Below are 138,573 nucleotides of genomic sequence, written 5' to 3'. Positions count from 1 at the left end.
GGATGCCATGCCCATGTCCACAGCAGATGCTGGGTCTGCAGAGGATGCCACACCCATGTCAATGTTGGATGCTGTGCCCACATCCATGGTCGATGTTGTGCCCATGGAGGATGCTGTGCCCATGGAGGATGCCATGCCCATGTCTACGGCAGATGCTGGGTCTGCAGAGCATGCCATGCCCATGTCAATGGAGGATGCCATGCCCATGTCCATGGTCGATGCTGTGCCCATGGAGGATGCCATACCCATGTCCACGGCAGATGCCGTGTCTGCGGAGCATGCCATGCCCATGTCAATGGAGGATGCCATGCCCACATCCATGATGGATGCCGTGCCCATGGAGGATGCCATGCCCATGTCCACGGCAGATGCCGGGTCTGCGGAGCATGCCATGCCCATGTCAATGGAGGATGCCATGCCCATGTCCATGGTCGATGCTGTGCCCATGGAGGATGCCATGCCCATGGAGGATGCCATGCCCATGTCCATAGCAGCTGCTGTGTCTGCGGAGGATGCCATGCCCATGTCAATGGAGGATGCCATGCCCACGTCAATGGAGAATGCCATGCCCACATCCATGATGGATGCTGTGCCCATGGAGGATGCCGTGCCCATGGCCATGGCAGATGCCATATCTGCAGAGGATGCCACACCCATGTCAATGGTGGATGCTGTGCCCACATCCATGGTTGATGCTGTGCCCATGGAGGATGCTGTGCCCATGTCTACGGCAGATGCCGTGTCTGCAGAGGATGCCACACCCATGTCAATGTTGGATGCTGTGCCCACATCCATGGTCGATGTTGTGCCCATGGAGGATGCTGTGCCCATGGAGGATGCCATGCCCATGTCTACGGCAGATGCCGGGTCTGTGGAGCATGCCATGCCCATGTCAATGGAGGATGCCATGCCCATCCATGGTGGATGCTGTGTCCATGCCCGTGGCAGATGCCATGTCTGCACTCAGCAGGTCTCCAGGCCACTGCCGCTGTCCCCAGGACCCAGTCATCCCTGGGTGCTGTTGAGCACTGTGTCCCTCTCACCCTGAGCCCTGGCCCGGCCGTGACATGGAACAACCACTGCCACCCCTGTGATGTGGCTCCACGGGGACTCTGGTGACGCGGTGCAAAAGTTGCACCACAAACTGCAGCCACGGGGCTTTGCCCAGGGCCGACACCGCCGGCACTGCGCCACGGGGTCTCGTTGGGTGGTCCAGCGCCAGCGTTTCTTTGCGTTTATTACGGCAGCGCGTTGGAGCGCCCGCCCCGCTGTGCAGGATACGACCCCGGGCCCCAAAGCCCTCTGTGTGCCTCACGGCATGAAGGACGGGGTGGGAATGGCTCCCTGCCGCCTCCAAAGCCCCCCCCGTCACCTCCACCGCGCACTTTCCGAACTGCGGGTCTTGAAGCCGGGGTGTCCCCTCGGACCGCGGCGTCTGCAGCGTGACATGGGGACACAGCGGGGCTCCTCGGGGGTCCCCATGTTGCCTACATCCCCCCTCCCCCCCCCTCCCTCCCGCCCCCCAGCTCTGGGTGTCTGCACCTTCTCCAGGGGTCCCCCCACCCTGTCCCGCCGGAGGGGGGGTGCGGGGGGTCCCTGTGCCACCACCCCGGGGGTGAAACGAGGAGCCGCGGTGAATCAGCGGGACACGCCGGTGGCCCCGTGCCCGGGCGAGCCGGGACAGGTCCGGGCACCGACACAGCCCTCCCCGGGGCGGGCGGAGCCGGGGAAGGGGGGGGGGGGTTGCGCAGCGCCGAGCACCCCCCGGCACAACCCCGCGCCCCCCGCCGGGGCAGCCCCCGGCCCCGGGAACCGGGCACCGGCGGGGATGGAGATGGAGGAGGAGGAGGAGGAGGAGGAGGAGGAGGAGGAGGAGGAGGAGGAAGGGCAGGAGGTGGGGCTGGAAGTGAAACCGATTTGGGGGGGGCGGAGCGGGGCGGGCTCGTCATGTGAACGGCCGCATGCTCGGGCAGAAGTGGGTCAGCGGCGGAGGGGCAGGTGCCAGAGCCGCCCGGTGCCTCCCGGTGCCTCCCCGGTACCTCCCGGTGCCGCCGCCGCCGAGGACCCCCCCCCCCCCCAATGCGCCCCCCGGTGCGCTCCTAACCGCCGCCGGCCACCATGCGGGGTGAGTACGGGGAGAGGGGGGGCTGCGGGGAACGGGGGGACCCCCCGCCGGCGGGGGACAGCGGGAAAAGTTGTCCCCGGGGGGAGGGGGGGGGGGGAAACGGGGGACACGGCGTCGCCCCACCGGTTACGCGGGGGGGGGGGACACACCGGCATGATACGGGGGGGATACGGGGGGGATGCGCATCGGCCCCTCCGGGGGTCGCGGGGGGGGACCGGCATCAGCCCCGCCGGGGGCCACAGGGGGATGCGCGTCGGTCCCTCCGGGGGACACGGGGGGGGCCCCTCTCAGCCCCACCGGGGGACGCGGGGGGGGGGGACCGGCATCGGCCCCACCGGGGGATACGGGGGGGGGGGGTGGGGATGAGCATCAGCCCTGCCGGAGGGGGACCGGCATCGGCCCCACCGGGGGGCGCGGAGAGGGGGGGGGGGGGACACGGCATCAGCCCCGCCGGGTCTGGGTGGCTCCTCCAGCTCCCCCCCCCTCCCCCCCCCCTTCTTTAGGACTAAAATTCTTGTTTATTTTGCTTTGCTTTCCGACGCCGGCTTAGACCCCCTCTTAAGCTTTTCCTCGCACTAAACCCCTTAATCTCCTCTTCAATATGTTGCTCCCACCGGGGCTGGATTTATTGTCGGGGGTTGGGTTTTTTTCCCCCCCCCCACCCCCCTTTTCCCCCTCCCCGTGGTTTTGGGGGCGGTTTGGGGCCGGAGGGAAGCTCCGGCACAGGCGAGGCACCAACCGCAATTTTGGGTACCCCTTCTCCGGGGAAGGGGGCTGAGTGGCGCCAGCGCCTGCCTGATTTTATCCCTTACTAAAGGCGATTCCTACTTTTCACCCCTCCGCTTTGCAAAGCGGGCGGTTGGGAGGAGGAGGAGGATGGAGGATGGAGGGAGGAAGGCTCCGGCGGGACGATCCAGCAGGGCCCGGTGACGGTGACGCAGTGGTGGCCCCACCAAGATGTCCCCGTGCCCGTCCCCAACGGAGCTGCTGGGAGCGCGGCTGGGACCCGGCACCCTGGGGTGGGATTTTCATCTCCCTTTAACGCGGTTTTCCATCGTCGCCTGCTGCGCCGCAGCCCTTCACCCTCCCCCCGGTGCGCGTCTTAACGTGTGGGTTTTTTGGGTGCGTGTATTTAGGTGTATTTTTGGGTGCGATGTTGAGGTGTGGTTTTGGGTGTACCTACGGGGACGGACATCTTCCAGCTCTTTAAATCAGTTTTCCTCTCTCCCCGGCACGGCCGCGGGTGCTGCGGCTCTGCCACCCGCCGCACTCTTGTGTAATGGTGGGGGCGGGCGAGGACGGGGCGAGGGGAGCCCCCCGCGTCCCCTTCCTGCCCCGTGCCATCCCGGGATTTCACCTTTATTAGTTCGGAGAGAAGCATTAACGCCTGCCTAATTAATAACACCGCCTGGCTCTTGCGTGGCTCTCGCGCAGCCGGCACCGGGCTTAATTAGCAGCTGGATGAACTTTTAAAATTATTTTGAATTTTTATTTTTTTTTTTCCTTCCCCCCCCCCCCCCAGTTGCTGTGTATTGACCCTAATTAAGGGTCGACACTCCCCCCACCCCCCCGATATCACATCGTATTCCCCCACCGGGCGTTTTTCCCGCAGGGTGCCCATCTCTCGCCAAAGCCCGAGTGCCGCATGGCGCTGCCGAACGGATTCAATCTCCTTTTTCTTCCCCCAAACCACCACCGTTCTACCCCGTTCCTGGGGGGAAGGTGGGGGGGGGGGGGCCCCCAGCATCTCTTCGCTCCTGTCCTTCCCCGCTCTGCGGCTGTGCCGGGGCCGGGCAAGAGGCTTTGCCTTGTATAATCCTATAGGGTTTCCAGCCCTCCCGCTCGCTTGTTTTGCAAGCAGCGTGGCGAGGAGCGTGCGGTGGCTCGGCAGCCTTTCCGACTTGTCCTAGTGACCTAGATCTGTCATTGGAAAAAAAAAAAAAAAAAAAAAAAATCAGAGAAGGCGGAGGAGGAGCTTCCCTGCCCGTTTAGGCAGCGTGCGCGCGCTGGCCGGGGCGAAGACAACCGGCACCCATCGGCACCTCCCGTACGACGGCCGCACCCCGACCCGGGTACGGCGGGATGGGGATGAGGATGGACGGTTGTGCCTTTCGCCTCTCGAAAATAAAGTTGGAGGGGAAAGGTGGCCACCGGCAGCGGGGGGGGGGGGAATCCTGAAGGATCCAGCCAGGATTTGGGATCCTCGACCCCCGTAGCCCCCGGGAGCAGCAGCGCTTGGAGGGGAAAAGCGCGGCCATGGGAAGACGTTGGTCCCTGTCCCCGCGGGTGGCAGCGGGTTAAACCCGCAGCCCGGCCACGACCGTGCTGGCAGCGTCCCCTGCCCGTCCTGCCCATCCCTCCTCCCCGTCACGTTTAACTTTGAACTTGGCAGCGGCTATTTAAAGAGCTACTAATGTCTAAATCGCGCCGGGTTTATGGGATGCGGTGAGCGGAGCCGCTCTCGCTGCCTTTATTTAGCCCCGTGGAGATAATTCCCCCTCCCCACCCCCCCCTTAGATTTATCCATGGGGTTGGAGGGCTTCTCCCACCCCAGCCCGGTTTCTCCCCACCCCGGGCCGGTGGCAGGTCCCCCTCCCCGCCGCCGCACCTTTGTCACCCTCCTGTGCCAGCCAAAGTGCAAAGGGCCGCGTCCTGCGCCGGCGGGGCTGGCCTTGGCGCGGTGCCGTGCGGCACGGGAGCCGGTGAACCGGTGTAGCCGGGGCAAGGGGCCGGGTGGCCACGGGGGAGCCTCATTGCCCGCCTGCTGCTACGATTTCCGAGCCGGAGATCCGCACCGCGCCACGGGATAGGGGAAAAATGGCACCTTGCTGGGGATGGGGGCGGCTGTGAAGCCACCGGCCCCGTGGCTACAAGCAAAGGTGGCCAAGGGCCACCCGGGGCCAGGGGGAGAGCGTCTGAGCCCTGTCGTGGCCCAAAGCTTCCAGGAAATCTCTGCTAATCAATTAAAAAAAACTGGTTGCCACCTCCAGCGTCGCAGCCCAGCGCAGAGCCGGAGTTGTGTAATTTAAATTTTCCTTATCGAGCCCATCGCTTGCGCCGTCCCAGTGCTGCCAGTGCCCCCGCGGCCTGGAGCCGGTGCTTTGCCCATCACGCCGGGACCGTGCCGGCCGCATGCGGCAAACCGCCCTGGCCTTGGGGCCACCCACGGGGTGCATGGATGGGGATGGGATTTGCCGAAATGCCGGGAGCCTGTTTAAAAGCAAAGCAACAGCAGATGTAAAGGGGAGATCGTTCCCTTTATTTACTTATTTATTCCTCCTCCGCCACCCCTACCCCGCGGCCACCTTCCCAAAATATAACAGCCACTAATTGCCGCGGTGGCTCCCAGAGGCGGGTGCAGCCGGGAGCAGTGCCGGGCTCCGGCGTCGCAGGTTGCCGCAGGGACGGAGGGAGCGGAGTTGTTGGGTTTTGGGGGCAGGGATGGGGAGGCGGGATGGCATCGGGGGGGCCCCGCGTGTCCCCCTGCAGCCTGGCCTCATTCTTCTCCCCCTGCTCGGGGTGCACCGGGGGGATGCTGAGCCGGAGGGGAGAGGATGGTGGTGGCGGCGGAGCGTCGGAGGTGGTGGCGGAGCATCGGAGCATCGGCGCATCCCCCAGCCCTGGCCGGAGCCGGGGAGGTGAGGGAGGGCTGCGGGGCTGCCGCTAATTACCGGAGGTGCCCATCCTGCGGCATCGGCATCGATCGCGGCGGCGGGATGGGGCACAGACCTACTTTCCCAGCGGGTTCGCTGGGTAATGAGCCGGGGCAGCGGGGAAGCCGCCCGCCCCGGTTCTCTCCCGGGAAGCCGAGGGGGTATTTGGGACAGGGATGGGCACGGAGCCACCTCCAAAGCACCCGGAGCTGGGCTGCTCCCCACCTCCGGCACGGGGCACCCAGGTCCCAGGGCCGGGTTTGCCCCTATGGCTTTATGTAGCCCACCCAGGGGAGGGGGTGGCCGAATCCTGACCTCAGCCCCACACCTTGAAGGGTGTGTGGGCTCACCCTGGGGGGGGGTCCCGCACCAAGGGCTTTGCAGGGACCTGCCAGTGCCCCCCCAAAAATGTCTTCCCCCTCCCCTGAGGAGTCCTCACCCCTCGGCTGGGGCGCCCAGCCCCATCGAGCCAGCTTGGGGGGTGGGGGGGGATCTCCAAAAAGCCTCCAGCAGCTGCGGGGTTGCGGCATGTCCCGGGGCTCAGTGGGGTGCTGAGGGTTTGGGGGTGATCCCCCCCTACCCCAGCAGTGAGAAAATACAGCCAAAGGGCGGGACGGGGGCGAGGAAGAGGAGGAGGAGGAGGATGGGGCCACCCATGGCACAGAGGGAGGGTCCAGACCCCCGTGGCCGGATCCTGTTTTGGGGTACCAGAGGGCGGAGGTGATGGAGAGGAGGGTGTGCCGGCGCGGGGATGAAGGCCGTGTCTTCCTCTGGGGAGGGCGGCTCCGGCTCTGCCGAAACCACCGGGGCCGCCGGCCTGGTTCGGGGCTGGTGCTGGGCTGGAGGGGGCTCTGGGGGGTGACACAGGACCGGGGCTCTGGGGACCGCGCAGGGACCATGGAGAGCTGTGGCATGGGGTGGCAAACGGGTGTCCCCAGGGCTGGCTCGAGGCAACGCCCCAAAATGCCCTAAAACGCCCCAAAATGCCCTAAAACGCCCCAAAACGCCGCTGTGGGAGGTCGGGGTGCAGCCGCGGCTCCGTCCCGCTGCGGCGGTGGCGGTGGGAAGGGTTAACGGCGGCAGCGGTGTTACACAAGCGCGCGCGGGGGGCCACGGGCAGAAAGTGTGTCAGTGGGACAGGATGGCTCCGGCCACCGGGCCACGCGTAGCCACCGGACCGAGGGGGGCAACCACCGCCGGCACGGCCGAGCCCCGTGGCCGGACGGTGCCACGGTGCCGCTTACATAAAGGCCGTCCGGTGGCAGCGGGCCGGGAGTTGGGCAAGAAGTATTTACGGTGGGAGGAGAGCAAATTCCGCAGCCGGGACATTTTAATTGCCGGCTGGAGATTATTATTTCATTATTTTTTTTAACACCCCCTTCCCTGTCCCGTCCCCCCCCCTCTTTTTTTTTTTTTTTTGTTTTTTTGTTTTTTTTTCCTGCCTCCTATTTTAATCCTGCTGACCCCAAAGGGTGGGGGTGGGGGTGGGGATTTCGCCGCCTGCCCCCCTCCCAGGCATCCCCCATTTCGCCCCCCCCCCCCCCCCTTTTTGCACAGCGTGGCTGATGCTCACAGGATTGTAGTGGGAGGAGGAGCCCGACATCCCAGTGGGGAAACTGAGGCACAGCGGGACGGGGACGGGAGGGGGGCGTGGGTGTGGGGTCTGCTGTGATGTTTTCCCCCCCCCCGATTGCCGTGGGATTTGGGGGACGCCGAGGGAGCCGGCGCGGTGATTCAGCCGGGGTTTACGAACAGAGCGGCAATTAAAAGCTGTTCTGGGCTGTAATTGCCATCGCGACGGGGTTACGGCCGTATCTCCACGTCAGTTATTTGGGGCGAACGTCTTACGAGCGGGGTCAGGTGCCGGCGGCGGGCACGGCGGTGTAATTAGCAGGCTGCTAATTAGAGCCCCGGGAGGTTGTGGGCACACGCGGCGAGCGGTCGGGTCTTCTCCTTACAGCATCCCGGGGGGACGGTTGGCTCCGGAGGAGCCGGGAGAGCATCGTCCCCGCGTCCCCTTAGCTCTGCCCGCACTGGCTGCGGGGGTCACTGGGGGGGTACCCTCCGCCTGGACCTGGGGGCGCGGGGGCAGGATTCGGCCATCGGCATCACACGATTTGGCCATCGTTGGGAGCCGGCGAACGGCTTTCGGGGCCGCGTGGGGCGAGCGGAGCGGTACCCTCGGGCTCTGGCCGGTGGGTGCCGGCGGGCGCGCTCAGCCCGGCTGTTTTGCCGGGTGCGCGGTGCCGGTAATTGCGGGGCACCGGGAGTATCGGCCGCGGGCGTGAGGGTGCGGCGCGCCACCCATGCATCACCCGGCGGCTGCAATTACGTTGCATAACGAAGCGACGCGGCTTCCTGCCGGGGGTGGCACCACCTCCCCCATGCTGCCGTGGTGCCACCACCTCCGTCCCATCCCCGGGCGATAGCGGCAGCGGGTGTCGGGGCGGGGAGGGGACCCCGCGGTTTGCAGGTTGACCCCCCCCCCTCCATCCGGCAGCACGGGCGAAGGCGCCGGGGAACTGGGGGGGTGTCTCGGTCGTCAGAGCCGGCTGGCGAGGTGGGGGTGGCCGCGTGTCACCCTGCCCATGCCTCTGTCCCCCCCACCAAAGGGGTGACCCCGGGGCTGCGACGGCAGTGCACTTGGGGGGGCTGAGACTGGCATGGCTGCGAGATGCCCTGGCCGTCCCTGCCTGCCCCCCTGCCCGCCCCGGGGGGGGAGGGGGGGGGGTCAGCTGTGTTGCCCCAGGCCCAAAACTAGAGCGGAGGCTTTGGGGAGGGGCAGGGGTGGGATGTGACCCCCTTGGGTCCGGGGGACACACACAACACACAGCCCTGGCAGAAGAGCCTCAAGGAAGAAGGGTGAACCCCCGAATCGCCTGGTGTGTTTGGGGCAGGAGCCGCGCAGGGGGTTAGTGGGAGGAGGAGGGATCTGTCCGTGAGTCCTTCCGCCGTATAGCTGGGAACAAACCCACCCCGGGGTGAGGGGCACCGATGGCATCCCTGGGAGACCCACGGCAGACCCGAGGGACCGATGGCATCCCCGGTGGGCTGATGGCATCCCTGGGGGACCGATGGCAGACCCAGGGGACCGATGGCATCCCTGGGGGACCGATGGCATCCCTGGGGGACTGATGGCAGACCCAGGGGACCAATGGCATCCCTGGGGGAGCAGTGGCAGACCCGGGGGACCGATGGCATCCCTGGGGGAGCAGTGGCAGACCCGGGGGACCGATGGCATCCCTGGGGGACTGATGGCATCCCCAGTGGACCTGTGGCGACCCAGGGGACCGATGGCATCCCTGGGGGACCGATGGCATCCCTGGGGGACTGATGGCAGACCCGGGGGACCGATGGCATCCCTGGGGGACCGATGGCATCCCTGGGGGACTGATGGCAGACCCAGGGGACCAATGGCATCCCTGGGGGAGCAGTGGCAGACCCGGGGGACCGATGGCATCCCTGGGGGAGCAGTGGCAGACCCGGGGGACCGATGGCATCCCTGGGGGACTGATGGCATCCCCAGTGGACCTGTGGCGACCCAGGGGACCGATGGCATCCCTGGGGGACCGATGGCATCCCTGGGGGACCAATGGCAGACCCAGGAGGCCGATGGCATCCCTGGGGGACCGATGGCAGACCCAGGGGACCGATGGCATCCCTGGGGGAGCAGTGGCAGACCCGGGGGACCGATGGCATCCCTGGGGGACTGATGGCATCCCCAGTGGACCTGTGGCGACCCAGGGGACCGATGGCATCCCTGGGGGACCGATGGCATCCCTGGGGGACCAATGGCAGACCCAGGAGGCCGATGGCATCCCTGGGGGACCGATGGCAGACCCAGGGGACCGATGGCATCCCTGGGGGAGCAGTGGCAGACCCGGGGGACCGATGGCATCCCTGGGGGACTGATGGCATCCCCAGTGGACCTGTGGCGACCCAGGGGACCGATGGCATCCCTGGGGGACCGATGGCATCCCTGGGGGACCAATGGCAGACCCAGGAGGCCGATGGCATCCCTGGGGGACCGATGGCAGACCCAGGGGACCGATGGCATCCCTGGGGGAGCAGTGGCAGACCCGGGGGACCGATGGCATCCCTGGGGGACTGATGGCATCCCCAGTGGACCTGTGGCGACCCAGGGGACTGATGGTATCCCTGGGGGACCAATGGCAGACCCAGGAGGCTGATGGCATCCCTGGGGGACCGATGGCATCCCTGGGGGACCAATGGCAGACCCGGGGGACCGATGGCAGCCCTGGGGGATTGATGGCAGCCCGGCTGCACGGTGAGGCTCCTGCTGCCCCGGCCTCCCCCAACGCAGCGAGGGACCCTGGGGCACCGCCGGGTGCCGGGGCAGAGGCGGCGCTGGCCGAGCACCGGGGCTGTCACCCGCAGAGGTGGCCCCGGTCGGCAGCAACCCACAAAACACCTCCCCCGGGAGCGAGCGGCTCTGGTCGAGGGACAAGAGAGGCAGAAGGGAATTACCCGAGCTGGGGATTTGCACAGGCCCAGGAGATTTGAAATAACCATAATCTGACCGCGGGGGTTATTTTGGCGCGGCGGCGGCGGCGGCTGCTGCCCAGCACCCGCGAGAGAGCCACCAGGCTGAGCCCGGCCGGGGGCCGCGGGGGCTGGAGCGGGGATTAGAGGGTGCAGAGATGCCGGGAGGCACGTACGAGTCCCGGGGGTGCCCCGCGTCCGTTTTCCTCCTCCTCCCCCCTCGCCCCCCCCCCCCGGCAGAGCCAGCCCAGATCTGGGGCAGCTGGAAAATGAGGAGGACGAAGCCTATTAGCAGCTCAGTGCCAGCGAAGCAGAAGTGGGGAGGGAAGCGGATTTACTGGGGGGGTGGGGGGGAGAAGGGGGCCGGGACCTTGAGCCAGCGATGGCTATATCGGTCCTGGGTTTTCTAAGGAGCTGCCGGGGGGGGGGAGGGGGAGGGGGTGGTTCGGGGGCCCCAGGACCCTCCGCTTGGGCTGGACCCCCGGCGGGAGAGCGTGTGGGGCTGCAGGGATGGGGATGGTCCCTGCGCCGAGGATGTCCCTCTCTGTGGTGTCCCCCCAGGGTGCACCCCCCGGCTGAAAAAATAAGGGGGACGCTTCCAAAATGGGGTCCAGGGTGGGCCGGTGCAGGACCGCGCTGCGCTCTCGTAGCTCAAAGGGCTTTTCCACTCGTCTCCGGGTGCTGGAGAGGACGGGAGAGTGGATGGGGGGGGGTGTGTGTGGGGGGGTGTTACCCCACACCCCGCATGGGCTTTTTCGGGGTCCTCTCTGAGGCAAAAGCATCCTTGTGGGGTCTGCGGGGAGGGCTGAGCTGCCAGCGGGTCCAGACCTCCTGCCTCAGTTTCCCCCGCTGCCGAGCAGGGCTGCGGCTGCCGGGGGGGGTGGGGGTGGGGGGGGGCATCTCCCTCCTTCGGTTCCGTGGCGCCCATCGTTAACCGCCGTGGTTTCCCCCCCCCCCTTTTTCTTTTCTTTTTCTTTCCACCGCAGCCCAAATCGAAGTGATCCCGTGCAAGATCTGCGGGGACAAGTCCTCGGGGATCCACTACGGCGTTATCACCTGCGAAGGCTGCAAGGTGAGCCCGGGGACACCCACCCGGGGGCTGCTGCCGGTGGGTGGCCGCGGGGGCTGGCGTCCTGCCGGCCGCTTTCCCAACACCTCCCCGCATCCCGCGCAGGGGTTTTTTCGGAGGAGCCAGCAGAACAACGCCAGCTACTCCTGCTCCCGGCAGAGGAACTGCCTGATCGACCGCACCAACCGCAACCGCTGCCAGCACTGCCGCCTGCAGAAATGCCTGGCGCTGGGCATGTCCCGCGACGGTGAGTCTCGCCCGGGGTCCCCTCCTGCTCCTCCTCGGGGCGAGTCGGGCAGTTGGGACCGAAGCTGCTTCCCCTGCCCTGGGGAAAGGTGGGGTTTGGGGAAGCTTTTGCGTTTTCCGCCTATTTTCCGCTCCTGTTCCGTTCGACCCAGGGTCGGGCTGGGGGGCTGCAGCCGATGGGGTCCCTGCCCCGCTCAGGGCTCATACACCCCCAAACCACGTGCTCCCAGGACCCTTCCCCGGGGCGGGCGGTGGTGGCGGCTGTCACTCTGCGGGGATGGGGGGGCGAAGCCGCCCTGACGTGGCCGCTCTCTCCTCCCCGGGCAGCGGTGAAGTTTGGCCGTATGTCGAAGAAGCAGCGGGACAGCCTCTACGCCGAGGTGCAGAAGCACCAGCAGAACCAGGAGCAGAGCGGCGGCACCAAAGATGAGCCCGAGCCCCTGAGCCGCGTCTACACCACCAGCGTCAGCAGCGGGCTCTCAGACCTGGACGACATCTCCACGCTGTCGGACGGGCTCCTTTTCGATTTCCCCCTCACCCCCGACGGCAGCAGCACCTACTACAACCTCGACCTGCTCGCCTCGGCGCAACCCTCGCCCGACCAGTCCAGCCTGGACGTGGCCGATGCCACTCTCATCAAGCAGGAGTCCATCTACGAGCTGATGCTGGAGCCGGCCCTGTTCGCGCACGGCGCGCTGGAGGGCGGTCAGTTGGCTGCCGATATCTCCGTCCTCGAGATCGGTGAGCGTTGGCGCGGTCGTAGGGCCCCCACCGGGGGTGTGCAGCCCCCCGGGGATGGTGCTCCGGGCAACCCCCCCGGGATTTAGCCGGTCCCTGGGTAGCCGCGCAGCAGCGGGCACGGTCGCAGTGAGGGACCAACCCACTCGGGGCAGCCCCAAGCTCGTCCCCGCACACGATGGTGGAGGGTGGAAGGGACCTCCGGAGGTCATCTGGTCCTGCTCAAGCAGGGCCACCTAAAGCCAGTTGCCCAGGACCGCGTCCAGGCGGCTTCTCTTCCGTCTCCGTCCGGATGGTGTATCTCCAAGGACGGAGAGTCCACCATCTCGCCGGGCAACCTGTTTGGGGCTCGGGCAGCCTCACCATAAAAACATGTTTCCTCGTGTTCAGAGGGAACCTCCCGTGTTTCAGTTCCTGCTGAAATGTAAATGTTATATATCTGTGGTGCGGCACAGCATTAGGGCACGTACGGGGCAGCGTCGTAGTATAGTCCTCAGGTGACTTTTGGCAGCGGTGCCCGGCGACAGGACACGGGGCGATGGGCACAAACTGGAACACGGGAAATTCCGTCCGAGCACGAGGAAAAACTTCTTTGCTGTGCGGGTGGCGGAGCACTGGAAGAGGCTGCCCAGAGCGGCGGTGGAGTCTCCTTCTCCGGAGAGATTCAGACCCCGCCTGGACGCCGTCCTGTGCGACCTGCTCTGGGTGCCCCCGCTCTGGTAGGGGTTAGAGGAGATATCTCCAGAGGTCCCTTCCGACCCCCACCAGTCTGTGATCCTGTGATTCTGTACACTAATAATACTCCAGGCTGAGCGCTGATGGAGCTCGGTGCACATGAGGTCGTGCAGAACGCCCCCCCCCCCCCCCAGCCCTGGGGACAGCCCCCAACTCCCCATCCATCCTCACATCCCGCTGACGCCACGCGGGAGCCCTTCTGTCCCCGGTCACCCCCCAGGACACCCGGGTGGGGTGTGGGGCCAGTGGTGTCCCCGGGGGCTCACCGACGCGCTGCCCTCGCCTTGCAGACCGGGTGGCCCAGAACGTGGTGAAGTCTCACCTGGAGACGTGCCAGTACACGACGGAGGAGCTCAAGCGCCTGGCGTGGAGCCTCTACTCCCCCGAGGAGGTCCGCGCCTTGCAGAGCAAGGTGAGTGCCACCACCGCTGCCACCGCCACCCCCCTTCCACCCCCCCCCCTTTCCCCCCGGCTCCCCGCCATGGCCACCGCGGCCCTTCGGCAAGGGCCACCACGGCGAGGAGGATGAGGAGGGTCTTTTGGTGCTTTGGGAACTGCCAAAACCCACTGGTGGTGGTGGGGGGGGTGGTGGCAGGTCACATCCCAGGTGTCCTAGTGCCACCAGCCCCCGCGGATGGCACGGCACCTGGGTCCCTCGGCTGCCCCGCGCGCTTAGGGTTGGGGGAGGACAGCGGAGCCGGGGTGGTGGGGCGGCAGCGGCCAACCCTAAGGGCCATGGCCCGCTGTGCCGGCAGAGCTGCGAGGCCATGTGGCAGCAGTGCTCGCTGCAGATCTCCAACGCCATCCAGTACGTGGTGGAGTTCGCCAAGCGCATCGACGGCTTCATGGAGCTCTGCCAGAACGACCAAATCATCCTCCTGAAAGCCGGTAAGAGCCGCCGGGGGGGTGGGGGACGGGGACGGACGGACAGGGACACACTGCCACCCCCCTCGCGTCCCCAACACCTCTCCCCAGCAGCAGCCGCGGTGCCGGAAGCAAATCCCATCTTTCGTCTGGGCTAGCAGTTTCCTTTCGGGATCTCCCCTCCCTCGCCGCCCCAGTTGCCCCCAGGCTCAGCGTCGGCGCTCGGGGAGCAGCTACTGGGCCGGAAGGAGTTGAAGGTCATGTTTAGAGGCGACGGTATAGAGAGGGACGTGGGGAGTAGAGGCGTTTCTCCGTGGTTGCCCTCAACCAAACGTCACCCAGAAACCGGGACGGAGAGGAGCACAGCGGGTTTTCCCCCAGGAAAAGGGGTGCCAAACCCAAAGGGGAGCGGGGAGGGAGTAGAGGAAAGGATTGTTCTCTTCTCCCAGTAAGAAGAGACTGGGAAGAGCGGACAACGGCAACCCACCCATGTCCCCCACCCATCGTCTGCCCAAGCTGGTGACGCTGTGCCCCAGCGAGGGCTCTCTATGTGCAAAAGCCCCAAAATGCCAAAAAAAAAAGGTGGAAAAGCTGCCCGGTTTCTAAACTTCCAGGGCTGGGGAGCCGAGAGCCTCACCGGGGGCAGAGGATGTGTGCCGGTGTCCCGGCACGGTGCGGTACCCCGAAGCCAGAGCTGGGGGTGCCCGACACGCTGGAGTTTAACTCATTCTTTCATTTCTTCCTTCCATTTTCTTTTTGTTTCTTTTGTTTTCACCCTCTCCTCTCTCGGCGCTCCGCTATGACTTCGATCGATCCCTGTGGCCGGCTGTGGATGCCTGGATAATATTTCCCTTTGGTGAAATATTGCGATCGCAATTGGAAAATTTAAAAAAAAAACAAAAAACAAACAAACAAACCAAAACAAAAAAAACACTAACTCCAAACCCAAATTTGGGATATTGGGATTCTGCTCTTGGGAATGAACAATTCGGACTTTAAACTTGCACCGGGGGGCTTTCCTCTGTCTTACATTTGGTCCTGGGATGATGGAACCCCCCCCCCCCGCCCTGCCCTGCGCTCTCTCTGCCCTACGCCAGGTTGCCTGGAGGTGCTCCTGATCCGCATGATCCGCGCGTTCAACCCCTTGAACAACACCGTCCTCTTCGAGGGGAAGTTCGGCGGCGTGCAGATGTTCAAGTCGCTCGGTAAGAGCCGCTTCGCTGCGCCTCTCCTGGGGGGCTCTCCTCTCCTTTCGGGGTCTCCGGACGGGGCTGGGGTTTGCAGCCCGGTGAAACGCGGCCGGGCGAAATCCCCAGGGCACCGGGAGGGGATCCCACGTTCGCTCCCGTTGGGATGGGGTTGATGTGCGCCGTGGTTGGGAGCCGCTTTCTGCCCAGCGGTGTCGGGCATCCTCCGCTAAGGAATCCCCTTCACCCGTCTCATCTCCTCGAGCTTTCCAAGCCCCCCCCAGTGCCACCGGGCACCGCGGAGCTGTGACATCCCCTTCTTCCCTGCTCTGTGCCCCCGTCAGGCTGTGACGACCTCATCGGCGCCGTCTTCGAGCTGGCGAGGACCCTGTGCCGCCTGCAGCTGTCGGACGAGGAGCTTGCCCTCTTCACCGCCGCCGTCCTGCTCTCCCCGGGTACGGGGTGGGGGGCTGAGGGGGTGGGAATCCGGGGACGGAGGGCGGGGGGTGTCTCATGCCAAAGCCGACCCCTAAATCTCAGTGCTGCTTCCTCGGTGGATGATTTAAGTTATTGCCGGGAAAGGAGGTTGGGGGAAAAAAAAAAAAAAAGCATCTGAAAATGCATCTGCCAAAACTCCTGGGTGGGAGGAGGAGCCGCGTCCCCCGCAGCGGGGGAGGGGAGAGGGGCCTCCTGGCCCTGCCAGCATCCCCCAAAACATCCCGCAGAGCAGGAAGGGTTAAAAGAGCAAGAGGCCACTGCAGCCTGCCGGGGGGAGAGGGCACTGACTTGGCCACCGGCCGTCTCCCGTAGATCGCCCGTGGCTGACGGAGTCCAAGAAGGTGCAGAAGCTCCAGGACAAGATCTACGTGGCTCTGCAGCACGAGATCCAGAAGAAACACTCCGCCGAGGACAAGCTCTCAAAGGTACGGTGCCGCCTGCGTGCGGGGCGGTGGGCCCGGCCGGGGCCCGGCACGTGTGCCACGGGGAGATGGCTGAACCAGCGGATGTGGATGCGCCGGAGCTCGTTAGCCACACATGGGTGGTTGGGGGGTGGGTTTTTTTTTTTGGGGGGAGGGGGGGACACGACAAACCCTGGGACCTGTTGAAGGAGACTCTCTCTTTCCGTCTCCGCCGCGGTGCAGGTGGAGGAGCCGCGCTGGCGGTGCGTGGGGCAGTGGGGGTTTGGGGGCAAAAGGAGCCATTTCGGGAAAGCTTTGGGCAGGACGGAGGTGAGACGGGGATGGGGGGGGGCTCCTCACTCCCTCCCAGGCGCTGGTTGTCCGTCGGAAAGCCGCGGGTTTGGAGGCAGGGCTACGTTGCTGCCGGGCTGCCCAAAGGTGTGGGGCGTCCGCTGGTGCCCCCGGCACCGGGCAGAGCCGCTGGTCCCCAAATCCGCCCCTTTGTCCTCAAGGGAGAGGGAACAGCAGCATCCAAGGATGCTGGGCAGGACCCCAGTGGTCACCAGCTCCGGTTTCTTTCCCCGCAGATGGTTTCCAAGCTGCCCTTGATGAAGACCATTTGCAACCTGCACTTGGACAAGCTGGAATTTTTCCGTCTCCTGCACCCGGAGACGGCCATGAACTTCCCACCCCTCTATAAGGAGGTCTTCAACTCGGAGCTTCAGTACAGCGACCCACGGGAGAGCTAAGGCCGGGAGCCGCCGGCCCCCTTCGAGTTCCCCAAAATTTGGAGACGAACTAAACCTCAGAAGTTTGGGGCAGTTTATTTAAATCAAACAATCAAACTCAAGAGAACCTCGGGGGGGGGGGGGGGTTGGGGTGTCTCCCCGGCCCCCGTTTCCTCGCTGTGGATCGCGATAGCTCTTGAATGTAAAGCACCTTGAAGGAAAAAAGCAAACGGACTTTGCCGTACCAGGGAAATGAATGTGAAATCTCCGCTGGGGAGAGGAGATGCTCCCGGCAGCGGTAAGGGACCGCCTCCTCCCCGCAAGTGCACGGATCCCGGGGAGCGCACGCCACGCACACGCCGCCGCCGCGCTCCCGGCACCACGGCCCTTCCCACCGGCCTGGCTGCACTCTCCGTCTCTGATTTTTATTTTTTATTTTTATTTTTTTTTTAATTATCATTTTAATTTTTTTTTTTTTTTTTTTTTTTTTTTTTTTTACCCAAACACAAGGCACGGGATAAAGAAGGGGTAATGCGGACTCGGCTGGAGAGGGGTGAGCCAGGCCGGTGGGGGCGGCTTTGGGATCCCGGCTGGAGCCGAGGAGGGGGCGAAGGCAGCGCCTTTGCTTTATTCCTCCTCCCTTGGGGCCACGGGGCCACCTCAGGAGCTCGGCCAAGCAACACGTGGTTGTTGGAGGAGGATTCAGAGGTTGGGGAGGATTCGGCACAGGATTTCCCCATGGAAGAGGCTGATTCGAGGCCAAAGGATGCCCAGCGCAGTGGGGGAGAAGCTCTGCAGGGTCTCCGTGCCCTCTCTCGCCGCGTTTTCCCAAACGCCTGCCCAGCTCCCCATCCAGCTGGCCGACCGCCCGGCTTTTCGGAGCCGATTCGGCAGCTCTGCCCACCTCGCGTGCCGCCTTTCCGCCTCCCGAGCGCTTTTCGAAGAGGGGCTTTGCCCTTGCAACTGTGGCCAAATCCCTGGTTGAGTTGGACCCAGGCTTCCCCCCCCCACAAGGAGCTCTTCAGAACTGTTATTTGGGGTTTGTTCTCTAGTTAGCAGGACCTGGGAGCTTTTTAGGGAGAGAAGCTGCCCGTTGGGGTGAAGGGGAAGCGGAAGGTCCTTATTCCTTCCCCAGGAAGCTGCTGTGGTCGGGACCTGCCGCTCCGAGTTTGGGAGGCTCAAAAGGTGAAGAAGGGGCGAATTTTTGGGGCGATGGGGCGACAGCCCGCAGCCGGTGGGGCCGCTCCAGGGACTCCCCGGCCAGGCTCCGCCGATGGTTTTTTCAGTCCCTATTCCTGCAGCGAATGCCAAAAGCTACAAGGGAAAAACCGGCTCCGAGGCAGCCCCCAGTTTCTGCTGACAAAGGGCTAAAATCCCCTTAAACTTAACGAGCAGCTTTCTTAGCCGTGGTAGGGGATCTCCATCCTTTCGGTTAAAAGACCTCCTAGGGAAGACCGCGGACCAACCTCGGCCGGGGAAGGCTCTCCGGGAAGCCGACGGGATTTCTGCTTCGGTATAAGGCAGAGAAAAAACTTGGGACCGTCCGCCCCGTAGAGCCGTGCGCTTTTTGGTTTTGCTGACTGCCGTCTGCAGCTGCTTCTCGGAGCAGGTCGGAGTTGGTCAGCCTTGTTTCCCTCTCCGATGGAGTCCGAGCCCAGGTCCGGGGCGAAGGCTGCCCGACCCTCCCGGCGGCCCCGCGCGATGTCGAGTGCCAACGCGTCGTTCTCCAGCGCGACGTTCGCCGGGGCGGGGATGCGCCGTGCTTGTTTCCTGCCCTCTCGCATCCTAAAGCTCGCGCGAAGTGAGGAGTCGGTACTGCCTTTTTCGTCTAGAGGGTTGTGCCTTTTTTTTTTTTTTTTTTTGGTGGGTTTTTTTTTTGTGTTTTGTTTTTTTTTGATTTTTTGAAGAATTATTTCCGACAGCACCGTTCACCTCCTGGGAAAAGCACGCGAGAAAATGAATGTGCTTTGCGGAGGGGGCTCTCGCCCTCCGTTTCCGCAGGATAGCGGCGCTCCCTTTCTCGGAGGGAACAGCCGCGGGTGTTTTGAAATGTTTTGGGGAGGGGGAGGGGAAAAAAAAAAAAAAGCACACACCCTTCTGTACGTCCTCAGTATTCGTCAGCCAACGTGCACCGATGGTCAACGTCACCGTTTCCATTTCATCCGGCAAAGAAACCAAGAAAGCACCTTAAATCGGGAAAAGACTGAGCCCTCGCCACCGGCTGCGTTTTTCCGGCTTACGACACAGCGTCCACCTCATGGGAGAGATTTTGGATTCTGAGCAATAAAAGCCCCTGGGGGAATCTGGTGAAGACTGGAAGTATTAAACACGTGTAACTCAACCTGCCAAACCGCGGGAACCTGCACTTTTGTGTTCTCTATAAAGGAACCGACTTCTCGCTTAAATGATTTCTTGGGAGGGGATAAATGATTAAATGTGGATTAAATGATTTCTTGCCTGGGAGGGGCCAGGCGCATCGGGAGGGATGGCAAACGCGCGCCGAACCCGCGGCACCTCCGCTGGCTGCCGCCTCCGCTTTCGGCTCACCCGAAGGCGCGGGGCAGCGGCGGCAGTGCCAACGTCCCTCGCGCTCCCTCTGTGCCACCGAGAGACAGCGGCTCGGCAGAGCCGGGCATGGAGCTTGTAGGGACAGGGCGAACGAAAAAACCTGGGGTAGAAATGCCTGAAAAAGGGAGATTTCCGCTCCCCCGCGCCGGAGCTGCGCGTGGCCAGTGGAGACGACGCTCGGGAGCCCCGAGGTCCCCCCGAGGTCCCCCCGAGGTCCCCCCGACTCTCTTCGATGGGCGGTCCTCGGCGTCTCAGAGACGTTGCCGTCCCACCGGCCACGAGGAGACATTTTGCCGCTTGATTTTTTTTTTTTTTTTTTTTCAAACAGACCTCGGCAGCGGTTCCCTTGAGCGGGGCGACCTCAGCCGCGGGGGATTGCTCTTTTCCAGATGAAGATTAATTTTGTGTGTGTTTGTTTGTTTGTTTGTTTGTTTGTTTGCTCTGGCAGTTTAGCTGAGTGTGCATTTCCACCTCCAGAACCCTCACACTGTGTATAAAAATGGATAAAAATATATATATATATATATAATATATATTCTTGTGAATGTTGGTGCAAAAAGAGAAAAATATATAACGTTTCAGTCGGTTTTACGTTATTTTTTATCTACATGAATGAAAGGAAGAAATGGAAAACGTTTCGTTGTTTTTTTTTTTTTTTCCATTTACCACCCTCCACACACACCTACCTGTAGATACCGACAGGTTTTACGGAAATGTTTTACTTTTTAGATTTAGGAACATGCTTCTGTTCTCATCGAATGTTCTGTCTTGTAAGATTGTAATTTCTATTTTTTTAAAGAAAAGAAAATAACTAAATAAAATTTCCTCTTTCAGACCAGTCAGCTAGGAAGGGAGGGCAGGGGAGGGAGAAACGTTTATTTAAGGACAAAAGCGTTGTCTGGATTTTTCATGACACTAAATAAAAAGTAATATAACGTATGGATGAAAAGCTTTTTGTTGAGGCGTATTCTATAGGCATATAGATGTATATTGCACAAAATTTACAGGAAGAAAAATAAAGGCTGTTTTACAAAGTAACAAAATTAATAACGGTGGAAACGGTGAGCGTGATTCCAAATTTTAGCAAAGGGTGAGAGTGGGAGCGAACCCCTGGAAGTCACGGAAAAACCTGTCCTTTTTTCAGGGGGCTCAGGACCGAGGAGCGTCAGAAGCCCCCGTGCGGCGCAGGATTTGGACACAAGGGTAGATTTTTTTTTAGGTGTCGTAAAGTGTTATTGGGTCACTTAAAGCCCAGCACGCGCTTGGAAGGATCCCAAAAGACCTGGGAAGGGGCTTCAGCTGGGAAAGCTCTGTTCAAACACCACCAAGCGGAGGGCGGCGACTGCGCCCGGGGGCGCATTTTTGGGGCAGGGAGGTATGCGGCTTCGTTTTCAAACAGTACCCAGTCCTAGGAAGGAAGGAAGGAAGGAAGGAAGGAAGGAAGGAAGATGCGCGCCCTGGATACGACAGGGATGCAAGGACTCGGGTGCAAGGACCCCTCTCCACCAGGATGCAGTCGGTTCACAGGTATCGCTGGGTATTAAGGGTGCAAATCCCATCCTGGTTTCCCTCTGCTTCCCCGGAAAGTCTCACCTGGGGGCACGCTCCCTGTGCAAACCCAGAGCAGTTGTGTCCCTCGGCAGCAGCAGTCGAACTGTCGGGGAGCTGCGGAGCAGAGCGAAACAATGAAAAAGGGGTCCTTATACCAGTGGGGGCAGTAAATCCCGGGGTCCCGCTCCCCCCCCGCTCCCCAACCGCTGCCACGCTGCCATTCCCAGGAGGCAGCACGCATCCTCCTCCATGGTTCCCACCTGCGGAATTTCAATATTGCAGGATAAAACCTGGCTGCTACCGAGAGCCGGGAACAGCCTGAAACGGGGCACGGCTCGCGGAGACCCGGGGAAGGGTTATCAGTCGGTCGGGACAAGGAGGGAGCGGGACTGGGGCACGCGGGGACCCGCTGGAGCTGCGGCGGCGATGCGGGTGTCACAGCCCACGGCCCCGCCGAGCTGCCGCACACCGGCACTTTTATTTGGTTTTCATTTTTAAAAAGATGTCTTCTTCCACTAAAATCACGGGCTTTTTTTCTCTTTTTTTTTGGGGGGGGGTGGGGGGGGAAGGAAAAAAAAAAATTAAAGCATGGGAAATCTGTTAAGAAAAATTCCCTGCAAAGAACTACTCTTCAAACAAACAACGTTTATGAAAAATCGCCTTTGAGTTCCAGGGGAGATGGTGGGGATTGGCGAGAGGAGCGTTAACATCCGCAGCCCGCGGGAGCCAGCGCAGGACAGGTTCCAGCGACACCCCTAAGCCCAAACGCTTCCAGCAAGAGGCGGCAGGACGGGACAGCGCGTCCGTCCCACACGGGACACAGCGAGGAGTTGCCGGTAGGAGGGTGACCGGGATGGCCGGTGTCCTTGTCCCCGCTGCCCAACCCACCTTCCCCCAGTAAGCTCTCCCTTTCTCTTACTGGTGGCCCAAAGGCTCCAGTAGCACTGGATTTACTGAAGCGGAGTGACCTCTACTGGTTTATAGCTAAAATATTCCCCGCATTTCTGTGATGCTTCTAGATCCATGGAGGCAGGCGGCCTGATCCTTCCCTCCCCAAAAATATTTGCCCAGCTGGCAAATACCGCCTTGTGCCCGTTTCGGGGAGCAAACCCCAGCAGAGCTGGGCAGCCTGCCTAGAAATGAACCCCAAGACCTGTATTTTAGGGAAACTTTGCAGACCGGGGGTGCAAAGGCCTCAGCGTTTGCTCAGCTAAATGTTAGAGGGATGAGCTAAATCGCACAGCCCAGAGCAGGGAGCGCTGTGTTTACAGAAACCACAGCCCCAAGGCTCGTAAATGTTTTTTAAAGCAGAGTACGGTTTGCATACAGCCAAATTAAGAGCACTTACATAGAGCTGGTACCTTGGAGATGGACTGTACCCATGTCAAAGAGGTGTAAATATGGAGTTAATATGTTAAATGCGGTGTAAATAAGGAGTTAAGGAGCTATAGAACCCAACCAAAAAGATACAAATCCAGAAAGTGGGTAAGTCGGGCTGTCGGTGTGGCGGGGTAGGGGCCTCCCCGTGCACCGCCGTCAGGTCGCATCAGCGCAAAGATTTCAGAGGGATTTCTCTGTTCAGCCCTCACCACCCCATTTCGCTGAGCTGCATGAAGGAGGGAAGTCACACAAGCACCGGGCACCAGCTCCGCTGCTGCTGCGGCTGATTTACCTGACTTATTCAGAAGTGAAATCAACATTTAATGTCATAAACAGCAATATCTCCTCCGTGACCGCACAGCCCTGGCTCCTGAATCCAGCCGTCACCTATCGACTGTTGTAACTAACCCTGGAACCAAACCTTGGTGAGAGCCGGCAGCTGGATGCCGTAAAGCTGTTTGGGGACGGAGCCCGTGGGTGCCTCTGAAGCAGCTCCTCCGCAGGGGTTTGCCAGGAGGGGTACGGCACAGTCCCAACCCCCCTCTGTTTACCCCAAAATAAAACGATACCAACACTGAGGGCAGTACTGCCTCACGCTGAGGGGTGCAGGTGCCTCAGTGCTGGGGTTTTTAACAGTCATGGAGGGGTCATGGCGACGGGGAACTGGGCCCATGCAGGGCTGAGCCTTGCCCGGCCACAGCTCCCCACCCGTGGCTGCCTCTCCTCAGCCCTCGGCCACTGCAGAGGCTCCCCCACCCCTCAGGGGCCGTACACGCACCCATCTGGTGAATGGCCTGTGACAAACCCACCCCTGGGGACCGGGACGGGGATGGGGATCAGGCCCCAGCGCACCCCACGCCCCTCCCACCCTCTGACAATTCACAGTATCATAGACTGGTTTGGGTTGGAAGGGACCTTAAAGCTCACCCAGTGCCACCCCCTGCCCCGGGCAGGGACACCTCCCCCCAGCCCAGGTTGCTCCCAGCCTCGTCCAACCTGGCCTTGAACACCTCCAGGGATGGGGCAGCCACAGCTTCTCGGGGCACCCCGCGCTGGGGGCTCACCACCCCCACAGCCAAGAAGTTCTTCCCGATATCTCATCTCAATCTCCCCTCTTCCAGTGTCAAACCACCCCCCCTCGTCCCACGGCTCCCCTCCCTGATCCGGAGTCCCTCCCCAGCTCTCCTGGAGCCCCTTTAGGCACTGGAAGGGGCTCTGAGGTCTCCCCGCAGCCTTCTCTTCTCCAGGCTGAACCCCCCCCACCTCTCCCAGCCTGTCCTCCCAGCAGAGGGGCTCCAGCCCTCCCAGCAGCTCCGGGGCCTCCTCTGGCCCCGCTCCAACAGCTCCGGGGCCTTCTGCTGTGGGCACCCCCCGAGCTGGAGGCAGCACTGCGGGGGGGTCTCCCCAGAGCAGAGCAGAGCAGAGCGCAGCAGAGGGGCACAATCCCCCCCCGGCCCTGCTGGCCACGCTGCTGGGGATGCAGCCCGGGGGGCGGGGGGCTTTCTGGGCTGCCGGCGCACACTGCCGGCTCCTGGGGAGCTTCTCACCCACCGACACCCCCAGGCCCTTCTCCTCGGGGCTGCTCTCCAGCCCTTCCCCACCCAGCCCGGGGTTGTGCTTGGCGTTGCCCCGACCCAGCTGCACTGGGCCTTGTTGGACCCCATGATGTGTGCCACCTCTCAGCCTGTCCAGGTCCCTCTGGATGCCACCCCTCCTCTCCAGCGCGCCACTCAGCCCGGTGTGCGAACTCGCTGAGGGAGCCCTCGATCGCACAGTCCGTGTCGCCGACAGCGATGTTACCCAGCCCCACCCCTGACAAACACCGCCCGTCACCGCCCCCCCCACCCCCCCCGTCCCTCCCGGCCGCCGTAGCGGGCCGACCCCCTCACGTGACGGGGGCGTGCCGCGGGGCACGCCGGGAAGTGTAGTCCGCGCCGCCGGGAGCGCGGCGGCGGCAGTGATTGGTGGGACTCTCCTTCCCAGCGCCCCCCGCGGCGGGCCCGGGGGAGAGGGGGCTGCGGCCGTTGCGCCTTGAGGTGGGTACGGTGAGCGCCGGGGGACAGGGCCGGTCCGGGGGGTAACGGGGCCGGTCCGGGGGGCAGCCTCGGGGGAGGAGGAGTGGGGGGGGAGCTGGGGGACGAGAGGGAGCGCGGGCGGCCTCGGGGACTCGCGGTGCAGCGCGGAGGGTGACAGGGCCACCTCAGGCCTGGGGGTGTAACGGGGCCTGGCGGGGAAAGGGGGGCAGAGAGGGGTGACGGGGACAGCCCTGGGGACAACGGCGATGGGGTTGGGGGGGGGTCGGGGGAGGTCTGGGGGGTTGGCGGCGGGGAGGGGGGGGGGGGGGAAGAATCGGGGCCAGCCCCGGCGGGACCGGGATCGGGGGCAGCGTGTGGCGGTGGGGATGGAGGCCGCCCCGGCGGGGAGCGGGGCGGGTGGGGGGGTGTCCCCGCTCCCCGAGGAGCGCGGCGGCGGCTGTTTCGGGGCTGATCCGAGTACCTTGGTTGCACCTTCCACCCCCCTTCGTCCCTGTGCCGGGGGCTGCCCCGGGAGCGCTGGGCAGGCCGAGGGGCTGAGGCCGGGCAGGGGGAGCCCAGTCCGGCTGTGGGGCTCTTGCTGGGGGAGTCCATGTAAGCGGTCCTCCAGGAGCTGTGAGGAGCGAGGATGAAGCTTTTTGACATGCATGGTTTGGGTACCAGCTCTCTGACATACTGCCCTCGATAGAACATGGACACATGTAATTGTAAAGAGGGCGGATTTACATTACTGGATAATAGATTTACTCATTGTGAAGAGGGGATTGTTATATTAGACCTTAGAAAGAACTTCTTTGCTGTGCGGGTGGTGAGCCCCCGGCGCAGGGTGCCCTGAGAAACTGTGGCTGCCCCATCCCCGGAGGTGTTCAAGGCCGGGTTGGACGGGGCTTGGAGCAACCTGGGCTGGGGGGAGGTGTCCCTGCCCAGGGCAGGGGGGTGGCACTGGGTGAGCTTCAAGGTCCCTTCCAACTCTAACCAGTCTGATTCGTTCTAATTTTATTTCCCCCTCTCTGATCTTAGTTTTTTGTGAGCATTAATTAGCTCAAGAAACTCTCATCTGAACCCATAATGAAGAGAGCAGTGAGATAGAAATGAAACAGGTAACTGATGGGTTAATTTACCTGCTTTTTAGTTTTATTCTGGACCAACTAATGTTGCTGCTGTCTGCAGCCCAGGTCTTCTACGTGAGGCCAGTCCAAGTAGGTGACAAGCAGTGGAATAGACTTGTGCCCTGCACACATGTGTTTCTGTGCTTTCTGTCTTCCTCTTGAGCCTTCTGCGGTTCTCCCCCTGAGTAGCTGAGCTTTACTTCTGGACACAGTTGTACTGAAGTCAATATTTGTCTGTAGTACCTAAATTAAGGCTTCTGCGCATCTGCTGTGGCAGTAGATGTGGCTGTGTGAACAGGCTGGGAGACACCTGTGGGGAATTGCTTCCGATTGTGCTTTCTCACCAGCCACAGGGTGGGAGACAAGGGGGAGAGGGGGCAGCAGAATGCCCTGTACAGCCGGACGGGTGTCCCCAAGAGCCTCCCGTGACTCTGAGCTGTCAGTTGGACTGACATGGGAGGAGACTAACCCTTGCTACCTTTATTAGTCCCTGTGCCTTTCTCAGGGGCAGTGCTGCCATAAACAGTTTCCCCATTCTCGCTGGCTGTGCTGGGCAGCTTTTAGAATTAATTTTTTGGTTGGTTTGTCGCCCCATGTAATTTGAAGCACAGCACTGCATGGCACTGGTGTCACTGAAGTGTGTCCTGCTCCACGAGAGTTGGCGGCGCATGGCGGGGAGGGGAAACGCTATCAAATGCAAACTGTATCAGCTATACAGAGTCTAGGTTCGTAAAGCTGAGGCAAGTGTTTTGGTGCCTTGCAGAGTGACCTCTGCTGCCTTGGGCTCTCTGGGAAGTTCCTGATAAGAGTTGGGCGTCTGAATGACACTCAAACCCAGCCTTTTCTCTTAAAACCAGTGCAGAGTCACCACTTTCTTTTTAAATGCAACTGGAGAGGCATATGAGCAAGGCATTTGCTTGTCTCGGGAACACTGGAGGCTGCATTGAGTCCCTGCCAAGCCTGGTGGTTTCAAATCCACGTCTCCCACATCCCTGCATGGTGCCCTTGCTTTTAGGCCATTTCTCTTTTGAAACATCTTGGGTCTGCTGGCTTGCAGCCCAAAGTGACCTCTGAAAGCCTGGTCTCTGGTGGTAGCCCTCACCAGACAGGTAAGCTTGAACCACGTCCAGGAGATGTGTGTTGTGCCCAGGTCTTCTCGTTCCACTTGTGTTCTAATCATGAAGTCATTGTCTTACGAGGGAGTGTTGTCAAGTTCTGCCGCTGCTGTTACGTACAGATACTGCCTCTCAATTTGCTTGCGGCAAAGTACTCTAGATTAAACCCTTGAGTGCGGATCTGTGTAGAAGCTCTTAGCGTTGCTACAGTCATCGTATCGGAATGAAAAGATAAAAGCGGTATAGAAAATGTCCTAAAGCAAGACTTCAGAAGCTGCTGAATTTTGCTACGTGGAAAGCTTAGGATGTCAGGCTCTTCTGGGTTTGGCTGGGACATCTGCAGATGGCACCAGAGGAGCCAGTGTCCTGTGAATCTGGTCTTAAGGGACTTGCCCCAGGTGGGTTTGTGGCAAAGCAGGAATGAGTTCCGTTCTCTCACCTCCCTGTTAGCACTCCTCTTGTGGTCTGTCCTTTATTTATTTCCCCTACCCCTCTTCTGTCTTTTTGGAGAAAGTAGCAGTGAGAAAAAACTGAAACTTTTAAAACTATTTACTGTAACATAGGCAGAATAAATTTTGTATGAAACAAGGGGCCAAAATAGTGACATACATGCAGTTACATAATGTGCCTCAAACAGATTGCCACAGATAGTCGCTCACAAATTTTTCCCTAATCTGAGACGGTGAAACATATTTCACGCTAAAGTCTCATTCAAAGTCATCATGTTGTTGTCCACCTAGAAAAACAGTGCTGCTTGCATACGTGTCTTGGTTTAAAAGGAAAATGCCGTCTCTTAAAATGACACAGGGTATTTTTTGTCTGGAAACGCCGATGAGGAAAAGCTCTGACTGTCTCCAGTGGGCTCTTGTGAGTCATGTGCGTTGGACGGCAAACTTTTGGAGTTATTCATTGACCACGGATGAGCACGGTGGAAAAAGGAAGTTCACTTCACACCGTGGTTTCCTCAGCTTGTGTGGTTTTTTCCTCCCTCCGCAAATAGTGGATTATATGTGAAGAAATCTCGGCAGTGGAGTGCAGGATGTTGGGTTTTGTCTATTCCAAACTAAACTGCAAATGTTCCGGTGAATAGAGAGCTTATTTTATGTGTTGTTATCTTGCGCAAATTTGCGCGTGGTTGGATGATAACTGTTTATCTGTATTTGCTGCAAATCTATTTCCTTATGCCAGGATCTTGCAACTGGAGCTTGACTTGAGGATGTTTAGGCTGCACAATGACATTTTCCCCCTAAAGGAGTTTTAGCCACTGAGCAACATCATCGCTTATTAGACACGAGATTTTTCCCTGACTGGATGTCTGAGGCCTGTTATCCCGAGACCCTGCAACTAAGAGTTTGCAGAAATCCTGCCCAAATTAAGTGGCGAGCTGGGGAGGTATGAAAAACAGCAACTCTTGTGCAAGTGTGTCTGAGACCACTGAACAAAAATATCATTGAGTTGGATCCTGGAGTCTTAAGTTCATGCCTGCGAAAGGTTCCAGCTTCCTGCCGTAGGTGTCCATGGAGGAAAGTTCCCTTTCCTTTCCTCAGGAGTAGAGCCGGAGTCTCGGTGCAGCTGAACCAGTGGAAGGTCAATATATTTCAGGAACTGATTATTCAGTGTAAAACTTGGTCATATGTGCTTGTCTTTGCAAAAAAGAAATACTCTTAATGCTGATTTGCAGTTCCAAAACACATCTTTCTGTAGGGAAATGACAGTTGTTGTCCCAGGAACTTCTGTGAGGTTACTCATAAAAGCAAAGGTTGCCAAAGAGAGGAATGTTCAGTAGTTGCCATCGTAGCTTCTTTCTGTGACAATGTGCTCTGTCTTCAAAGCATTAAACCGTGGCTGAGATTTGTTAGGAAATGGAGCAGGTAAATGAGAACAACTGGGTAAGACGAGAAGGAAGTGGATTGCCGGAATGCTGCTTTCTCTGTTTGATTCATTTATTTATCTGAAGTAAAGCCACTCAACTGCACCACAGATGTCTCCTTGTGAAGGGAGCGCACAGGAGAGTTACTGTTTGGCCACGATGGCCCCGTCAAGCCAAGGACGGTGTCCCTTGGTCTTTCCTTCTTGTCCCTTTTCCAGTGGATAGACTGATGCCTCCCACCACTCTGCAGCTGTGCGACACTGGCACTGAAGTCCATGAACTAAATAATCCTGTTCTGAAGGTGTACCTTACTCATTTGCTCATCTTCCGGTGAAAGAGTCTTTTCTCTTAGTGTGTTGGCATAATTAGTGTTTGTGTGTCATTAGTTCTTCCCCCCCAAATTTACAGATCTCAGCTGGGAGCAGCTGCAAATGGGCGGGGTGAAGTTTTAATTGTATTCTTAACTGTCTTCATACTTCATTTTCTATTCACACATTTAAAAAAAAAAAAAAAAAAGCAAAGCAAAATGCTTCCATTTCTAAATCGTAAGTTATAAAATGCCTGGGTAATGTCGGTATTGTGGGAAAGCCCGGAGGCTTCAGCTGCAATGGGGCCCCTTGTGCGAGCCGTTAACCGGGGAGTCCCAGCCCTGAGCAGTTCACGACAGACAGTTCCTGTCCACACTCTGTTGCTTTCTTTAGACTGGCACAAGCTAAATAATATGTTCTTCTCAATCGGGACGTAGTTACGCTTGTGTGTAACTGCATCTCTACGTACGGGAGGAATAAGCTGCCTGTACAGGTCCCGCTTCTTATCAGCGTGTTGTCTCCACTGAGGACTGTACTAGAGTAGCTCAATTAAAAAGGAAACTAAACGCAACCCCAACAAAATAATTGCACCAGTTATAAACTCTGCAACCTCCAGACCATACACGGGGCACACAGGACAGCACAGAGGTGCAGAAAAGGGAAGTGAGCTGCTGTAAATCCCAAGGGCGTTGGATACAACGCAGCTATTCTGACCTCGGCGCTGTGGTTGCCGTCGGCGCTGGCAGCAGCGTGTAGTGTTTGTTGTGTTTTTATAGGGGCAGTTTTTCGCCTAGACTTCCTTCATTCTTGATAACTCTTGTCAGACCCTGCAGTCCTGGTTTAAAGGGTTATTTTGTGGTATTCTGTGTTTCCATTTGGGGATTTGCAGGTAGGGGCACAGGGCGTTTTTATCCTTAACGAAAAAGGGGGTAAAATGAAAGCTCAGCACAGACCTCTCTGTGGCTTTCATCTGTGTGATCCGTTCTGCCAAAATCAGCAACACGGCTGATGCCGAGTAAACTTTACGGGATTTGATTCTTCCAGAATTACAGTTGTTTTCAATGGCAGTAACAGAAAGAATGAATCTGCATTTAAAGAAAGGTTGTGTGCAATTATTAAAATAATGAGGGATGTTGGGGTTTGTGTACCACCTGATTTTATGATTTTTTTTTTTTTTTTGAACAGCAGTTTACTTCCCAGCTAACAGTGATGATCTCTTTGTTTCCGCAGTTGGAAAAGTCCGCAGAGAGCCAGGAGCCAACAAATCATCTCAGCACCTAAATGAGGCATTAAGTCTGGTGAGCTCCTACAAATTTCTCGTCCGATATAGGCGCTTTTTTGGGTCCCGCCCAGACCCGTCTGCCTTGGCTTGTTGTCTGGCCGCAGCTGGAAGGTACGCGTGTTCTGGCAGTGGCTGCCTCTGCGTCCTCAGCCTTTGCCAGGTCCCGCTAAGAGCACGGTTCTTTGCTGCCGAATAATACAAGCCTTAAAAGTTGTTGACAGCGGGGTTGTGCTGAATGAGATGCTACCAGGTGGAGATTTAGATGAACAAGGAGAAATCCTGATCCTTTGCATAAAGTTCCAGCGTGGCTGCTTTGGGCAATTGGAGACGGATGGTTTGTAGTGGGAACCCCGGGCTCGCAGTCTGTCAAACGCTGTGCCAGAGGTACTCCCTATTCCAGGAGTTTCTTTGGACACTGGTTAGTGATGCGTGCTGACCTGATTTCCTTTCTCCAATAGATCTGTTGCTATCTGTCTGAAATTTCACCAGGGAACACTCCTAATAGAGATGGCAGGTAAGAGCACCTCAAAATATGCCAATATAGGGAGAACGGTTTCAGAGAATGTTTTTAAGTATTCTGTGATGGCTGTAGCGCATCGGCTCGGCGACGTGCCTCCTTTCCTGAGATCCTTAACTACTTCTCTTTTCTTGCTTTGGCCACGTTCACTTTTATGCTGTATCCGCTGTAGGTTTGTCAGCTGAGGTTACTATTGTGGCCGTAAAGGTGTGACTTGTTTGAAAGCTCTGTGAGTATGGAATTTATTCCCAAAAAACTACATGAGAATAACTCCTGCCTTACAGAGGCTAAACAGCTTTCCACAGCGCTCCTAGCTGTACTGTTGACATTAATGCACCTTAATTTTACTTGTAGTGAAATTAGTAACAAAATTCCTCCCAATTTTGTTTAAGGAAAGAGGAAGTCAGGGACTTGCATACAGCTGCTGTTCCTCGGTAATACAATTTGGGCTGTGAAAGCCCGGGTTGTGCTTGCTGCGCTAATGTGTTCATCCTAGCCTTGACGGGAGTGCTGTAGCATTCCAAGCTGTGCAGTCAGACGTGAAAGGGGATATTTTCATTTGATTTCTTTTGTCTATTCTTGGAAGTAACCCAGAACAGTTGAAAACCACAGGGTCTTTTGGGTGGGGGACAAAGTGATCATCCGGCTGCTTGCAGCTGGGCAGCAGCAGGGAAGAGGTGTAATCCCAATCTTTGTGTACCTAGCAAACAATTGTGGAAGTACTGGGATTATTTTTGTGAGCTTGAGAAATGAAAACCAGCAGTGGCTGGTGCCCAGCAGGCCAGTTGGTTTTGGCCCCACCGTTTGGGGACTTCTGCCCTAGAGGCTGGCAGAAGCTCTACTGCCCATGACAGGTCTGTGCTGTGGGAGAGGGGAGAGAGAAAACGGAAGAGAACAGAACCAAAGTAAGTCGCTTCAGCTGTTGAAGAGGGACAGAACAAAATTTTCCTCATCCCTCAAAAAAAAAAAAAAAAAGATTGTTAGAGAATCTGCTTTTACGGTGGTCAGTTAATCTTGGTCTTGCTGCCTTCCCTAGAGAGCTGTATCTTTAGCTTTAAAAGCTGTGCCCCCTTGCTTTCCTTTGATCCAGCGGCGTTCTGTCCTTTTGTAGGCTGCTGAGACAGACTGTCCAGCAGAAAGCCCATTAGGGGTTTATAGCAAACAAAAAAATTAGTCCTAAGAAGTCCAAATTCCTCTGGACTTTGAAAGCAGCTGTGGGACATCAGCAGTACGTGTGCGTGGGTCAGCAGTAGGTGTTAACCAGTAACGAATACCAGCTTTAGAGGGCGTCTGGACTGGTGTAAAATGCATTTAGAGGAGATGGGTGAGGAGGGGCAGAAGACTTAATGTTTGGTTTTTATAAGGAAAAGTCTGCTGAAATGTCAAGTTGGGCTGGTGACTTCAGACATTATTCCACATTTAATTCTGATGGAGTCACAGTGGGTGTTATCCTCACTGTATTTTCTGCGTGAAAATACGCCTTTCCTTTGCATGAAGTAAAGCCTTTTCCCTCCTAAAGCATGGCTTACAGCTTTAGACTCTTTCCTGCTGACCTTCAAATGAAGCTAAGAAGCTGCTCCTGCGAAATGTCTTCTCGCACGGAGATAATGACAAGAGAGGAGGAACTCTTGTGCTGACAGTTCTTGTTCAGACATTTCCTCTCATCTTCTGTGCCATTTGGAGGTTTTCCCAGGACATTCTTCATCTCTTCCTCTGGTTGTTTTTAATTCTGTTTACTGAGGCTGAAGTAGACTAGAGACAATTAGTCACAATGCCCTGGAATCAAACTTTAATCAGCACTGGAAGGCAAGAGCAAACATTCCCAAACGTGTAGAAACGCACATCCGGGCACACACAGATACACAGACAAATCTGCGCATCTGTCTAGAAGCTGACAGCAGCTTAAATGCAGAGGATTTAGGCATTTAATGGCTTGATTTATAAACACAATTTCTTCCCAAGGTAAGGTTTTCTTCACCATATTGCTTTTGTCAGCATTTGATGATTTATTGTATCTGAATGCAGTGCTTTTTTTTTTTTTTTGCCTTTTTTTTTTTTTTTTTTTTTTTCTTCTGGGGCTTAACCTCACAGGAAAAACTCGTCTTTTAAAGAAAAAAGGGTACGTTCGTGAGTCTTATCACAACAAAATCATCCCTGACATCTGACTTGCCTTCCCTGAACTGGATGATATCCAAATACTAAATTCCAGGTTGGGAGATGCTTTCCAAAGGCACCCTTCCTTAGTGTCACAGATTCATATCTCCTGCAGGTGCTAAGGCCTGATCCATGCGCCGGCTACCCAGAGCTGGTGTCTGAAGGTAAATCTCCCAGTCTGGACAGTCGCCAGCCTTTCCTCTTGCTTTGATTTTTATGAGAGGTTGTAGCTAAAACCCCTGTGCAGCCTGCGTCCCCCAGACGGTGCTGGCCTCTCCCCCCTTCCCGGGAAACCTCATCCTGGAGTTTATTTTAAGATTTTTGCCTTTCACACAGCTTTACAGCGATAACAAAAGGTAGCCTGTGTTGCTTATTACCTCGTTTCTGCTCCTCGCTCTAAGCTTTGCATGTTTAAATGTCCTCTCCTCTGCTGAGGAAGGAGAACAAGACGTTTGGTGTCCAGGGTGAGGATGAACGCGCCACACGGAGCGGCGTGAACAGCCAGAGCTGGTGATGGTTTTCCCTTTTGATTCTTGCGAGTCCCCTCGAGCTAGGGGTCCGCGGATGGGCATCGGGAAGGCGTGGAGGATATGAGACTCGCTCAGCGGTATGAGAATGTTTCTGCATTCAGCTAATATCTGTGTTCTGCCTTGTAGAAAAGGTGAATAACTTCCCACCGCTCCCCAAGTTTATCCCTCTGAAACCATGTTTCTACCAGAATTTTGCTGATGAAATTCCCATCGATTATCAGTCTCTGGTGAAGAGAATCTACCACGTATGGATCTGTAAGTTGAATAAGAAAGCTGTGCTGGGAAAATGTATATGTGTGGTGAAAGACCATAGATCTCAATGACTTATGCGCTTTAAAGTTTTGACTGCAATTAGTTGATGAGAAACAATGATTCCTCTTAGAATACTGTAATATAACCTTATGCCCAAATTTTAAGCTGCTGTGCCTTGAATCTTTGCCGCAGAGCAGCCGTTGAAGAAAGGAGAGAGTACCAGTGCTAGAAAAGTCTGGTAGTAAATTTGAGGAGGAAAAAAGCAGACCGTGTTTGATGCCTTTATTAATGTCAAGTGACGTTTTACTCCCCAAAACAGCGCTCTTAAAGTCTTTCCCAATTCACCTAATAAAAGATGAATAGGAGAATTTTAGGCAAGAAAATAAATGCGGTCCGTATGCTTGCTACCTCTTCTCCCCACCTCGCTATAGAAAGGCTAAAATTCCCCCTTGTTTGTGCTGTCCACGGATTTCCCTTCCCAATGGAAGCGGTGTCTTCTAGCCGGGCGCTGTCTCTTCCTTAGCTCTCCGTAGCCCGCAGAACGTTCCCCGTCCTGCTGGAGAAGGGCGCTGATCCTCTTGGTCGCAGTTGGCGATTTGCTGACATTCTGTATGAACAGACCTCCTGGCTCTGGGCTTGTGCTGTCTGCCTTGGCCATTGAAAAGGCAGTAATGAATATTGACCATTCTTCTCCGAGGAACGAAATCGGATGAAAAACAGCGTGGCAGGCCTAGGGAACCACAGGGAATGCTTCGGGAGATTAAAAATCTTTTTGCCTTGCTTATCTTTTTTTCCCCAAACGCTTGTCATCCTATTTACCCTTCTCACCGAAGGAAAGCTTGTTTTCGGCCAGATACGCGTTTGGTGGCACGGCTTTTATTCCAGATGCATAGGATGTGTGTACGAGAGAGATTTGTGTGCATAAATAATAGCATAATCTATCACTCCATTGTTCTTTCGTTATTTAGAGATGCTGAAATGAGCTCTGTAATTTTCTTGCCTGAAGAAACCGCTTGTCCCTTCAGACTAACTGGTTAAATGTTGCACGCTGTAAAGCTGCCTTTGTCCGCGACTCTCCCTAAACAAAGCGTCCCTCATCCAAGTTAATGGCCGGCTGGAAAGGTGCCAGCCGTTTGGGCAACTAGTTGAGGCACGGCTGAGGAGACCTGGCGTTTTCACCAGAATTTTTAAATTTCCATCTGCAGCACATTTATGGGGTCTCCCCGAGTTTTGGGGATGGGATGAAGAGAGAGACACGTACGGAGGGAAGGCGGTAAACAAGCGAAGGCCGGCGTTAAAAATAGAAACACAAAAAATTGTTGCTAGAAGGTTGAATGCTCGTTACGTTAATTGGATGTGAACATTTTATTAAGGTGGATGGTGGTTTAGGGCAACCTGTACCAGAGCTCCCACTACTGGAGAACAAACTCCGACCTGACGCGCAGGGAGAACCAGAAGTTCCTCAAAACTTTATAGGTGCTCTTGGCTTGGTGATTTGGTTTTATTTATTAAGCAACTTCTAGAGAATAAATGACTTCTGAAAATAAAAAATTGAGGAATTACAGCTAATTTATGTATAAATGAAATAAAATTATTTCTTCCCGTCAATATTAAGATCCATCCAAACCATTGAGTATAAAGCCTTGTTCTTAGCTGCTCAGAAGAAATTTCCTTTGTAGTAAAACAATGTGTTGTTTTAACTGTCATGTAATTTGTATGTCAGAAGCAGCAGCTGGATTCGGATGCTTTCCACGCTAGTTTCTCCCGACTGTGTTGTCAATATTATTTTATGACCGCGCAGCTTTGCAGTTGTTTAGCAGCCCCCGGGCTGCACCAAGGCAGGTGGGTCTGTGCCAAGAGGCGGAAAGAGAAGAGTCAGAAGGAGCGGCCGGGCTGGCGTCGGGCATCAGAGCAGCAAGCCAGTGATGTGCAGGCGTGCTGCGTGTAGCGATGCAAGGAATGGGCAGGGTTCGTTCACTTACCACGGGTGAAGAGAAATTCAGGGATGTAATTTTGACTGAATAACCGAGAGCAGGGTCCAAAGTGTTACTGTGAGCTCATCGCCAGGCGGTACTGAAGGGTCTTTTGTCTTTGGACCCTCCGCCTTCTCACTTCTCTTTATCTGTGCTAATTGATACACGTTACCACCAAGTTTTTTTTTAAGAGTTGCCACCTGTTTTCCAAAGTATGAGCTTGTAATTGGGCTAAGCCTCTTTGGCACGGGCAGAGCCTGGGGGGATGCCGGGACAGCTGCGGGGAGTCCCCAGAGTACGGAGGGGAGCGCGGGGAGCCCCTGGCGTGGGGGCTGAGCTCAGCCTGCGAACGCTAGGAAGTGCGCAGCCCCCCTTTGCAGTGATGTTGAGCTTCAGGGAGAGGGGGGAGCAACCTCACTTCATGCACATCTACTTAGCGCAGCACTGGTGCGCTCTGGGGGCTGTTGTCAAGGGTTTCTTTTTATCCGAGTGGCAGGAACAGGGATGTGAAAGGGCCTTTAAGCCACCCCTGTGGTCCTGTGTTCTCAGCTTGATTGGAGTTTGCTTACCCCCCTCGCTCAAGGCAGCACTTACAAGCCCTGAAGCTAACTTCCAGGCTTCCTCCGAGGCTCAGGGAAGCGGAGAGCGAGCCTGCAAGGTGCTGAGCTGGCTCTGTAATAGCTCCCGAGGCAGCCTCAGCAAGCACGGAGACCAAAGTCATATTGAGGATGGGTGCAGGGCAGTGTTTTCCGCCACTCTCCTCTCCAATGGGAATTGAACCTTTCTTGTAATTCATAATAATACCGGCCTGAGTCTTGTGTTGGTGGCAGTGGTTGCTACGCAGCTCCCCATCCTTTGGCAGGTCCCAAAGGAGGTTCCTCGTCCCTCCGCTGCAGCGGTCCCTCTGGAGATAGATGCGTCTGTGATGCCGACCCTTGGGGCCGCGCAGGAACCTGTGACTTGCTTGGAGTGGCTGCGTTGTTGGGCTTGAGGTTCCCACTGCAGCGTGGACTCTTCCTATTATAGTACCGGGTGTTCGTTTCCTTTTTACGTGAAGACGTGAAACTGCACAACCTCATGTTCTTTCCTCTGCCCTCTTTGCAGTTTACTGCATCACGCTGGGAGTGAATATAATTGCGTGCCTGGCGTGGTGGATCGGAGGAGGCTACGGGGTCAATTTTGGTTTGGCCATCCTCTGGCTTATCCTCTTCAGTCCCTGCGGCTACGTCTGCTGGTTCCGACCTGCATACAAAGCCTTTCGGTAAGTGGAAGCCCACGAGGCCGTTTTGTTTCGGTTTCCTGTGGGAGAGAGATGTGTTGTTATTAGGGAGTGCCCCTATGGAGGTCTGTTGGTCGGTCTGTCTGTCTGGGATAAACATTAAGGACTTGGTGTCTGAATGTCTTGCTTATTTTTGACATGAAGAAGAATGTGGCTACTTTTAAATATTACATGTAGGACTGAGGGGCACCTGCCTAGCATTGGAGGTGAGCAGCAGCGAGTAGTTTGCCACTTCTATGAGGATGACATTAATATTTTACTTAAATATCTCAGGCTTAGCAGCACCCTCATATCAGTTTAACATTAAGATAGATACTAATTTGGTAAAGCTTCGTTGAGGCTTATTTTGATGGAAGACTATTAAGTTATTAGTTTTTGAGAACTCTTCTGGTTTTTGTCTGTAGGTACTTGAGAGCTTGGCAGCTTTGCTTCTTAGATAAAAGCAGTTCCCTGGAGCGAGTCCTTCTGAAACTCCACAAATATTTAAAGCCATCCTACATTTTCACTTTAATTAATAATCATTTGCATTTGCTCATGCTTGCTGTGGATCACGAGGCATTATTCAGACATTAATGCATAATGCTTATCAGAGCCGGGAAGGTCCTGAGCGGTTTCCAGCCTGACGCAGGGAGGGGAGGGACCTGCCCAGTGTCACGCTGGGTCACCAGCAGACCCCCCACACCAGTGAGGAATTTGGACTCTGAAGGTGAAGCTCTTTCTGGTTCCCTGTTACCAGAATATGGTGGATTTTGATTATTCGCTAGATTCTGTGCTGAGTTGGTTTAGATAACGGCAAAAGCAGCTGAGAGGACCTCACCTGCCAACTCCCTTTTCTATCTATTTAGCACATGCTGAATTAGTTGTTTAAATGCTCTTCCGAATTTACGCTTTGTAGAACGCCACCACCGGGCAGTTAATGCACTGGTGGTGCTTAAAACATCAGTGACTACATCATGAAGTACAGAGGAGGATTATTTCTGGTGGAAACGGAAGGCCACTGGGTTGGGTTAATCTGAAAGTTTTAAAAGACATGGAAATACCAGCTCTGAACTCTCGCCCTCTGGGGCGGGGGCTTTGTCCCCGTCCCTAGTTCGGAAGCCCGAGGGCCTCCGAGTGCTGGCTAGAGCTCTCTTCAAAGAGCAGTTTCCATTCTGAAGTCTGGGAAAAATTACTCCTCCCCGTTGACCTCCTCTGGGCTTCACAAGGACCGTTTCTAATTATTTCTTTAATGTTGTTTGTATGTGTTTATGCAACTGAATACTGAAAGGTCCCTGAGGTTACTCTGTGCAAAGACTTCCACAGTTAAAAAAAGAATAAGCCCCGGGGAGACTGGCAAACGCAGAGATGGTTGATTTTTGCCATCAGTTGTAGAAGAGGCTTTGGAAAACACTGCAGTGGGGCAGCACCGTTTCTTGTGGGATCGCAGCTAGTCGTGATTCAAGAAAGCGAGGTCAGGCCCACTTGCTATGCTTGTTCTGGGAAGAGGCAACCCTTCCATACTGGCGTCGTGCACTGCGAGGATGCTTGCGTAAAACCTTCGTCGTACATCTGCATCCAAAATTAAATTAGCTGCAGAGCTTTGGCGCTAGGGCAAAGCTGTTGCGAATCTGCACCAGAAAGCTGGATCAGAAATCACCTTTTCTGTGTATCCTCGCTAATTCCCACAGATCCTTTCAAATGAAGACTCCGCCAGCCCTTTCAGGTCGTAGTTGCAAGAGTCTGTTTGAAGGCTCAGCTTCAAGCCTAATCCTTGTTAATTGGATTATGATAGGCACCACTGTGAACAGTCCACGTTTAAAGTATTTCTTTCACATTGCCGCCCTCTGAGGTGGTATTTGAAGGGCGGGATCGTGAGGATACTCAGGGATGGCACGGCATCTCTGTGACCGTCTTTTGAAAGACGGAAGGTGACGGTACCAGCGCGCGCGGCTCAGAGCGGCAGGGCTCTGGCTGGGGGCTTTCCCGCTTGTCTCAGACTAGCCAGGGTCCAGAGCATTGACCTCTCCAGAGCCTGGGGTCCTGCCTCCCTCGGCTCCTCTTTAGGCATTAGGGGCTAGAATTATAATACTAATAAACATTAAAATAGCAATAATTCAAATAATAAACATTTAAATACTTTCAGGGTTTGAGCAGGAGCTGGGAGTGACCGGAGCTCTTTTGTAAACTCCCCCTCGCACCAAGCTGCCTCATAAGCACTGAAGTATTATTGTAAATCTGTTCTGTAAATCGTGGACCCTTTGAGTTCCTGAGAGAATGGGAATCATTTGTATCATTAAAAATGATAGTTTGGGGAGTTTTAGATGTGCCTGAGCTTGCAGTGAAAGGCTGGCTCATCGGTGTAGCTGGTTTAATTGGGATGAAGATGTTCTGCTGCAGTTCTGTGGCAGAGCCAAAACTCGGGCAAGGCAGTGCTGTGCACCCGTGGTGGAGAGACGGTGAGCGTACCTGGTCAGCCTTCTTGTTTGGGGTCGTGTTCGTGCCGCCTATTATACCTGCATAAATTAAAGGACCTCACATATTTAAGGCCCTCTCAACCAATACATCCTGAAGATGTAGAGCCTGCAAAGATGTGAAAGCGTGCTTCTGCGTTTCCCCAGACAGGGTCCCACCCGCCTCTCCTGTGGCTGTTTTTCCTCCTATTACGTTCCTGTGCTGGATTATTAACTGTGGGCGTGTTAAGTGTGATGACGAGCAGGCACTGAGACATTCCCGGCTGGAATTCTCATGCTCAATGATCACTTTTAGCGTATGGGCAAGCTCTGCCTGCCGGTGTTCAGGCCCCCTCGTGCCTACTTGCCGGTGGCTGAGCTGCACAGGTGTCGGGCTGCGCTGTCTTCAGAGGTTTGGTCAGAGAAATGATTCGGGCACTCGGTTCTGCAGGAGGCTGCCTCTCCTCCTGCGTCATCATATATGCAATTACTTGGGTAGAGCAATTGCAGGAGCTAGGCTTATTGGAAGAGATTAGGTGCTGATGATTCATGGATCTGTGTGCTTTCACTGCCAGGGAAAGAGGAGGAGTCTTCAAAGTACACGGCGATAGAGGGATCTCTTCCGAGATACCACGTTTGAGGGTTTGTACGTGATGGGGTCAAACATCAGTGTGAAGCAACGTGAGGTTCCAGTCTCCCCCTAACTTCCTCTCTTCCTTCACAGGTCGGACAGCTCGTTTAATTTTATGGCCTTTTTCTTCATCTTTGGCGCACAGTTTATTCTCACGATCCTGCAGGCGATTGGTTTCTCCGGATGGGGAGCTTGGTAAGCGGGATGCTCCTACAGTCTTACAGCTGAGTACTCAGCTCCCATGCCCGAGAGTTTCAGGCTATGGGCTGTTTCCATGAACTTTTGAGAAACCGGTGGCAGTCTGTACTGGGTGGAGTGGAAGAAGCTTTCTGTTTTCTCTGTGGCATAATTTTGGAGTACACAATTCTTTTTCCATTGCTCGTTATTGCAAGAGATCCTGTACTGGCAGAACTCAGGTATCTTCACCTGCTAGTTCTTTCTTAGCACCTTCTGCAACGTCCGTTTCTTTTTACCAATTAACCAGCCGGTTTTAGGATTCATCTGATCCTCTCTTAGCATTGCCCTCAAATTATTCGCAGCACATGGTGAGCAGTGCACGATGACTCACTGTTGGCCTATAGAGCAAGTATTGTGAGAGTTGTCCTAAAATAAATGGGAGCATTTGAGTGTCTGTCCCTGGTTATGTTATAATTGTTTGGCATTTTAACTTTCTGTCTCTAGAGACTTGAGAGCAATTCCTGCTGAAACTACAAGTAATAGAAAGTCTAAGCACTCCATAGAGCATTTTGTTTTCTTAACTGCTGTGGTCTCCGGGTGCCCTACCTGGTTATTGCCATCAAAGGAACAGAGATGCAATGTAGATCGCAGGACCCTCGTGTTCTCTGATCCCAGTTCTGGTCTCTAGACACACAGCCTCTGCACAACCAACAGCACCTTGGGAATAAATCTTCTCTTCCCGAAGTCTGTGCAGCTGGCTGTCCCCTAAAGGACTGGGACTGGATTAGTGAGGGATGCTGGCAAGCAAGATTTTAGTTCTTGGGGAAATACCTGCCTGAGCTGCATTTAATTCTGTCCGTTTTCTTCATTTTTCTTTTCATTTTCAAGAGCTTTAAAGCTGCCGTTTAATTTCTGGGTATGAGTAAACAGTTTTTCTGGTAATAAGGACACTTGTAAAGGGGGCTATAATGATGTTGTTTCTTTCTCTCTGTTTCTTCCAGTGGCTGGTTGGCAGCCGTTACCTTCTTTAGCACCAATGTTGCGGCTGCTGTGTTCATGCTGTTTCCTGCCATTATGTTCACGATGTCAGCGGTCGCGATGTTCATCTGCATTTTAAGGGTAGGTGCTTCAGACGTCTCTCTGACTTGGAGTATCTGCACTTCATATCACAATAATGCAAACAGGGGGCTGAGCAGCCGCTGTAAGGCATCGCTGCTTTTAAAGGTTTTACAGCGTAGTCAGTTGGTGTCTCTCAGAGTATCTAGAGGACAAATCCAGATAGCACAAGACAGCTGGGGCTGGGTGTTATCACCATTTCACGTTTCTTTACGTAACTAGAAACAAGCTTCCTTGCTCATAGGGATGGTCATTGATGGTAAAAGTGAAGCACCTCGAGATGGCCTGCAGTGGGGCCTGGGTGGCAGGGTGGGAAGTGGTCCTCAGCTCTCTGCAGAAATAAAGATTTGGAGGTAGGACTGTCTGGAAAGCTTCAGTAGACTGGTGGCAGAGGAGGAGAGAAGACAGAAGCCGTGCTGAAGCAGCAGTGTGACTTTTACAGAGGTTTCTGCCCGGGGTTGGCTGCCTTGCTGTGGGATTCCCAGTCTGAATCCCAGGCATGCCGCTGAAACGGGTGAAAGACATTACCTATTTGCACCTCTGTTTACTATATTATTACATTTTTAGTGCTTTTTTCCCTTGGAAATATAGCTCTTTACAGAGAGAGAGAGAAACAAATACATGATACAATACCAAAGTGAGTGTAGCTCTTCTGAGCAGCTGGTGTGGGTACCTGTTGCTGATTTTCCTCGTGTCCTCTCTTTCATCCCTTAGGTACATAAAATCTACCGAGGGGCTGGTGGAAGCTTTCAGAAAGCTCAGGACGAGTGGAACAGCGGCACATGGAGGAACCCCCCCAGCAGGGAGGCCCAGTACAGCAATTTTTCTGGGAACAGCCTGCCAGAGTATCCCACAGTACCCAACTATCCCCCGGGAAACCAATGGCCTTAAGCAGCAACAGCTGCAAACTGCCTGGATTCTCGTCTTTTTATTATTGTTATTTGAAAAGATCATTTGCATTCCCCCCCCAAGCACCCCAGTCATCTTGGGGACTTTTTTGGGTTTTTTTTTTTTGTCTCTTCATCACTGCAAGAAGATAACGTGCTGTCAGCCCTTGCCACCTCCGGAGCTCTGCACGGCCTTATCAGAAAGTTTTTTGTTTGCCTTGAGCTACCAGTATTTGCCTCATCGCAGACTGAGGAACCAACGCCACCCTTGCTTGAGGGAATCATCTCACGACCATATGTGAAAAAGGCTGACTTCCCCACGACGGCCAACACTACCGCGATTGCTCCTTCTCCGGCCTCCCTGCTTAATTTTCAGCGCACGCACAGCACGCCGCCAAGTCGTCTGTAATTGTAACCAACGCAATCGGAGCATTAGTAGCAACTGGTGTTTACTCTCCTGGATGAATAATCTGGACTTTTTCACTCTAAGGGAAATGCAACGCCTAAATTATTTGGTACTAGTGATATCAAAGGTATTTGTAAAATCTACAACCTCATTTGCTTGCACTCTCTGGTGAAGAATCCTTTAGATAACGGTGCTTGCTGTTGGTGAGTGCTGTTCAGATGTGAAGTCCACAAGGGTCCTCATCTGTCTGGCTAGGATTATGCTAGAAATCTTGCTTTCCCTGCTGCCGAATGTTTTTGCCGGATCTGTGTGCTTCGAAGGTGCAGGTTCATCTCATTTGGTTAATGATTGCTCGCTAAAAGCCTGATTCAAAGCCCACTGGCTACTCTTGCAAAGCTGGGCTTTGGACCTGGCTACCTGGGTGCTGTTCACCCTGTTACAGGTAGGCAGCACGAGATCTCTGCGCCGTCTGACTTCCACTTACGTGGCCTCCAGGTTTTGTGCTGACCCAAGAAATGCTCTACGGGACACACCTGGCCCTGTTGGGACACCCTTTTTTCTGGGCTCCCAGCCAGTAGCCGGATGCAAGATAACTATTGATCTCAGTGCTGGGGCCCCAGTGCCGTTTGGGAGTAATTCTATTACAACGAATAGTTTTAATTCTGCCTTCTAGTGATGTCATTGAAAGCCAAACATGATGCAGTGGGGTCTGGTAGACTAAGGAAACCTTGTTCGTCCTCATAACTGATGTTCGCTGTGCAGACCTGGTCTGTGTTTGTGTAGCCAGCAGCGCTTTCCTTCCAGGTACAGGCAGGGAGAGAGAGATTTTTGCCTTTCTCCAAGAATCGGCTAAAGAGAGGATAAAGCTGTTCAGAGGGATTGTTTTCCCTGAGAGCTAGCGTCCGTCTCGTCCTTCATCTCCATTCTGTGCGTGCACGTCAGGACTCCTGTAGCCTGAGCCATCCAATTCCCCTCTGTCCTACGGCGATCCAAGCAGCAAAGGCTGCGGTTTTTTCTTCTCCCTCAACAGCCTGCTGTGAATTTTTTTCAAACCTGTCAAAACTGGGAGGTCAGTTCCCAATATTTTTATAGGGAGCGAGTGTTCAAAGTCTTTGGCTCTGAACGTTTTAGCCAACGATCCTGTGAAGGACGGAGTGCTCCACTGCCGAGACTTGGGAGGTGTTGGGCACCCCGTGGGTCAGACCTAGAGCCCCCCCCTCCCCTCCCCGGCTTGGCGGGCTGGTGGATGGGATGCCAGAGATGTTATGATGTAAGTGGAGTCACTCCAAATTCACCCTGAGTAGCTGGAAAACAAAATTGGCTCCTGGAAAGGAACAGGGACATTGTCCTAGCTAGGTGGAATTGATTTGCAAGTGATCTTTTGAAAATCATCTCTATATGTGCCTTATCTAATAAAATAATAGTTCACGAAGGAGAACTCTTCCTTCTGCATCGCCCCTGCAGAACTTCCCATTTGCTCTATTAACTTTTCCTGTGTCGTACTGTAAATACTAAGTGAAGTACAGCTTGGAGTCTGCATGACACCTTTGTTACTAGGGCCAAAGCGAAAGCAAACATGAATCAGAGGGCAGAGCCTCCCTGAATTTCCGTTTACAAGCAACACTGACGCCCTGCTGCAGAACCAGCCATTTGCTGGGTCTGGGATATTTAACGTGCTCTGAACACGAGACTTTTTTTTTTTTTTTTTTTTTTCTTGCGAGTATACAATGTGCTTGTAAGGACGAATGCTTGGAGCCTTCTTAACAGAACACGACCTGATCGCGTTGTCAAGCTTTTAGGTGCCTTTGTCTTGTGTCAAGTGTAATTTCAAGTGTTCTTTGTCGCTTGCCATCAGAGAGTTATAGAAGAACTGCCTGTCGATTAACTCCCTGGAAATACGATTGCACTACGGGGGAGTGAGGGGAGGTTAATGGGGCCGAACACGAGGTTGGCCATGCTTGGAAGCCAAAACATGGTGCACCCATGTACTACGCTCCCTCCGGCTCTGCCCCTCGCCATCCTCAGCCTCTTGCCAAAATTTTTCAAAAGCGATTGGTGTCTGTCTTTTATTTTATTTTTTTTTTAGTGTGTCAGGTTGGAGATTTCAAAGGAACCAAGAGGAGAAGCATTGCGGGGACTCTGTGCCCTGCTTCTCTATTTATTTTTTTTTTTTTCCCCTTGGATAATGTGGGGGGCCGTTTTGAAGCACTCACCTTGAGTCATGTTAAAAACGCTTGATGCAGGAAGTGTGCTTAGGCGCCTGCCCACCAAAATGGTTGGAGCCGGACACCCACCAAAATCGCGACCCGTTAGCAGTCACTGCCAGAGATCTCTACAGAGCTTAAATGAACCTCTCTGGATGGGATCTGCCATCTCTCATCCCCTCTCCCACCCTCTTTGATGCCAGAAACCGTAATTCCAGAAAGTTGACTCAACACGCTGCCTGAACTACCATGGCTTATTTTTTTGGACTCCTCTGTACGTTTTTAAATGTTTACATTAGATTTCTAAGACTTCTTAACACCGTTAACCTGGACCTGGCTCCCAGTTTTGTTTGGCATCACGTGGCGTGTATGTGTGCGATGTTTCATGTCACTTGTGGAGCTCTGGGTTTTGTTTATGTTTTTCTCCTGATCACAAGACAATAAATGCTCATCCTGTGCTTGATGAGAAGAACTGGCCGCATTAGAGAAGTGTGTCTGTTCCTAGGTAACCGGAATTATCTGGCAGAGGGTAATGGCGAAATCTCTATTTTCCTCCAAAGTCTCCCACCACATGTTGTTTTTTTTCCTTAAAAGAACAGCACGTTTACAGATGAAGCTCATCCTCTGTGCTGGGGACCGGCATGAGAGTGGCACGCTGTGGTTTGTACTCTTACAGATGCCTGGTAAGCATTTACCAAACGTGCTGCCATTACCTTCGTTTTTCTAACGAAGGGAAGGGAGAGCAGAGATGCGGGTGGCGGTGAGAAAGTCACATCTCCCAAGCACGCTGGGGTCAAGGTCCTTTTCCTGGCCTCTCCTTAGCACTGCAGAGACTCTCGCTGTCCCCTTGCAGCGCTGGCTACTGCTTTCTCCGGTTTATTGCCCGGGAGATTGCTATCCCTGGAGTATACAGGCTGTTTGACAGTGAAGGTGAGTTGAATCACCCTGTTTAGCGTTGTCGCTGAATTTATTGCCCCAAATTACCGTATTGTGGCTTCATATCCCCGTTCCGCTCTGTAGCAGATATTTAATACTAAAAAACCCATTTTCATCACAGCTGCTCGATCCGACATCCGCTAATCTCAACGTCTTCCTTATCTCCAGAGCCTGGGGCCAGGTATCCCCTGCCCAACCATCAGCATCTCTCTTCCACTGGCAGCAGTCTCCCACAGCTGCTCGCTGCTGTGCCAGTGATGAGCATGAGGATGAAATGCCTTTTGCTCAAGTTCTTCCTTCAGGCCCTCAAAGTCTAAACACGAGGCAGAGCTTTACGCTCCTGCTCCAGCTGCTACTCGGGCAGATCCTTGGCACTTGGGAGCGACGACTTGTTTGCCTGCACCGCGCTTCCTGTGCAAGAGCTGGGGCTTGGCAGGAGGACAGGGGAAGATTCATCAGGAACGAGCTGCCCAAAGCGTGGGGACGGGGCGTTGCGCAGCCAAGCTCAGCTGCCTGCCCCAAGGAGCTCCCCAAAAGGCTCAGGGTCCCCAGCATTGGGGTGGGGGCCCTTCGGATGGGACACTGCGAGGGGCCTGGCTTTTTTTTTTTTTTTTTTTCTTCCTTTTGTCTGGTTTTTGATGTGTTTCTGTTGCTCTTCAGTTTCCCAGGCCCTGACCGCGAACGTTTCACGGCAGAAAGGTTTCGTCCGCCCGCCCGCTCCTAAGCAGCTCATTCTCCCATTTGTGATGGAGAGCGGCTCATTTTGTGTTGTCTGCTTGCGAATTAGCCCTAATTAACTTGTGCCCGCGGGAGGAGGGCAGGGTTCAAAGCTGGATGCTTTCCCGACAGAAATTCCCTGGCTTTTCTCGCTAACTCGCCGGTGCTGAGCCGGTTCTGTAGCATGAGCTGTACAGGTCTCTGCAGACCACACCTGGCACACCGCGTGTTCACCGCTGGAGATTTGCCTTGAAATAAAGTCAAAACTCTCTGCTTTTCCCTCTCTCGCTCCAGAGGGTAGGTTAAATTCTCAAGCCAAATGTCTGAACAATTCGTGTGTTCTCAGAGTGCTTGAAATCACCTTTTTCTGCATCGTGGGGGGGTGGGATGGTGCAAAAAGGCAATGGGAGGATGGCTCTGCTGTTCTCGTGACCCCTCGCCGCCCTCCTGAGCTGGGAGCAGGAGGAGGAGCACCATGTCGCAGCACGGGGACAGGATGGCAACATCCGGGCTTTGCATGCGGAGCAGCTCATTTTATTTTCCTAAGTCTCTAAAATCATAGCGTTTTCTTCTAAGAGCAAACACCTATAGGGGGAAAAAGTACTTTAGACAAATGCTGGGGCGAGAGCGTTTCCCTGGAACTGGGAGAGAATCAGTTTAAGTGGCTGGAAATGCTGAAATGGGTATTTGGGGTGATGCTGGTGGCTGAAGGCTTGAGTCTCCCCTAAAACCATGCAAACTTATTTGCCCGCTGCCTGAAAATGTTTTTGGGGTGAATCTGTCCCATGAAGAACATGAGAGCAGCAGGATTGTACAGGGGCACCTCCTCCCTCCAACGTTACCCTGAAAGGCTCAAATGGGGACGGCTCTTGTCTCACCGAGAGAAACAAACAATTCTCCCCGCTGCGCCCTCCTTCACTGAGTGAGCACACAGAGAGAATATTTATGGCCAAATGATTGATCAGAAGAACTCTGAGACTGAAGAAAGCGAAAGGCTTTTGGAGGTGGTACCAGGGGCTGCATGCCCGCCCGGCTCCTGTCCCAGTGGGTCCCACCAGCCTGGAGCTCCATCCTGCTGACATTCCCCACGAGGCAGCTGAAATGGCGGTGGCTTTGCTCAGGGCAGGTGTCCCCCAAAAGGCTTCAATGCCTGGGAAATCCCTGCCCCCAGCTTCACTCTGCTCCTGTGGGACAGGGTGGAGCGGGATGGAGGAGACTGTGGGGCTTTGCCCACCAGTCCCACAGCTGCACCCCCTCTGCGGGACCCCTCAGACCCAGTTCCCCTCCCCAGAAGTTGCCCCGCCAGGCCCCAGTGCCCACTGGGCCCTATGCTGTACTGGGGAGTGTACCCCCTGGGGGGGGGGCTCTACTCTAATGGGGGTCTCAGCCATGTATTAGGGCCCGTTCCCTATAACTGGGTCGATATACCCCACACCGGGGCCTGTCCCCTATGGTGGGGCTGTGCCCTATACCGGGGCCTGTCCCCTAGAGCGGGGCTGTACCTCACCCTGAGGACGGTGCCCCACACGGGATCCCGGTCGCTCTGATGCTGCTATTCCCCGTACCGGGGGCCACATCCTGCAGAAGCACTCGTCTCCTATAGGGTACCCTATACCGGGGCCTGGCCGGTATATAGGGCACAGGGAGAGCTGTGCCCTATATCGGCGCCTGCACCGTACGGGGACCTGTAGACAACGTGGGGGCCTGTCCCCACAGCGGAGCTGGGCCCGGGCCGAGCCCTCACGCCGGGCCGGGCCGCGCTCCCGCCCGCCGGGCAGCAGGGAGTTAACAGGAGGCCCCACCGGTAGCCGCCAAGCGCGGCGCTGTCGTAAAGCGCCCCGCACTGCCGCAAAGCCGCCCTCCTGCCGCTCGCCTCAAGCCTCCTATTCTCGAACGCGCTTTACGCCAACGCCGTTGCGCCACCACCCTCCCGTCGGCTGCGCTTGCGCCGAGCTCCGCCGGGTCTCGCCGCTTTGGAGTTGGTATTCAGGAAAGGCGCTTGCGCCGGCGGCTTGGCGGGGGGCGCATGGGTGCGTGCAGAGCCTACGCCGGCGGCGTAGCGTTGTCGCTGGCTGGCCGCTGCCCGCGGAGTGGTGAGGGGAGGCGTGAGGAGAGCCGGGCCGGGGGCGCCGCCATGGGGAGGTGGCCGCGGGGCAGCGGCCGCGCGGCCCGCCTCTGAGGGCCCGCCGAGGTAACCGGGGCCGCGCCGGGCTGCCCTGTTGCTGTGGTTCGCCCCGGCCGGTACCGGGCAGCGGCGAGGAGGGAGGCGGGGGGGAGGCTGGGCCGGGCGGCGCCTTAGGCGGGGGCGGCGGGGGCCGGGCCCCGGGGGGGGGGGCTGTGGGGGCCAGGCAGGGCCCGGAGGGCAGACGGGGCCGTGGGGGCCACGAGACAAGGTAGGTGCCGGGGGGAGGCCGAGGCTTGGCCTGGGGGGGCCTTGAGGGGGCCGGGGGAATGGTGGGGTGAAGAGAGGGGGGGGTCAGGTGGGGCCTGGGGGGGGTCAGGCTGGCCCCGGGGGGCTGAGGGGGCCGGGGGGGGTCGGGCCGGGGCGGGGGGCTGAGGGCCCAGGGCCGCCTCGCTCCATTTCCTCCTGGCGATGCCCATTTGGTAGCCCTGGGGAGGGGGTCCGGGTCCGCCCGGGATCGCGACAGCCTCCCCCCCTCATCCCCCCCTCCTCAAGGCGCGTTTGGGGCCGGGGCGGTGGCAGGGATGGGGTCGGGCCTCCCCCGGTTGTGACCCCCGGGGCCTGCACCCTGCCCCGGCCTGCCCGTGGAGCCGGAGCCTCGCAGGATGTTGTCTCCTTTGTATGTGGCTTTCCTCTCCCCAGAGGGGTTGGGAAGTGTTTATTTGGGGAAGGGGACTGTGCTGAATCTGGTATTTAAAATAGTTTTTTCTTTTCTCTAGCAAAGCTGGTGAGGATGAATCTGAGAAACAGGAAAAATACCCTCCTCCTTCTGCCCCCGCCAGACAGGAGCTGACTTGAGCTGTTCCTAAGGCAGCCAAGAGGAGAGCTTTGCAGATGAGAAGCAGCTCTCCTGTGGAGCTGGGCCACCAGAGGCCTGTGGCTCCTGTTTGGTGGCTGGCAGAGGGGAACCGAGTGAGGCTCTTGGAGCTAGGGGGGAAAATAATGCGAAGCCGTGGGGCTGTTTGGGAAGGCGTCTTGTCTTTGGAAGAATGGCTTGTGGTCTGGGCAGCCGTGTTAGGTTTATTTCTGAAGTTAGAAGTTTGTTAAACCTCTTTCAAGTTATCATGAAATTAGCCTGGTTTAAACCAGCTAGAGGTAACCGGGACTCAAGTCAAACCGTGTCTAAAATGACTGCAGGCATGCGAGTGGTTTGCACCAGTGTGTTTGGAAGTTGCCTCGTTAACTAATCCATGTGTTTTCCTTTTGTACAACAAGTGGTTGGATATCTGGAAATGAATTCTGAGGAGTGTGTAAGTTCATCTGCCAGCTGGACTGTCCCGTCAGCCTGCCACACGCAGCGTGCCCCCATCTCCCCACTGCCAGCACAGAGGTTTAAAAATTGGGACTTATATAACAGACTGGAGAAAACGTTTGGTGTTTGCCAGTGCGTCTGAAAAAGAATTGCTGTAAATTAGGGCAGGAGGCCTCCATGGGGATCCTCTGTGGAGAGGCCTTCTCTGTGGCAGGGTAGGCTTGACTGCTGTGAGGAACTTGCCAAAGGTTTGTTGATTTTGTTTTAATTTGGTGCGTTACAGATAGGAGCGTTGTTTGGTGATGATTTTATCGCTGCTTAGCACCTTTTGGGGCTCTAGATGGGTTGTACTCTTGTGGTGCAGGGGAGGGTGGTCCAACCCCTGCTGCCGAGCTGGTGGCAGCTTCTCTCAGTCTGCGGTGGCATGCACGCTTGGGGAGCCCCCAGTTCTCCCCTGGGGGAGGCTGTCTCATTTGCTTGTAGGAGCGTCTGCCCTCCCGTGTCAGTCTGTCTCGGGATTTTATCTCCTTCTCGTTAGCTTACAAATCTGTAAGGCCTTATAAATCAGTTCTGTAGTTTCTTTGCGGAAACAGCTGCTGCTCTGGTTTGCACTTGCATCGAAACGACTGGGGTGCAGTTGGTGGTGGTTTGCTGGGGAGACTGTTTTTTTCTGGGCAGTTTCTCTGGGCACATTGAATGGAGCTCTGTGTTCCTGCCCTTGCAGCGTGGTTTGTGTTTGGTTTTCTTGTTGCAGCACTCTTCAGAAGAGCGAGTGGAGAGGAGGAAGTTGGCACTTGCAGTTCAGCAGGTTTCTGGATTCTGCCCTGCGAGTGCTCCTCTCTGCTGGTGTCAGTATGTGGAGAGGCTTCGCATCGCCTCTTGTTTTGTATTCCGTTTCCGAGCTCCTGTGCAGCCTGAGCGTTGTCAAAACTGTTAATACGGGAGTGACTCAGCGGATCAATGGGAATGACATGAGGGTTGTGCTCACGGACAATCAGTATTTTTCCCCCCACCCCCTCCAGCCCACTGGGCTGGAAGAGACGGTGTCCGAGAGCAACTGCCAATAAACATGTTTACTGGACTCGGGCCTGATTGTGCTCTGTAGCCTTCTCTTCCCGCCCCCCCCACCGTAGTTTTCCTAGCTAAAAGGAGCTCTGATGAGCTGTGCTGGAACAACAACCCTTTGCTTTGGCTGGTCCATCCAGGTATGTGCCTTGCCTCCAGTCTGGGGGCATTACAGGCTGCTAAAAGGACCAGTCCTTGCATGAGCCAGTCTGGGTAGGAGACTGTTTATCTGTGCCTTTCAGGTAGGGGATCTGCAGCACGACAGGCACTACAGGCTTATCTGAGGTGGTGAGGAAGCCTCAGGTGAGCAGCAGCCCCTGGCTGTGCTTTGCCTCCTTCCTGGGGGTGTGCAGGAGAGGTGCAGACTTTGGGGCTGTGGAAGAGACGCTCTCCTTTTGCTCGGCAGAGCTGGTTAACCTGGGGTTTTGTCCCAGCACACAGTGGCCTGGTTTGCCTTGCACTACTCCTGTGACTTCAGCTGCATCAGGAGTCAAAGCCTCTTCCCTCGTAGTGCTGCTGAGAGGGGAGAGACTCAGTTGCCAATGCAGGAGCTTCCTTCGTGTGCTTACAATGGCTTTTTTACTCAGAGCTTGTGGGAACAGCTCTGCCCACAGCCCTGTAATTGGGCTTTGACTCGGCAGACTTGGCTTGTCCTGGGCGCGGTGAGAAGCTGTGAAACTGAGCCTCCTTCCTCGGGCCTGGCCGTGGCGTGGCTTGGAGACTGCTTCGGTCCTGCTGTACCCTGTGAGCCAGAAGGGGAAGGAGGGGGAGCGAGTCTCTCAGCAACTCTGGGATTCTGCTGGAGAAAAAGTTATCTTTGTGTTAGAAAAGCTGTGTGCTTATAAATAGTCTTGGGTTTTTATTAGAATGGATGTTTATGCCTCCTACTGGCAGTCCATGTCTTCAGTAGGTCCATTGCTGTAGAGAAGAAGCAGGACTCAGTTGTGAGGAAAGTGTAAAGGTGACTTTCTGCTGGAGCAGCTGAACACAGAGTATTCGGGCTCTCCGTCTGGCTCCCAGATTCACGTTAGCTGCCCTCCATCTCCTGGGGAGTTCTCCAAAATCCCTGCACAGGCAGCAGCCCTGCAGCCTTTCCTGTTGGACAGCCCCCCCCCTGCATGTGATGTTGATGTTATAATTATTATTCCTAATAACTGGCTTAAATAAAAGCTTACTGCAGAGAATGCATCGAGCTGAGATGTTCCAGGATACCACCCACCATGTCTTTACTGCACTATCAGCTGCCGGATGGCTCTCTGGCAGCCGGGGTGAGACACAGGTCTGCCCTTTCAAGGCTTGTCTCGACCCAAGGTGCTCAGAGCTGTGATCCCTATGGCTTGTGGGTTCCACCAGCCCTGCTGTGATGGGGAGGGAGGGGTGGTACAGTGTGTGCTGGGTGCAAGTGCAGAGTGCGTAAAACCACAAAAAGTCTGTCTGTCTTCCGCTTGCTGCGATGGTAATGTTGCAGCAGACTGGCACACTCATTAAGCACTGAGGTGATCCCATGCTGTGCAATTTAGGAAACGGTTCTTCAGGTAAGCTGAAACTTGTAGGTAAGACTTTGCAGGGCATTTTAAAATGCTACATGGAGCAAGATGTTCATCATTTCTTTCACAGCTCACAATAGGGAGAGTTGGCTCCTGGAGTAGAGAAGTTCGGTTAGTTCACGAAAGATTTTAAATTGGCTTTTTTGGTTCCAAAAAGATGACAGACAAAAGTTTGCCATGTGTCCAGGAAGATTTCCCAGTGCCCACGAAGTCTGTATTCTGATGGAAGGTTGGTGACAGTCACATTTTCCAAGCAATACCCTGCTGACATTTGCCTTCTTCACTGCAGTCAGATCCATGTCACTTAAAAAGTTGCAGCATAAACTTTCTCACTTGTAGGAAACGAAGGTCTTGATGTTTTGAGGCTAGTTCACCTTGTGACGGTAAAACCAAGTGCTCTCGTGATCTTGTCTGCTAAAAAGACGCACTAAGATGGTGATGTGAGGCAAGCCTGGAATTCTCTCCTGCAAGATCCAGAGGAGCTGAGCCTCAGGCCTGGGAAGGGTTCCCTATGCTGCAGGCTGAGAACTCGGCTTCCTCTCCAGCATCAGACGTTAGGCAGCAGAATACAGCCCTACTGCCATCTGGTAGGGGTGGTGCTTTGAAACAGAGCTGGGAAGTGCTGTGTTTTGTTTAGTGTCTGTGGGGCAGAGGTGGCAGTAAGTTGAATGTGAGAGCAGTAGTTGGGATGAGGGAGGACGCCGTTGCAGCCAGGTGTCGGAAGTGAGGTGCTTGGTGGGTGCCCAGGGACCCTCTGAGTCCAGAGGAAAGAAGCATTGATATTTTTAATCATTCTATTTTATATGTCCACCAACCAAAGAGTGTCCTGTAGCCCTTTGTTATTTAACGTTATGTAATGTTTTTTAATGAGGGAGGCCTGGCTTTTGCTTTCCAAATGGTGAATTAGAGAGTTGGCAGGTGATGCGCAGGCTTTGTTAGCCTGAGAGGGATGTTCTTAAGTTAATGAACAGGGGTTAAGGTTGGTCTTGAACTTTGATTTTTGTGAAGCTTCCCTTTGGAAGAGCTTTGCAGTCCTGCTGGTCTGCAGCTGGGCAGACCTGCTCAGGAGGAGCGGTGCTGGGAGGGTTTGTGGGTACCCTGGGAGCACGGCCACCTCTCTGGGGATTCGTTCTCCTTCCCAGTTGGGAGGCTGGAAAGTCTTGCTAAGAGTGGCTTTTGCCTGGGTGCAGGGGGCTGAACGGTGGGCTCTGAAAGGTCAGTGGTAATCCAATTTAAAACCAGAATGGAGGTGTGATGGTTTTGTACTACTTGGAAGCTTCATTTTTATAGACTCCTGTTGTTGCTCGATGTTTTCTGGTAGAAAATCTTGCTGCTTTTTGCTTTTGAGATAGCACCAAGGTATAAACAACAAAGCAAGAAAGCCTTTTTCTTTTCCTTTTTTTAGCACGGGCTGTTGGCAGTGATGAAGTTTATACTCTCTGCCTGGTTCTCCCAGTGTGATGCAGGGAGAGGATGGTGCTTTCCAGCACCTTCTGTGCCGTACGTGTGGGCGAGGGGCAGGCTAAGGCTCTCCTGGAATCCCCCCACCCCCAGCTATCCCGATTGCTCTTATCCCAAAGGCGATGCAGGCTTGAGTTGAAGCCTGGCTTTTGTGTTCTCAAGTACAGAGAATATTAAGGACGTGACTTAGAACATACGCTGGAAGCAGAGGTATGGTCTGTGTGTTGGAAGGGACTGCTGGCAGCTGAGGAGCAGCAGTCGCCTCTGGTGGGTGTGGGGTCAGCGTGCCACCGTACGAGGCGCTGGAGGTGTTAGTGCTGACAGGTACAGACTAGTCTCCGCCTTGAGCCTTGGGAATTCCTGCACAAACTTGCTTGCTGGAGCTCGTCGCTCCGTGTGCTTCAGTGGCTGGGGAAGGAATAGGAAGTGCTTGGAGGGATGGAGCTTTAACATTTCCTTCAGGGTAACTTGCAGCTGATTTTAAACCCATGCTGTTTTTGTAGGGGTGTCTGCCCGATCAAGGGATCTTGAGAAGAGATTGTCAGAGCCCCCAGCAGATTCTCCAGCCTGAAGTAGTAGGTGTTTCGGTGCGGGGAAGCAAGTAGAGAGAGGAATTCCAGCACAGCAGACCGTCACGGCTCTCCATATCACACGATAGCAGGGGATGTTGCCAGGGAGCAGCTCTCTGCCACTCAGGCCCCTCTTCTCCCTCCCAGACCCGCCGCCTGGAGCAGAAAGAGCCAAGCAAGGCGCTCCTCGGGCTTACCAGGTTTGAAGGTACCAAGTTGAAGAGAGTGAAAGGGAAGCTCATTTAACACATACCACACTGAATTTAGCTGGATATAGAATAAACACTGTGAATGTGAGTGACTGTGCAGCATGCTGTTCAGGCACACCTGTGCTGTGTTGCAGTAACCTTTTTCTAGGTAAAGCTCTCTGGGTAAATCTGTTGCGGCGTTTTGCCACGGAGAAGCGGTGGGCAGACCCCTTTCGTTGGAGCAAACTCTGGTTTCAGGTGGGTTTTTGGCAGGGGCTCCTTTGCCTCGGCTGTGAGGCGCAGACGCAGGCTTGCCTTCAGCAGGAGGTGTGTGAGCAGCATGGTGATGTAGCAGCCCCGTCTGCCGATGGGTTTGGCTCAGCAGCGACGGGGCATCGCAGGGCTGCTTTGGGGTGAGACGAGGCCAGCTCTGCAGGGGCTTTGGCTGCTCGGGGCTGGCTGCAGAGTCACGACAGGAGCTCTGCTCCCCTCCTCTATGTGGAAAATGCCCACAGCGTCCCAGAGCCCAGGTGCTGTTGTGCTTCAGGTGTACTGAACTTACTGCATTTTTTTTTTTTCTCCTCACCCTTCCCTCTCATGTTTATTGTGCTGACATCTCTCTGACTTCTTGGGCTCCTACCATGCCGAGATATTTTCTTGCAAGAGTTAGCATGTCTGTCAGGGAGCTGAGCTGCCTGCATAGCAGGAACAGCCTAGAGCATCTTCTGCGCCGGAGAGTTTGGTTTGCCAGGCATGGCTGGATGGAAAGGTGGGTGCCTTTGAGAATGGAGGCAGTGCAGCCAAAGAGGGGAGGACAACGTGTGCAAATGCCTTCACTGCGGTCTGGATGGCACCCACAGTTCCCAGCAGGTCTCCTCTGTCCCTCTGTGTATGTATAAGCACAGACCTGGAAATGAGACTCAAAATAATCCTGTGCACAGCGCAGAGGATGCATTGCAGCGGGTTTGGCTCGGTGACAGCAGACACCCGAGGTGTGATAATTCATGAGCAGGGACAGATCCCACTGCTGGTTGTGGTCCTGGCAGGGGACATGCAGAGCCTGAAATCAGACAACTTCTGGGAGAAGAGTGTAATGCTCAGTGCTTTGCTCCTATTTATGATGAGAGCCAGAAATCAAAGTCCAGAGCAGTGCTTCTCCAGCCAGAATCATTTAAAGGCACTTGCAGTTGTTTTAGGGCCAATATTTAACTTGTGCCTGTGATGAGGAATGCCTTTAGACTCTAAATATTTGCTTTAAGGAAGAAGTTTGAGGGAAGAACGTCCACTGCTGGGGGGGATTTCAGGAAATGAGTTTAAGTCTCTGTATTTGCAGGTCTGCGTAAAACAGCCTGTGTTCCCGCTCTGGCAGGTACTGAGGCTGCTCCGGCTGAGCCGCAGCGCGGGAGCTGCCGGGAGGAAATGTTTGTGTGCTCCGGCGGCTGGAGCAGGCAGCAGCGCAGGGTGTGTCTGCTCACACAGCCCCAGTCCTGTGCTCCTGCTGCCAAGCGGGATTTAAAGGCACAGGTTTGGAGCTGCTTTCCAGCTGGGAATGGTGTGGGCAGCCAGGCTGAAGCGTGTGTAAACTTCCTGATAAAAGCAGCTTATCAGAAAAGAAATGCTCTGCTGCTTTTGCTTGCTCTGTGGTCTTTGGTGGCAAGAGTTCATTAGCTGTGAAATCCTCTGCAGTGGATCCTGCTAATGGCAGGATTTCCCATTCCCTGGACCTGCTTGATGAGATGCTTGTGGCTTCTCCTGTCCTCTCTCACCTCTCTGTGTGATCCTTCTTGCAGTGTGCCATGAACACCATCGCATGGCCTCTGGTAAGTCCGTAAGGGTGTTTGTTGCTGCTGGTCAACATTGAGCTTGTCCCACGTTTCTGGGCAGAGAGCGGCTATGTGGAGGTGTGTGCTGGGATGCCAGCGGTGTACGTCAAAATTCAGGTCAGGTTATACTGGCGTCTTCTCAGGCTGTATGGGCTGGTCATGGTGGAGAGGAGCCTGGTCCTCTGTTCCCAGCTCTGTAGGTGGCCTTAGGTAGGTCAAGCAGCCCCTTTCTGCAGTCAGGACAGGTTAGTAATTTTGGGTCTGGATGTGAAGTCTGGGCTTCCTTAGCTATGTGGTAACCCTCTGCCCTGACTTCTCTTGCTCTGTGCTCTTGATTGGATGCTTTTGGCCATCCTTGACTATTTTAGCTGAATTTTGCTTAGATACAGAAAGAACATGTTTTCTCTTGAAGCGAAATCAAAGGCACATTGCTGCTTGCAAGCCAGCCCAAGGGGAAGGCTTTGCCCAGGCTCCTGAAAGGTTGAGAACTTACTCCTTCCAGTGTAGCAAAGGGCTTGCAGGCGGCTCCTGAAGCCCTGCTAAGGAGAACCAAGTCCAGCTGGAGCCTGGCTCTGCCTTTTAGTGCTGGGTTTGGTGCCGGGGAAGCAAAAGCTTTTGTCAGAGCAAGTCAAAGCCCCATCCTGCTCAGAGGGTGGTGCGGTGCTGGAGTTTGGGGGGCAATCAGGGGCTGTATAGGAAGATAGCAAACTGACTTTTTCCCTCCCTTTGCATACTTTGCAGGCACCTGGTACAACCTGTGATGGTGGTGATAGCTTAGCGGTGATAACTGAGCTGTGTCTGTTCAACCCAGTGTCCACACCGCAGCCCAGAGCCCCTCTGTGGTTGTGTGCCCAGTTTGAAAGGCTGTAGAGGGGCTTGTGTTCCAGAGCATGGCTTGCAGCCACTCTGAGCACGCACCTATGGGGCTGGCTGCAGGTGGGCACCCAACAGCACTGTGGAGCTGTGGGACATCTTGGCCTGTTTCCATAATGAATGTTGATGGGTTTAAGCCCACAAATTGGCTGTGTATGAATGAGGGAGCCAGGGGAGCTGTGTCCTGTCTGCAGGGACTACAAGAGGTGACAGGAACTAGAAACATGAGTATTTAATTCAAAAAAAAAAAAAAAAAAAAAAAGTTTGGGTTTTGGATGGAAGTGTGTACTAGAGAAGGGTGAACGTGTGTTGGCTGGGGTTTCTGGGACAAAGGAGAGAAGTGAGAGCCCAGAAATGAGGGAGAAGGGACAGTTTGTTCGTGTAAGTAATGTTCCAGGTATTAATAGCAGCAAGATGAAGTGGGTCCTCCGGGGGGTGGTGTATCCTGTGTGTTTCTTCATGTGGGTGATCCCTCTTGATTTTATAAATCAAGCCCCATCTGTAGGGTCCAGAGAAGCAGGTCTTGAGCAGGTAAGGTAAAAGGAGGAACCAGTGTGGTTGCACTACATCTACCTGATTGAGAGAGTCTTTTGGGTGAACCCCTTGAAAAGTTTCTTTTCCCAGCCTGCAGCACCTCTGTAGCCATCTTTTTGGCTGTAGCCGCTCCTGTGGTGTTCCTGTTTTGGTCCTGGCCTTCTGATCCTGTGCAAAATACACGCAGGTGGGGAACGAGGGAAGGTGAGAAACCACCTTTGGAACATACCTTTCTGATGTGGAGGTTGTTGGCAAACCAGACTGAGTCCTTAATCCGTAAAGCTGTCATGGTGCTTAATAAAGGGTTGTGAGTCTGATCCTCTACGTGAGGCATGGAGGAGTGAAAAGATGCTGAACAGAGCCTGAATTTGTGGCATGGCCAGGAATGGGATATAGGTCTCTGGCCTCTCTGTTCTGAAGCTCATCCCTCCCTGCAAGCTGGGAGACTAGGTCTTAGGAATTTGGCCCAGTTAGTTGAAAATTGCACATCTCTACCCCTTTCTTTTTTTTCTCTGAGATCATGGAAGTGTGAGATTTTCAGGTTGCTTCTCTTCCCCGTCTGTAAAATAAGCAGGTCGCTTCTCTACCTTCGAGAGAGGTTGCAAGGAAAAACATGTAATGGATTGAGCTGCTTGGTCTTGTAATAGAGGGGGTGGGAAGATAAATGCCTCGTGGATCGCTCGTTGCTTCTCTGAAGATGCTGCTGACGCTTGCATGTAAGCTGATGGATATTGTTGTGCCACAGAGCATCCCTCTGCCCCAGTTACTCTGCAGGAAAGATTAATTGCATGGTGCTACTCTTTCCTCCCCATAGTCTGGGCTGTGGGTCCTGTGTGTGGTCCCGGAAGGCTGTCCCTGTTAGGTGACCGTCCCCGTTGGGGTGGAGAACTGGAAGCAGCGTACGTGAGCCGAGGAGGCAGTGAGCCAACTCCCGTGTGACTTTGCAGTAGGGAAGTGATTCTGGCATCTCGGCACAAGGAGTTTGACAGCTTTTCGGGGAGAGGTTTCCCTGTGAACCCCCCCGAGAGCCTTCCCTTCCCTCCCGCTCTTCTTTCCCCCCAACTTTTAAGGTTTGGCAGTAATTTGTGAGGAAACATGTGGGGCTTTGCACAGCCTGGGGAAGAAAGCAGAGGGGGAAATGGTGTTTGCTTGAATGTGGGACAGCTCGCCTTGGCAGAGCTGCAGCTCTGCAACCTGGAAATGGAAACAGCCCTTGTCACCGGTGGAAATGACATCCCCCGCGCCCACCCTGCTCGGGGGCTCTCCATGGAGAAGGGCCCGCTCTGGAGTGAAGTGACTGGGCTGGGACAGAGCAGAGCTGGCCTTGTTCCCCCCTTCATTGCGACCCTAGGGGAGGTGAGGAAGTTGCAATTAGCTGTGGTTTGGTGACTGAAGAGATAACTGGATCCAGGCACCCTTTTTTCCCCTGCTTTGTCTTGCAAAAGGCTACCCCAGATCTGGCAGTGCAGCTGCTTCCTAACCTGGTTCTGTCAAGAGGATATGGGTTAAGGGAAAAAAAAAAAATATATATCCTACTATTAAAAGTGCTTATGCCAACCCAGATCCTGCTGACAGAAAAGGGTTTGGTAGCAATACACATGACAGGAGGCCAAGCAGATCTCTGCAGAGTGACAGTCCCCAGATGGGCTGAGGAGCGGGGGAACCCTGCTGTCACACGCATCTCGTCGTTGCGGTGCACAAGCCTTTGGCAGCCAGGCTGGATATACACGTCGAATCTGCTGAGTTGGAGTCCTGGTGGGTCTGTTTCCCTGCTGTAAACCGTGGCTGGTGTGTGAGTGGTTCGTTAGTAACCCCTTCTTGAAACCCCTTCTAGCTGAAAGCCCCAGAGGGCTCAACTTGCCCAGCCCCTTGTGGGATGAGTACCTATCCCAGATCTTGGAGGTGGGAGATGAAACAGGCTGTGGTTTTTTGTTGCTTCAGTGCTGTGTGACTTTCATCTCTGCCGCTTCCTCCTCTGCCCCGGTCCCCGAGCAGGGTTGGGAAGAAGCCCTGTTGTTTGAGGTACCAGGCAAATCTATTACAGCTATTGCCCGTGAGAAGCGTTGATGAAGGTGACTGGGAAAAACTATCTGGTATTTCAAAGCCACCCAGATAGTCTTTGCGCTGTCCTGGCAGGAACTGGTTGCTTTGCAGCACAGAGTTGCTGTCCCCGTCCCTCATGGGGGCAGCGCAGCTGCCCCAAGCTGCCTGGCTGGTGGCCAGCATCTTCTCCTCCTAGCTTAGGCTGCACTGCTGAGCTTTCAGATCCCTTGCGAGTGCTCCCAGCGCCTCCCTGGCTCTGCATTTGGCTTTCTGGGCGGTACAGCCCAGCTTACCCTCCCTCCCCAGTTGTCAGGGCTGGGAGCCCCTCTTTTCCCCCCACCGCTACCTAGTGAGAGCTCTGCAGTGGCAGAGCTGGGGAGGAAGCAGGAGGGAAATGCCTGCCGGTGTCCCTCTGTATCCCCTGACAGAAGGTTGATGGCTTTAAGAGGTGGTGGCTGCCCAGGGTGGCACTGGCGAGGAGGAGGAGGGAGGCGTTGGCTGCAGGCATCTGCTCCACCTGCCTCCTGGAAACCTGAACCACAAGACAAATCCGAAACCAATCTGACGATTGCTGCAGCCAGGCCTCTGACCTGCTCCTAGCGCTGAACAGGCAGTGCTGCGTGAGGCCAGGTTACTGCCCTGGCCCCGAGAAGGTACCCATGGTCAGGGCCACCTTCTGCGCAGGTGACCTTAGAGGGCACAGCACCCTCCTGGGAAGATAAGGTGGCTAATGCTGCTGCTTGCATTCTTGCCCAGCTTGCTGGGAGGGAAGGAGGTGTGTGCCTAGCCACTGGAGCCGTACAGCGTGGATGCCAGTGCTAGGTCTTGGATGTGGTCTCTTCTGCAGTGTCCCACCTGGAGTGACAGATGTGGTCATGGGTGGCAATTGCAAACTTTGAAATGGCAACATCCACACCTGGTATCATCTAGAGCTTCCTGGTGGCCTGGACTCTGGTGGGACAGAGTGGGTAACGAGAGGGGGTTTTCTCATGTGTGACCACTTGGAAAGCTGCAGTTCAGAGAAAAAAAGAAAGTCTGCTGTGGACTGCAGTGTGGCTCCAGTTTGGGCAGCAGGGGTGTCCTGCCCTCCGGAGATGGTGGCATCCAGGACAAGAGTGAGCATCACCTGCTGTCAGAGCAGGTTTGTGCCCTGGCACATAAATTGTCAGGCATGTGCTGATGATAGTCCCTGGGCTCCTTGTCTGTCCTGCTCTGGGGGAGCCTTTTCCCTGTGGGGTGCCAGGAACCCTTTGCTCCCTGTGCCTTGCATGCGAGGAGGCTGTGCAGATGGCAAGCAGAGGGAGAGCTTTTGCTTATTCTGTGGTTGCTTAGGGGCTGCAGGGAAGGAAAATGGAAGTGCTGAGAGCTAGTGCTCTGCTAAACTTTGATCTCCCACTCCCTGGAAGTTGGAACCGATTGGGGATACTCTGGGTTGTTGAGTGATGCCGAGCCAGCACCAGCCGATTTCAAGCAATTTGTGCTGTGGGGAGGCCCATGGTGTGAGTGTCCAAGGGTGGCACTCTGCTCCCAGTCTCCTGCTCCTGATGTTATTTGGGAGCCCGTCCGCAGGCTGTGGGGAGGACAAAGTGCTAAGTGTGTTGCTCTGGTGTCCCTCTCCATGGGGAGGAGAGCACCTGGCTTGCCCGTGCTGGTGTTCACTCAAGTTTCTTTGCGGGGAGGAAATCTCCTCCAGATGAATGAAAGGTTTTGAGACTGTCATCCAGCTTGGGCTTGCGGGAAGAAAGGAAGGGAAGGGAGCCACGTACATCCAGGAACTTGCTTTTGTTATAGGAAAGGGGTTGGGAAACATCTTATCCTTTGGAGAACAGATGTTGAGCCCCTCGTCCTAGCTACAGCTGATCTCTCGCAATGCAGGAAGGAAACACATGTGGGATTCAAGGCTGCGGGATCTCTGAGGACATCCTCGAAAGGGTTGCGTTCTTCCTCTGCTCTTGAATGTCTCCCACCACTTGACAGCGCTCCCTCTGCGACGGTGCTTGGATGGCTGCGTCTTCCCATGTCCTCTGCTCCCCTCCTTCTGCTGCCTGGCTGTAGTTTGTGCTCTGTAAGCAGAGCTATGAGGAGCTCTCCCACGGTGCGTGGGGGGAGGTCTCGTCCCACTGTCTGGTCAGACCCTCTGACTCACACACACCCAAACACTGCTGCCTGGACTTCTTCTGGAGCCTCGTCCTGCCGTGACAAGGCATGGATCATCCCGTGGGCAGTGTCCCCCTTGAATGACACCCGTGACACCAGCGTGGTGGCTCCTGCAGAAGAGGAGGGCGGATGAGAGGCAGGGGCTGGCAGTGGGAGAGCAGTACACCTGCAGGCTGGCAGTGTGGGAAGGCTGCGCTGTACCGGGGAGCTCGTTTGTCTCCACCAGGCTCTCATACAGAGCAATCCATGACTCAGGGCTGTTAGGGGTGCCCTCTTCCTTGGTGCCTGGTTGAGAGCTGCACTTGACCTCCCCATCCGTGGGAACTGATAAAGGAACGGTGTCACCAGCAAGCAAGGAGCTGTTGTGTCCTCCACTGGCTGCACGGATGGGTGTGGGTCTGGGGCTGCCTGCCATGGGCTGGGGGTTGTTCTGCAGCTTGTTGACGAGTGGTGAAGGTGGCACAGCAGCCCCTTGGTTGCATGGGGTTTTCACATTGTGGTGAGGATTGTTGCTGTTGTGTCCTGGTTCATTTTCTGTCCTCAGGGTTCTGGGGTTGCATGAACAGGAGGAAGGTTTTGCTGTAGGTCTTTCTCAGTGGGCCATAGTGGGGGCTGTGGACCCAGCTCTGCCTTCAGGGTGGTGGAGGGAAGCAATGGCACTGTGCACAGCATGACGTGCGTGATGAGGCTTTATTGATGGACTGGGTGTATGGTGACGGTTGGGCTGTTGCAGGGCTGGGAGAGCAGGACGCCTTCCCATCTCCCTGCTTTGGTGGGAAGAACTGATTTCACGGGTTGGGATTCAGACATCTCCCAGCTCTAACCATTCTGCGTCATCTCCCAGGGTTCGCTGTTTCAACCATCTGGCATCACGCTAATGTTTAAATACACGTGTGTGCAATCCATGCACAACTAGAAATTTTGGAGAGGGAAAACCCTTAAGTTTATTAGCAGCAAGCAATGCAAAGCAGCCCTGATGCCGGGCTGGGAAGTAAGCCCATCGCAGTGGGGTGGGAAGTGGACGGTCGCTTGCCAAAACATCTGCTCGCCTGCTCTGCTGAGGTGTGTGAACAGCACAGGCTGCCTGCCGTTCTGTGGGTCACTGTGGCCACAAGCTCCAGGCAGCAATGAACGGTGGGCTCAGGACCAGCTCTTGGTTGGGCACATCACGGCCTCACAGCTGCTGCAGTGTCTCCCCTCTCTGCATTGCTGGGCCATTGGCACGCTTCTCTGATATTTCCTCTCCTGCTGTTGCCCGCTTTTGTACCTGCTGTTCCTCTGGGTTTGCTGACAAAGTCCTCATGCAGCAGGCTGTCCCTAAACCTTTTCTTTTTGCCGGGCGGGTTCTGCAGCCTCTGCCCAGTGGCCTGGCAGGAGGCAGAGTGGCTCTCCACTGCTGTGGTTGTTGCTGCAAAGCAAAGGTGCAGCATGTCTCTGGCTGCAGTGGAGGCAGGGAGAGAGCCTTCCCTTGTTCTGTCTGCGAAACCAATGGCAACTCTTCTTTCACATCCACTCCTGTGCATGCTGCCGGATGTGCGCTAAGATCCCTTATCAAGAGAAAGGTGAGCAGCGCTTTATCTTGTTTTTATGAAAAGTGTTAGCTTTTGAGGGCATGGGAGTATTCAGGGACAGGGCTGGGGAAGTAGCGTGCTGGTAGAGATGGTCTTAACCTTATTTCAGGCTGCAGCGGCACAGGAGGAGGTGTTCTAGCCTCAGATGTGAGATGTGAAATGGAAGCGGTTGTTCCAGGCTGCTCGGTGAAAATTATCTATTTGTCTAGAAGCTTTTTTTTTTTTTTTTTTACCACTGCCTGGTGACTGCGAAGCAGGCTGCGAGCTCTGGAGACAGGAAGGAAGGATGTGGAAGGGGAAGTTGCCTTACCTGGAAACCTGACATCTGCAATGTTTTCCTGCCTTGTTCCTGGAGTGTGGCCCGGCACAGGTACCGTCACAACCAGGCTGATGAGCTGGGTAGCAGTGGCCATGAATTTGTGTGTTTGTGACAAATGTAGGATCATCCCTTTCACAGATAGACTTTGCAGGTGCCTTGGGTCCCACCGCAGGCGTCTGCTTCTTGCTGCTGAGCCAGCGCCGTTACCTGAAGTTAAACCTGCTCTTGAAGATTCTGTGGTGCTGGGGGAAGGATGGAGAGGCAATGCCTGTCACAGACGTGCTTGTGCAGCTCCCGTTCTGCATCTGCAGACAGTGCTCAGCTTTTGCGAGTCAGTTGCCCGTCATCTGGATCCCCACGGTGCTGCAAGCCCTGCAGTCGCTTGGATCATGGTCTGGATCTGTCCTTGTTTGGCCTCCCTTTCCGTATCGCTTGCCAGGGCAGTAAAAGGGTGGCTGAGCTGTCAAAGTGTTTCTTCCCCACAGCTGAAGCAAAAATGGTTAAAAAGGATCTGTGTCTGGTGGCAGAGGTTGAAATACAGAATAGGGCTGCCCGCCCTGAAGGTGCTTTGGGCTCTGGCTCTGTAGTATCTGCTCGGTAGCCGTGAGCAGTAGCTCTCCTTGGGCTTCTCCATTCCCCAGGGCACAAACGTGACTCGGTGATGTGGGACACAGACAATCCTTTGGATACTTACTTGCAGAGAGAGCCTATTTTGCGAGGAGTCATCAGGTATCAAAGCAAACCTCAGGTTTTGCAGTAGGTGAGCGTTAGGGACTTGACCTTTCCCAGTGTGTCAGTCAGATTTGGCTGGATTGCTTTGCTCTGAAGCTTCTTGGGGTCCATGCTGGCTGTACAGCTGAGAATTGGGCTTTATCCTCTGGGCATGAGTGGAGTAAATAGCAATATCAGGTGTTGACTGTAGAAACGAAACCTTTGCAGGCTCTCTCCCAAGATGAGCATGCTCATGACAATGAAATCGGTGCAAGAACTGGGCGGGACGGGACTGGTTGGAAAAGAAGCGGGTTCTGCTCTTACGTCAACCTCGGTAAATGCGTGGAGGGGAGAGCAGGAGAAGGGGAAGGCATGGGACTGGTAAACAGGTTTTTGCTGGCCAACTGCTGTGGACTCTTGGAAGTTCTTCTACAGCTCTGCTTTCTAGCAGCAGCATGGATTTAATTAGTATCCAGTGTCTAACTGGAGCTTGTTGCATTGTGGATGTATTATCCGATTTAAATAGAAAACCCACTGGCAGAGCCGCAAAACCCGGAGCATGTGAGGGGCTTGGTGGCTGAGACCACTTGTTCGAGTAAGTGGCTCTGTGTATAAAATGCCTTATTGAATCCAGCTCCTGCGGTGCCAAGCAGGGGCTTGAAAGGCATCGTCAGCGTCTTGGCTGGGGTGCCTGCGTGTGTCTGTGGAAACCGCTGGAGCATATGGGCTGTGGGAAGGGATGAAGAGCCGGGAGTTGGACTCTGCTGTCCTTTTAAGGTCTCCCAGCCAGAGACTCAGCTTTGTCTGTAATGAACTTCCTTTCTTCCAGTACTACTAACTCTACGTTAGTAAAACCGAAACCACTTCAACATCCTAATTGGCTTTTTTTTTTGTGCTGAACTGCTAAGATGTGACAGATTCTGCAGAATTGCAGCCTTGGGTAATTGACTTCATGCAGGGGCAGAAGGCGAGCCCGTGTCTTTTCTGTTGTTGTTCGGAAGCAGGTTTACTGCTCTGGTTACCCATCCGCTACCTGCAGCATCCCTCTTACGGTAATAGCAATGCACGTTGCAGTTTCTCAGACAGAGCTTGCTCCGTCTGTGAGCCGGAACACCGAAGTGACACTAGTACAAGCAGTGGGGCAGAGGGTTGGAGCTGTAGTTGAGTCATTTGCTGATCTTGCCATATTCCAGCAGAACCTCTCCTGGCCCAGCAGGCATAAGGATGGCTGTTGCTGGTCTTGGAGAAGGGATACTGGAGTAGAGAGCAGGTAGAAGATGCGGGTAACATCCCAGAGGCGCGATGGCAGGGCTGGATGGGAAGGCGGGCAGCCCCAGCTTGGTGTCAGCATCTCCTGCTACTTGACTCCCTCCTGCAGCCAGGGGTTTTGCATTCCCAACATCTCACAGTGGTTTGGCGTTGCCGCTGTTTCCGTGTAGTGCAGACCCAGCACAGGGGCCAAGGGAATGGCCCGTGAGATGGACGTGGCTCGAGAGCCAGGAGGTGGCTGCCCTGGGGCTTAATTGGGCACAATCGCATGTCGCGCAAGGGGTAGATCAAGGTCTGTACTATAGTACAGACCCCTTTTGTGGAGTCTGTAAAGTCAATGAAAAAGCTGCTTCCCTTCAAGTCTCTCTCATAAAGCTTCAGTGTGTTTTCTGGTAGACTTTATGAATTCTGTACTTGGAAGTTTAAATTTGTGGCTGATGTACCCAAACAGGTGAATAGACTCTCTTAAGCATTTGGTTCTGGGATGGATTTGTCTGACTTGTGCTGTGTTTGATCTTTTCGAGTCTAGTTTTCAGATCTGGTCTTATTTTAGCATGTGTATATTTACTATTATTATTTTTCCTAGAGAAGTATTTTTAGCTTTTTGCTTGGTTCCTGTGCTGCTGCTGAAATTTCCATCATGGTATTTCCGGCTCCTTGGTAAAGCATAGTTAATATTTTCCATCCAGGTGTAACTGCTTTGGACGAGGATCCAACGAAAAGAGTGAAATTCTGCATTCAGCCGGGAGCAAATTGCATAGCAGCTCACAGCAGTGGAGAGACGCTTCATGAAGTTTTCTTTGTGGCTGCTTTTACTGAGAGATTTAGGAGTTGCCCTAGAAGAGCTGATGACTCCGTAACTTGTGTTCAAAAATGTTGAGGATCTGAGTTGTTCTGAATTTGGACTGTCCAGAGCACGTTGATCCCCATTTCTGCTTATGCAAGCAGGGGGTAAACGCGCATCAAAATGCTCCCCCTCCTCTTGGTTAAAGAGGGGTCTGTTTCCTCATTAGATATTTTTGGGTGCAAAATAATAACTGCTGCCAGAAAGCTGACTCTTTAGTAAAGCTAACGCTATGCACACACATCTTTGCCTGCCTGCCTGCTCGCCACCAGGCAGGGAGTTTTCCTCCTCCACGCTGAGCTGTGGTGGAAGTGGTCGATATTTCAGGGTGAAGATGTCCAGCTGCTGGTCCAGGGGTGTTCTCTGGCATGTGGCTTGTACAGCTCTTCTGTGCTCCTCTTGAAAAGGAGGCAATTGTTTTAAAATCACAACAGCATCAGGAATTCCTACCAACTCTTCAGAGTGTTGCCTTCTGGGCTCCATCAGAAACTAAAAACACTACTGCTGGTGGGTTTCCCACTTTTTTACTACTTATTTAATAGCATGTTTAGAGAACAGATTTCAGTTTTGCTCCTTCTGTCTTTTGAGGCTGTTGCAATGCTGGAGTTGGGTCAGAGGGATGCTGTGCACGCCCCACCTTTGTGAGCACACACAGCTCCTTGGGCAGAAAGAGTGTGGGATGGTTGGGCCATCCAGCACCAACTGCACCATTAGTGGTGCTGGAGTTTGAGGAACAGTTGAGATTTTGCCTTTAAAGCAGGCGGATGGTTTTCAATACGTCAACTGGTATCCTCTAAAGATCTCAATGAAATCAGGCGTGAGTCATTAGTGGGTTTGTGTTGTGAGAACTCGGTGTAGCCAAGCGTTGGTGAGGCCGCTGAGCTGTGGAGCAGGATGCCCCTTCAGTAGAAGCAGTTCTCTGCTGCGGTGTTGAAACTGCTCGTTGTTACAGAGGGAGTGATGAGGCACAAACCTTTTCCTAAAAAAAAAAAAAATTGGAAATTCATAGTAATCTATTAAAAAGCCATATTTGTGTTTGGAAGCTGGAAGAAAATAATTTTGAAGAGATTTGGAGCTTGTTTTGTTGTAGGTTAAGAGCTGACCAGAGTGCACAGTGTCTAAAAATTCTGGGGAAGGGAATAGCCAGTAACAAGAGAATACTTCTAATTTAGAGAAAAGCTTAATAGACACGAGAGCTGGAAGAGGAAGCCGGAAAGAAGAATCTGTCATCTTCACAGCACAGCTCAACTCCAGGGGAAAAAAAATGCTTTATTATTATTATTATTTTTAGGATTATTTTTTTTTTAATCCTGGTGTTTTCGTGGCTTGAGTGTTTTTTTTGGACATGGACAAGAGCCACAGATGGATACTGGGGTGAAACGCTGAGGCGCTCTGGCTGGATGATGGTCCGTGCTGGGAGCAGTACAGCTACGCGTGGTAAATGCTTTAATCTCTAACAGAGGCTCAATGTGTTCCTGCTTCGTTTGCTAGAAGTCAATTATTTTTTTTTTTTTTTTGTTCTGTGTTAACTGTATAGCTGGAGGTGATGGTGTGTCTGATTATTTGCTCTGTTAGTGTTTTTTGTTTTGTTTTTTTTTAATTATGGTGCTAAGAACAGTGGTAGCCGTGTCTGACCCCTCCGCTGTGCAGGGAGGGTGAGAGCCTGGCCATGGGGTGCAGCGAGCAGCAGGAGGGCACTGGTGGGGCTGAAGGTGCCAGGAGCACCCTGTGCCCGCTGCTCTCAGGGCTGAGCTGGGCTTAAAGCATGTGGGTGGAGTCCTCCCTCCTCACGGACACACCGTGTTCTCAGTGGAGAGCTGGGAAGCCAGGAAGGGAGGGGAGGTTTGGAACAAGGATGCTCGGATCATGTTGGATTAAAAGCTTTGCTGCCACAGTTTAGGGTTTTTTGTGGTTGGGTTTGTGTTTTTTTTTTTTTTTTTCCCCCCTTGAACACCAGTAGAAAGTCTGGTAGAAACATTAGCCTTGGCTTTATTTTTTTTTTTTTTTCTTTCTTTTCAAGAAACAACCTGGATGGAAAAAAAAACCATGTTTTAGACAAACTGCCCTTGCAAATTTCCTAGTTGTAAAGACTGCGGGGCCAAAAGTGAACCCACGCTGTGGTGTCTCTGTTTGCTGGAGGGGAAGACCAGCCACAACCATTATCGTGTGGAAGGGGAAACTGCACTTCAAACGCTCCTGATACAGTGACCATGGTGATAGGACTGCGTCTGCCATGTAATCGATGACTCAGTCTGATGGCACTGTACAGACGTGAACCGGTGTCCGTGTTTGTGCGATGAGGGATGCAACGGCTTGTAAGGAAGCAGTCGGGGAGATGGGCTGCAGGGCTTCAGACGACGGCTGCTTTTTGGGACCAGCAGGCTGGTGGGCTTCATGTGAGGGTCCAAAAAGTAGATTTGTGAGTAGATTTGAGAGATGTGTGGATGTTCCCCACTGGTGGGCTGATGACCTGGTGTGTGGGCAGCAGGAGCGCAGGTATGGTGGGTGGATTTCACGGGGTGATGTTGCTGTTCGGTGTGAGAGTTTCTTCAGTCAGTTACTGGGTTCTTGTCTTTTCCCTGAAAGATGCCTTAGAGGAGGCAGGGGGAAAGATTGCTGAGCTCTCAGTGCTGTTCAAAAGCTGAGAAAGGTCCCTGGGGACCTCGAATGGCCAAGGCAGATGCAGGGGAGCTGCTATCCCAGTGTAACGGCTGGGCTGGGATGTGAAGGGCCAGGAAGTCAGTACATGCCCAAATCGGCAGGGAGGCGGTGGCAGAGCTCGGAGTTCTCAAAACCCAGCCCTGAACTTGAGCTGCGAGGCTCCCCCACATCTCCAAACGCTGCACGTTACGCCTGGGTTCCCCGGTGGCTCTGCATCAGCAGTTAAGTAACAAACTATTTAACAAGAGCTTCCTGTTGTGCTGACACCAACATGAACGCACAAAGGAGGAAACGGAGTAAACAGAGCTGTGCTGGCTCCCGCCTCACTGTGAGCTGGGAAAAGCGTTGGAGACTGTGAGGAGGCCTGGACGCCATCTCCACTTAACCCAGCCCCGCTGGGGTCGCGGAATGATGTTCTTGTGGTTGCGGGTAGCAGAAACTGCGCAGGCATTGTGTGTTGCTGGGAAAGCGGCTGCTTTCAAGACTTCCTGATTTTTAAGGGATTCCCTGGGACGGATAAAGGTCCCTTCACCTCTGCCCTGCTGCTCCGACTCCTCTGCAGGGGCTGCCCCCTGCGAGATGCAGCCAATCCTCCGTCCTGACGGGGTTGGCACAACTCTCCTGGGCCACGGCAGGGGAGATGCTCACATCCAGAACTCCCTTCTCTGCTGGGTGCCTTGAGATCCTCGGTCACAGTACTCAATCCCCTCTTTTCATGAGGGATCTGGAGGAAATTGGACCAGAACAAGCCAATCTGCCTTTGCCATAAGGAATATTCTGCTGCCCCGGTAGGTTTGCTTGGGTATCCCATAACCGGAGCTGTAGGTGGTGGAGGCGCAAGGTGGAGCGAGCTCCAAGTGCTGCACAGCCTTGCTGCCTCACCAGCCCACGCAGGAAACTTCCCTGGGTGGGGGTCAGGATGGGTTTTCTCCAAACAGCAAGGTTTCCCTCTGCCTCCTGGGGAAGCAGCTGATGCAGCTGGGGAAAGTCCACCCTGCGGAGCTGAGCTTCTTCAGCACGTCTGCTGTGGGAAGGAACTGATGGTGAGCTGCTGTGTCCGTCTCGGAGGAGAGGTGCGCGTCTGGGAGTGGAGGAAGCTCAGGAGATCGCTCTGGAGCGCATTGCGTTGCCGGAGCCTGGCAGCATAAGGCGGGGAGAGGAGCTTACGCTTCCAGCTTTCAACTTTCCTGTTGCCTAAGCAAAAGGCTGCTGTAAACTGCCCAAGTCTTGGAAGGACTCTTCATTTAAAAACAAAACAAAAAAAACCCTATCAATTTTCTTGTTTCGTCAAAAATCCACCTAGCGTGGGTTTTTCTCATAAAAACCCATTCATTAAAATTTGAGTTGCAGGGAGCTTGGCAGCACATTCTGGAGCACAATGCCACCTCTCCAAGGTAGAAGCAGGAGCGGACTTACGGTGGTGTCTGACGTGGCTCTCTCAAACCTGGCTTTCTGCTGCGGCACTGGGGGGTGTGTGTGTGCAGAGAAAAGGGAAGGAAAGCAGCGTGGGGAGTGGGTTCCTGGTACTGCTGCAGGGCTGGGATTGAGTCACCCCCCAGCTTTACAGCTCTGTGTCGGTCGTGGAAGAGAGGAGTTTTTGAGCCCATGAAGTTAAATTGGTGCTGAAGGTGTGTGAACGCTCCCACCTCAGTGTAAAGGTGGCCTAGTTCCAGTTTGCTTATATTTGTTCTTAAGCATCAGTTAACTAATGGTGGGTCGAGCTGGGTCCCTGCACGTGTATGTGCTTGCTGTCGCTCCAGTACAGGTTGTCAGGTTGTACTGGTCATGTTGGCTGTCCCACAAGAGATGCTAGCATTGGGCTTGGACAAATACAGTTTGAACGTGGAATTTCCAGAATATGAGAAGTAGTTGTATTATTTTTACATCCTGGAAAATCCGCTGGATTTCCCTCTTGTGCTAGCTGTATAGACAGGCTTTTGCTTGGAACTTTCAGCTGTTGAAAGAGCAGAAGTGAGGAGCTTCAGCTCAGAGGGAGGACCTCTGCCAGCTCTGCGGAACGCAGGACACTGCAGACCCAGCGGGACAGATTTCTGCTACACTGGGACACCCCAGAAGGTTTTTCACTTCCTCTCTGTCCAGAGCAAAGTTGGTGGGAGAAGGTGACTTCATGGCCAGTTCCCATCCTTTGGAACAGCCTTTGTCCACAAGCTGCTGCTGTCCACAAGTTCCTCCAGCCTCTGCTGGCCTCTGCTCTCCGCTGCCTTGGGCGCATATGGGAATGGTGGCCCTGTGGAGGATGTGCATCTGGGCCCAAACCTGCATCTCAGCAGGACCTTTTGTACTGCTACGGTTCACAACATTAGGTTGGAATGAGTTGGTTTGGGGGTTTTGTTGGGTTTGTTGGGGTTTTTTTGCCCCCCCCCGCCCTTCAGCACATGTTTCTCATTCTACAGCTGCTCACACCCCAAATGAGTTGTTCCCCTCCTGAGTCTGCCCCACCTGGAAGGTTCCTGGTCAGAGCCACGCATGAGTACCAAGACTTGTCCTGTTTGTTTCGGGTCTCTGGAGGCCTCATGTCATGTGTGGGGTGGATGGAGAGGGTCCCAGCAGCGCTGCCATGGTGCCTGGAGGCTGATCTCCATGCGCTCGGGCAGCACTTGCACATCTGCAGGCTGCTCAAAAGCTGGACCCTTCCAGCAGCCCGTTGCCTTCCTGCTCTCTGAGCTGTTGGGGGGTGACTTGTAGGGGTGCCCTGGTTCTCCTGCCCTCCCACGGGAGCTGTCCCGCATCCCTCCGGTGCCTCCGCTCCCACCTCTAACTTGCCCATACCCATTACAGCGGTCTGCTGGGGAAAGCCTGGTGAGGCTTTCCATGACCCCTCATTTTTGGAGACCTCTGTGTCGTGGCACAGCTTTTCCCCGTTTTGTCATGAGCAGCGTTGGCTGCCGGCGCTGGAGACTGGAATACATTTTAGCTACTAACCTTTGTAGACATCATCTGGGACCGTCTGCAGCTCACTTTAAAGATGTTGGATCTTGCTTTGTTTTAAGACTTTTGATCTCCTTGTAAGCTAAGACTTCATCTGCCTCTTAAACTTTTAAAATTTATTGGGTTTTGGTTTCAGCTGTGCAAGGCCACCGGTTGCTTTTTGGTCTGGATTTTTGTATTGGGAGCCAGCTGATGGGTCGTCCTTTGGGACATCGGGGTATTTGTGATTATTTTTAGCTTTTAATTGGCAGTGATCTGTACTTGGAGCTGTGTAGTGTCAAGGGCTTTTCTTTTTTGTGCTCTCGAGAAGCTTTCCTTTCTCTTTCATCTGGATGCAGCTGTGTTTCTCTTTTGCTCGTAAAGCGCAGAGTACACGGGGAAACCAGCTTCAAGTAACCATCCCAGAGGCTTACAGAGATCAGGGCTCGGTACGGTCAAGCCTCTGTGGCTGGTAGCAGCATCGCACCCGCCTGGGGGTGCTGGCTGGTCTGGGACACCTAGACTCTGTTCTTAGAAGCGCCACGGACCTGCTCTCTGATCTTTGCCAGTCACTTCCCTGCTCCGGCCGCTATTTTTTCCTCCTCTTCCCCTCTTTTGTCTTGCCCCGTTTAATTGTAACCTCTTTCGGGCAGGAACACTGTGTGTGTATAAAGGGCCTAGAACAATGTGCCCCAGATGGTATTGTACAGGTCCTTTCTCGGCAGCCACGAGGTTTCACTATATAGGAAAGAAATTTTTAAAAATACAACTTTTCAGCATTTCATACTTGCAAATGTAGCCAGGAACTTCCCAAACCTTGGTATTTGAGTTGAAGTCACGGGTCTCAGAGTCAAGGGCTAGCACTAGAATTGCAACTTTTTCTTTTAAGAAACCAACAAACAACCCCACACCCCCAATCCCTTTCTCTCACCTTCATGACTGCAGGGAAAACCTTGTAAATGTGACTGGAGCAGACCTGGCATGCTTAAAACCAGATGGCAAATAAAAAAGAACCCAGTATTTCAACAAAACTACCGTGAACCCCTTCTTTGCGTTTCAGGTTATTGCTTGAGTGTGGGTTTTGCCCCTTTTATAGTACTTTCAGTGTTATTGTGGTTCTCTTTTGGGGAGGTGCTGAAGTCACTTGCACTTGTCTGGAGTTTATTTCACTTTCAGGTTCCCTGGCTGGGAGCACTTGCATTGCAAACACTGCAGGGCAGTGCTTATTTGTTTTAAGACGACAGCTTGCTTTGGAATTTCTTCTACCAAACTTCAGGCCAACTTTTTTTTTTTTTTTTCTCCCCTTATTCCACCTCCCTCCTCCCCTTCTCTCCAAAGAGAGAAAGAAGTTTTCTTAGTCTCATCTTGCATCAGATTTGATACCAGGCCAACAAATCCAGTCTAGAAGGTGCTTTTCTGAGGCTGCTTGCGTCGATGTGACAACCTGGGTGAGGATTCCTATTCATTAATGCAACAATGTGCCGTCAGTTTTATCAGGGGCATCTTCCCTATGGTGCTGCTACCCCGGGGTGGCAGGACGGGGTGGATCTGAGTCTCTGTTGCCCATCCAGAGGCTGGTGTATTTTAACAAACATGGGTTTTGCAGGGCTGTTCACTCCAGAGCAGTGGGAGTCCTGGGATTTTACCAAAGGTTTCTGTTTCTAATTAGGTTGTTCCCAATTTTAAAGGCCAGAGATCTCTTTATGGCACAGAGTGGAAAACCTGACCAGTCACTGACACCACACAGAGAGGTAGGTCCTGCTTTTGTACCGAGGTAGAGTGAGCCAGTGCCTTTCCTTGGCACTCTTCGGATGCGAAAATAGATTTCTCCCAGCCTCAGCTCCCCGTGGCTCATTCACGGGGGAGGCTGGTGGGCAGAGTTTGGAGGAGCATCACTTGCTCTGGCCTGACTCACACGGACGCGGTTCGGTGACTTCGTACTGCTCTGACCGCCCGGCTTCGGGAAAGGGGGAATTGCAGCGTGGTAGCCGGCTGGCATGCAGCCACAGTGCCGGGGTCGGTGCCGTGGTGTCGACGGTCGTTGCACTGGCCCAGCTGCTTGAACCCAGGGTTTGGAGCTGGGCTCTTTGGGGAGGGCTGCTCGCGTGGCAGAGTCACGCTGTGCTGCTGTCTGTGTTTGTCTGGGCCGGGGGAAGACAGCACAGTCTCCCAGTGCTCGCAGGAAACAGTATTTATTTTTTCCCTTCTGCTAGGGCTCTGTCTCGCTCCATTGTCTGAAATTCCCTTGCAAAGATTGACCCATAACTCTTTAAAAAGAAAAAAAATCCTAAGTGCCGGGCTGGAGCTCCCTCTGCTCTGGCTGTCGGCTGCCTGACTTTGTGCAAACAGTCTGGGCCTGAAATCCCCTGGGACAGAACATAAAGGTCTGATTCAGAACGAAAACAGGGTATGAAGTGGCATGACCCACGCATCACTGGCTACCTCCCCTTCCCCGGTGTGTGGCTGGAGCCATGTCCAGGGAAGGTGCCTCCCAAAACATGCCGAGAGGGCCGTGCCATGCTGCCTGCTTCGGGAGCTGGGAGGTCCCGAGGGGAAATGGCTCCCCGGTGCCCTTGCACGAGGCCAGCAGAGGTGGGAGAAGTGTGAGACAGGCGGGAGGGCACCGCCATGCGCCAAACCCGGGACGGAAATTATTGGGAGAGCAAAGAATGAGCAGGATATCACATGTCGGCTGTGTGCGCTCAGGGCTGGGGGAGAACAAAGCGCAGGGAAGCCCTGCTCCGCTACCGCTCCCACCCCGCTTCCTGCTGGCACGGGACGGAGACTGTTGGCTGCCGGAGGGAAGGGAGCTGTCAGGACAGGAGCCGGCCCGCAGCTGCCTGCCTTTGGGGAAGCTGCAAGACTCTGTGTGCCTCAGTTTCCCTTGGCTGAGATATGCTGGGTGCAGCAGGATGTTCCCCAGGTGTTGGCCTGCCGGGGGTGGCCTCGGAGGGCCAGGTTGTGCTGGGGCTGCTGTCCTCTGGGGATGCTCTGGAGGTGTTGGCCTGGAGGATGGAGCCTGTGGGGGAAGGAGCGGGCTCCCATCCCACATGAAAGCCTCGTTCCCCAGTACTTGAACAGGCAAGACCCACGGGTGGGTGTCATGTACCCGCAACAGCCCTGAGGAGCTGGGCCTCAGTGCCTGCAGCTCCGGTCCCTCCTGGAGAGCAGCGGCAATTTGCCAGGGTGCTGTGGATGGTGTGGTGGGCCCTGGTGAGGATTTGGTGTGGGGCGAGGACTGGGAATGGGGCAGCTCCCCTGCCCATGGTCCTTCTCCCATGCTGAGCTCTGGCTTTGGTGTCTTTTTCCCCTCTGTTGCTCTTAGACCCTCCCCCGTTTCCCCCCATGCACCCTTTAGCACAAGAAGCCTTTTTTTTGTTATTAATAGCTATTGAGAGCCAATAAAAAAAGTTTTACAGGGTTTGGCCAAGCGTCAGGACTTGCAGTATGCTCATTTCCTGGAGTCTGAGTGCTGGAGGGGTGTGGGTTTGCTTGTTTAACCCACAGGTAATGAGGCCACGGCAGCCAGGGCTCTTGGTGGGCATCACAGGAGCCCGGAGAGGAGCAGAGGAAGGTGGTGAGAGGGGGAGCAGGGCTGGGGGGCAGCCAGGGAGGGGTGGGGGCTGCCTCCCAGCTCGGCTCGCTCCAGACACAATGAGGGTTGAGCTGGGAGCAAAACCAGAGATGGAGAAAACAGGACATGCATGCATGTGTGTGTCTGTCTCTCACATGGCCTCCCAGTGTGCACCCGGATCCCGCTTGACTCTCTCTGCTTTCCAGCCCATTTTTAGCTTCCTGGCTGTCCTGCTGCTGGCACACTCCATCCACCTCCCATGCAAGTGTCCCCTGTGAGGAGGAACCAAGCCTGACCTCCCCCCAGGCAGCTCTGGTGGGAGTCCTGGATGGAGGGAGAGCGCAGCTCCCTCTTGGGAACGTGGTTCCCTGAGCATGGAGCTGGTCAACAGTACTTGTCATCCCACCCCTCTGGAAGGGAGCGAGGGGTCGATGTGGCCTCGATGTTGGGCTCTACCCATGTGAACACAGTCACTGCACAGGGCGGGGGGCTTGTGCGGAGCCGATGTCATAGATTCTATGAATAGTTTGGGTTGGAAGGGACCTTTTAAAGGTCATCTAGTCCAACCCCCCTGTACTGCGCAGGGGTGTGCACAGGGGAAGGAGCTCCCTGATTCGAGGGGCTGAGCTGAGCCCTGGCTGTTTGTGGGGGCCAAGGGGAACTCCGGGTTACCCCGCTGTGCCTGGGACTTCCCACCAGCCGTGCTGGGAGCTGCATACATGAGGTAGGCAAGGTGCCGCGTGACCACCAAGCAAACAAGCATCCACAGCCATCAGTTACCGTCAGTGAGTGTCACAGTGGCTTTTGCCAGGCTGGAGCTGGCAGCCCTGTTGGCCACTGTGCCTCACACTGAGCTTTGCAATTAAAATCAAGGTTTGTTTGCAAGAGCGGAGGAAGCAGTGGCAATCAGGAGGTGGCTGTGGAGGTGAGCGAGGTGTTAGTAAGTCCTGGGTTCCTGTTCAGCGGTGTCTGTTTTACTCCAGCCCGGCAGGCCTGGGCGGGCTGTCATGGGAGCTCTGAGCATGGTCATTCCCCACACAGGCACAGCTCCTTAGAGACTGTGTCCTCTCCCACGTGTCCTGGCACCGGTGGCCCGGCCCAGTTGCAATGGAGGTTGGTGCTGGGGGAAGCACTCTGACTCAGCTGGCCACAGCCTCTGGACCCACAGGGACCCTCCCAGCAAGCAGCTGCCTGGGGAGAATATCCTCTTTTCACTTCGTAGGAAATTGCACGCCTGGCATGGTTTGTCCCATAACGCAGTGGTTTACGTGTGTCCTCCGCTCTTGGGGACTCTCGGATCTGACCAGTGGCAGCCTGGCCCCGAGCACCTCAGCCGGTGCCTCCGAAGGGCTCCCTGCTGCCAGCAGCCCTTCCTTGTTGGCGCCGTTGTCCTCATCAAGTGACTCTTCGCTGGCTCTGACCTGGAGATGCTCAGCAAGCGTTTCACCTCATGCTGTGGCCAGACTCATAGTTATTTATTTATGCCGGCATCTTAGATATGGGGCACCCTCTCAAGGTCCTGGTACCACAGCTTCTCCCACCCCTCAGTTGTGGCACCCCTCATTGTAGTGGGAGTTATCCGTAACGCAGGGAAGGTGTTGGAGGAGCACTGCGGAGCTGGGGGCAGGAGCCTGGGACCCACAACACCCTGTTGTCCACTGCCTCCTTGTTTCCTCGTGCTAATTTTCTCCCTCTCCTTTCCACAGCTGGGAGACCGAGGAGCCACGCTGGGAGGACCCTCTCCGCAGGATGTTCTCTCCACCAAAGAACTCCCTGTAACAGGCGACGATGACAATCCCGGCGGGACCTTGGAAAGCACTAACATTTCAGTAGCCCAGCACCCGTGGGTGGCCGCTTATCCCTCCTTCTCCACACCCCACCCTCCCACTGCTCACCGTGATGGTGTATTAACCAAGAAGAGCCCTGCTTCTTTTCTCCTCACCCCTCAACTTTCGGCAGCTCTGGGATTTGTATGGCAGCAGCGTAACCGTGGAGAGGCCGGGGTATCACAAACTTATGGATTTTGATAAGAGAGGAGGGAAAGGGGACCTGGAGGAAGGTAAAAGGATGTCCAAGACAGGTGGAGGAAGGAGCAGTCATGGAAGCCGGAGTGCTGGAACCAACTCGGGAGTCTTAATGGTGGGTCCCAACTTCCGGGTCGGCAAGAAGATTGGATGCGGCAATTTCGGGGAGCTCCGTCTAGGTGAGAAGGGCCTTCTTCTGTCCTCACTATAACTACTTGTGCAGGGGTTGCCCTGGCATCCATCTCCTGCGGCAGGAGGAGCTGGCGCATGCTTGTGACTGTCAGCACCAAGGGTGTTGACTGGTCATACGGTGTTGAAGCATTGCATGTTGCAGGTAGCCCTTGCTTCCTTCGCAGAATTCCCTTTTCCTCAGCCCCTTTACACTGTGCTTGGTCTTTCAAAGCCCGTCACAGCCCAAAGGACTTATTGCAGAGGTGTTTCCCGTCTCCTCCCCATACCTATTGCTCTTTGGCTTTGTCAAGGAAAGCATTACAGTTCAGTGCTGTCTGTTGGAAGCGGTGGTGGTCCATGCAGGCCTGCGTGTCCCCCCCATTCCAGGAACACTTAGTGAGTAATGTTTCATGAGATGCTGCTGTGTGCTCACCAGATCTCAGCCCACTTGTGCACGGGGTGCTGCCCTCCTGCTGCGCCATGTGCCTCAAGAGAGTGGGGGCCTGGGGGGTGTGCGCTCTGCTGGGACAAGCATCTGATCTGGGGTCAGTATTTTATTCCGGGTAAATTCTCCAGTTGTTGAAACTGGTTGTTTCAGAAACTGTCCTAAAAATTTATGCAGGGGAGAGAGAAAGTGCTGAATAAAACCCAAACACGTTCCATGGTTGCTTTCCATTTTGAACCAAGTTTATCAGGAAACGGTTCAAGCAAACTCTTGTTTAAAGGGTGGGCAGGTTGCTCCTCTCCCAAGGACTCGGCATGCCCCCGGAGGATTTCAGAAAGCTGTTAACTCCTCAGTTGGCGTCAGGCAGCTGGGAGAGGCCTGGCAGTACCAGGCACCGCTGTGCCAGCAGCACAGTCTGGATGTCTCCAGGAATGCGTGTTGGACGTGTTGATGGAGTCTCTGCCAGGCAGAGCATTGGCCTTGGCTGGGAGTGCTTTGGGAGCCCTAGGAAGGGGGAAGAGAGCTGGTCCCCGGAGCAGGCTGGGAGCCTGTGATGGCTGTAGGTCTTGTTGCTCCGTGATATTTTAAGCAACGCCTTTTCAAACCAAGCTCTGAGCTAAACCCGCAGTAAATGTGGTCGTCTCAGCAGGCTGTTTGCGTGCAAAAGGAGCAGGAGGTGGGAGGCTGTCGGGAGGTGCTGCCGGCAGCCCCGGCTCCGGCACCCGTGCGGAGGGTGGGGTGAGTTTACCCACCTCGCTGGGCCGCCTCTGTCTGTGGGGAGTTAATGTTAGCTCTTCCCAGTGTGACAGACTGGCTGGTGCCAGGCTAAACCGTCCTGTTCCTGAACTCCCCAATGGGATCGCCACTTAATTGCAGAGCTTGGGAAAATGCTCTGTTTAAAATCCAGCCAAGTGGTTCCTGCATTCAGCAGTGGAGGGTCTGCCTCTCCTGGTGTTGTGAGGAGCTCTGATCCTTCCTCCAAGCGCAGGTGTAGTGGAAGGAGAGGTATTTAGGGATTTTTGCCATGCCAGCTGCTCCTTTCACTACCCAGGTGGATCCGGACACCCCCTGGGGATGCTGCTGGTGCCTCCCTGCAGGGCCTACCTGTGTCCTTCCACCTCCTTTTCCCTGCTTGCCAGCAAACGTTCCATGGCGGGTACGTGTTTCTGGGTGAGCTGTCTTCTGAGATCCTACTCTAGGCAGGAGTCTGAAACAACTGGGGCTGTGGCTGTTGCTTTGACTGGTGTGCTCAGCGCTGGAGGACCGCGTGATCCCCCGCATTGGCCTCCCCCCTCACTTTTTGTGGACAGCACCAAGGTGGACATGAGTCTCGCGCGGATCTGAGGAGCATCTGTGAAACTGGCAGTCTGGGTTGCTCAGAGTGGAGCTGTCACCAGTGCCTGGGAGCAGTTGGGCTGAGTTTGTCCCTTCGGCTGAAGGGACAAGCAAAGAGCTTTTGCTCTGGGGCTCTGCAGCGATCGATTCTCGCTGTGAGAGTTTGTCCTTGCCACCAGCAAGAGAAGCTTCTAGTCCCTTTGCGTGGTTTTCCTGCCCTGTCACACCCTGTAGTGCCCAGCTGCAACGTGGTAACGGCCTGAGCACAAGATCTCATCACAGCAGTAGAAGCCACAGCTATGTGGCTTTTCTCCTAAAATCGCATCTCTCTTCCTTAGGTGTGCCTCTGGGCTGCGTCAGGGCTCAGGAATGCTTTCAGGACTTCACAGAAAGTAGGGATTCCTCCCAACTGCAGCTGAATGGCAAGGGACCAGAGGGATCCTGCTGTGAAGTGGTGGCATGAGCAGGGATGCTCCCCAGCATTTGCTGGACGCTCAGTTTTCCCCTGGGAATGGAGTATTCGCTCCTCAAGGCAGGCTGCTTGGAGAGACCAAAGTGTAACTCAGTGTTTAAAAGCTCCCAAATCTTCTTTGGACTCTTTCCTTTAGTAAAAAAACAGGAGATCTTGCAAAAACATGCCAGGAGGTGACTCCTCCGGCTCCCAGCCCTGTGGGATGGAGGAAGATGAAGTTTTCTTCCTGAAACAGGTAACGCTTTGCCCAGTTTCACCACTGTGCTGAGAGGCAGGTGCCAATCTGTCCTTCTGGGTGCCTCAGCTCAGCTGTCCCAGGTGGGGGACAAGTGTCCTCTGAGCTATGGAGGTGTCCAAAGTCAAAAGTGATTTGTTTAAAAATAAAATTTAAAAAAAAAAAAAAAAATTGGCATAAGGCATTTATGGGAAGCCAGAAGGGGAATGACTTGGGCAGGATTTCCTGGCTGCCAAAGCCATGCTTGGATCCTGCCCCTCCGCGTCCACGCTGGCCTTGGCATCCCGGGCGCTACACAAATGTATTGCCAGTCCCTGTCCCAGTCAGGCGGCGCTGCTGGCCAGTTCCTCGCAAATGGTCACCCCATCCTGGTGCTTCACCCTGGGCCGAGCAGGGCACTGTGCCCTGGCCAGCACATCCGAAGCATCCCTCTCCCTGACAGCCTGCAGCTGTGGGCGAGCGCCAGCCCGGCTCCTCCTGGGGCTTTCGAAAGGCAGCCCGAGACAGCACCCGCTGCCTGCAGTCCCCCCCCGTCCCCCCCAGCTCCTCCTGCCCATCTACTGCCTGCAGCCAGCCCGCCTCTGTGCCAGGGCTGGGTGCTGCCCTCTGAAACACAAGGCAGTAGGAAGCTGGTGGCAGCAGGGATGGCTGGAGCGCGGCTCGTGTGCCCTGGCACCGGGCTATGGCTGCTGCCTCTGCCAGCTCCTGCACCCCTGGGAGCAAGGCCAGCACGTACTGCTTGCAGCGAGGGTTTGTTGGGGCAGGCTCCTCTTAGCAGTTCCTCGGTGGCGCTTTGCAGTGCGCTGGGATAGGGGAAATGAGGAAAACCCAGACAGTCAGCAGAAAGGGCAAAAATGAGCCCGAAGCACCTGGGTGCTACGCAAGCCCCCTTCCCTGAGCTCCGCCTGGTGTTGGGCTTCCTCCCAGCCATGCTTTGGAGCCAGGAGCTGCTGTGGGTCCTGCTGGGCTGCCTGGGCAGGGGGTTCCCCAACGGCCCCCTCCCGAGCCTGGCTCAAAGCTGGTGCTCTGGTGAGGCTGTGCCATGGAGCTGCCTCGGGGAATGTCAGGCCGGGAATGGGATGGGGGGGGGGACCAGGGACCCAGCAAAGGCTGCTGCTTCTGTTCTTCATACAATAACCTTCTGCAAGTCTGCTTTTGGCGGCTTTCCTGTGCTGGTGCCTCTCCCCCAGCCTGGTGCGTTCATTTCTAATGGCAGCTTGGAAACAAAGCGAATGTTTTCCTTCGAAGTTAAAGGCTGGAAATTAACTTGTTTTGAAAAAGTAAAACCAGAGTTTTGGAGGGAGGAAAATGAGGGGGGTGGGTCCTTGTGCGGTGTATGAGGCAGCAGCAGGTCAGTACTACAGCTGGGCTGGGGCCATGTCCCAGCTGAATGGTCACGTGCAAGCACTGGGGACATTCCCAAGCTCTCTTGAGCTGTGGCTCTCACCCCTGGCCTGCAGCCTCCTGGGAACTCGCGGGGGTTACTTCTCAGGGGCCACAAAAGGTACCTTCAGAAAATGCCAGCTGGGGTTAGCGCGCTGTGCATGACACCCTTCTCTCTTCAGCTCCGCAGAGACCTCTTTACACGTGCACGTACGGCGCAGGGCTCAGCCCCGCTGGCTGGTCGGAGCCGCAGACTCACCACGTGCTGAAGGCGGCCCACGGGTGTTTTCGGAGGAGACTGTGGGAGAGAAGAGCCCACACGCTGGCTGCTCCTCTTGTCTCCCTTGCTAATAGCTCATGGTTGTTTTCCCTCTTGGTCTTTCAGAGCCTCCTCTAGAGGAAGGTCAAACCCTAAAATAACTACTTTTTTTTTTGATGGTATTAAATCCCAGTGCTTCAAGGAACTACCCTTGCTTGGACTGATGCAGCTTATGTTGCCGGGTCTGCAGTGCTTGCAGCGCTGGGCTGGTGCCTGGATGCCTTTGCACAGAGCTGCCTTCTCCCGCACTCCTTGACTGCATCGCCTGAGGATCGGGGAAGCCAAATTGCCGGTCCCAGCGCCCAGGCACAACTCTGTGCTCCTGCTGCAGGCAGGGCTGTATTGCGCAGGGTCTCCCGGCACCATTGGTGTGGTGCTGTGCCCCATGCCGTGCTGTGACCGAGGGGCTGGCGCTGGATGGGGACCCAGTTGGGAGCCCAGCACAGAGCTCAGCTCCTCCTTGGGCCGCCGTGATGTGCAGGAGCAGGTGCCGGATCTCCCTGCTGCCAAATTGGCCTTTGGGAGGGGGATGATTTGGGTGTTAGCACACGGTTAAGAGAAAGCCACGTCTGACTTTTAAATGTGATACGACCCCGGATCTGGCCGCCTCCTCCGATGGGTGCCTTTGGCTCAGCTCTGACCAGGCAGGCCGTGTCTTGCAGGTGCTGGCAGCTGGATTCGGAGGAGCCGCCAGCGCTGAGCTGGGCAAAGGCCTCTCTGCAAATGCAAATATTTGCTTTCTGCTGCTCATCTTGCCACTTTCTCTTTTCTTCTTCTTTCAAAAGCACCTTTTCTTCTGTGCGTTCTGCAGTGCTGCCTGCCTGTGTCCTCCCCTGGGGCAGTCTGTGGACTCCAACACGTTTTAGCTGTTAAAGTTACCGTCCTCAGTGAGCGCTCAGCAGAGCGGGCGGCTGGGGGTGGCTGCAGGAGCTGCTCCCGGAGCTGGACGGAGGAGTTCCCTGCCGGGGGAAGGACCCCGCAGCCCTGCCTACTTGCTCTTTGGCTTTTTCTTTCCTGTTGCGTTTTTTTTTTCTCATGATAGGCCAGTTCTGCTCTTCACATCTTTTTTTTTTTTTATCAGGAAATGGGAAGAGGATGGTGGTGGTTAGACAGCAGCAATGATCCATGCGCTCTCTCTGCTCCCCCGTCTTATCTGGCATCTCTGTCCAAGCCCTCCGAGTGTTACAGGAAGGGATGAACCATGGGGGTATCAAACGATTGAACTCATTTGTTGGGCTGGGAGAGGGCTGCCAGCACCCAGAATGCTTTTGGGGATAATTTTCTCTGCCAGTGAGCCACAGGGGGGCCAGCATGGTGGGGACAGGACAGATGCCATGTAACAGGGACAGGGGTGGACATCTCCAGGCAGAGCCCTGCTGGGGATGCTCCTGCCTTCTTCCCTTCTCCAGCCATGCTCTGCTGTGCCCGTTTTGCAGTGCCCCTCTGGCAGGGTGGCAGCTATCCTGCCATGTTATTTTTTTTCCCCTCTTCAGACCCAGCCTAACCTCAGGGAAAACCTAGCTGTGAGTTTTCTGGTTGCAAGTTACTGCCCTGAAGGCAGCAGTGATTTTTTTTTTGGACTGAACTGTACGGCCCTGAGGCCGGAGCCCACCTTAGTCGGAAAGCATGTGGGGACCCTGTGCCGTCGTCACAGGCAGGACCGTGCCTGCCTGGCTGGGCTCTGTCTGCCCCTGCATCCCGGCCGGCGTGCGAAGCTGTTTTGCTCTCCCTTGCAATTGTTTGCAAAACACAGAGGTCCCGGTGCGTGGAAGATAAGCCGCCTGCACGCGCTTCTCCTCCCTGCCAGCTTGCTGCCTTCTCTCTCTGTTGAGTTGTTGAGAGGTGACTGTGCTCACATTGGGGGTGAGGGGGCTGCACTGGGGTCCATCGGGATTTCAGTTCTTCCCTGCCCCAGTCACGTTCCCAATGATCTGAGAGTTTCCTCTCTGGAGCCATACATGGATCTGGGGGATATCCCACCTCCTCCCTGGGAAACATTGGTCTGTGATGGGCCAGAAACCCTGGGTCTGGCATGTACTTGTGTTAGCCAGACATTTCTCCCTCCCTAATCGCCTACTTCCTAATTGCTGTGAAGGGATTTGGTTTTGCAGAGGCAGGAGACAAAGTGGCTTGGCAGAGGTCCCCTGGGATGGGAGATGGTCAGCGAGGGAACAGGACTGAGCCCCTCCTTGGCTGCAGTGCCCTTCCCTGGGAGGAGCCGCTCCATTAATATCTCCCATTCATCCCTTCTTCCCGTAATCCTGCCACTGACTCTGGCACTCAGCAGCTGGCTCTGATGTCACCCGGCAAGGATTTATTGCTGCTTCAGGTGGAGAGCAGCAGTCGGAGCAGATGAAATCTTATGCCAGGAGGAGCTTGTTTCCCTGAGCAAATTGCTTGGAGAAAATCCGAGGAGACAGATGCAGCTCTATCAGATACGCACATGCCAGGCAGGGGGATCGCATGTCTGCTGGCTCTGCGTGCCATGGAAGGGAACCTGCTGCAGTTAATTTCCATCTCTCCGGTGTCCTAGAGGGCTCTGGCAGAAAGGGCACTCAGATGTTTCTGCAAACTTCTTTAATCTTTGCCTTTGTGGACCGGGGGCAGTGGTTGTACTGATGCTTGCTGGGTGTAACACCTCCCTCATGCCCTCCTGGCTTGCTGGGGTGAGCAGCACGATGTGCAGACACTGTTAGTTTAAGCTTTCTGTGGTTATGGGTGTGAAAACTCCCATAACTCTAGGAAGTCATTTACAGGGTTTCGGGGTGGCACAGCTGCCCTTCCAGCTCTCCTGGGCACTTGGAGGCAGTTGTCTGGCCCTCCCCACAGCTCATCGGTGCCTTCAGCTCCTCCTTGCATGGTCTGGGCCGTGCTGTGGGTCTGCTGCTGGCTTCCCCTGCGCCCTCGGGTGGGTGGGAGCATCCTGAGGGATGAGGTTGAGTCGCACGTGTGCGTGTGTGCGCACACACACACGCACACCATCCCCAGGAGTGACCCCAGTCCTGGGGAAGGGTTTTCCACCTACCTGCGGTGTCTTCAAACCATGGCCAGCTGCAATGCCTCCAGCTACCCCAGTGCTCTTGGGGCTCCTTCCTCCCTGCCACCCTCTGCGTGGTCCCGCTGCCCACAAAGCAGCATCCCTCAGCTCTGGACAGCCGTCCCAGAGCAGGGTGGCCCCTCTCCATGCTCCCCTTCTGTGGGAGAAACAGCAGGTCCCAGCCTTGTTCCTGCCTTGGCCAGTCACATCCCTGCAGGCCTGGACTGGGACGTTGCCCCCTCCCAGCAGACTTGGCTCCGGCCCCCCAGCAGCCTGCCCATCCCAGAGGAGTCCAGGCACCCCATCTGGGGGTAATTAGCGGGCGTGTTGCAACTCCCCACAGTGGGTTCCTGCTCCTGCTCATGCCTCTAGGCCTGTTTATGTGTTGTGAGAGCCACCGAACCTGTTCGGGATGTTCTGCAGCCCAGGAGCCCTCAGGGGACTGCGGCGAGTGTTATGTGGGGTTAATGCAAAGGCTCAGTTGCTTTCAATTGCCTTTTTTTCGTGTCTCTCTCTGCAGGAAAGAACCTCTACACGAACGAATACGTAGCTATCAAATTGGTGAGTCCCCCCGTGGTCAGGGCAGCGACGTTCAGGCCACCTGGGAAGGAGGTTGTTCACCCTCCCCAGGCTGTTAAGAGTGGGTTGCGATAGGTGATGGATGGGTGGTTGTGCAGGGAGCGGCGCTCACCGCTAGGAATTGAGGGCAGGCAAAGCAACACACGTCATTGCAGGTGGGGTGATCTGGGCCCAGGGAGAGAAGGGCTGGGTCTTTGCTTCTTCAGGACCTCACAGTGGCCTGTGCTGAGCTCAGCCGGTGCCGGTGGCAGAGAGGACTCCAGGAGAGGGTGGTCCCCACAGATACCTGCTCCATTAATGTCTACCCCGGCCCCCAGATCTCTCTGGAGTGGGCGGTTCTGGCTCCCATATGGGCTGGTTTTCTCTCATCATCCCCTGAGGCTTCATCTCCCTTTTATACTAGTTTTTCTCAACCCCAAATGCTCTCAGTCCAGCTGCTGCCAGCATGTGAAGGAGGTGTCTGACACCCAGACCTCCCTAACATCCTGCTCCCTACAACAGCCTTAACCGTTCTCCTTCTCTCCTCCAAGGAACCCATAAAATCCCGGGCCCCCCAGCTGCACCTGGAGTATCGGTTCTACAAACAGCTCGGCAATGCAGGTATGGGGCCGGGCTGCGCTGCCACGGGGAGCTGGCCGCCCAGGCGATACGGCTAGGAAAGGGAGGCTTCCTCTAAATGTGACTCTGCAAATTCCCTCCCCGGCATGAGCGATTCCTGCCCATCTGCTCGGCTGGGAGAGGCCGATTTTACACAGAGCCACGTCTAATCTTTGATCCCTTTTTATTTAGTTCTTTCCCCACACACACACCTCCCCCGCAGCAGTCAGGGATGCAGATGGAGCTCCCTCCTTCGCCCTCCTGCCAAGAGCAGAGCCAGGCTGTCTGTGGCGCAGAGGGAGGGCAGTGCAGAGACATCCCCCCATCTGCAGCCCCCCGTCCCGGCTCCAGCAATGGCATGGCCGTGACAGCACGGCTGTGTGCTGCTCAGCTCTGTTGCAACCCCTGACAGCCCCTGCTCCATCTCTTGCAGAAGGAATTCCTCAGGTTTACTACTTTGGCCCCTGCGGGAAGTACAACGCCATGGTGTTGGAGCTGCTAGGACCCAGCCTAGAAGATCTCTTTGATCTGTGTGATCGGACCTTCACGCTCAAGACCGTCCTGATGATCGCGATCCAGCTGGTGAGCGCAGCACCTTCCGCCTCGCCGGCGGCTCTGCACGGCTCGTCACAGCTCGCCTGGCCACAGACCGCCACGGGGGAGCGGGGTGGTGCGTGGGCACCGTGGTCGGGCTGTGTGGGGACCCTGTGAGCCAGTACCCAGCAGTCCACAGGAGGCACTGCCCACTGCTGTATCCCGTACCTCACCCTCTCCCTGATGTAGGAGGGTTCTCCCTCACCCTCACGCAGCCCCTTTCTGAGCGCAGCTGAGTGTCTCTCACTGTGTGGCCGAGATTCGGCCAGACTGAGGTTGTCTCCCAGGGCTGGAGGACTTGTGCTCATCCTTTTGACCCAGGGTGACGTATGAGCTGATGGGAGCAAGATTGCTGGCTGGGGACAAGGCAGTTGGAGCAGAGTCGGGGGGAGGAAGGTGCAGGGATGCATGGAGGATGCCGGCTGTGTCTCTGCTGTGGTGCTGATGTCTCCTTCTGCCCCTAGATCACACGGATGGAGTATGTCCACACCAAAAGCCTGATCTACAGAGATGTCAAGCCAGAGAACTTCCTGGTGGGGCGGCCTGGCAGCAAGCGGCAGCACACCATCCACATCATCGATTTTGGCCTGGCCAAAGAGTATATTGACCCCGAGACCAAAAAACACATCCCCTACCGAGAGCACAAGAGCCTGACAGGGACAGCACGCTACATGAGCATCAACACCCACCTCGGGAAAGGTGTGTGCACACTGCGGCCAGCTCTGCCTCTTGGCCGAAAGGGAAAGGGAAGGGGACCGCAGGGTGTGAGCTCCCTGCTGCCAGAGGTGGGGCTGGGGACAAACTGCCTCTCCTGCTCTTCAGCCTGGGATGTTGTCCAGGGGACTTGGGGTGCTGCAGGCTCTGGCAGGGACAGGGAAGGTGGCTGTAATGGGAACGTGCCCGTGTCTTTTTTTCTCCATGCAGAACAAAGCCGCAGGGACGACCTGGAAGCATTAGGGCACATGTTTATGTACTTCCTCCGCGGGAGCCTCCCTTGGCAAGGCCTCAAGGTAACTGCCATCTCCCACTGTCCCTGGACACGGCTGCCCCGTGGATCTGGCTCTGTCCTGGCATGGTCAGCATCAGGGTGCGGGGAGGGGAAAGCTTTGACCCCCGGCGTGTTAGAGGGTTGGCACCCCACCAGCTGCCGGGGCTGTTGCTCTGAGCTCTGTGCCAGGTCCTTGCTGTGCTGAGTGGCTGTAGGTGTCCCTCCCACGGTGCGGGTATCCCAGCTGCTCTCACAGTGGGTGTCCTGGAACTGCACTCCCCAGCATTTGTCCTCCAGACCTGCCCTGGGCAAGGGGATTCCCTGGGAATGAGCTCTCGCTGTTACCTGGAAAAGGGGGACCAAAAAACTGTTCGTGGTCTGACCGCACCCAGTGTCTCCCCGGGACATGCCTGGCCCTCATGCTGACCTGCTCCTTGTCTCTGCCAGGCCGACACGTTAAAGGAGAGGTATCAGAAGATCGGTGACACCAAAAGAGCCACTCCAGTGGAGGTGCTCTGTGAGAACTTCCCAGGTGAGGACACTCTGCATGGCCTGTCCCTGGCCCCAGCCTGGCCCCAGAGCCCGCTGGCCTGGCATCTTGTCCCCCTGCCCCAACTGAGCCTGCTTTGTCCCCGCAGAGGAGATGGCCACATACTTGCGCTATGTGCGGCGGCTGGATTTCTTCGAGAAACCGGACTATGACTACCTGCGGAAGCTCTTCACAGACTTGTTCGAGAGGAACGGTTACGTGTTCGACTATGAATACGACTGGGCAGGAAAACCCCTGGTGAGTGGTGAGGGAGCGGGGACGGGCAGAGGGTGCTGGGCCCCAGGGCACCCGGAGGGCGGTGGGCAATGTGGTGGGGAGTCAGCGTGGTCTGCGGCAGCAGCCAGGGAGGATGCAGGTCAGCAGTTGTCCCTGCCATGTACATCCGTGCCCGAGAAATCAGCTCCACCAGTCCTCACCCGACACCGGCACCAGCTCCAAGCCGGGGCTGTCGTGCCAATGAGTTAAAGCTGTGACACAGAAATTTGACGCTCCTGGAGCTAAGGGGAACCCAGCAGTCGAGTTGGCACCTTGCTTTTTGCAACAGGCACCCTCCGTGGGCTCACTACAGCCAAGCGCAAGCGTGGAGCTGCTGGGGCGGGGGTAGGGGCTGGGATAAAGCCCCGATTCTGGGGTGTTTTGCATGTTTGCCCAGAGGTTGGTTCAGGGGGTGCGGGGCGGCAGGAGGGATGCTGTGCCGTGGCTGATGTTGTCCTGGTCGTGTCCCCAGCCCACCCCCATCGGCACGATGCACAGCGAGGTGCAGGTGCAGCCCCCGAACAGAGGAGACAAAGCACAGCCACACACCAAACACCAGGTGAGCGGCAGCACTGCCCTGGCCAGGGCGCGGGACCGCGGTCGTGCACAGCTCGGGCTTCTGCTCCACAGACCCACAGAGCCCAGCGGGGCCTCTGGCTGGAGGCAGGGACTGGGGCATCGTTTTCTGCCCAGTGCTGTCTGTGGGACGGCTTCCTCCCTGCAGGTCTGGGTCTGTGACTAGCAGGGGGACCTGGGCAGTGACCCCGGGGCCAGGCGGCCTGGCAGAAGCGAGAGGAAGCAGCCATGGGAGGCTGTGGCACTGCAGGGAAGCGCCAGGCCTGGCCTTCAGCTGGCAAGCTGCAGGGTTTAGCGCTGGCCAGTGGGCATGGGCATGGTACAGGCTGAGCCACCTTGCGCTAAGGACCTTGTCCCCGGTGCCACATCCCCACGGGAGTAACGTGCTGCTCTGTTCGCGATGCCGCTTTCATCAGTGAGGTGGGGACATGGGACAAGGGAGGGGGCTGCCCGGGCCTCGGGGGGGATTCATGGGGCAGCTTGGCAGCGTGTGGCCCCGTGCTGGAGAGCGGGGTTGGCTTTGCCCTGGGAACTGGCAGGGCATGTGGGGCCGAGCTGGGAGCAGCCCGGGGCAGGGAGACGGGCAGAGCTGTGCAGGCAGCTCCCTGCCTGGGTCGCTGTGGGAAAGGGGCTGGGCTGCCCGGCCCTTCTCCGATGCCGTGGCCTGCCCTGGTGCAGGAAACACGGCTTTGGCACTGCTGCCTTCAAGAGCAAACCTCGCACGTTTCCCCAGCGGTCCTCTACAGACCCTCGTCCTCTTGCCTTGAACCTCAACAGGGAGCAGAGCACCTGCAAATGGGCTGGAGCTGAGGGTGCAGCACCCTGTGCTCCCTCACCCGTGTATCAGCCCAGCGGTGCCCCTCGCTGCTCTGGGCCGAGCACAAGGAGCCTGGGACAGCCCTGGCTCTCGCTGGGCAGCGCTTCCTTAGGGAGAAGGCAACGTCTTCAAAGCACCTCTGGTTCGTTCCTGGGAACTTGCTCCCAGTAAGATCTGCGCTCTGCCGTGTTCAACAGCCCTTCTAGAGGGCCGTGGGAAAAGCAAAACACAAAACTCCCACAGCGTGGGAGCAGTTTCCAACCCGGGCATGCAGAGGGGTGTGCCATGCTCACCATGGCGAGGGTTTGGCAACCCTGAGGAGCCCAGTACCCTCGACGAGCAGCACAGGTCGCTTCCTCGCAGTCACCCCACAAGGATCCGTGTCAGCCTCGGAACATTGCGCTCGCGGGAGAGTGGCTGTCACCACCGCCTCGGCCCGGCTGCATCTCCCCATGCGGCGAGCGACACTGCTGTCCCAGCACGCTGCGAAATGCAGCCACCGGCCCTGCGCGGGGCTGGCCATGTTCCGCAGGGCGGTGTGCCCTCAGCTGCCCGGAGAGGACGTGTCCGGTGCTCCGCTGCTAGGGGGTGCGTGTGTGCGTGTACGTGGCAGGGAGGATGCAGACCCTACGGTGTCACCTCAGGGACCGCTCTGGGGAGCCGCCGGGATGGTGCTGCGCGGGTGCCCTCCGCAATCACAAACTCGAGCTGCTCCGGTCATGTTTTTGCTTTTGCATGTCTTATTTTCTCGACTCCCTTTGCCACTCTTCTCCCTGCCCTTTCCCTCCACCTCTTCCTTCTCTTCCCCATTCTTCCTCTTTTCTTTTCTTTTGTTTCTTTTCATTCTGTTCCTCCTGCCTGTCGCGAGCAGCCGCCCGAGGGGACGGAGTTGTGGGATCCTCAGGCCAGTGGGCAGCCTGCCGAGGAGCCTTTGGGAGCTCACCTGGCAGCCGGCAGGCTCGGGGGGTCCGTCCAGGTACATGCAACCACGCGCCGAGGGCAGGGGCGGGCGCGGGAGGGAGCAGAGCCAACCTGCGCCACGCGACCTGCCCGTACAGCCGGGCACAAGCCGATGTGTGTCTGCCGGCCGTGCCGGGGGATCAGCCCTGCTCCCCCGCCCCCGGGCAGCACTGGGGCCACGTGTGCCCAGGGTCTTCCTGGGCTGCAGCACGTGGACCACGGGGCTGTGCTGCCCTGTCCCTGTGGTGCGTGATGCTCACGGCTGGCAGACGAGGCTGGCGCTGCTTCCCAGAGGCTGCCGGGCTCCCTCGGTGCTGCAGTTGGGACTCGGAGGGCGAATAGAGATGGACGAAGCGCTGACTCTGTGCCACGCGGCAGCACGAGCAGTCAAGTGGGCATCAGGCTCTGCCCCCAGTGCCGCTCGTCCCAGCAGTGCCGGACACTGCGGCCTTATCCCACGTGGAGACTTCCCTGTGCCTCCTTGTTTGACTGGGGGGATGGCTTCAAGCCCTGCTTCTCCTCCCTTTCCCTGGGCAGTCCTCAGCCTCGGCTCCCTGCCTCGGTCGTGCACTCGCGCCGTCGGCCGCGTGCTCGCCACCCTCGCAGCCTTCTGCCCTCTGCCGCTCAGGCTGGTGGGGTTCAACCCACGCAGATGAGGGGGCATCCATGGTGGGTCCCCCCGGCTGGACCTGTGCTGCTTCTTCCGTCTCTGCTTCTGTCCCCACTGCTGCTGCTCGTTCCTGCTGCTCCGCGGTGAATCTCTGCCAGTGCTTTGTCCTGGGCTCAGGCCCGGCTCCTGCCGTTGCTGTCTCGGGGCTGGAGCAGACCATGGGGCCAGTTCATGCTCTGCCCAGCTCCTCCCGTACCACGTCCCCTCCCTGCCACAGTGGCTGCTGCCTGCTCTCGCTCTGCAAACCTCCCCCCGTCCTCCGCTTGCGCCCGGCACTGCAGGGGGGTGTTGGTGACGCACAGGGGTCTTCGGGCTTGTTTGGGGGGGGGCTGTAGCTTGACGTAGCTCTGCCGGCTGGGCACTGTGGCTGTCGGATGGCAGCTCCTCCATGAGTCTGAGTAAGGCCGAGCCTCCTCGCTGGGGACGAGCAGCTTGGCAATCCTTTGGCCTGCGCATCCCCAGGAAGCTCCTGGCTTTGCCTGGGGGCATTGGGCACAGGAGAGGGCTTTCGAGCAAGTCCCCGTTGCCTGTGCCAACCCCGTCCTCGCTTTGGTGACTTGGATCTCCTCGGCCTCGGCACCGCGCATGGCCCCGCTGCTCCGGTGAGTGGGCAGGAGCTCAGGAGCACCGCGAGGCCGGCAGGAGCCCACAGGGTGGGCACTGGGCTGGGTCCCGCAGGGCCCGGCGGTGTTGAGGCTTGGGGCTGGGGAGCAAGAGCTGTGTCCAGTCGCTCGGCTATGGCAGGGTCTCCTCGGAGCTAACGGCTTCCTGGGACCATGTCTCCCGGGCACGTTGGAGCTGGCTGCCAGTAAGCCCCTCTCCTGGTGGGGTGTGCAGGGATGCCCAGGAGCCAGGATCCTCCCAGAAACGCTGAGGGGATCTATGCCCTCTGTGCGATGGGGCTGCTTGGGAGTGCTCAGCACCGATGCTGAGCACCGCTGTCTGGGCAAGGGCACCGTCCTGCTGCCCTGTGTGGGGACCCTGGTGCTCCTGGCACAGGGGGGCTGTGCCGCTTCCTGGGGCTGCACCTCTCCGGGACACAGCTGCCGCAGGCCAGGGGACGTGGCCGAGGACTGGCCGGTGCCCCGTGGGCTGCCCTGCGCTGACGCTCACCTCTCCCCAGGTGATGAGCTCCACCAACGGAGAGCTGAACACGGATGACCCGACGGCAGGACATTCGAACGCCCCCATCACAGCCCCCACCGAGGTGGAGGTGACAGACGATACAAAGTAAGCCCCGCTGCCTCCCTCTCGTCGGGGCTGGGATGGATGTGGGTTTCGGCAGCTGCCGTGTGATGTCCTGTCCTGTCCTGTTCCCTCCGGGAACAAAAAACAGCTCAGCTCTAGAGCAACTACTGCTCTTCCCTGGGACCCTCCCAGGGGTGTCCCAGCAGGGTCACCCCCAGCCCCTTCCCACCTCACCCTGCCCAGCCCCGGGGCTCACACGTCCTCCCCAAAGCAAGCACAGGGGGGCATGCACAGATCCGGGGCCATTCCCTCTCCGGGAGCCCCTGCCCAGCCCCGGCTCCGGCCACTGGCGTTTGCCATGGCTGGCGCTGCGTGCAGTGGTCAGTATCACTCGCCCTGGTCAGTGTCACTTGCCATGGCCATCATGGTGCTCCCTGTCCAGCCCCTGCCATGTGCCAGGGACACTTCCTGGAGCAGCTGTGCCCATGTGGGGCTCACCAAGACACCGAGGGGTTTCCGTCCCCCACCACGGGCTCTGCCCTGACCGTGGGGCCGCTGAACCCGTCCGTGTCCGGGCCCGGGCACTGACCGGGTCCCCTCTGTCCCCAGGTGCTGCTGTTTCTTCAAGAGAAGGAAGAGGAAAACCACCAAGCGTCGCAAGTGAGCTGCCAGGCCGGGTGGAGCGGTGTGCGCGATGGCTCCTCTCCCTCTGGCCATGGCTGGATCTTGACCTGCGGAGCCGGCGGCGGCGGCCTCTCGGTTCGGACGGGGACGGGGGGGGGCCGAGCCAGACGGCCTCCCCCAGCGCCCCACGCGCAGGCGGGGAGCGGGGCCTCCCCAAACTGCTTGTCCTTTCCTCCGCCACTCGCCCAGCGCGTGGCCGTTTACTCGAACCAAGCCCAACTTCGCTGAAGTTCCTGCGTCCGTCAAAAAGAGAAAAAAAAAAAAAAAAAAAAAAAAGAAACCGAAACAAATCCAGAGCGTCACTTGCTTTTGAGTCTCTAACTAGTTTGAAAATGGGGATCAACTCTAAAGACTCTGACCCGTCGCTGTCAGAAGAAGCAGAAGACAATTTCGAGAGCAGTGGGCTAAGGAGGAATTTTTTTTTTTTTTTTTTTTTTCTGTTGCTTCTTTGTCTCTTAAGTTAATTTAAAGTGAGTCTCGGTGCAGAGTGCTGAGTCGTCAGTCTTTGACCGTCATCTTCAGTGTTACTGAATTCTGCTCTTCCTTTAGGCCCCCCCTCCTGCTCCATGTCCCCCGTTGGGTCCCCCCCCTCCCTTCGTTAACGCCTTTGGTGACGAGTGGTGCGGTCTCCGGTACGGTGAGCAGCGCTGGGGTGTGTGTGGGGCGGGGGGGCTGGGGAGGAAATGCGTTTACAGTTCATTTTCCGATGCACTTTTTCTAGCAATACCGGTGCCGGTTGGTCCTGCCAGGAGCAGATCGGTGACTCCTGGGGGCTGGGGGACACAGGGACAGGGACGGCCGGGCACCGGCCTGCCCCCGTGTCATGGCGAGGACCGCTTGGCCGAGACCAAAGGGACGCGTGAAGGGCAGTGACAGAGCGGGGTGGAAAAGCAAAGCAGCCTCATCTCTGGCGCTGGGGTGGTGTAGGGCTGGATGTGTTTCCACCGCAGCTTTAGGTATTTGCAGGGGCAGCGCCGTGGCCGTGGGGCAGTGTCTGTAGTGGCCTCTTTGGTTTTACACACCCCCCGGGCTGGCAGCGGGCGCAGGGTGGGCCATGGCCGGGGCGGGTGGCACTGCAGGCGGGCATGGAGGCACGCGCTGAGCACAGCGGGGTGGTCCGGCGCTGCTGCCGCCATGGCATCCTCCCGCCTGCGCTGAGGCTGGGCCTGATCCTGTGGCATGGGGGGGGGGGTGTACAGGGACTGCGGGGGGGGGGAACGGGGGACTGGAGTTGTTGCAACTTACACACAAACACACGGACGCAGAGACACACACCCCCACACAGACACCCCCCCACTCCCCCCCTTCCTCACCCCCCCCCCAGGGCACTGCAGCTTTCCTACGTGACTGAACCCGTGCGCTGGTGTGTGTGTATTGATCATGACACATTTTGGGAGGGGGGGGGCGGGGGGGGGGCACACTTATCTTTACCAAAACCCTGTTGTTCTGCCCCAAGAGAGGGGCTGAGGCTTTGGGAGGGGTGGGGGGAGGGCGGGAACGGGACCATCTGTGGCTGCTTTGAAACATTTGTCCAAACTGACCATCTCGGGGGGGGTGCATGGGCACCCCGGGGAGGGCACTCCACCGCACCCCCGCTTCTTCCTAAATTCGGGATTGACCCCGGCTTTGGCTTCTCATTGGGAGCAGCGGGGGGGGGTTGGGAGGGGGGCCGGGGGCAGCCCCCTGTGTCCCCTGGCCGCAGCAGAGGGGGTGACATGCAACGTTTGCCCTTGTTTCCCCAACGAGGCAAACTAAACAAACAAAAAATGTTTTTAAAAAAAAAAAAAAAATCGCCTTAAATTTTCCCTGGAAGTGGCGCCCGCTCAGCGCATCGGCTCAGAGCAACCCAAGCGGAGGCCGAAGAGGAGCCGCGGAGGGAAGGGCTGCGTTTTCCCGGCTCCGTCCGCACCCTGCGCCGCCGGCAGCTGCGAGCGGGGCCGTGGGGGCACTGAGGACGCGGCGCAGCCCCGGGACTTACTGTCCTTCCAGCGAGGAGTCCAAATACTGAGATTGTACGTGAGGGCGTTTGTTCCATTGCGAGTTGAGTTACTGCTTTAAAACAAAGTGTACAGAAATGGCATTTAAATTTCTCTGATGCTTCCTGGAAGCCATAGAATTTAGGGGCTTTTTTTTTTTTTTTTTTTTTTTTTTTTAATAAAACAATTGAAAAATATAATAAAAAAATCTTTAAAACCCTACGCATTCTCCTGTGCTTGATTGCACGGCCCTGAGGGTGGGGGACACTGACCAGCACCCCCCGTTTTCATCTGAGGCTTAACCAGCAGCGGGTTCCCTGTCCCCGGGTGGGAGCTGCCTGGTCTCCGCGGTGCCCGTCCCTCGTCGAGGGCCTCCCCTGTGCCTTTCCTGCTGCAAAACAGTCCAGAGCTAAAAATACAGCCCCTCCTTTCTTTTTCACATGAGGAGAGGCTGGGGGCAGTCGGGGCTGCTGCAGTGAAGCTAACGGCTCCCGGCAGCTCCCTGCCCGGCCTGACTCTCCCCGGGGCTCCCAGGGGATGTTTCCATAAAAAGCCGATGAGTGGGGAAGGCTGTGTGGGGCAGGAGGGCGATTCCCAGCCAGAGCCCAGTGCTCCGACACTGGCGGGGCTCCAGCCTGAAGGACCATGGCCCTGATGCTGGTCAGGAGCTGGGGGAGTCCTCGGCCTCATGGCTGAGGAGGAGGAAGGACGGGATGGGCATTGTGCTCCAGTCAGGTGAGATCCAGCCATGGCCCCAGGACCGTACAAAAGCAGAGGGGCAAGGCCGATGTCCCCACTGCTCCTCGCACTCCAGTGTCCCTGATAAAGAGCTCCAGCACAGGCCAAGGGTTGGAAGCTCTCACAGCCTCGCCCAGGGGATCAGGATCACCAGGTGGCTCCAACACAGCCCTGCTGATCCCTCTGGGCTCCTCACCGAGGTGTTGAGCAACGTGCCCGGCAGCTACGGAAGGTGCTTTGCCTGGGTGGCGCAGTGGGTCTGGGGGCAGGAGGGGAGGCAGAGCCCAGCCCTCGGCCCTGCTCTACCGCCGCTGACAGCCTTGCTGTCCTGCCCGTGCAGCAAGGGCAGGGACACGGCTCTCGCCACCACCCTCACAGCCTCCAGAGACTGGACTGAGCCCTGCAAAGGCCGGGGCAGCTTCGAGCACAGCTTACATTGTCAGAAAAACCTCCAATCCAGGTTAGAGAAGTTTGTTAATAAAGTGACAGGCTAAATCTACCTCACCCCCAGACAGGATAACGCCTGCTCAGCACCCTCCTGCTCTCCTCCCCCAGAGAAACATGAGCTCCATAACCACCTCATTATTAGGAGGGCTTGGGCTGCCCCAGCAGCGATTGCCCTTCTCTTGGGACTCTCCAGGAGTCTGGCTCGCCCCCTGCCCCTCCGCAAGAGGAACGGGCTCAGCCCAGGTCCCCCCTCCACCTTCCCATGGACACAGCAGCGGCCGTCAGCTCTTTTCAAATCATGAAGAAACTTTGGTAAAGACAACCTGAATGTCTTTATTGATTTCCTATTTACAAATCACAAAGCTGGCCAAAAGCAGAGTGTGAACACTGAACGAGAGCATTGGATACATTCATCAATAGCACTGGAGTCGAGACAGTCCCAGCTCTGCTCGGAAGGTGACGTGGTACAACAGAATGTCTCATACTTTTGGAAACAGGCATGTCCAACAATGAATTACATTCATCTATCCACAAAAGCCAGAATCGCATCAAACTGCATAAAAGCCGTAAGAACAGAAGTCACTCGGGTGTAGTTCAATTTGACTCCCCTCCCGCCCCGGCAGCAGAGCCACCAGGCGGGGCGAGGGCAGGATTGGGGAAGAGAATCTGCATAACAAAACAGCAGTAAGAGCAGATGCTTCCAGGGAAGAGCCATCGAGGAGGTGCCTTCCCGGAGGAGACAGGCCTGCCCTCAGGCCAGCTCCTTCCCCAGCCAAGCGTGCAGCTTCGCTTCTTTCAAATTCCAATTATTTCCACTATTGCCACCTACGGACAGACAGGGGCCAAGGTGGGGCACCCAGGGCAGCCAGCCCGGCCCAGGGAAGGCGCAGGCCCCCAACCGCTGGTAGTGAAGTTCCCACAGGCTCGGAGAAGGGGGGCAAAGGAGGGGAGGTGACGGTGGGCACCCCTATGTACAGCCCCATGGGCCCCCTCCCCTGCGGGCAGGAGCCTGCCCGGTCTGTTAATGCATCTCACACCGTCTGCATTGCACAGAGTCAGGTTCAATAACTAAGTCATGGACCCATCTTTTTTTTTTTTTTTTTCCTAATTTTTTTTTTTTTTTTTTTTTTTTTTTTAGTACTGGCCATATTAAAAACATCCTACCTTGAAGCAGGCTGACAATATACACATCTTACAACGTCTTCCTAGAGAACGTTAACACACTATTGACATCTCTAACAGCTACTGGTTAGGAGGTGCAGGGTGTTCCTGGCAGTATTTCTGCTGCGCGGCTGATGAGGAGATACCCGGGGCAGCCACCGACCTGACCGGAGGGAGTGAGAGGAGGAGATGTCATTTCCCCAGCGAGTGAGCAGGCACCGAGCCATCTGCACCACCGAAGGACGACCAGGTTTCAACTTCTGGCAGCTAAAGACGGTGGCGAGTGCTGCCCGGCAAGTTACAACGGCTTTGCGTACCTGGAGGGGAGCGGGAGGTTTGCAAAGAGGAACGTCAGCTTTGAGGCAGCACCATCCCGGCCAGCGAGTCCCACGCAGACTTCGGCAGGCTCCGGCCACGCTGCTGAGCGGCGCTTTAATTACAGCTTCCTCTGCAGAGGACGGGGAGGAAATAGTCTCATCGTCTTCGCCAGCGGGCAGCGACCGTGAGGCGGGTCAGGCAGCCACAAGTACAAGCCACCCACCTCCTCCCCGGCAGAACGGGCCCTCCCTGCTCTGCTGAGGTCGTACCTGCTCTTGGGGAAAAGCAACCGGCCCTGAACAGGTAAGAAGGGGGCATCTTCAAGATCACCCAGCTCAACAGCCCAAAGCCAGGTGATATTTGTAAATCTTCCTCCTGCGCCTGTCCAAAACAGGCTGACTGTGCAAAGAAACACCGGCAAACAGAAAATCTTTCCTGTTTTCCTAAACTGTTTCATAAATCCGCGTCCATCTGCTGCGCTGTTAGGTAACGGGCAGTTGCACATCAAGCCTCTCTATTTCGCAGCAGGGTCTGAAGCGGCCCAGGGGCGGGTTAGCAATGCGCAGAGACAAACACAGCGAAAATGCATTGAAACGTGCATGAGAACAGCAGCGGTACACAGGAACGGGGCAGGTGAGGCAAGTTCCCTCGCTTGCTTCAACTGATAAACCCCGGCACTATCTGCAAAGGATTCGCTTAGCACAGTCACGACTAGCGGGGGTCCCCAGCTGCTGAAGGCTGCACAGGGGTCATCCGAGATCCCCCATCCTTCGAAACACGCTACGGAGTTTGAAAGAAGCACCACCAGGCCCTGGTGCGGCAGCCCGCACGCAGGGGAGGAAAAAGCCTGCCCGGCCAGAGCCGTTGCCCCTTCCTGGCTCCGCAGGGAAAGGCAGATCGCTGTCACCAGCCGCCCAAGGTAAAGGATTGTCACGAATTAGTGAGAAGAGCATGAAAACGCCACAGTCTCTCCAGAGGCGCTCTGGTTTTGAGGTCTCTCCTTGAGACCGTGTAGTGCTGAAACAGTGAAGCCCCGGGGAAAAGGCCAGTAACTTTTTGGAGGCAGCCGCACGTGCCGTGGCTGGAGGGAGGGAAGGCGCCAGGTACGGGCTGGTCAAGCCATGCCGTGGCAAACCTTCTTGCCTCAACTGCTGAGCTAGAGCAGAAGAGGATGGGCCACACAGCCCTTGACTGTGTCTTTTTGCAGGATTATCTCCTCACAGCAAAGTATAACCACAACCAGAGCCACTTGTTTCCATCCTTCTGACCGGTGGAAAAGCGTCTACATTCATTACAGTCAAAAAAACCGCATGTTGTTAGATAGGATTAATCAGTAAAGTGAAAAATGACTAGCCACAGACAACCTACAAATGATACTGGTATACCAGTTAGTCTGGTATGTGATAGCAGCAGAATCACTAGCACAAGGCAAAACATGAGCTTTGAAATGATTTTACTGAGACCTTTGGCTAGTGTGGCTCCAATTGGTGTGGTCAAACTCAGCCAGAAATTTAGTTTGGAAGGTCACAGGGAAGAGAACAGAAAAGTCCAGAGCCAGCTCCGCAGCTGCACTATGTGTAGAAGATGATCTCTGGGATTTGTCCATCCTCCACCGAAGTGCCGTTGTTATTCCCAGCCGCGTAACAGAACGTAAAGCAGGTTTTGGCTCCTGTTGTTGGTGATTCATGGATCACTTTGCGCAGTCCTTTGGTTCCATAGTGGGAATCTGGACCCTGCGACGGTCACAGAAAGAAGGACAGATCAAGACAGGGATCACGGCCCCGCAGGACCCGGCTTGCCCGGACCCGCTCTGGGAGGTCCGGCCTCACAGCCTGGCCCGAAGCAACGAGCTTTGGAGATCTCGGCACCTCCCTTTTCTTTCTGGTTCTTGCACCTCAGGTATTTTGAGCAAAGTTCTCATCTCAATCCGAACTTAACACTACATTTGACCAGATCTCAACAGTTAAATATCAACTTTTTTAAGGCACTGCAGGCAGGCTCTGGATTACACGCCCACAAAACTGACAGCTTGTTTGTACACACCAAAAAAAGAATCCCATCACTTCAGCAGTGATGTAGCCCGTTAATTACTGTACGCTCGCAAGACAAATTAAAAGCCAGCTCTGAACGCTGGTGGTGAACGTGCTCCATTGCTCCACCAGGTGAAGGACTACCGAGCACACCTTCGAGATTACACTACAGGCCTTGAAAAAACACAGAGCGAGAAGCGGGTTGCAGTGAAGGGACTGAGGAATTCTGCTTTCGCCTATCTTCACAAGCCTCTCTCCTACCCACGCCGCCCCAGGACGGTACCTTTAGAGTAGCACATGCTGTATAGTTGACGTTGGGTAAAATCTCAACAGGCTCCTTGAACATGACCCGGAAAGTGTTAGATGATCCGTCACAGCTGAACCCCGTGTCGTTCTGCCCCAGGACCGTGTTACTGTCTGTGTGGATGATCTGTAAGACACGTGTTAACTTTTAATCTGCACCATTAATTGAACGCTGCCCTGTACCAGTGCAGGTGTGTCCCCCCCTGAACTGGACTGACTCTGAGGGACTCAACACTTTGATCAGCCCCATTACGACTGCACTATCCCCTTACTCATGTCCATCTTCACACCAAACAACTGCAGGCTCAGGTCCCAGACAGCCCAAGACACTCCCTGCCGTATCCCGCAGCCTGGCAGAGGACTGCAGGCCAACATTTTGCGCTTAGATCTTCATCTGCCTGTCTCCCCAACAGCTCAAGGGCACCAGAAGGAGACCCTGACAATTAAGGAAGAAGCGCTGACAGACCGTGCTCGTCACATCGGCCACGCTGTGTTGGGATAACTTTCCTGGGGATGGTTCTTCTCAAGTGATCCAGACCAGGGTTACGCACGCGCATCCAGAACAAGGCACACAGGATTTCCATAAGCCGCCCCAGTCTTTAAACAAGACCACGATGGACTTCAGACAACTGAGTCCCCCTCAGTCCTACTCGTCAGCTCGAATGGGACACTGACGACGTGAGGCCGCACATCGGCACTGCACGGGCCCAGCACAGACACAGCAATCGCTTTCTTCTCTTCCCTTGTTGAATCGTGGCTGCTCCACTGCATTTGTACAGCTCAGAGCAAAAGACGGTCCGAGTACTACTGCAGCTCCCAACTGCTGCTGCAGCACCTGCAGGGCAGAATTGGCCCAGCCTGCTCGGTGTGGGAAAACACGCACAGCTTCTTCTCAAACTGCGTCACAACTCCGAGACGTATTTTCAAAGGCTGTGAGCGGACTTGGGGAGATACTACAGTGACGCATGCAACGGGAGGTTGCATAAAATCGAGAGCAATAATCCCTCTTATCCCCGGTGCCCCATCTGGCCCTCGCTACATCTGCCAACCACCCTGTCTAAAAAACAAATACAGTCCCTTCTAATTTAAGATTTTGTTGCATGCTTCCTAAAATCTGTAAGTTAGTCCCTACAGCAGCAAATATTTTTAACGTAGTAGAGAGAATTACCTGTATATTTACTTGGTAATCCGTTGGCCCGTGTATGGATCCGTATAATCCAAACCCAACTACAAATATCCTTTTGTTTACTGAGAACCTGCGGGAACAGATCAGGAAAGTCAGACCAACTTGCCACTCCTGTACTGGTTTAGTACAAGGATGATACACAAAGATCTTCACTCACTTTAATTTTACACCTATGATTCAATCAAACATACTACAGTTTTAAGTGCAACTCTTACTAATAACTGAAATCCTTTACAGAAACCACAATTTGTAAGCTTACACCTTCGGCTGTCCTAGTGGGTCCGCAATAATTTTATTTCCTCGTGTAAAATACAGAGCTGCACAATCGCATGACCGAACTTCAGAGCCGAGGCTGCAGTACAATGTCGGCATCCAAAAACGCCAGCCAGGCAACGGCAGGGGAGCCTGCAGAGCGTGGAACAGCGCCCACCCTCACGGCAGCAGCAGTCTTTCCAGCAAGGTAACAGCAAAGACCACTTAAAGTGTCATTAGATATTTCACTGCTGAGCACTGGAGGAGAATTGTTAATGCGCTTCTAAGTATTTGCCGGCTATAGCTGCAGGGTAGCTGCACTCAACATTTACCCAAGAGGAGGAAATAAGATTCAATAGTTCCTGAATGCAGGAATCCCTGCTGCCCAAAGCAGCAAGGGGGAGGATATTCACTGCCCCACTACAGCTCCTTCGTCCCAAGCAGCAGAAAGCCTCTATCCCTGCCAAACTGCCAACATCATTTCTTCACCCATCCACCAACTCTTTCAGTCCTGCATGTTTCAAGAAGACACATCCGTGGCAGGCTAGGAGCCACCGCTCTGCAACCAGCATAAAATATTCAGTGTTGAAACAGGACACAAGCCTCGCTGAAGACTGACCCTAACACTGCCAGTAGTTGAACTTTAAAGTCAAACACAAGCTACAAAAGGTCTCGGAACGTTCGATCTGAGAGCAGTTTAAGTGTCTGGAGCCAACAGCTCTTCCAATTACAATCTTGTGTAAGGGGATGAACGGCCCAAAAGATCCAACCAACAGCTCTATCGATATGCAAGAGAACCACTGATGAAAAATCTTGAGAATTTGAAGGAACTCTATTAAGGTAAGTCCCCCTTCCACTCAAGGCAAAGATGAATCGGGAAATAACCAAGGCTTTCTGATTACCTCCTGTCTTGCTCTAACCGCCTGCCCACACAAAGCTTGCAAACCACCACCACTTGCCACGCCACACCTCCGTATCTCTGGCACCACGACCGGGCTTTGCCATTTCTCTACAAGCTTAGGTCTAAACAAAATAGATACTAGCAGAAAAGCAGGCGCAGCAAGCATTTTACCCTAATCCCTCCCTCAAATAGGCAAGATTAAGGGGATTCAACAAGCCACATTTACACTTAGAGTAGAGCAGGGAACTGACCTGATGGAGCACCGGGTAGTCGACACACCCCGGCACAGGAGGAAGCCAGGAGCTGCCTGGTGATTCCAACCGCTACGTGCCCATACAGCTGCAGGAAGCCACTTGAAAAGGAGAGGAATAATCCCCCAAGGGGCCTGCGCTGGAGGGCTGCATTTGCTGGAAACCTTTGCCAAAACTGAAGCAAAGTGGCAGCCTGCAGCTGCACGTGCAGGTTAGCGCATCGGGCAACGCTTCTGCCCAGCAAAATGCTTTCCCTTCCGGTTTCGCACTAGGTTGATATGGTGGAAGTCGGGGTCTAGCACATAACCTTGCGGGTTTAGGTCTAGAGTAGGCTCAAAGCTCAGTAAACACGAATCTATCGGCAGCAGAATTAGCAGAGAAGCTGACCTTATCCTGTCACTAGTCCCACTGTACCCCCAGCGGCTCTCCACCTGCTGGAATCGGCTGATGCTGCACTCCTTCCCCCGCAGGCAGCAGCGCGGTCTGTCGATGAACTCCACCCGTGGCTTCGGGTTGACTGTGAAGTGGAGGAACAGGCTCACCACTTCCCGATCCGTGAGGATTCCCGACTGGGCAGGCCCTGCAGAGGAGCACGAAAGTAGCGATGCCGTCAGCCTTCAGAAACCAGAAGGGAACATTTTGGGATTTACACGGGGAGACAAACTTGACGTGCGGGCCACACCTACATCACACATGGGACCTCGCTGGTGTGTCGGGAAGTTAAATCCCACATGGAAACGTGCTGCCTGCCTTTTATTTGCATGCCAGCCGTGGACTGCAGAGCCGCTGTTTCATGTACGCGCTCCGTACAGAGATTAAGTGCGCAGCTCTGCACAGCGTTTGGCTAAAAAAGCCAAAACGTGCAGCTAATCCTTCCCCTACTCCCTCAGGAGACGATAATACTGGTAAGAGATGGGGATTTTCACACATCTACACTGGTATTTTATAACATTACTGTCAAGACATCATGAAAGCCCGTGAGGGAGGGAGGGAATATCACTGGTTACCATCAACTTAGAAAGCACAGGAGTATTTTTCAGTCAAGACAAAGGTGGTTCAGCTCATGCCATGCATTGACTACCTCCCTCCCTCGGGCATTTAATCCCCGCTTTGGGTTTCTTTGGGCTTTTTAACATCTTTATTGTAGAACCTAGGGAAAAATTAGGAAGAGCTGAAACACATTCTCAGCTTTTCTCCAGTAACTAGATGTTTCTTCCAAAACGATGCTAAACTACTTCGAATACTTTCAGAAGTGGAACCGGGTGAAAATTAGTCTTTTCGCTTAAGAGTCAAAAGCTGCTCTGCACTTCTATTTGCAAGAGGACTTTAACAGAAACAAGACTACGCCATACTCAAGAAACAACAGCATTAAGTGCTCATTAATGCAGGAAACAAATGCCTAGCTAGTTGCTGGTCAAAAAAAACTTGTAGTTGGTTAAATTCAGCACGATGTCATGCAGACATCATGTGGTCCAAGGCCGCAATAGGTAGACATGAAAGAATTTAAAGATTGTTAACAGATAAATGAGCTTATAGATACTTTGCTCAGCAAAAATTAGCCGTCATTGATCATGTCCAAACTTATCCTGTGTTGCCGCAATTCAATTCTCAAATGTTTCAAATTACTTGCTCTAAGGGAAGGGAGTGACACATTTGCTAGTTAAAACATCTTCATGCAAAACTCTGTGTTCAATACCAGATTATACAATAAACTGGTGAAACCACTTCCTGTAAAAATCCTTTTTTTGTTTTGTTTTGTTTTAGGGAGAGGGGGGCAGAGGGGAACCCTTTCCCTCTCCCACGTCTGCTGTGATCACCAAAGAAATTGGAGTCACTCAGAAAAAGGACAAAGCTGAAGCAATTCCAAGGTAGTCCCTTGTTTACGGAACAGCTGACCAGCGCGGCCTCTCGGGTTTGGGGTTTCTTTTGTTCATCTTTTAGGTTAAAGTGGATGGAGAAAATGTAACAGTTTCTCTCAAAGCAAGACGACTAACCAAAGATCAGAGTTGAACAGGCAGTTGCGACAGACAGTATGGAGAGGGGCACGGACATTCCCAGCCCAAAGGCTCCATTCCAAATGTGCCAAAATTAACACATTCCTCGCAGTGAGACAGAACAATACAAGATCTGAAGGAAGGGTTGAAAGAACAGGATCTACAGAAAAACACAAACTAGTATACGCAAACTACTCTGATGGCAGTATAGCTATCCAGAAGGAGGATGGTCTCTCCCATCAAGCCGGATCGTAAGGCTGTAATCTGCTGCAAAGCTGTTTGGGACAGTGCACACCGAGGAGCAGAACGTGCCGCGGTTTCATCCGGTGCCAACACAAAGGGAAGTTACCCAGTTGGGACGAACGGATCTCTCCCTCCCTGACCAAGCTGCTTCTAAAGAACCAACGCTTCTAAAACCAACGCTGCAGCTGCGACAGGCACAACAGAAAGTGGGTACCAAGTTTTAAGCACAGATTTACTTCTTACTAATAACTCTCTTCATCTTGAAATATGTACATTAACTGTCGATAAGCTGACGCCATCTCTGCCTTGAGAAGCGATTTGCAAAGGAAGTGGTGTCAGTGACCCTTTTTGCTTCTTTGCAGCCTAAACCATGTTTCAGTTTTGAAAATGGCTCCACAGTGTCTTTTGGCATGAAAACTATTTAAGCTGATTGCCAGTTTTCAATCCCTGGAGAATCACCAGAGCATGAAGTCAAAGACAACAGGCAATGAAAACAAAACAAAACAAATCTTTAGTCAAAACTGTTAAATGATTTAGACATCTTTGCAAATCAAGATCTTAATGTAAACTTGAAAAATGTTTTGAGACGCAGACTAAACAACGCCAACCCTTCAGCTCAAAGAACATTTTGAAAGTTTTTTCTGTTATGGGGCTCTGCTCTGAAGGGCATCAGCAAGACATGGCCAACACCACCAATGGATTACAGGCGGCAGCAAATAGAGGATGGGGAGAAACATTCTCATTTCTCTTCAGGAGCAGGCTACAATCAACCCCAATTATTTGCAACTCCATTAGCTTCGTGGAGTTTAAATGCTTGGAATGGTTAGAAAGGAAAGCATGTGAACCTCTGTTTAGATCTTTGCTCTCAGCTGAATGAGAAAATAACCATCTAAACACGAGTACAAACAGCTATGATCTGACCTGCTCCTACCTGATAGAGCACCATAGTCTTTAAAAGAAGAGTGAATGATTATGGATGAAAATAGCATTTACACAGTGGATTTGGTAGATCAGTGGGCATGGGGGATAATCTCAAATTTAAATTACTACAGAATACAGAGAGAAAATCCATTTTCGTGTATGTGATCCTCTGTAGTTCAGAGAAAGCAAAGACCAGGGTTGCCAGAAATGCCTTTGTTCAGTTACCTGCTGCAAACTCCTCAATAGTCATCAATGGGAAGCGGATAAGAGAAAGCGCTTTGCCCAGTACTTTCCGCTTGTTCTCTGGAATCACCTGAAGTTGCTGTCGTTGACACTCAGCCTCTGACCAGCGAACCACTGCATTAAACAAACGAACCTCCCGGATCCCCAGGGTATCCCTCTCCAGAACCGCAACCAGGGTGTCTGCAAGGCAGGACAGATAGTGACAACTTTAGGCAGTAACCCAAATTATCCGATTTTACCTAGCCAGAAGTACCTTATGTACAGCCAAGGTAAGTAAAAGAGAATCAATTGAAAAAACAGCATCTCCCAAAAGTGCTGCCTGCAGCCCCTGAGGAAGATATATTTGCATATTCCATAAGCAAGCAACTCACTGGAGCAGCAAACAGTGCCCATGTAATTGGCACGTTAATGGAAGTGCAGTAGAATGAACTGCAACTTACTTGACATCAAATTTGGATGAAGCAAGCAGCAGGAAAGCCAGAAGGTTACCCGTGCCTTACCTCCATAGTCCATCTTATTAGAAGAAGGTTAAAGTCTGAATTTTAATGTTTATTAACTGCGTCCAGCAAGTTTGGAAACTGCATATGGTAATTAAAATAGCCAGTTCTTGCTTCCAAAAAACCAACACCTTTTTAACTCCAAAACCTGACGAAGATTCAGGGAACAAGGCCAACTCCACAAAAGGAGGCAAGTTACACCCACCCAAAACCTGCCAACATCAACAGAGGAAACGGGCTTTGTATCGTGCCCAGAAAATTCAAGTTGCACCAAAGTAAGCAGATTCCAAGATTCCAGGATATTTCTGCAAGCGAGCACGCTCTTTTGCAAATGCCTCGTCTCTAGCCACTTAGTGCCAGAGACTGTTCGTTCAACAGATTGCTGCAGAACAGCAAAGCCGCAAAAGAGAAGGGCCAAGTATTAACCTGTAATAACTTTGAAGGCCAGCCTGTTATGAAAGCGTGTAGAGGGAGGAGGGAAAAAAGCTTACCCAGATCAATGTCTGTAAACCCCTCCGCATTGATGGCATCCGATGTGTTCTTGTCTATGTTCTCTAGGCAAAGGCTGGCCAGCTGAGGCTCATCAAAAAGTCTTGCCTAGTAACGAAGAAGCAGTCGTTAACACAAAAGGTATTTTAGAGTTTACACTAAGGAAGGACCCCCCCCCCTTCTCTCCCAGAGCCCGTCTTCATTAGCAATACTATGCCTGACTGCATCATGAATTCACTGGGCTGCAGCAGCCTTTCACAAGCAGTTAAGCATGACAAGGCAAACACTAGAAAAATCTGCACTTGGCATCAGGTCCGTTTTAGCTGTGCATGTCTTCAGGCACGTCTTTGTTTTAACATCACATCAGTTACCACGGCGCTAGTGCTTTCCAGCGCCATACTGACCATGTCAGCTGAGCGTGGGTAATTTTTACTACGTTTTTATAGTTAGACGAAAGCTTTGGCCAGTGACTCCAGACCTGCTCGCTCTAAGGATATGCAGAGACAGCTTATTCCGTAAGAATATAGTCACACTGATCTCACGCATTAGCAAAAACGCCTAAGCAGGCACACTGCTTGCGTCCCATCAAGATGTGCAAAACCCTGCGGGGTACGCAGCCTACTTAGTGCATTTGCATGTTTTGCACAGAAACAACTACTCTAATGTAGTTATCTTAAAGAATTCCCCACAAAATAGGTTACTATTCCAAACAAAGCCTGCACACAGCTCAGAGAGCTGCTCAGAATCTCTCTGCCCAGCAAAGCGCAGTCCCGTAACAGTCTCACTACCATTTCAGATGCCCCTAGACCACCACGACATAGAATGATAGAGGCATTTAGGTTGGAAAGGACCTTTAAGATCATCTGGTCCAACCACCCCCGTACCTAGCGTAAGCAGAAGTGAGGTGGGAACACACTAAAGTCACTAAGACGACCTCTTATTTCCAATGCTCTGGTTTTGCTGTTTAGGAAGGAACTGCCTTAACATCACACCTAACATTAGCGGAAGAGCACACTGGAACTTGAACCCGCTGCCACAGGTAAGGTTGAAAAATTGTGGTTTGGGCTGGGAATTCAAGTCGCTCAGAGGCTAGCACTATCGAGCATCTTCTGCTTCACCCTTGCTCACAGGCTGTAGAGCTCAGCAAGGCTAACCTTTGGCGCCGAGACCTCAAGTGCGGAGAGCTGAAACAGGTCTCCGTTTTCTCAGGGCCCAGGGAAGCTTCAGCAGTCATCGCCTGCGCCGGGGGCTGGAGGCCTGCCAGTGCCCTGCGCTCTCGGGATCCAGGAGCTGTGACTGACTCAGACTTTACTACTGTAGTGCCTTCTGACACGTGAAGGACTTACGTTACACTCGCAGAGTTCTCTCCCACAGCAGCTTTAGGCAAGCTATTATTTCCATGTTGATCAAAGTGACATTTGCATGTATGTCTGGCACGGAAGAGGATCATGGTTTACAATGAGGCACAATCAATTAGGAGATCTATTTGCCACTGGTATTTCTGGCAGAGAATAGCAGTTGCTTGAAACGCTGTCAATGACACGGTTGCTGGACCAGCAGGATTCAGGAATGATACATGCTAAGGAGGTTTGGGGCTCTGCCATCTTAGGTCCACAAATCTTAAGCCTGTTGAGAAATGTTTTGTACAGGATGCATCTCAGGTCTGTAACTGACTGTACAAATTATCAATTTGTTGCAGCAAAAGCAGAAAACAAAGGCCGATTTTCACACTGAAGGACCAGAACTGAGAGCATTTTGAGAACAGATCCACTGAGATGCCTCATGCAGCCCACGATACAGATACGTTTCTCAAAGAACACCAGCCTCAAATCTTTTAGAGATTTGATATACTGCAATAGTGAACATAAACTAGATACAAGTCACCACTGATAGTTAATCATAATGGATAAGCCACAAACAAAAGGAACCAGGAAAGCCTGTCTCCATCTGGCATTTAGCTGCCCCAGTGCAGCTGACAGAGCGCCAGGCAGTATCTTGGTTTTGATACCTCAAAAACTAGGAACACCTTCCTCCTTTGTCAAAGAAGGACCTTTGTGACTTGTAAGGAAGTCACTATGAACCTAAATGTTAGCGAAGTCGGGTTGCAGAGACTTAGCACGCTGCAAAAATCCCTGCATAAAGAATACCACCAAAAAGCTGACACCTCTAATCCTCACGAGGTGACGGCTTGCGTAAGATGCCTCTTCAAAACTGCAGCCTACAGGAAAGATCTCTTCTCAGCTGTTGGATAACAGCTCTTGATCTTTCCAGATTGTAGGCTGTTGAACCCAAAGAACGGGAGAGCTGCAGCCAAAGAGTTACAACTGTCCTCCCATGCATCAGGTGAGAGCGCAGCTTTGGCTACCATCACCCAAGCAAGAATCTTTAAATCCTCACTCTGCCCCAGGGAAGTGCAGTGCGGTTCCCCCATGTCTCAGAGGCCGCCTCGCCTGTTTATGGCATGTGGAAAAGGGACACGTTAAAAGAAGACGTGTAAAGAGGGACATGGCATTTTGCAGCAATAGCTGAACCCTAGCAGCGAAGAGTGCCTCCAACAGCAATGTAACGTGGAACCACTTTGATAACTTGATCCAAAATACCTTGACTCAAATAAAATCCCAGCCTAATCACACCAAACAAGCAAAGAGCTCAGCAGTGACTGCTTCAGGCCAACACTGCTTCAATTTCTGCAAAAACTGCTGGTGTAGACACTGCCACGGATGCAGTAACTACAGTTGGAGCATGAAAGACACTTGTACCCCTGACAAGGAGGAAAAAAGTCAGCAGACAGATACGCCACCCAAGACAGGACAACCCCTCAGAGCCAGACCACCTTAGCGCGCTGGTCCCCAAGTCAGGGCAGCTGTGAAAACTCCTTCGCAAGGTCTGTTTAACACCAGAAATCACAGCAGCTTTCCTGAGCCGGCTGATCAGAAACACTCCTCCGGAGTTAGTACGCCCATTCTCTAAAGGAAAGAAACTCGCACACACAATGCCTGTTTGTTTCTCGTTCCTACACCACCCAGACCAGGGTGTCCCTGGCAATGCCACACGCTGCAACACACAGGTGACAGCACTGTGGAAGTCACTGATACGTCATCAACTGTCAGCAGAGAGGGTGGCAGGGACCAGAAAGAAAAGATGGGGCTAGGAAATGGCAAGGATAGTGATGCTAATTTAATCAACCTGCATGCAAACTCTGATCTTCTCCAAAATAAGCAGAAGTTGTAAACACTGTCTTCTAGTTTGCTGCTCAGAAGAGTCAAATGGAAGATGGGGAAGCCCAACCCTCCCAGATCGGATCAGACAGAGGGGCACAAGGATTCGCAATCGGCCCCACAAAGAGTCAAGAAACGCAGCTGTACTGGAACTCCAGGTTCACGTGCCTTCAGTACAGCGGGAGGGTGAGCTGGAACAGGCTGAGGAAGAGATCACTTTGTTCCTCTCCTAGGAAAATAAACCAAAGCAGTCATGAAAAAGCTGCATTTTCTTTCACCCCCGCTTCTGGGAAATTATTGCAAAAAAGCCCTTCAAAGAACGTCTGACCAGCTAGATGTAGCAAGAGAAAGTGTATTACACCAGTCCTGAATCTGAACGTGCAAAAAATTCTTTCATTTCACTTTTCTTCTTGGCAGATGAAATTTTTCCACCCTGTTCATTTCTTGCCCAGCTCACACTATGGAAGGAATCGCCAGCCACACCAAAACAGAAAGCAAATCTAAACAGCAGCAACATTTGCTGTATTTTATTGTTCTTTGTAAGAACCTGCTCATCAGCGCTAGACTCCTGTAAGGAAGAATTCAAAATGACACAGAACTGCCCCATTTTGGACAACCAACTCCATAACACTCAAGAAAATTTCTGTTTTCCTATTGCGATGGACCTTGCGCAAAGGACTTAAAGCAAACAATGGCAAACTCACCTGTGTTAACAGCATGAATGCATTGTCTGCTCGGAGGTTTTTTTTCAGAAACTCCACGCAATGAGCTTCAAGGGCTGGAACTGCATATTTTTTAGCTGTGTAAAGTGTTGTCATAACAGTCTCTGGTCCAATCTGAACTTCGTCTGAATAAAGAAATCTGAAAGCGTGCAAACAAACATTGCTCAGGTGAAGCCAAGAAGATAACAATTCATAAAAAACATGTTTGTGCTTCTGCCCATCATCCTGGCCCCATTTCCTCTACTTGAGAGATGGAACAGTTTTCACATCCTTTCCACCAACTCTGGTTTACCAAGGAGAAGATTTTTCTTTTTTTTTTTTTCCTTTAAAAAAAAAAAAAACCAACACAACCCCACACTCTTTTTATAGTATAACTTTTAATGAATGGAATAGCTGGAATATCTGCTGAAGCATATCAAACTGCCTAGCATTCCACAACCAGAGAGCTGTTTATCCTGCCACTTACGCTAGGCAAGAACAGCCTCTGGCCAAGTACACCCCCTAAAATTAACATTTTTGGCTGTTTGATTAGACTAAACAAGGACAAAAATTTCAACTCTGCCTGCCTACTTCAGAAGAGAAACTCCATTTTACATACTATTCCAAAAGTCACCCGAAGCACTCAAACACATCCACTGCAGATGAGGTGTTTTATCCATGCCCCCCTTTCCCCCATCTCTTCACTTTATATACTGGACTGTTTCGTTTCATTATACAGATGTTAAAGTACAGCACACAATATAACTTCAGCATAAAGCAAGAGTTAATTGCAATGAAAAACAAGGACTGCCACGCTGCTAGCAAAGCATCAGCCTTCACTGTTAGGCCAAAACAAGGAAGCACATTCATAGTGCATGGAAAAACAAAGGTCTTCATAGGAAGCCTGACCGAGCCTCCTCATACCCAAGCACGCTGATTAGAGACAACAGGAACTGACAGGCTGAGTTCAGTAAAACCAGTTACACACTTGATGCTAGTCCTAATCCCATGCAGAGTTTTTGTTTACTGTTTTTCCTTTAACCAGTCGAGCATTTGCCAATCAGGATCTGAAAGGCACAAAGCACAGAGGCGTAATATTAAGTGCGTTAACTGCGCTTGGCACTCCTATTCCACAGGATATTTTGGAAACTCCGGCAACTTCTGCTACCGCTTTTCTCTGAAAGGGGCACAGCAACATGTCGGGTGGCCGCTGTTCCTGGAGGCTTCACGCAGCAGCCGGGCAGTGTCCCCATCTGGAGGGACTGGCTGCAGAGCAGCAGTGGAGCTCCTGGTCCTCTAGCTAGAGAGGGCCAGGATGCAATTCAGGGAAGCATAAACAGGGGGATTCAGAGGAAGGGAAGCGCTCTCATTGCTGTTGAAAGCAGGCTTTTGTGCTGCTCTAGAGCATCTGTTAATAACAGCATCAAGGCACAGGCTCATGAATGTATTTTGCACACATCCCTTCGCCAGTCCTATTTTCACTAAGTAATCCTTTTCATTACGAGATTAAAAAAACACAGTTGCTCTAAAAACAACTAGTTCTATTTACAGCAATGACTATGTTAGTATTTATTTTTACGATAGTCCAAACAGCATGTGCTAAGAGGGATAACAAGAGAGGCTCAAACTGAAAAAGCGCAGTATCAATTTAAAAGAAGACTTAGATTATAACCCCATACAATGAAATGTTCCTTGTGTTACCATGAAAATAATAATGACAAAAAAGGATCTCTTGCATAATTACAGCAGACCTATTAAAGGCCACTAGCTGACAAACATAATCACAATCTAGCGCCCAGAAGGGATCTTCCACTGAACATTCGGGATGGGCACTTTGTCCCTTGATAAGCTCCTGATCCTACAGCATTAGGTCATGGCTTGGAGCAAGTCCAGAGACATATGTAAGGATCAGTTGCCATTTCAGATCAGTGTTTGGAGGGACTGATTTTACCCTAGGAAGGCTCATACCACGTTCTTGGTAAGCTTCCTTCTGGAACGCAGCACCCAAACTTCCTTTGGCACATTTAAGCTCTGAGCATTTTAAAAGAGACAGTTTGATTCTACATTTAAGTATCTAAGACATCACTGGACCATGTGCACAGCCACTGTAGTGTTAACTGCAAACTTCAGAGGCACTGTGATAATCCACAAACAATTTCTCCTATACAAAAATATAAACGTTTGTGTTGAAATCCACCTAAACTCATCACCTTAGTCTTTTCAGATGATCCTATTGTTCATACAAGTGCTGAAATCTCAGCACTGGCAGGGAAACAACGTGACTTTGCCTCTCATTCAGTTGATATTCTAGTTTCACTAAGTTTTAAAGATAGATACTAGCTCTGCACTCCAGAAAGATTTACCTGGCTGATAGAGAGTCGTACGCCAATTAGAGGGATTCCCCACGTGCTGGTGCCCGATTTAAAATGAGCCAAAGGGGTGGGGGCTAGGGGCTCCCTATTATTTCTGCTCTTTCATTCTAGCAAAGATCAATTTTTAAATCTTCTAAGATAGCACAGTCATGACCGAAGCCCTTTTTGAAGGTAAAGCAAAAAGTGTGCCAAAGCTATATATAGTCATTGTTCCCAATAGGAAGCAAGCGAGGAACGTGTCAAGAGCACAGGACTGGAAACCCCTGGAAGTAGGTTACAGAAATCCTATAGAAACGGGACAATGACTTTTCAGCATACATTCAGGACTGCTGCTGGGTGTTATATGGCACCAGCCGAGCTTAAAGAAATCGCTGAATAGAATGTTACAGCCCCTTCCTCCTCCTTCCCCCAGCATGCAGACTTGCAACACAGGCTGTAAATGTAAATTCAAAACCAGCTCTCCAAAAGAGGAATAAAACACGCACGAGGAGAGATACCATACAGAATGGCTGACACTGATTTCACACCCTTGCTTACCTGTTATAACTTGCTCATTTGCCCATAACCTAAATGAGCTCCAAGTATTTGTAACTTACAGAGCTTTAAGAGGATTACTTCTCCCCACTTCTCTCAAACAGCATTTGGATCAAATCAAACCAATTAATGAACAAGAATTTATGAGACAATGTCTGAACAAGTGAGTATCAACTTAAGTACAAGGGCCAGCACGTGCACTTATTGCAACTGCTAACCAGAACACCTCCCTATTGCTGCACGTGCATGGTGTAACTATATATAACTACATATTTACAAAATTATAAATTATCCAGTTTAGTTTTGCCCATAGTGCAGGTCAGCAGCAGGAGGGCATATTCATTTAACTATTGCTAAGCCAAAACGTGGAGCGAGTCAGATGTTTTTGTGCAATAGCTATACTACACTTTTACCCAGGAAAAGAGGGATTTAACACCAGCATTTAAATGCTCTTGAACAGATCAAAGAGGCATTTTACTTAGAAACTTAAAGATCTCCACTCTACAAAATGGTTCACTGATTTCATTAAAAACATTCATCTCTACGATAAATCTGTTCATTCCCGTTACACTGTACATTAGAAGAAGCTTACTTCAGCAGAGCTAGGAAGGCAGCAGGCTCCACATCAGGCAGCTCAATCTCTGTAGAAGTTGTGGCCATTCCACCATTAAACATCGCATCGAAGACCGCGCTGCCCACAGCCAGCACAAACCTAACATTAAAAAACAAGAAAAAAACCAACCCTTACGTTAAATCGTATTCACTTTCCAAAAAAAAAAATCCCAGGCTAGTTGCTATTCCCCAAGGCCAACCCCAGGGAAAGCAAATTGTTCCTAGCGATAAAGCAAAAAGTGTTTTGCAACAGAAAGGGAGTGTCGGGCTTTCTGTTCATTTACTGCAAAAACACCAGAGTTGCAACCAACTTCACTTTGAGCCCTGTCCCAGCGTACAACACAGTAATGATTCCCCAAAGACAAGATCTTGTGCATTATGGAACAGAATACGCACGGCTGCTTTGCAAAGTCCTTGTAGGAGTCTACGGACCATTCATGAGGTTGAGAAGCTAAGACACAACAGAGTTAAGGAGTTTAAGTTCTTCCATTGAACAGAGCGCAAGTCTTGGTGCAATTCCGCACACTCACGTACTGAAAACACTTACAGAAAATTTGTCAATACACACTACCCACCCTCCTCCCTTCTTCTCAGATGCCAGGAAGGCATCCTTGGTGACAGCACAGCGAGCTCTCAAAACATGCAAATTGCACCGGCAGCATCACTGGGAGCTGCGGACACCAGCACCTCCTGCAGCACCCGGCACAGGAGCTGCCCTCCCCGTGCACGTTGCCGTCTCCTTCCATGAAAAACCTGCTTTGGGTTTAGCCTAGAAGGCAAGGAAAATCTGACGCAGAGCAAACTAGCACTGCTAGGTGTACACAAACCTTTTTTGCATCACTGCGAGTTTACGTGGCAATTAATGACAAGAGGCACGTTATCAGCCCTAAAGAAATAGGAAGCAAGAATTCCCATAAACCAGGTTTCGGACTGAAAATAATATTCCAGCGTTCCCATGTAAACAAGATGATTTCCCTCACTGATAAACATCAACTCCTACTTGAGGAGGAGGCATAGACATGGGCTGCTGAGAGGCCTGTGCGTATTTAAGCTGCTGTACCTGCCTTATGCCTTAGAAAAAACATTTTGAGAACTTTCATTGTTTGAAAATGCAGAGATGAGTTTTTCCCCAGCAAGGCAATCTTCTTCCTGGTGTCTGCAATCGAGCAGTTAAATACAGCACAGGCCACGAAGGTCGCAGCTCAGCAGCGTGAGGAAGCGGAGGAGACCAGGCTGCAGAAGCGATTAGTGCAACCACTTCTCCAACCGACTGTAAAAAGGAAGAAGCTGGAAAATTCAGGGGCTCTCACTGCAGCGGAGTTTGACGCACACTTCGACAGAGAGAAGCGTCAAGAACTGCAGACAGAAAACCATACAGGACAGAAACCTCCAGTAGTCAGACCCCAAGGAAAGCCCATGACTAAAGGGGAATTTCAGTTAGATTTCTCTGCAGTAGGAAACGACAGAAGCTTTTTTTCTTTTCCTTTTAAACAAAATTTTTCATTTTCTCACTTTTCACTCCCCTCCCACCCAGAGGAAGCCTTCCACAGACACAATAGAGCGAAGCGCCGTGGACGTGCCAGGCTTGTTTGCCATGACAGACTGTTGGGCTGACAAGCCGGGTTGCATTGTTTCTGATCGGTTAAGAGAGCTAGGGACAAACCACAGTGATTTAAAAAAAAAAAAAAAAAAAGTACACACATGCCTATTTCTATCAAGCAATTCTGAAGAAAAATGTCAAGAACAAATAAAAAACCTCGTTCACAATACTGGAGTTGCCAGATGAAACAGAAATCCTTGTTCCTACAAAAGCGGTGATGGTGGCGAGACAATCGCAGGCATTATCTCTGAGCATACATCCCCGATGAGCAGACAGCCTTCAAAAACAGTTTGAAAAGGGCATTAAAAAAAAAAATCTCAAATTTTTGCCTCCATTTCACTCGGGGACAAGTCAGCCTGATTTTTTTAAACTGCTGAGCCCTAAAGGGATCCCAGTAGGTGCCAGAGAGATGCACAGGACTCTGAATTTTAAGTTGCCTTAAAACATTAATGGAACACAAATAATGTAAGAAAATCCCTCCGTCTTCATGGTGTCTTCTTACTCTTGCTAAAATGAACACTTCACGCTATTCTAAAGACACTCCAGGAAAAGCAGGGATGTGCATCATTCCTCCTACGCAGTCTAACAGTTTTCCCCAATCGCTCAGGTCTGCAAAAGAAGAAATGGGGTTTGTTTCAGATGGGAGAAACACAACTATTAAGCCAAACTGGCAGAGTCACAGGGCTTTCTGTTGCTTCCCCCTCCTATTTGCTGAAGCACTGGAGCAACCAGTGCACAGCAAACCTCTCTCCTAACCCCAGGGAACACTGCCTGATGCAAACATGCCATTCTCCAAAGGGAAATGCAGGTACACTAAGCTCAGCATAGTGACCCACCTTTGTCAGAGGAAGAATTCAAACAGAGGGTTAATTTTTAAACATCGGTATGGTGAACAAAATAAAGCAGACTACTGAAAAGATGCAAAGGAATGAGCAGAAGCAGAGCAAAAGAACTAAGAGCAACACTTGATTTCTTGTCGTTCCCTCTGCACGTGTAAGAATCAAAGTGAACTGACTTTCAGCAATAAGTCACAGGAGCTTCCATGAGGTTAATAATTTGATTTGTCTTCATGAGGATCCAAAGTTGACTCCCAAGGCTTCTGAAGGCCTGCAAGGAAATGCCTTTCATTACGCTACTTAACAGCTTCCTACCCACCAATTTTCACTGCTTCCTTGTTCATCCTGGCATCTCCACCTGTCACCTAGTTTAATTTGTATGCCCAACAGTCCTGCTCCCTTTCTAGACATTATGGTAATACCAATAATAAAATAAACCACTCGAGAACTACGACTATCCCACCGCTGCATACCACCTCCCTCCTCCATCTGCTCCACTGCGGAGAAATCTTAAAATATCTATTCCAGAAGAGCTGGCACAGGAACAGAGCAACACGTGATGTGCTGGAGCTCGGTGAAACTGTAGGTGACAAGAAGCTAATGAACGATGATCGTTTGCTTGCTGCATCCTTCCAGAGCAAGGACTAGAGACACCAGGTGAAACACGCAGAAGGCAGGTTCAAAATCCCCCAGGAGAAGCCCTTCACACGCCATCCCAGCAATCGAGCGTTGGGATACCTCAGCACACAGCGCTGCAGGTACTGCAAGTTAATATGCATCCAAGAAAAGACAGGATAAGCTCAGAAGAGAGACGCCTGGAAACAGCAGCCAGAAACCTACTCAGACTGTCCCGGAGCTGCCCATCTCCCAGGCTGAAGTACACACAGGGGTGCATTACCACATACTCGCCCTTTTCCCTTTTGGGCCACATTTTCTGGCCAATTAACAAGCTTAATTATCACACCCATGCAGCTCCTGGCTGATAAGGTATAGATGTTTCTAATCTAATTGATATTGTGCTCAGTGAAGCAGATCTGGAGAAAGACAGAAAACCCTTCTCTGTGTGTTGACCTTGGCCACGTTAGCATCGTGAAGCTTTGAGGCAGTCTGCTCGGTCCAGCGTTTATTAGCCTTGACATAAAAAAAAAAAAAAAACTTAAGGCCATTCCATCTTCTTCATGGCTGATTCAGCAGCAAGAGGGAGTGAGCTCAAGGCTCAGGGATGGAGCTTGCTGCAGGGTAGGCAAGCAACTTCTGCAGGGTCTGGAGCCTCCTGAAGGTGGAAAACATCTGATCTTCTCAGGGTTGCAGATGCTTCACAGGACAGCTGCTTGGGCAGATGAACCTTCAGTCGAAGCCAGCACAGCCACCCATGCCATTTATCTACAAACAGGGCTTTCACACACAAAATGAATGTTTGCTCTTAGTTGCTACAAGAGATATCCATTGTCTGCTTCTACGGCTTTATACAAACAGAACTTAAGAACTTGCCAGACTCTTAGAAACATACCTGAACCTACAGCTCTCACACCCAGAAACCTCCTCCCTGCACCGCCACCACACGTGAACAACATCACCTCCGATCACTTGGCATATACATGCCATTTAACCACCTCAACCTACAAATACACCACTTCTGCTCTGCTCCTTCCTGAGGAGCCCGACCAGGGACCAAGCTGCGCTATCACCTCCTGCTCCTGCAGGACTGCAACACTCAGATTATTCGTGCTAACCAGTCTGCTGCCACAGCTGGCAATTTCTAACGCGCCACGCAACCGTATCAAAGGTGACAAGTAAGATATTGCAGACCACTCCTCAAGGCACCACTAGCCACTCTCCAAGAACCTTATTTGGGACACACTCCTACTGCACCACGCTTTGTACCTGGCCCGGTGTGAAAATTAAACACAGTAAAACCAGACTACAGAAATACTTACCTGTTAACCGTGCACTATTTCAGACACCTAGCATCAAAGTATGAACATCTGCCCTTGGTCGCTGAAGCAATACGGTGCCTCTGAAATTAAATTCATAGTTGCTTTGCGACTCTATTCCAGCGTAAAATATCTTCTGCTGTCAGGCTGCTGTGGGAGAACTGAGCACAGAAGGGGTCTGGGTGGTTTTATTTTAAGCTCTCCATTTCTGAAATAACCACGGTACTTCATGAATCATCAGGATATCCCAACTGTAATATCATGCAGGCAAGTTTTACTAAAATCTATATAATCCATAAGTGGGATGTCACAGTATGACACACTGTATTCTATCTTTACCACCCAGAGCACCAGATGGATTTCAGAGCAATTAAGCAGCATTTCACTTTGGGGGCTATTTTTTCTTAAAGCTTCATTTATTTTCCATTTATTTCTGGGCTGAACATTGCCCCTCCCCACCTGGCAAGCCTAGTTCTCAGGACAGGGACAAGCTTACTCAAATACTAATTAAGCTTCAAATTATAAAAGACCAGAACTGACACCCTAAACGCTCAAACCAGCCTAGAACAAACGCGTTTTGCTCAGAAAGCAAGAGAAAAAGGGAAATCTGAAGGGGAAATTTCCAGGAGCACGAGCACTTATGAAAAAAGCGATAGTTCAAAATACTTTGCAGCAAGGCTCCCTTTGCCAAGCACTAAGTACACCAGTAAGCTTTCCCCCACCCCAATTAAAGCAGGTCCCGTCTCGGAGCAAGAAGGCTCTTGCATTTGCTGTTGGTAGAGCTGAGGAACCCAGGAGGCACTTCCCCGAGCGGTGGGCTGCGAGTGGCACACGGTGATTCACTGGAGCTGCCCCAAGAAGCAGCCGAACGTCAATCAGCCGCATCGGGTTTGTGTTATCCAGGTGGAGGCAATCCCGAGCAGCTCAGAGCCGCAAACTCTTAAATGGCAGCTCAGCCTTAAACATTAACCTCGACTGGTTACCACATGCCCAGATGTCATTCTCAGTACAGCTCTTCTGGAATCGTGGGGTTTGTTTTACAGTAGTGGATTACTCCCCACACCCCCACCCCAAAATACAAGGTTTCAGAAAAGATTCAGTGAAGGTTAGCTTTGAAAGAAAACGTTGTGGCAGAAATCTGGCTTATCAAATCATCGCTCTTTCCTTCCCGTCCCCAACGCTCTCACCTATCCCTGTATCTGTCGGCGGAGATCAGGCAGCCGCGGACACTATTCCTCCTCTCCTCCGCCACCCACAAAACCAAGCACTGCTTACGAGGGAGATCCAGTGATTTGGGGTTTTCCCCCCGCAGCGCTCGCCCCGGTCGCACCTACCCTCCAGGGAAACCACTCTCAGCCGAAAGCTGGACCCCGTCACCGTAAGGAGAAACATCACATTGATCTGAGGGGCCGGGAGAGATTCGAGGCGACAGCGACTGACCGAGTCGCCTCTCAACGTGTCACAGACCGAACCGGGGGGGACCCACGCTCCCTCCGTCCCGCCAGCAGCGGGGCTGGGCCTCACCGAGGCCCCGCGGCCCCCCGACCTCCCCACGGCGGGTGAAACGTGGGGTGAAGTTACCCGACCCCCCTTTCTCCTTTCATGAGGGAGGCACAGAAGCCCAAACCCTGCACACACACACACACACACACACCCAACATCACCCCCCAGCCGTGCAGGGGATCCCCACACACCCCACAGCAAACCCACGGCCTCGCCCGAGGCCCGAGACCCCCCCGACCTCCTCACAGGGCCACCAGCACGGCCTAAAGGCCACCCGCCACGGCCCGGCCAGGCCGCCACAGGGCCCGGGGCACCCCCGCGGCCCGCCTGTCCCCCGCAACCCACCCGGGACAGTGCAGACCCCCACGCGTGGAGCACCCCGGGCCCCCCCGCGACTCCCCCCGCGGGGGCCCACCTGTGCGCCGGGATGCGCTGGGAGCCGCGGCCTTTCCCCACCAGGAAGTGCACGTCGCTGAGCACCTCGTTGTTGAAGAGGAAGGCGAACCGCTCCTGCACCGTCGGCTTCGTCGCCTGCCAGTTATACACCGGCTCCCGCTGCAGCGCCCCGCCGGTACCGCCCGCCCCCCCGGCGGCCCCCGCCACCCCCGCAGCCGCCGCCGCCGCCGCCGCCGCCGCTTGGCCCCCCGCGCCGCCGCCGCTCGCCGCCGGGTTGGCAGCGCCGCACTGGTTGTAGGTGAGGCCGGGAGGCGAGGGGGGGGCGCCGTTGGTGCAAGCGGCGGTGGCGGCGGCACCGTTGCCCGGCGGCGGCGGCGGCGGCTGCGGGCAGGAGGAGGAGAGGCCCCCGGGGCCCCCGCCGCTCCCACCGGCCGCCATCTTGTGCGGCGGAGGCGCAGCAGCGCGCGGCGCGGGGCGGCGCTGCAGCAGCACCAGCACCAGGAGCGGCGGGCGGGACACGGCGGCGGGCGGGAGGGGGGCGGCGATGGCGATGGCGGTGGGGCGGGCGGCTGAGGCGCCGCGGCGGCGGTGGCTGCCGGTGCCGGTGGTGATGCAGAGAGCCGGGCAGCAGCGGCGCATGGGGCACGGCGCGGCGGCGCCGCCGGCCGGGCCACCGGGGGGGGGGGGGGGGAGCGGCGGCGGCGGCGGCGGCGGCGGGGCGGGGAGAGGAGGGCGTGGGGCCGCCGGCGGGCGGGGCCGGGTGCGGGGCTGTGAGGGGAGCGGGGCCGGGCCCGAGGGGGGGCGATCCGTGAGGGGAAAGAGGGGCAGTCTCTAAGGGGGGGGCGACCCCTGAGGGGACAATCCCTGAGGAGGATGAGGAGTAATCCCTGAGGGGTGTGAGGGGGCGATCCTTGAGGGGAAAGAGGGGCCATCTCTAAGGAGGGGGCAATCCTTGTGGGGCAATTTGGGGGATCGCAGAGGGGGTGATCCCTGAGGGGTGTGAGGGGGCGATCCTTGAGGGGAAAGAGGGGCCATCTCTGAGGAGGATGAGGGGATGATCCCTGAAGGGCAGTTTGGGGGATGAGGCGGTGATCCCCTTAAGGAGCAATTTGTGAGGGAGACAAGGGGAGCCGTCCCTGAGGGGCAGTTTTGGGGGCCATATCATGAGAGGGGTCATTCTGGTGGGGGATGAGGAGTCGGGGGGGGGCAATTCGTGGAGGGGAGAGTGAGGGTTATGGTGATGAAAAGGGTTGCTGCTGGGGCGTGAGGAGCGAGGGAGGTTTGGGCTATGGAGAGAGGCAGGAGGGGGTTGCAGGTGAAGGGGGGGGGGGGCAGCCCTGGTGGGAGAGGCAGGGAGATGGGGGGATGTGGAGGGGGCAAGGGTTGCTCCCTTCCCACCCTGACGTACCAACCTTTCCTCTAAAGCAGAGACCCAAGCCTCCGCCGTTCCCCCAAAACACCCTGGTTTGTGCCCAGCAATTCCTCAGAATAATTAGCTCAGAGCGACGGGCCACCAGTGCTGACACAGGGCCTGGAGCACCACATTACTGGAAGCACCGCGGGTATTACCCTGCACATATCAGGGAGCCGCGGCTCTCCCTGGGGACAGACAGAGCCGCACATGCCCCGCTGCCACAGAGATCCTGTGAGATCTGCTGGGCAGAAAGGTGCGCTGGCCGGTGGGTCCCCACCGATGGCCATCTCACCAGCCAGCATGAGGTGGAAAATGGTGGGCGGGGGCAGGAGGAGTCCGAAAAGTAGAACATTAATTAACAGGCTGTGCTGTGATCTCAGGAACTGAACCGTTAAAGCGATTTATTTTTCACAGGGTAATTACATTCCTCCTTTCTCTGTTATCCGTCCCCTGATCTGTGTTCAGCTCTTGGAGGTGCACACACAAGCGTGTGATCCTTGATTCAGTGAGGAGATGTCCTGTCTGCCCCTTCTGGGTTTTTTTAGTGCCTTTGCGTTACAGTTTCTGTGATAAACAAAAACCTGCTGTTTATATTGATTCAAAGCTTCCAGACCCTTGTATAGCTCAGGGATCTCACTGATTAACCACTATGGCCAGACGCTGCCGTGGCACATCACGGCGGTGGTGTTACACCACTAATTTTGATCAAGAGCTTCCGACCTGGTTTTGTATCGTGTTATCAAATACCTGTTTCTGCTGCCTTACGTGCCGGCAGGTTTCTGCTGCATTTTTTAAAGCTGTGTTAACACTTCACGTGGACGAGTTTGGGAAGCTCCTGTAGCCACAGCTATGCTGGGGTTCAGAGCTGGTCATCCTAATAGTCCCTTCTGGCATCTGGTCTGTGCGTGCAGGAATAAGTAGGAGCCTTTAGAGGAACAGTTCTTTTTCCTGTGAAATCTTTCTTATATTAGTAATAACCAAGCATCCAATACAGGCGTATTCTCTTTTTAAAAACACTGCATCCTTTTGTCTTTCCCACCATTTGCTTAGCATGTCACGCGCTCGCACCCCCTTGCTGCTGCCATGCATGTCAGCGTCACGCTTTTTACTCGCAAACGTGATATCTGGACGCCTGCCCGGTCCCTGCTCAATCCTCTTCGGCTTTCGGATGCTTCATTCGGGCCGTAAACATTAGAGGGAGCTAAAGACTGTTGCATGCGCCCAACTGGGCAGCTGGACGCTTGGACGCTTCTGATTTCTGGCAGGGGTGGCCCAGAGCCTGGTCCCAGAGCAGGCGGGCACCAGCTGGTTGGTCCCACAGCCCTTCAGCTCCAGAAGTGCTACCAGGAGAGTCACCAAGAGACCCCCTGCCCTGCCTGGAAGGTGCAGGAATGTCCAGCCCAGCCCATGCTGGTGGGGATGGAGATGGTGGAGGCTGAAGCCTCTCCACTGTAGCGTTCCCTGCTTCTGAATCCCCGCAAATCCATGGCTGGGCCACCCTGGAGAAACAGTGGTGTCTCCGAGGGCTTGGTGTGCCTGCCAGGAAGGACCCGTGCTTCTCCATCACACGGGGAGGACATTTGACTCCATCACACGGGGAGGAAATCTGATGCCCACCAGAGCCCTCTGGCTGACCCGGGCTCCAGCAAGTGGTACAGTGCTGCGATCCCTCCCCGTTCGACGCCGATCGCCCCGGCACCACCACCCTTCTCTCTGCCTTACTCACCGTGCCGGCCCTGCCGCAGCTCGTTAGACAGATCCTGTTTGTTGGGCACCTGGTGAAATAAAGAAGGATGATTCGTATCGTGGCAGTAGCCAGAGGCTCAACTCGGGACCAATGGAAAGAAACAAGAAGGGATAATTCGGATAGCGCAGAAATCTGCATGGGACACTGTCGCCTTGGCTCTGTGGGATGGGGCAAGGTGTTTGCTACGGCGTCCCTGGACCAATACGGCAGCGATCAGCAGTGTATTAGACAAAAGAAATACAGTCAAAGAATAGTACCATATGGGAGACTTTAACATCCCCCAAAATAAATCTGAGAACAAACGCTCCTAAAAATGGCACGGCGCCGTTATTTCTGGATCTGATAGCCAACAGATTTCTTCACAAATCAGGCAATCGGCAAAAGGCAACGCTATTTTAGACGGGGTAATCGCAAGATGATAAAAAGCCTAACCACAGCAGTAAGTCTGGGTGGGGGAATTGGTGCGATTCAGTTGGTGTCAGAGGAAGGCTGACCACACGTAGGGCTGGAAATAAAGGGTCTCGGTTGCACAAGAGTTCGATGGCAGAGGATACCTGGCCTTTCTTTACCTTGTAGAGGCAAAAAAAACCCAAAACCAAACAAAAAAAAAAAACATTTGGAATATGTATTCCAAGCAAAAGCTAGGAATGCTGACTGAGCAGCACATCTCAAAGGAGTTACGTTAAGACGAAATGAAGCTCCGAGAAGGACTGTGTGACAAAGACAGACACGTCTTGGGTGTTAGCCAGAGGAGGGCTGACGTGGGGCTTGCCAAACCCCATGCTTTAGCAGCAAGCTTTTATTTAAACCTTCAGCCAGGTGAGAAGATGACTCACGAGGCCCGTGACCCACTCCAGCCATGGGCAGCAGCGTTGTCTCCGACGGGCACCGCCAGAGATGCTCTCCTGGGCTTTGGGAAAAAAAAAAATGACGCTGCTCCACTCCCTCTGACCAATTGCAGCTCCCAGGGTCTGTGCAATTCCACCTGGAGCTTAAATCCTATGGGAAAGCCAAACCTGCATGCTCTCCAAAAGCCATACTTCACCATCCGAGCCCACAAACACAAGACTGACCAAGGCCTTTTCCAGCCAGCAGGGGAGGTGGCCATGCCATGCGGTGCCACCAAGGCTCATTCTGGTGCAGAGGGACCGGTCCACCGCGGGACATTTGGGTGCAGCAACTGACTGCAGGCAGGGCCAGACTCAGGGTCTGCCAGGGGGCACGTCAGTCCCTGAGTTGGCCACAGAGGGAGAACCTGCACACCAGCCACAAGATGACACCAAAATGGCACATTCTACCAAAAAAAAAACCACCCCAGATTGGTTTGGTTTAGTTGCCTGGACAGGTGTGGTGATTTGCTGCAAGATGCACAGTAGCTCTTGCCTTCTCTGCCCCATCCGTAAAACATTTTAAAAGCACAAAAAGGAAAAATAAAACCTTTTTTGATCTAAAACAGCTCTTTACGCCTTCCTCGCCACATGCCCAGTGGGGCCTTGGGGCTCTCTGACTGTTTAGGAGAGCAGTCTGGGGCTGAGGCAATGCCTGTTCCTGCCTTCAGGGTTTTTTTTTTTTTTTGAGCAGATAGTGAATCAAAACTTTGGTTAATCATCCAGATTGTCTCCTGTCACCAGGACAGCCAGGCTTAGACCCAAAATGCTGAAGACTCTTCACTGCCCACCCTCCTCGGTGCCCTGCGCCGAAGCCAGGCATGACCCCACCACCCACCCAAGTGCCACAGCTGCTCGTATCCCATTGTGACCTGATGGCTCAATTAAATCCAGAAAACCGGAGAGCTGACACAAGCCACCATGTCACCCAAAGCCCAACTGACCTGCTACGTCACTCGGACCACCCCATCAGCTCTGCAGTGGCCCCTTTGCTCTTATGGTGCCACCAGGCCAGCGTGGGCGGCATCGCTCTTGCTGCAGGGCTTTTCTCCAATTAAAATCACCGCAGACTTATTTATAGCGCCCTTATCCCAGCGGGAAAGCCTATTTTGGGCTGATGCTCAAGCACCAGAGGAGTGCAGGTTATTTTAACCCAGCATTGGTTTATTTTCGGAGTTGCCCTTCTCCGCACGTGCTCTGAGACAGTTTCCAACTACCGGGCGCTTTCCGAGACTGGTGAAACCGGGGGTAAGGGGGAAAGAGCGACCACGTGAAGAAATTTTACAGATTAAAACTTGAACCAGGCTCCAAGCAAAGCTCCCTTTGACACCACCAGTATCTTGGGAGGTAGATCGGCTGCAGGATAGGCCATGAGCGAAAGGCGGGAGAGGAGCAGACAGCCGAGGGCCCAAGGACAGGCGAGACAACACGCGAGTGGGGAAGGAGAGCAGGATACACAAGGAGGGGGAAGAAAATGAGAACTGCGAGCTGGCCAGGGGTGTGATATGGCGGCCGCAGGCACAGGAGGGAGCAATAGCTTTGTTCAAGAGGCTGGAACAGCGCAGAGGGATGGGACATGCTCTTCTCATCATCTGCATCCAGGGCACCTCAGCTCTGGTCCCACCACAGGCCATGCCGGGAGGGGAGACTCTGTCCGGATCCAGATGCTGCAGGAAGCAGCTGCACCAAGCAGTGAGCACGGCCTTTGCGGCAGCGAGTCGCTGCGGGGCTTTCTCGGCTCAGAGCCGCCCTCGCCGGCGGGCAGAGCCGGGAGCAGCAGCTACCGGAGCGCAGCAGAACTCGCAGCCCCGTCCTCAAACCTGGGGGTCTGCTGGGACAGCAGCGCCAGGTGGGGTGTCCCCACCAGCCGTGGCAATGGTATCCAGAGGGCTCAAAGCTCCGTGTTGCAGTATGGCTGGAAAACTTACTTGTATCAGGCCAGAAAACACCTTAAAGATTAAAATGCATTAAAAAAAATAAATAAATAAAAGTCAACGAGGTCTTCCCTGCCCACAAAACAAAGCACAGCGGGGCTGCTGCAGCCCTTCCCCCTCGCCCTGATCACCGGCCTCCAGTCCCTGCTGCTGCCCGTGTCCCCAGCCCTCCCCAGCATCCCACCGCACACCTTCCTCGCACCTCAGTTTGCTCCTTGTGGTGGTGCAACACCCACCTCCCCCCTTTAAGCCACTCGCTACGTGGCACCATTTCCTCCCCACCTGCGCCTCGTAATAAAACAACGGGCCAGAACATCACCCAAGGGTCCAACACGAAAGAAAGAAAAGGTGGAGCGATGGACCAGAACACTATGGGAACCCCGAGCATGCCTGGCTCCGACCAAAAATAATAACTATAATCAATCGTTCCTATCAATATAGGGATTGTGGCCAAAAAGAGGGGGGGAATACCGGGACCCCCAGATCTAACAAGTTCTGGGCTTGCGTAACTGGGGGAAAGTACCAGAATATTCCATTGGCCGAGCTGGGCCAAAGTGGAAAAGTGCCTGATGAAGAGTCAATTATCTCGGATCCTATACGGAGCGGTTCTAGTGAGACCCTTGGAGCTCTCTGGATGGCAGTGGGCTGTGGCCACCACCTCCCCTGAGCTGGGACCACCGCTCAGGCTGACACCTCGAGGACTGGAAGACCAGGGCAAGACAACCCCTCTCGACTCTCAGTTACCGCCCGTTGAGGAATGCCGATGCCATACGAGTATTTACTCTAAACTCGGGAAAAGGGAAAATGTTAAGCATAGGCTCGCCTCCCTTTCATCCACAGCTCCACCTTTACGCTGCTGATACACACGTGGGCTTTTAGGGATGTTCTTCCATTTGTGGGCATCAAAAGGGGGACCCGTCAGCTTGACAGCCACCTGCTACCACAGGATCTTCCATCCCCGCAGTTAGAGCGCCGTGTGCGTGTGCACCTACCTGCTTTTGCTTAATTACATATTAATTTGAGATGCGTGCTTGCGCTCGTAGGTGTACGCATTGATTCGGCATACCTTACAGTAACGCCGTGTGGATCTTGTCATCTCTGAATCTGTTCAATTATTTTGTTAAATCCCTTCGTAAAACTTTACCTCGGTTAATGATTAATCGCTGCTAAAATTCAACCTCAAAGCGCTAATAAATTTTGAACCGCTGCTAAATCGTAACCACGTCAAATATTTCCATCCACGACACCCCTCCGCAACCTGACAGATGGAGGGGGGTGGAAAAGGGGACGGGGGTGTCTCCGAGGGATGGCAGGGCAGCTCCTGGCCCTGGTAGTTGCAGCTGGCAGAGCACGGTGCTGCACCGTGACCCTCCAACCCCATTTTGGGGTTTTGGCGGATCACACCACCCCCCTGGGAAAAGTGAGTCAGGGCCCGAGCCGCTGCCAGTCCCTATTCCCGGCATCCCAACCCGCCACCCTGCCCGGCCCCCGGCCACCCTCCCAGCCCCACTGGGACCAGCACAGGGCTGGGAAGGAGGCGGTGGAGACTGGGAAGGGCCACCATGGGAAGGGCCACCATGGGAAGGGCCCTCAGATGGAGCACTGGTGGGGGGGGGTCACTTCCCTCCCCACCTCCTGCCCAAAAGCCCCAGGGCAGCCGGCGCTGGCCCCACACTGCCCAGCCTGCCCGCAGCCCCACGCCAGCCATGTAGGTCTCAACGCGTTTTTATTAAATTCTTACAAAACAGAATACAAAATTCTGGCATCAACAATTGTTATAAAGGAAAACTTCAATTCAGCTGTATCAGTTCACCTGGTACATACAGTAAAGTGCTTGTTTTTGTGTTTTGTTTTTTTTTTTTTTTCCTTTTTTTGTTTGTTTTTTTTTGTTTGTTTTTTTTTTGTGTGTTTTTTGTTTTGTTTTGTTTTTGTTTTTTTTTCATTTTTGTTTTCCAGCCAGCCCCCGAGTGGAGACTGCCGATGTACAAACCAACAGTGCGTTAACGTGACTCTTGTCGAACCAGCTTTGGCAGTCTTCATCAATTGTAAAGTGGAGAAAGTTTCTCCTATTTTGATTAAAAAAAAAAAAAAAAATTAGCTTCACAGTAAACATTTCTAACCAGTTCTAAGTCGAGTTAGTCGGCTGAAGGAAGGAGAGGCGGGGGGAAGGAGAGGAAGCCAAAACGCTTAAAATTTCCAGCTTAAAATAAAACAAAAAATAATAATAATAAAAAAAAAACAACTTTTTGAAGTTGGTTTCCAAGACAGATGCTCTAAGGGTGGGGGAAAGGCTTTGAAAGAGGAAGAGAAGGAAGAAGGGCGCTGGCCAGAGGGGTTCGCGGCTGTGGGACCACGGGTCGGGGAGCATCTGTCTGGAAACCACCCCGGGAGAGGCGCTGGTCGCGGGGAGGGGACATCCAGCCCTGGCACGAGCATCCCCCCAGCCAGCCCGGTGCGGTGCCGAGGCACCCATGGGTGCCCAAGGCTGCTGCCAGTCAGGGCTGGAGGTGTTTCAGAGTCACCCCCCCCCACCTCTAGAGACATTTAAGGATCCTCTATAAACGCACAGACCCCACCACGCGCACCACACACCACCGCTGCCGGGAGCTCGCCATCCCGGCGACACGGGTTCCCCCCGCCAGGAGCGGCGGGTCCACGGCGGAACCAAACCCTCTCCCCTCCCCCAGCCGAAAGGCGAAGCCAAACCTGGGCCGAGCAACCTGCGAAGAGCTCGGCTGCTCCCCGCCACGTCCATCCCCTCCACCCAAATTCCCGCCGCCAGCCCTGGCCGAGGATGCCACCGCGTCAGCAAAGCGCCCACGGGGACGAGCTCGCCCAGGCCACGCGCCAACCATCAGAAAAGCGTGTGCGTACTTTTACGTGTGAAAGAGATGGGTCTTAACGCGTGGGAAGAGGGGGGAAACTCAGTTTGCCAATAAAAGTGCAGGGGGCAAACAAATTTCAGTGACATCCCCCCGCCATCCCCCTTCCCACGATTTTTTTATCTTTTTTAAAAAAAAAAAAAAAAAAAAGGCTGCGGCGTGCAGCATTAACAATAGCTTTCACAATACCAGCTCAAGGCATCGCGTACTGTACATCATTCAAGTATTTCTTAATATAAGACAACAAGGAATTATCTACAACTGATAAACCAAAATAAGCTATAAAAAGTAACAATGTACAATCAAGATGGATTTTTTTTTTTTTTTTTTTCTCCTTTTCCTTTGAAGGAGGCCTCTCCGGGGTGTCCCAGCGCCTGCATGGTATGTGGGGGGGCGTCTCACCTCACCACCGCCCCGCTCCTCCCCCACCCCACGCGGCGGGACTGGGGGCACCCGGGGGAGAGGGCAGATGGTGAGTGCGAGGTGGTTTTGGGCAGGGGGGAGCCGCCGTCCCTGACCCGCCGATGCTGCTCCACAGCAGGGCCGGGAGGGGCAAGAAAAGACAGTCCCTGCCCCAAACTCCCTCAACACCCGCAATCATCATCTCCCAAGGTAACTCACACACACCTCCCTGAACCAAAAAAAAAAAAAAAACCCAAAACCACAACAAATATTGCATAGTATTGCTGTCAGCAGTCTTAGAACAAAAAGGGGAACTTTCCCCCCCTCCCGGAGACAGGGACTGTCTTCAGCTGAAGACGTGGGGAAATCTCTTCCCCAGCTCAGAAGCGGCTCCCAAAGCCTCCACCTGGGCACGCCGAGGCTGCTTTTTCAAAATATAAAGCTCAAAGCGTTGAGTTGGAAGGGAGAAGAGATTGCTAATGACGGGGGCACCCTCTGCCCCGGCACGCTGGCCCAGGGGACGCGGCTACGGCAGCGGGCGCAGCGCAGCGGCACAACGGGGAGCAGAGGTTTGCTGCTCTGGTGTGGTTCAGGGCATGACTTGGAGGAGCTGGAGACCAGCCTGGCCCCGAGCGCGGGCACCGCTCGCTGCCCCGGACCAATCCGACCCGGACCAATCCGACCCCGCTCGGCGGAACCCAACCGAGGGCCTCATCCCGATCCAGCGTCCCAAATTCCTTCCCTGCCTCCATTCCCTCCCTACCCCCTAGGAAGCTCTGAGGAGAAGGCAACGTCGTGAACGCGTGAGCGGGGACCGCGCACGCGTGAACACACAGCCCACCTCTCCCCCATCAGACCCCGCACCGCCCCGGCGCTGCTGTGCCCCGACTCCCAAACCTCCGGCCCCACATCCCGAGCCCTCCCCCCACGCCGTGGCCCTCGGGTGCTGCTGCCAGCCCGGCCACTCGCCCCCCTCCCCGGCATTCCCTGGGGCACTCAGCACCCTCTGTGCCCCCAGACCCTCCGGCCACGGCAGCCTCGGGGCCAGCCCGAAGCCACGCCAGGTCGCGCCGCCCTGCGCCCTTTAAGTGGGTGTCCTTCGCTTTCCCTGCTCTTCCCAGAGAAGTTATGGATTTTTTTCGCCTGCTCCGACCACCCTGCAAGACCTCATCCCCCCCACCCCGACGGACCTCCAGGACAGCAGAGCCAGCAGGGAGCAGCCCCTCCGAAAAGGGGTGCAACACCCGACCCCAGCGCAAGAGCGCGGCCCCAGACGCCCGTGCATCCCCCCGGCTCTGACCTTACACCCGGGGAGCTGCCGGCCGGCCGGAGCGTGGGAGGAAAGGAAGACATTTCTCCATGCCCTGTAGAGAAGCACAGCTAGCAGTTTAAAACCAACAATTTAAAAAAAAAAAAAAAAAAAAAAAAAAAAAAAAAAAAAAGAGAGAAAAAAGGGGTTGAATAGCTTATTCTGCCGAGGAGAGAGGGCGGCTCGGTGGGACGGGGCGCTGCTCCCTCGCTGGCACCTTCTCTCCCCAGACCGAGCGGTTCCCTGCACAACGCCCACCGTGTGTCGTGTCCCCCCCCAAAGCACAGCCGGGGACATCCCCGAGCACGGGACGGAGGGGGTCCCCGCAGCCGGACCCTCTCGGACCCCCGGGAAGGGGGATTTTGTGGAATCTACCCCAACATCGGAGAAAGACCTGCAGCTCCGAGGGGAGGGACGAGGTTAAAACGCGACTCCCGTTGTTGAAAACGCGACCGAGGGTCTTTTGTTCACAGTATGAAATGAGCTGAAATCGTCAAAGCAGCCGCGGATACAAAGAGTCCTTTGGTGTCAGGGAGGGAGGGGGGGGGGGGAAATGTCAAAGGAGAAACCAAGAGTCGGGAAACAAAAGTCCGTGTGTCTGTCAGATGTCCTTGAGTGTGCCCTGGGTGAAGCAACCTCACGCTTGATTTAATACCTTTTAAAAAAAAAAAAATAAAAATATAGGTGATCTTAAACAACCCCTCCCACCCCCAGACCTACAAGATCAGCAAAACCTTGGAAACCAGCCACAGGGACGAGTCCTGATCTTGTCGCTAGCCAGAAACGGTGGAGTTTTTTGGGGGAGGGAAGAAAGAAGGAAAGAAAGAAAGAAAAAGGGGAGGGGGGACGACACGGGGTACAGCAGGTCCGAGGGGCACAGCTCAGGCTTGGTCGGCCACCAGGACCAGCGGGGCCACCAGATGCTGCCCGGCGGCCACCGCTTTGGCCAGGCTGCTCTTCTGCCGCCGCTTGGCCAGCTTGGATTCGGAGGGAGGGGAGAGCTGCATGGCCCGTGAGGTAGCTTTGATGATGATGGGTCTTGCTTCCTCCTCCGCCTCCTCCTCCTCGTCCTCGTCGCGCCGCGTCAGCTGGCGGTTGACAGCGATGGCCTCGGCGGCGAAGGAGGTGAGCTCTTTGGCACTGCTGTTCCTGCGGGGGAGGAGGCGGCTCAGGGGGGGGATATATGGTGGTGGTGGCGGCGGGGGGAGGGGGGAGCTGGAAGGAAGTTGGGGTCAAATATCGGGTGTCCCTCCTCGCCTGCACGCCACACCGGACCAGTCAAACACCGAAACCACGGCTTGAACCCAAATCATGTGCTGCAACCACTGCCCAGACCGCCAGAGCCGCAGCAGAGCAGCCCACTGGGGGGAGGAGCCAGGATTTGGGGCTGCTGGGACGTGTGTGTGACACCCCCCCCCCCCATCATCGCCATCCCAAGACCACCCAGCGCTCACCTCTGCAGGATGATGGGGGTCGGCAGGGTGTTATCCGGGGCGCACTGCAACGAAACACAACCGGGTGAGAGCCGGGCACCCCGCAAAGGTGGGGGGGTGTCCCTCACCCCGGCTTTTGGGAGCGGAGGGTGGGGAAGGGGGGGGGGGAGGGGGGGGCAGCACTCACCCCCTGCACCCAGGGGTGCTCCAGGACCTGGGCTGCGCTGAGCCGCTTCTTGGCATCTCTCACCAGCAGCTTAGAAATGAGGTCTTTGGCTCCGAAGGAGATGTGCGCCCAGTCCTTGTCGGGAAATTCGTATTTCCCTTCCTGGATGCTCTCGAAAAGCATGTTCTGGGGTGGGGGGGGGGGGGAGGAGGAGAAATATAAAGAGCTGAGCCGGGGAGCGGTGCTGCCAAACCGGCGGTGGGTTTCGGCGATGCCGGGGGTCCCGTCCCCCCCACCCCACGCACCTGGCAGGTATGGCACGCCTCGCCCCGGTCCCAGCCGCAGTCGGAGCCGCAGTGGCCAACGAAGGGGGGGTACCCGCTCAGCATGATGTACAGGATGACGCCCAGGCTCCACAGGTCGCAGCGCTTGTCGTAGATGGACGCCTCCTCGTTGAAGGCCTCCACCACCTCCGGGGCCATGTACTCGGCTGAGCCGCACTGCGGGGAGAGGCAGGGGTGAGCGCGGCATGGAGACCCCAAAGGATGGGGGACCCATGGGGCAGAGCCATGCTGGCTGGGGGGGACCTGCCAGAGTTATGGGGCTGAAACCCCTGAAATCATAGACTGGGTTGGGTTGGGAGGGACCTTAAAGCTCACCCAGTGCCACCCCCTGCCCTGGGCAGGGCCACCTCCCCCCAGCCCAGGTTGCTCCAAGCCCCGTCCAACCCGGCCTTGAACACCTCCAGGGATGGGGCAGCCACAGCTTCTCGGGGCACCCTGCGCCAGGGGCTCACCACCCCCACAGCCAAGAAGTTCTTCCTGATATCTCATCTCAATCTCCCCTCTTCCAGTGTAAAACCATCACCCCTTGTCCCATCGCTCCCCTCCCTGATCAGGAGTCCCCCCCCAGCTCTCCTGGAGCCCCTTTAGGCACTGGAAGGGGCTCTCAGGTCTCCCCGCAGCCTTCTCTTCTCCAGGCTGAACCCCCCACCTCTCCCTCCTGTCCTCCCAGCAGAGGGGCTCCAGCCCTCCCAGCATCTCCGGGGCCTCCTCTGGCCCCGCTCCAACAGCTCCGGGGCCTTCTGCTGTGGGCCCCCCCCGAGCTGGTACAGACACAGCTGCTCCCCAGGTTTGCTCCTGCCGGGGCAGATCACCCCTGCCGGGTTCCCCACCACCGGGGAGATGCCACAGATTTGCCTCTCCAGGGGTCACACCCCCCCCCCAAAAAAAAAAAAAAAAAAAAAAAAAAAAAGCCTGAAGGGGTGCAACCCCCCCCCTCCTGGGGCAGCACCGGGGATGCCGGACCCGCTCGCCGCAACGCCGCCGCTGCCACCCAACCGGCTCAGCGCCCGTGCCATCGCGCCGAGCCTGCTCTGCCTGTTCCCTGCCCGATGCCGGCAGCACCGCCGGAGCGGGCGCAGGATGAGGCTCCGGAGGAGTTAAGAGAGCGATGGAAGGAGAGGCGAGAGGCAGCGGCCCGTTCCCCCGGGGGCTGTCGGGGCTCTGGGGCTTTCCAGCGCACGTGACCCCGCAGCCCACACGGGCCTCGTGACAAGAGGAGAGAAAAAGCTGCAGCCAGCAGATAATCACCCCGTAACGTAACGAGAGGCCTCCTAACGAGAGGCCTCACCAGCCCCAGCAGGAGGAAAAAAAAAAAAAAAAAAAAAAAAAGAGATAAAAATAAAATAAACCCCAACCACCTTTAACCCTGCGGGGACCGGGGCTGCTGCCCCCATTGCTGAGACTGGGGAAACTCGGGACACCTCAGAAACTCGGCCCCTACACCCGGAGGAGAATAAATGCAGAGGAACCGGGGAGGGGGGGAGGAAAGGGGGGGCAGTGGTGTGTTTTGGCCCCCACCTCTGCTGTTGTGTACCCCACGTGGGTCGGGCTGTGTCCTCCCCGGCACGTGAGCATCCCGAAAACACCGGGGCGCAGGGCAACACCCTGCATGGGGGGGGGGGGGGGGGGGGGGGGGCAGGGGGACACGGACGCTGACACACAACGACCCTGCTGCTGGCGATAAGGGGAGTGGGGCTTTCCATGGCGGGGGGGGCCCAGTCTCAGTGTGTGTGTGTCCCCCCCAGGGTGGGACGGTTTCTTGCCACACACAGGTCACCCCAGCAGATTTTGGGGTGTCCACCCTGCAAGGCTCTACAAGCAGCATCTCACAGCAGGGGGGGGGGGGGGGAGCCCAACCTGCTCTCACCCACGACCTGGGGGGGGGGGGGGGGGTGTGAGTGGGGATCACGATGGCCCCCCCCCAACCTGACCCACTTCTCCCTGCGAGCGCCGGCCTCCGCGCAGCCGCCTCCGCCGGGGCGGGCTGTTGCTAAGGCTCAGGCAGCACAGGCGCTGCGCCAGCCCCCCCCGGCCCCCCCCCGGCCTTACGTAACCGCATCGCACCCGCTGCCGCTGCGGGGGGGGGACGGACGGACGGACGGGATGACCGGGACAGGGGGACGCAGCATCAGCAAGAGGAGCGATGAGCAAAGGGAGGGGGGGTGTCCACACACAAAGATTTTGGGGCAGCCACATCCCCCCCCTCCCTCCATGGAAAGCCCCCCCTCCTCCCCCCCCCCCCCTTCCCAGGTTTTCACGCGTACCGGGGTGAGCAGCTCCGGGGTGGAAATGGGGGAGCAATCGCCGTTGAGTTTGATGCCGCTTCCCAGGTCAAAATCGCAGATCTTCACCGGGGAGACCTTGAGGGGGGGGGGGGGAGCGGTTGGTGACAAACCCCCCCCACCCCCCCCAACTGCCCCTTGGGGACCCACAGCCGTGCTGTGCTTTCCCACCCCCACTGCCCCTAACGCCTGGTCGTGTCATGCTTCACACCACCCCACGGGGAGAACTTGTGCCCCCCTCCCCACCACCACCCCCAAGTCAGCCCCCCCACCCCCCCCCCCTCACCTGGTCCGGGCTCTCGCACAGAATATTTTCCGGTTTTAGATCCCTGTGCGCGATTCCTGAGGGGAGGAAGAGAGATGATGAAGGCAAAAAAAATATGCCCCCCCCCCCCCCAAGACCACCATGGCAAAAAGTCTGGGGGTGGCAGAGGGACCCCCTCCCCACCCCGAATCACCGCCCGCGTCCCGGCGAAGGGCAAAAAAAAAAAAAACCCTCCCCGCCGGCCCCCGCGTCCCGGCCCAACCGGAGGAACCGGCTCCGCACCGCGAAAAGCGGCGTTGATGCAGCTGGGCCTGATCCTGCGCACCCCGAGGGGGGGGCGTCCAGCACCGTCCTGGGGAGGCAGCACCCCCCCATCCCCCCCCATCCCTCCCTCCCCGGGGGGGGGGGACACGGCAGCACCCCGGGGTGTCCCGGCTCACCTTTGTTGTGCAAGAAGTGCAGGGCGCTGGCGATGTCCTGCACCACCACGCTGGCCTCCAGCTCGTTGAAGTGGCGTCTGCGGTGGATGTGGGTCAGGATGGAGCCTGCGGCCGGGCGAGAGTAGAGTTGGGGGGCTCGGGATGCTCCCACCGCTGTGGGTCCGTGTCCCCCCCACCCCCGTTCCAGCGCCACACTCACCCCCTCGCATCTTCTCGAACACCAGGTAGAACCTCTCCTCCTCCTCAAAGAACTCGATCAGCTCCAGGACGTTCCTGAAAGGATATTGGCATCAGCGCAGCATCTCCCCCCCCCCCCCCCAAAATAAAAAAAAAAAAAAAAAAAACCTCCCGGGGTTCCCCCCTCCCCACAGCCCCCCCCGCACCCCGAGCCAGCAACGGGTCCCCACGAGGGGGGGGGTACACGGGGAAAATTGGGTTTCCAACGATTGAAACCACACGGCCGGGGGCCCCCCGCCTGCATTCCAGGGGGGAAGAGGGACTTCCAGCACCCGCCTCTGCTCCCTAATTGCTCACAGACCCTCCTCCTGGCTCGCTCCCCCCCCCCCCCCCCCCTCCACAAACAGCCCCGCTCAGCTCAGCGGCTTTGACGGCGAACGCGGCGGCGGCTCGGCTCGCTCCTCGGCACGGCTCCAACTTGGCCGCCGCGGCCCCCGTTGTCATGACAAACCGTTTTTAACGGCGCCTGGAGATGCTCCGGCACCGCACCGACCGGCGAGGCCAAAGGGGAGGCAGCGGCCGCGCGGGAGGGCTGCCTGGCTGCAGCCCATGGGTGTCCCGAGCGTCAGCCCGTTCTCAGCCTACTCCCTGTGCTCACAGCTGGGGGGGACGGGACCCGGGGGGACACCGACGCAGCGGCTGCCCCACCGTACCTGTGTCCCTGGCACTGATACAGCATCTCCACCTCCCGGAAGACCCGACTGCGGATGTGTCCCAGGCGCTTCTCGATGATCTGAAACGCAAAGCGGGAGAGGCTCAGGGAGAGGAACCGCCGTCGGGGCCAAGGCGGGGGGGGGGGGGGGGGCTGGAAGCTGCTGCACCCCTCCCAGCCGGCGCTGGGGACCCCCGGGGCCGGGCGGAGGCAGGCGGGGGGGGTGCCCGAAGGGGTTAAGGCAGCAGAACAGGCTGTTCCCGGCGGCGGTGCCAAGCCGCTCCCGCCCGGGGCCGCGGCCAAGACCGGCTCCACGTGACACCCTCAGCCCCGGAGAAGGGCCCTTCGCCCCACCGGCTGCTGGCACGCTGGGTGCCCGGTGGACGTGCCACAGGGTGCGCAGGGGGTCCCCACGGTGGGGGAGAGCGGGGCGCTCCCGCCAGCCCCCAGCCCTTTGGGGAACAGAGCCCCCCACCCCCGCTGCCTCAGTTTCCCCACTGGGGCACCCAAAGACCCCCACCCCCCCGGGGCGATGGCGGAAGCCAAGTCCCCCTTTGCGTTTGGCTGCATTTTGACCCTGGACCCGTCCCAGCCCCCTCAGGACGTGGCTGAGCGCCTGTGGGGTGCGGGGCCGTGGGACCGCCATCCCTGACCCCAAAAGCAGCCGTCTCGCCCCGACCCCCTCCAGCACCCACGTGCTCACAGGGGCATGGAGACCTCCCCGGGGCGAGCAGGAGCCGGCCACCCTGCCGGCACCGCATGCCTCTGCTTGCCCCGAGTCCCCAGACGCGTCACAAGCATTAATTTAATCTCCCGTCTGCCCTAATTTACAGGGAGAGGAGCGTGGCTAAGGGGGTTGACCAAGGGCCCCAGAGCTGGGCGGTGGCAGAGGATGGTGTGAC

The 138,573-nt window shown here is 55.0% G+C and overlaps 5 protein-coding genes across 11 annotated transcripts in view; 3 read left to right on the top strand and 2 right to left on the bottom strand.

Moving 5' to 3' along the window:
* Window positions 1-9,828: 9,828 nt before the first annotated feature.
* On the top strand, window positions 9,829-16,768 carry LOC309681485 (nuclear receptor ROR-beta-like; the record flags this gene model as incomplete). Its single annotated transcript, XM_082495369.1, has 10 exons — window positions 9,829-10,066; window positions 11,268-11,353; window positions 11,456-11,597; window positions 11,924-12,337; window positions 13,360-13,481; window positions 13,825-13,957; window positions 15,031-15,138; window positions 15,465-15,575; window positions 15,931-16,043; window positions 16,607-16,768. The coding sequence occupies 10 exons, from the start codon at window positions 9,829-9,831 to the stop codon at window positions 16,766-16,768; spliced, it is 1,629 nt and encodes a 542-aa protein (XP_082351495.1).
* Window positions 16,769-18,448: 1,680 nt separating this feature from the next.
* Window positions 18,449-44,995, top strand: SCAMP4 (secretory carrier membrane protein 4; the record flags this gene model as incomplete). The annotated part of the gene is made up of 8 exons (XM_082495367.1): window positions 18,449-18,548; window positions 29,912-30,074; window positions 30,422-30,477; window positions 33,291-33,419; window positions 36,494-36,650; window positions 39,822-39,923; window positions 40,907-41,024; window positions 41,736-44,995. 8 exons carry the CDS (start codon window positions 18,449-18,451, stop codon window positions 41,910-41,912), a joined length of 1,002 nt encoding a protein of 333 aa, XP_082351493.1. The 3' UTR covers window positions 41,913-44,995.
* A 3,166-nt stretch (window positions 44,996-48,161) lies between these two features.
* On the top strand, window positions 48,162-94,106 carry CSNK1G2 (casein kinase 1 gamma 2). 3 transcript variants are annotated; one of them, XM_082495245.1, is made up of 13 exons: window positions 48,162-48,201; window positions 77,449-77,945; window positions 85,684-85,724; window positions 86,273-86,342; window positions 86,773-86,921; window positions 87,398-87,632; window positions 87,858-87,943; window positions 88,369-88,453; window positions 88,560-88,708; window positions 89,199-89,285; window positions 90,991-91,095; window positions 92,873-92,979; window positions 93,547-94,106. In XM_082495245.1, the coding sequence occupies exons 2-13, from the start codon at window positions 77,759-77,761 to the stop codon at window positions 93,599-93,601; spliced, it is 1,356 nt and encodes a 451-aa protein (XP_082351371.1). In that variant the 5' UTR covers window positions 48,162-48,201; window positions 77,449-77,758; the 3' UTR covers window positions 93,602-94,106. The 3 variants fall into 3 exon arrangements, with proteins under 3 accessions (XP_082351371.1, XP_082351370.1, XP_082351372.1); XM_082495244.1 differs by lacking the exon at window positions 48,162-48,201 and adding an exon at window positions 48,246-48,362; XM_082495246.1 differs by lacking the exons at window positions 48,162-48,201; window positions 90,991-91,095 and adding an exon at window positions 48,246-48,362.
* Window positions 94,107-97,105: 2,999 nt separating this feature from the next.
* On the bottom strand, window positions 97,106-121,916 carry BTBD2 (BTB domain containing 2; the record flags this gene model as incomplete). Of its 3 annotated transcripts, none has more annotated exons than XR_014270048.1 (10): window positions 97,106-98,106; window positions 98,261-99,994; window positions 100,575-100,721; window positions 101,763-101,850; window positions 103,572-103,764; window positions 106,568-106,765; window positions 107,574-107,679; window positions 111,494-111,650; window positions 114,989-115,108; window positions 121,297-121,916. XR_014270048.1 is itself a non-coding variant. In XM_082495478.1 (9 exons), the coding sequence occupies 9 exons, from the start codon at window positions 121,914-121,916 to the stop codon at window positions 99,833-99,835; spliced, it is 1,791 nt and encodes a 596-aa protein (XP_082351604.1). In that variant the 3' UTR covers window positions 97,106-99,832. The 3 variants fall into 3 exon arrangements, 1 of the variants encoding a protein (XP_082351604.1); XR_014270049.1 differs by having other exon boundaries at window positions 97,106-98,391; window positions 99,725-99,994; XM_082495478.1 differs by having other exon boundaries at window positions 97,106-99,994.
* A 7,052-nt stretch (window positions 121,917-128,968) lies between these two features.
* The window catches only part of MKNK2 (MAPK interacting serine/threonine kinase 2), a 13,185-nt gene continuing 3,580 nt past the window's right edge, over window positions 128,969-138,573 (bottom strand). For 2 of the 3 annotated variants that reach the window (XM_082495569.1, XM_082495570.1), the window contains exons 6-15: window positions 137,673-137,752; window positions 136,982-137,055; window positions 136,783-136,887; window positions 136,364-136,419; window positions 136,060-136,155; window positions 133,757-133,951; window positions 133,473-133,637; window positions 133,307-133,350; window positions 131,844-133,001; window positions 128,969-129,325 (exon numbers count right to left, since the gene is read on the bottom strand). In XM_082495569.1, coding sequence (XP_082351695.1) covers window positions 132,734-133,001; window positions 133,307-133,350; window positions 133,473-133,637; window positions 133,757-133,951; window positions 136,060-136,155; window positions 136,364-136,419; window positions 136,783-136,887; window positions 136,982-137,055; window positions 137,673-137,752 — 1,083 coding nt within the window. In that variant the 3' untranslated portion in view covers window positions 128,969-129,325; window positions 131,844-132,733. The remainder of the gene's footprint in view (window positions 129,326-131,843; window positions 133,002-133,306; window positions 133,351-133,472; window positions 133,638-133,756; window positions 133,952-136,059; window positions 136,156-136,363; window positions 136,420-136,782; window positions 136,888-136,981; window positions 137,056-137,672; window positions 137,753-138,573) is intronic. The other variant, XM_082495571.1, reaches the window with a different exon arrangement.

This window comes from Vanellus vanellus (genome assembly GCF_965231255.1).
Source record: "Vanellus vanellus genome assembly, chromosome: 25".
In the NCBI taxonomy this organism is placed as follows: domain Eukaryota; kingdom Metazoa; phylum Chordata; class Aves; order Charadriiformes; family Charadriidae; genus Vanellus; species Vanellus vanellus.
This window is presented reverse-complemented; position numbering and strand designations above follow the sequence as displayed.

What these genes read in the sequence shown, in the direction of transcription:
- CSNK1G2 (XM_082495245.1), top strand. Translation starts at nt 77,759, where the DNA reads ATGGATTTTGATAAGAGAGGAGGGAAAGGGGACCTGGAGGAAGGTAAA. An exon ending in GCTCTGTGAGAACTTCCCAG is followed by an intron (nt 88,454 to 88,559) that starts GTGAGGACACTC and finishes TTGTCCCCGCAG; the next exon opens with AGGAGATGGCCACATACTTG. An exon ending in AGCCACACACCAAACACCAG is followed by an intron (nt 89,286 to 90,990) that starts GTGAGCGGCAGC and finishes TGTCGCGAGCAG; the next exon opens with CCGCCCGAGGGGACGGAGTT.